General features: G+C 51.4%; 1 long non-coding RNA gene across 1 annotated transcript; it reads right to left on the bottom strand.

Moving 5' to 3' along the window:
- Positions 1 to 57,013: 57,013 nt before the first annotated feature.
- Positions 57,014 to 132,932, bottom strand: LOC141974335 (uncharacterized). Its single transcript, XR_012635734.1, has 3 exons — positions 132,871 to 132,932; positions 98,800 to 98,875; positions 57,014 to 57,656 (listed from the first exon to the last, which is right to left on the bottom strand). It is a non-coding gene; the product is annotated as an uncharacterized LOC141974335 (long non-coding RNA).
- Positions 132,933 to 133,525: the final 593 nt, after the last annotated feature.

Genomic DNA, 133,525 nt, shown 5'->3' with positions numbered 1-133,525 from the left:
CTCCAGACATGTGCAAGGCTGGCCGCCAGGCTCCAGCCCACATGTATGTGTCAGCAAGGACAGAGGAGCAATGGGACCTTCCATGAATGCCCTTCTCCAATGGGCAACTGCTTTGCAGAGGGTGCTGCTAGGGCAGCTGCTTTGGGCCCCACTCATGGCAGAGAGTTCAGCTCCAGAGAGGTGCTGGATTCCAGCTCCCGCTCCACACACAGAGCCCTAGAGACAGACAGTGCTTGGCTGGCAGCTCCAGCGTATGGGGCTTGTAGACACCTCACCCAATGGTTAACCAGCCCTACCACAGACTGTGGTGCCTATGTCCCATGCGATCTATGGGAGTGTGCACTCAGTGGCATTTGGTACCCAGAGACCTTTGGGGGTACGAGACTGTGTCCCTGCCCTGCCGTGTCAAGGGGCTAGCCATGCACTGCAGCTGGCGGGGGGAAAGTCCCTCAGAGCTGGCCCAGTGACGAGCCCTACACTGCCCACTTGCAAGCCGTGGTGTAAGGGGCATGCTGGGGTGGAGCCCAGGGGCAGGAGGCCATGGGCCCACAGCGCATGGGTCTGTGAGACTCTGGGCTTCAATGCAGGCTGCTGGCACCTGCGCCAGGCTGCCATAGGTTAGAGCAGCAGTGGGCTGCTCTAACTTACACCAGGGGCCTTTTCAGCCCCCAGAGCAGGCCAGGATCCGGAGGGTGCAAAGGTGGCGTAAAGCCCTGGTCCTGAATCTCAGTGCCACATCCCCTGCACAAGTAGTTCCCGCGGCTGTCCGGCACAGCATGGCCCTCCTGACCCCCCCTGGACCTGCGCCTGAGCCCCTGGGCTCAGACCCTGGGACAGAGCAGTACGCAGGTGTCACCCACGGGCCCCTTGTTACAGCACGGCCGGTTTGTCAACGCACCAAAGACCTCTCTGGGCACTGTGCCCACTGATGGCCTACAGGCCACTTCTTGCTGCTCCGGGGCTCCGGGGCGGGGATCTTGCTGCCTGGCTCTGGGCGTTCCTGGGGCAGACTTGTCACAGTGTGGTCGCTGTGCCCATTCGGCACGATGGGGGCCCGAATGCTAAACGCGTGGCCTTCCTCCCCCTTCTCTCTCTCTCTCTCTCTCTCTCTCTCTCGTTTCTCCTTCAAATGCTCTTCGTCCTCTTTCATCTCTCGCTCCTCAGCTCTTCGAGGAGCTGGCTGTAGTCCCGCCCCGCCCTCTGTTTTTCTGCCTTTGATTCCCTGTCCCTTCATCTCCATCTCTATTTACTGGTGTTCACTCTGCTGCGTGTGCCTTTCATGAGTCTGTTTGTTGCAGCTTCTTGTCTTTGTTTGTGTGGATTCCTGCCTCAGGCCCCTCTGCCTCCCAGGCTGGATGGGGCCACGGTGCTGCTGCCCGTTCACGCTGGCCAGCAGAGCGAATGCCCCTGTGCTCCCCTGGGCCGGTCCAGCTTGGCACAGAGCCCTAGGGCCGGGGGCCGTTCCTCTCCTCTGTGCTAGTGCATCTAGGGCTGAGGGCCTGAGATCTCTGCTCTGCAGCAGGGGCAGGGACAGGCCAAGTGGCTTCAGCAGAGACTCTCCAGATGAAGCACTGGCAGCTGCAGGTGGAAGATTTTCTCCTTCTCACTTCCCTGGCTCCGCAGCCAGGGGCCTGGGACCACAGGCCCTGGGCCTGGCACCGCAGCCCCTGGGCCTGGCACCGCAGCCCCTTACCCTGGCACCGCAGCCCCTGACCCTGGCACCGCAGCCCAGGGGCCGGGACCACAGCCCCTGGGCCTGGCACCGCAGCCCCTTACCCTGGCACCACAGCCCAGGGGCCTGGCACCACAGCCCCTGACCCTGGCACCGCAGCCCAGGGGCCTGGCACCACAGCCCCTGACCCTGGCACCGCAGCCCAGGGGCTGTCAGCTTTGCTCTGGGTTGAGTGGTCTCCATGTTTATTTCAAACACAGATCTCTGTTGCTAGTTCCCCTTGTGTCTTTTCTTTCTTGATGTCTCCTTTGCTGCCATGTTGCACTGCAAGCCCCTTGTTCTCTCACCACAGCTGTCGGTCATGGAGCAGGTGGTTTGGGAGGCCTTCCCCTGGGCACCTGAGCTGTGTTTGTGGGTGCTGACTCAGGGGACGTCTGCACAGCCCCTGCCAGTCCCTGCAGCCCAGGGCAACAGCGGGGCTCACATGAGTCACTTGTGCTAGTGGCATAGGCAATGCTCTGAAGTTACAGATCAGGCTGGCGCTCGGGCTCTGACACCTTCACTGACCCTATTTCTGACCCAGCTGGTCACAGGGATGGAATGCAGCCATATGAGCAAAGGGAGGAACTGGGTCTGTTTAGTAAAGGGGGACACGATAGCAGTCTCCAGATACTTGAACGGCTGCCATAAAGAAGATGGAGAAAAGTTGTTCTCTCTTGCCACAGAGGGCAGGACAAGAGGTGATGGGTTCAAACTCCAGCAGAGCAGATGTAGATTAAATCTCAGGAAAAACTTCCTAACTGTAAGACCAGCAGGACAAGATTAGCTTTGTTCCCTGCCTGCCAGATTGTGCAGGATCTTTTAGAAGCAAAGTGCAGCAGTTCAGCAAATTTGTTAATGTGCACAATCCCAACATGTGAGCACGATGCCAGCTGTACACCATCATCCGGACACGTGTGCACAGTTGTGATCTGCTTGCACAGTCCCAGACAGACACGCACAGTCCGCATGCAGGAGCCTGGCAGCCAGGGCCCAGAGCCTTCGCCCTGCGGCGAGTGAGGAGATTTGGCCTGGAGGAGTTCATTATGACCAATGTGCCAGGCTGGTTTGCTCAGACCTCATTTTCAAACGCAGTCGAGTCTCTGCCTTTTCTGAGTTTCCATCTCGTGGCTTGATTTGCTGCTCTGCTGCCTTGTCCTCCCACTGGCTGCCTCGCCCCCCGGCCTCCTCACTCTCCCCGAGCTTTTGCCTCGAGTTTTTCAGTGCACTGTGGGTTACCTGTGCAATGGAGAACAGCACCCACCTACACGTCCAGGGGTGCTGACGATCAGCTGAGAGCAGCAAGGGATGGAACCATTCTGGCTGTGGGTCTTTCCCCTCTTTGCCTTTCTGTACCACCCAAAAATTTGACTCCAAACTCAGCCCTGATTCTTCGCCTGGACCTCGTGTCGTTTGCACGAGTGCAACGTGTGCCTCAAACCCTCCCCTTCTGAGCTAGCACTTCACCCTTTGCCCCCGGAATGGGTTTCAAGGGCTGCAGATGGAAAGGCAGGGCCAGGGTGGATCAGGCTCTGCTTGACAAACAGGAACCTGCTACAAACTGCAGGGCCAGCTGCCGGCACTTTCCCTGTATGTAGAAATCAATACACTGATACCAAGCAGCAAAGAGAGACAGTGCGGAGGCGTTTGGCTCAGCTCAGTTCATTTCCCACAGAGATCTGCAATTTGGAAGGGAAAAGCCCTGTAGATTTTTGTTGCTGGGTGTGAGCAACCTTGACTAGCTGCTCAGACACACTGCGTGCTGTCCAGAGCGAGCTCTGCTCTGCTAGTGACTGGAAAATGGCTCCTCCACCCCTGCTCCGCTCAGCTCTCCATGCTCAGTCAGCATCGGGCTGCAGCTCCATTTGCCCTGCTGCAGCATCAGCAGAACCACCGGCTCAGCTCCCGTCAGTTCCCCCTGCTCAGGGGTCAGTGAGGGCAGGATGGGGCCTGCAAACCTTTCGTTACTGGTGCCAGCGCACTAGGAAAGAGCCAGGCTTGGCTCTCCGGGCCCAGGCTGGCTCTGCTGGGCTGGCAGCAGGGCTCTTTGCCCACCATCCCACGCAGGTGGATGCAGTTGTGTCACTCTCCTATGTTTGGGGTTTGTGTCACCCTCCCACCAGCGTCTGTGGGTTTGTGTCACCCTCCCACTGGTGTCTGTGGATTCACATCATCCTCCCACTAATGTCTGTGGGTCTGCATCACCTTCGCACTAGTGTCTGTGGATTCGTGTCACCCTCCCACTGGTGTCTGTGGATTCACATCACCCTTTTGTGGGTTTGAATCACTCTCCCACCTGAGCTCTTAGCACTAGACACTCACGATCTCCAGCCCCTACTTTCTTCCTCTCCAGTGTGCTGGGATCAGATGCACGCAGACCCTCAGTATAACCACCAGATCTCAGTGCATGCCCAGCCTCAGAACGGGGGCAGCAACTCAGAGCTCTGCAGTGCTGCTTGGGCAAGAGGAAGCAGCTGGAGTATCTGTTTCCTTCACCTTCTGTGTGATTTACCAGTGCCAAGGGGCAGACAGAGATTGGTCCCTGCACTGGCAAAGGGTAGCGGAAGCTAAAGATCCTGGCATGTCCTCTGTGAGGCCCTACCTTGTGCCCCTGCTTCCCTTGTCCCATGGGGATTTACAAGAGAGTGGAATTGCTGGGAACATCCCCCTGTGCCAAAGGCTACTGCCGAGGCAGTGCAGAGCTGGTGGCGCTGTGTGCCAGGCTCAGCCCTGCGCTGGAGGAATACCTTGATAGCGCTCGCCCCTGCCAAGCTGGCATAAAGGGGACTCAGGGCTCTGATTCGGAGAGTGTACACTCACTGGGCACTGATGTGCCAGTGGAGAATCAGAGCCTGCAGTCAGCGCAGCGTGAGGCTGGGGCTGGGAAGGGCCCTGTGGGGACACGGGGGCTGTTTGCATTTTCAGGGTCACATCATTTCCCTCATTAGAAAGCTCACGGCCCAATGCCTCAGCCTGTGTGTTTTGAGCACGGAGCGGGTGTGGCCAGCCCCAGGCCTTCCAGTCACCAGCCAGGCCCCATAACCAGGATACTGTAAACAACCTGCCTTGGGGGCTGTCTCTGCTGTCTGCGCTGGGTCCTGGTGAGCCATCTTTCCAAGCTCTTCTCTGAAACCAGGAGAGACAGAAACTATGCAAGCTGAGATTCTCCCACAATCCCAGGGCTCCGGGAGCTGGGGCTTGATGGGAAACAGCAAACACTGTGAGACTGGTGCTAGCCTCATCAGAGCTGGCAATAGCCTCTTGTGACATTTGCTGTCCGTCTGTGTCTGCCTGCTCGACTGCTTAGAATGAGCCCTTGTTACGGCAGGTACTGTCCTGGTCTGGATGTCCGGGGACCGGATCTCTGGGTGGGGATGTGGGCACATGATAAACAATAGAAGAAGAACAGGGCTTTGTTTGGGAAGGAATCAGACGTTGTGAAATCTGGGCCCTACCGAAGCCCCGGTGAGCTTTCCAGCACTGCCTCAGAGAGGAGAGCGCCCCCTAGTGATTCCCCTGCATCTCTCCCTGAAAAACCCTGGGTGATCTTTGGAGGTCTCCCAGGCAAGGACTGACCCAGACCAACCCTGCACGATTTGTGGGGTTTGATGGGACTGCAGCCCCCAGTACCATTCCTGATGGGGTGTTCCCCACACATCCCTAACTAGAGGGGAACAGACAAAGGAAGGGGGCGAAGGAAGGGGGTGAGAGGAAAGAGAAGCTCACCCCTCCCCTTGCCCCACTCCCCCTGTTCCCCCTACACGGCGCCTGTCAGTGTGGGGCAGCGTGGCAGGCTGGCTCCCTTCTTTCCGTTCCATGCCCACGTTGGGTGGCTGGTGGCCAATAGATGGCACTGTCTCCCCAGCAAAGTCGCCAGCTCCTCCAACCGCCCCAGTCCGCACAAAGCTCCAGCCTCTGCTCTGGCCCCTCGGGATCCAGTCACAGGGCTCCCAAAGTCCGTGGGCTTGGACGGGGCAGCCGCTCTGCAGTGCAGGGGCCTCCTGCTTCGTGGGCCGCAGGGAGCGCCTTTAAAGAGCCTTCGACCAGCCCGCTCAGTGTACCCAGTGACACAGAAGCACAGGCGATGCTTGACTAGTATCATGGCAAAATGCTTCCCTGGTGCTTTCCGTGCTGAGCAGCAGGCTGGCACTCGGAGCGGCAGAGAGGGAGCAGAAGGCAGAGCGAGCATGGCCAGCACCTGTAAGCCGCGTCACCAAGGGAGCAGTGCCGCATGGAGAGCAGAAAGTGTCCATGGAGTGCCGCATGGAGATGCTTGCGAGGCTGGTGCTGCTGAGCTGGGGATGGGACTTGGAGCAGGTGGCTGGAGTGGGGAGAGGGGCAGGTGTGGGGCAGAGCAGTGTGGGGAGCGGGCAAGTGCCGGAGGGGGCAGCTGGTGTCTGACGGGAGGGGACGTTAATCGTCCCTAGGGCAGCAGCGTTCTGAGCTGGGCCCCAAGGATTGAACACCAGGTTCCTAAGGGGCTGGGCTGGCATGACAAGGCCTTGCCCCCTGTTAGGCCTTGGGAGGGGGGAGCTTGGGAAGCTGCAGTTCCTCAGGCAGCCCGGCTCCCTTGGTCAGTGTGGGAGGGCCCCTCGTTTCTACAGCCCTGAGCACCCCAAAGGGACCAGAGCACTTACCAGTCAATGGGCCAAAGCCTCAGCGAGGCTGAATGGTCCAGCCACTCTCACTGCACTGAGTTACACCTGCTAGGCCCCAGGCTCAGTACAAGGCTAGCAGAGGGGTCTCCAGGGGCCCTGGATCTTCAGGGGCCCAAGCCTCGGCAGGAACCAGAGCAGCGTAATGATGGCTCCGGGGTGTGGCAGCCCCCGGCCCCAGGGTCCACTGCGGCAGCTGAGACTGCCTTTGGCCTGGACTCCTCACATTTTCTCCAGCCCCCACTCTGCCAGGTTTGGGGCTGAGGATGTGGCCATTGCATACAGGAGTCACCTCCCCCATTGCTGAAGGGCAGCCACCTCTGAAATAGAGCCCAGAAGCTGGTTTACTTGGCACAACAACACTGCATAACATTGGGGCAGGAGGTGAGTTAGAAGCCTGGAATGGCAGCGGAGCGGAGGCCTGTGGCATGGAATTGCCCCAGCTGGAATTGGGGCCGGGTTCTGTGCCAAGTATCCTAGTTGGCCAAGAGTGCCACGGGGCCAGACTGTTGACCAGCAGGTTCCTGTCTTCTCTGGCAGCTTTCTCAGGAGTTGGCTCGTTACTGAGCCATAGGGGAGGTGCCATCTCCAGCACTTCCCACAAGACCTGTCTTCTAGCCATGGCTGGCTAGGCCTAGCTCTAGCTCTCCTTGGTTCCCAAGCAGAAACAGGGATATTTTTGTGGTAACCAGTTTTAGAGTCACATAAGACTATACAGGAGCTCAAAGTTGCACATTTCAAACCACGAGTGACTGCCAGCGCCTGGCATTAGAGCACATGGCCACCCATCCCTCCAACCAATCCAGCCACTAGGCCATGCAGCCCTAACAAACAGGGCAGCCCTATTGACTCTGGCCGCTAGGCCACCCATCCCTGAGGGAGAGGCTGCTATATGGACTCTGGCCATTGGGCCGCACAGCCCGGCATAGGAGGGCCACTGCCCTGAGACTAGGGGAGGTCATTCAAACTCAGCTGCGGGGCCATAACACCCCTTCATCCCTCGTCCAAAGCATGATGGGGTGTATCAGCCCCACCACACACCCCATAGGAAACAGCCACCCCTATGGTCACTTTCTGCTTGGTGTGTGAAACGTATTGAGTTTGTAGCCCGAGGTGCTGTGCCGAGATGCACGGGGAGCAGGGAGGTTAGAAAACAAGCCACAGGGTTTCATGCTTCAGCTCCTTGTTTAGTCTCTTTTGGGCTGGGGCTGGTCCTGTCTTGGTGCCTGAAATGTGCCAGAAGACAGATGAGCCTCCTAGAGCAGCTATTAGGTGACCTTGGGAATGTGTTCCCAGCCCTCCTCCCCCTTGTTTTTTGTTATGGATTGTCAGGGCCTGCAATTATTTCACATCTCTTGGCTAATTTGTTTGATTGTTTCCCACTGCTTAATGTATTTGTTATTTATTTGTTCACTTGTGTAATGAGCAGCTTGGGAGAGATCGCTTTGCCATGTAAATTAGCCTCCGCTAATGTTCGTCACTGAAATGTTAGATGGGGAGGATTTGAAATCAAACCCAGCTGGAATCTAAATGACAGCGTTTCAGGCAACAGTGACCGAGAGCTGGGAGAAAGTAGGTTTGATAAATCAGATGGGATCAGAGGAGGCGTCCCACAGCCCAGAGCCGTGTTGATGATGTGCCAGGAACCTGGGGCTGGATGGAGCCCATGCTGAGGTGTGGCCTATGGAGATGTCCGGGCCCAAGGCATGGAGCAGTCTCGGTGAGTGTTGCCCGCTGGGACCCGCAGACAACAGTGAAGAGCTGGACGGGGACTGACTTGGGAGGGGTGGATTTGCCCCATGGCCGGCAGTGTTTCCACTGCAGGGAGCCTGTGTGCCAAACCTGGAGCTGTGCCATTGGGCGTTCAGTTATTTTATGACTTAAAAAACATACGGGAAAGAATGGCACCTTGTCGGTACTGTGAGTTGGCCAACTCCAGCTCTGGCTGACAGCCTGGGTCTCAAATGGCCCTGGCTTTACTCATGCTGTATAAAGCAGCAGGACCCCACCAAGCCTGTAGCTTGATGCTCCTTAGGCACCATGAAACCTGTGGCCAATTGCCTAGGTTGCCCTGAGAGATCCAATGCACTGAGTGAGGATTGTCTCCCCTCTCCCTCTGTTCCTGCCCGCGGACACCTAGATCACCTGGAACACCAGGAGAGGAGTCTTGCTTTAGTGTCAGAATCTCTCCCAGCCCCATCCACTTGTCCATTCATCCACCCCCTCCATGCCTCCTTCCTTCCTTCTATCCATTCCCCGCCACCCCACCTTCCATCCATCCATCCCTCCCCACACAGCCAGTTTGTAGGGGCCTGCTGCAGCTTCTGCTCACATTGCGGCCAGCTCCAGCCTGCTAGCCCAAGTCAGGAGTAGCGTTGCACGAGTCAGTGACACGAGCGCACAGTACAGTCGTGCCTGATGGTCGGCATGAGACCTCAGCTCACCATGAGCATGGAGCAAGCCTGCTGGAGTGAGCAAGGGGCTGCCATTGAGTCAGGGGTCATCGGAACGGAGCCCTTGTCAATCCCATGAGGAAAACCTCTCTCAGTGCTTCCGCGCTATTTGTACTATTGATCAATTTCCAGTGATTTTCCGTGTTTCCAAGGCCCATTGTCAATTACTACTATTCTGAAAACGACCGAAGTCCCATAAGCCTTTCTGCCAGGCCCAGGCAGCCTTGCGTGGACTCAGAGACACACAACATGCTGCTTGCAGGGGGCCTCCCTCCTGGAGATGGGAGGATAAAATCCTTGGACCAGTATGAATGAGAGATGAGACGGGTCCAGCATCGCCCGAGCTGCAGTGTGTGTGTGGGGGTGGTGGGGTGGGGGTGGGGTAGCTGGCTGGGACTGGCAGGGACATGAGCAGAAGCTGCAGTAGGCCCCTGCAAACTGGCACCCAGCCTGGCACCCTCTGGTTTGGGCAGCCAGACATGCCGAACTCACGCTACTGTGCATTTCAGCTCTCTTGTGGCTTATAACTCAGTGGACAGCCAGCGACAGCTCCACCCTGCAGGAGGCTCCCCCTTCAAGCAGCCCCACAAAATGGGAGCAGGGGCCTGGCAAGCTGGATTCAGACTGTACATGAAGCTTTTGGAAAGGCTGCACTTTGGCAAGAGCCTGTGTGTTGCTGGGTGGGGGAGCTGAGCGTGACCCCGTCATGCCAGGGTGGGCAGGTGTCAGAGTGAGAGCACACAGCTGGCAAACCCCAAGCATTTAAAACTCATGAATCAGGCCCCCCAAACCAGGAGGTTTTTAATAAGTAGTAACTATTGGATCTGTTGCTTTGCCTTCTGGCTTCTGTACTTGTAGGCTGTGCTCAGGTAACATTTTCGAGTGTTTCTCTGCAACCAGGAGGGCTAGAAATGTAGTTTTTAAAAAAATGCAAGCTGAGGGTCTCATGTAATCACAGGACTCCTGGAGCTGGGGCTTTAAGGCAAACACCAACTTTTGTGAGACTTACAATAAAATGATGAGAGTTGGCAACCCGGGGGGAGAGCGAACAATGACTGTCTGTATCAATGGACTCCATGCCCTTCTGGAGTGTGCAACAGTACCCCTCCAGAGTGTGCAACAGTACCCCTCCAGAGTGTGCCCTGGAGTCAAAGCTGTGACAGGAGCATGTGCACAGGCATGTAACAGAACAACAGGCGTGTCGGCATAAAGATAGAATTCAAAGCCCTGTTGGTGGCTGAGGTCACCCAGAGAGCAGGTGTGAGGGAGAGGAGGAGGGGGCCATGGGCAGAGTCCTGTGGGTCCCCCACTGAAAGAGAAGAGGGAAGAAGGATAACCATGCCAACGAGACCCAGAAGGAGTGATCTGAGGTGCAGGGGGAGACCCAGGAGAGAACAGTCACAAAACCGCCCGGAGGACAGGACGGAGAGAAGTGTCAAAGGCAGCTGCTGATGAGGCTGGAGTACAGGCCAGGAAGAGGTCCTCAGAGAGCATGGTAAGAGCCATGTCAGTGGGGTGCAGGGCATGGGAGCGGGCTGGCGAGAGGCTAGGATGGACAGCAGGGGTAGCTGGCTTTCCATGAGGCTGCTGATCTCCCCGTGAGCCCTCAATTGGCTACACAGGTCACAAGTCCTGATCCAGATCCTGGTTTCTGCCTGGGGTGTTTCTAAAGCACCCCTCGAAGCCCTTTGGAATTAGCCTGGCATCCCAACTCTCTGTCCCTGCATACAGTCTGGGGCCTGCATAAGCCTGGCAAAGGCAGCATGTTACCAGCATTGCTGGGGTTGTCGTGGGTGGCTGCCTTGGCAGGGAGCACTGAGCCTTCGCGATCACCCAGCCCCCAGAGGCGAGTGTGCGGCCGCCAAGGGCTTTGCCGCCCCGTGCAGGTTTCTTTGGCATTGTGGCTTGGTAATTAAGTAGCAGTTTTCTGCAATTGAGTGTTAGCAGTAACTGGGTCAGCAGAGGCTGGAGCTCTGTGCTGGCTGGGGACTGTTACCACTTACTTCCCGGCAGCTTTGCTTGGAACTCGGCTTTCCTCTAACTGACCTTGGATCGATTTGAAGCTGAATTTCACTTCCCACATCTGCTCGATTTGGAAGGCGTCTTATGTCACTTCGGGGACTCAGATCGGATTGCCTCCTCCTGGCAGGCCGGACCCAGGCAGTGCTTCAAAGGCAGCATTAGCAGATATCCCCAGGGCTATCCTGGCCAGACTCCTGTGTACCGTCCAGCGCACTCCAGCCAGAGGGCTTTGAGTGAGGAGGGGCTCCGTCTTCAGTAAAAACCCACGGTAACTTTTCAGCAAAGCCAGATCCTGGGTCATGGGGAGTTTCCTGGTATTTCGGTTCCCCTGGCAGGCCAGTGGGGCTGGCCCCATTGTCATGAGTGAGGCGAGTGACCCCAGCCCCAGCAAGTGCTGAAGATTTGCAGTCTGAAAGGGGAAATAGACTCTGGCACTGATTTATCTTACGGGTAATTGTTCACTATGGGGAGCTGGTTAGCTACTCAGAGTCTCTCGTTCTTCCTTGAGAACTCCATGGCCTCATGGTGGGGCTGACCCCTAAAGGGCTCTGGGCAGCTGGGCACTGCCTGAGTGTTAACATCAGGCCTCAGCACCCAGCCACCCCGCCCCAGATGCTCAGTAAATGAGCCTCTTTAGCCCCCAGGCTTGAGTGTGAAAGTGGGTCTGTTGCAGCCTGATTTAACGGGCATGCTCACCCCCTGCGTGCGGACAGACTGCATGGCTCATGGGAAAGATATGAACCTGTCCGACTGTCCCAGGCGGTAGAACTCTGCAGCCGTGGAGTGTGGCTCATGGCTCTTGCTGGTAACCATTAACAGCGCCACCCACCTATGCCTCACCTTCAGTGGGGCAAGCCGGGGGGGTGTTCTTGGTCTACCTGTGGGACCCATAATGCGCTAGGCGGAACGCATCATGTTCTCTGCTGCATGGGGCATGGTGGCACCGGCTGCGTGGAAAGTGCTACAGTGCCACCCAGCCACCCAGCCAGAGTATGGAGGTGCAGAGACAGCAGCAGAAATGATGCAATGCGTGGGGGTGGGGGGTGGGTGATGGGGGTAAGGAGCTATAAGGAAATGGTTGAATCTCTCACCCATTTCCCTGAGTTTTGTGAAGGGCTGGGGTCCCGTTCATTGTGTCCAGGGCAGTTTGGCCACCTCACTCCGAATCAATAATGGTGCCTGCTGTGCAGCCCCAGAAATGCCCCCCACTAGCTCCTTCTTCCCAGCCACGCTTCTCCTCAACCCTCCAGCACCACTTCAGAAAAACGGGCCTCCTGCCCCTGAGGAAACCTGTTCAGATGGTCTTCGCCACACAGGATGGCGGAGTGGAAAGTGTGCTCTGATTCTGTTTTATATGTGACCATTTGTTTCTAACATTGTTGCTCCCTGTCAGCTGGACCTCTGCTGTGTGATAATAAATGTTTTCACTATAAATATATCTCAGGGCTGTGGTGTTAAGCAAAGTGCTGGTCCTGAGTTGACTTTTATCAGCTGGCATGTACTGTCCTTTTGGGAACAGCGGGCCTGGTAATTCTGTGAGTGGTCAGTGGATAAGGGGCTGGACACTGCAGGGAACATTCCAAGTATTGGGGAGTTGGTGCGTGCCTATCGCTGCTTGTACAGAGGCCAGGGGGGGCCTGAAAGACAGTGATGGTGCTGCCAGAAGCTGGGGGCTTCAGGGAGCTGATTCACAGCAGGCAGAGAAAAGAGTGCCTCACACTATGGGCAGGTAGCAGTGAGTGCCTCACAACCATGGGTATCGCTGGGGAATATCACACCATAATGCATCCGCAGTTGTGTGACGCCCAGGGTATCCATGCAGCGTGGCCTGTGGACTCTGGCCTACACTCTCCTGTGTCTGGCAGTGCGACTGAGCCCGCAGCCCCTCCATACTCATTACAACTGGCTGGGGAAACGGATTGCCAGTTTGGGGAATTTATTTTGTCCCAATTCAGGATGGAAAACCAAACACTTGAAATATTTTGCAGACCTGGAAATCCGCAATATTTCCCTTCAGAAAAACCAGAATGTTCCCAAAGCTGGAACATTTTGGTGTTTCCAAAATTAAATAAGCTCTCCAGGTTCCCAGGCTCCCACAGAGGCCTAGCTCTGCGGCAGCCCACCTGGTGAGTTGCTGGGGAGCTTGGGAGCCCAGGCAGCCACTGGGAGATGCCTGAAATTGACATCAGTCTTGTCAGTGTCACAGTTGCCCTCCACTGAACAGCAGGCATGAAACTAACCAGACTCTTGTTAGCTTCACTCAGCTGTTGGTTTTTGACAAAGCTATGAGCTACAGCAGAGGCAGGTATTGGAGCTTCCTTTGTTTTTGGTTTTTGAGGGGGATCCTTCTCCAGGAATAACCCAGTTCCTCTCTATGCCATTGCTCACAGCTTTGTCAAACACCAGCAGCTGAGTGCAGTGAAAGTTTATTAAATCAGCAATTTCTAAAAGAAAAGCTTCCATTGGAAAATTTCCAGCCAGCTCTGGTAGGCACCTTGGGCCTGACTGTACCCACCCAGTGACGGTGACAGGAGAGTGGCATGGGAATGGCAAGCTGTGCTACCGGGATTAACCATTGGAACCAACTCCCAAGGCACCATCAGAGGTTCACCATCTCGGGATAACTTCAAATCCAGACTAGCCACTTTCTGAAGGATGCCTGAGCCGAACACAAAATACTGGACTCAGCACAGGCGTAACTGGGTGACACTGAATGGGCCTGTTCATGAGATCTGACGAGATGATCTGTCGGTCCCTTTAGGCCTCAAAGTCTATGGCTGTATGAATCCATGGTTTTGTGGGCAGTGGTGGAGACGCGATGTATAAATGACCAGACTGTGACATTGAGAAGAGCAGATGTTTTGTAGGCAGTCGCTGGAAGTAAGTGTATAAACCAGGCAAGGAAATGCTCTGTGAAAGTCTTTAAAACCCAGCCCAAGCCCCAGTGAAGCCTGGCGAACGTGCAGGGTAAGTTGGGCATTCTGGGACCGGCAGAGTAGACAGGTTCCCAGGGAGTATTTCCGGTGCTCCAGCACTGTGGAAAGTTCTTCCACTAGGTGCACAATGCAGGTGCCCTAGGGCACAGGGAAGCACTGAATTCATCTGGACAGGCGCCTCCGAGGCTTCCTTCCCAGGTTCCCCACAAACAGCCCTGCTCCTGAGTCAGAAAACAGAGCCACCGAGAGACAGCTGCACCACCCTGCATACCCACGTGCAGGAAGTGTGGGTAGCTTGTGCCAGGGAGTGGGAACACTCAGCTTGTTTGTGAGAGGCACCTGTCCTGGACCTAGTGGCGTCGCTCACGGGAAAGGAGATATGGCTCAGCAGCATCACTAACCTTCATAATTTTATCATGAGTCTCACAAGAGCTGGTGTGTTTCTTAAAGAACCAGCTCCTGGAGCTTTGTGATTAGGTGAGACTCATTTTCCATTTTAAGTCAAGTAATTTCCTGGCCCTCTGGGTAGTGGGGATAAGCTGGAAACAGGCTCTGAGTGCATTATATAGGCGTATAGACCAGCAGGCTACGAGTAAGAATCCCAAATTGATTATTTTATCAACATCTCCTGACATTTAAACTGATCTTTATTTCTGAGGTCCTGGTGTATGATTTTTAAGTGTTGGGCTTGGCAGTGCTGCATTGCCCAGGTGAATCCCGTCAGTCCAATCATGGAGCATTTGTACAGTGGTCCCCCAGCTCTGGGCCTACAAGAGGCTAAGGAGTTATGCCCAGTGGAGTCAGCCATTACATCTGCCTTGGGGTACCAGACAACAGGATCCTCCCAACCCCACACTGGGCACCGCCCACCTGCCAGCCAGTCTTCCCCCATGCCACAACGGCAGCTCTGTGAGATATTCCCTTTCACCAGGGCTGGTGCTGGCGGAAGGCCCAGGAGTTGCTGCATTCGCTGTTCACCTTGATGAATCACATGTTTTTAAACAATTGCATCCTCCTGGGGAGAGCTGGGGCGGGGGTGGGGGGGACTGCAGGGTCTGTTCCTAACGCTGCTGCTGCACTGCAGACAGCTCCTGGCCAAGTCTCTGTAAGGGCCCTGGGCCCAGTTTCTCCAGCTGTCACTGGGGATAAGACGTACCTTAGCACAGGGGGTGGGACTTGATGACTTCTGGAAGTCCCCCTGGCCCTACCTCTCTATGAACTCCCTCCCCATGGCTCTCAGGAAGGCAGTTATGAGGGTTAATTCAGCTGTAGTGGACTCACCTCCTGGGCTGGGTCCTGGTTTCAGTGACACAGGGCTTAGTGCAGTAACCCCACTGAAGTGACTCTGGATTTAGCCAGTGTAACTGAGCTCAGACGCAGGTCCCCTTGTGCTCCCAGCAGGCCAGGTGCGCACCAGGGCTTCTGCTTGGCTTGTTGGACTTCACCTTCTTTCCTTTGATCTGTTGTTTCAATCAGTCCCTCTCCTCAGGCAGGAAGAGCCGCTTCCGCAGACTCCCCTCCATGGGAATGGACACGGAGATTTTAAGTCCAGAAGGGACCATTTGGATCACCCAGTCCAACTCCTGTATAGCCCAGAGCACAGAGCCTTCCCTAGTGACCTATGTACCTAGCCCTGCACTGCTGGCTCACCGGGCTAGCTCAGCTGAGCATGAAATTCTTGATTTCAGGGTTGTGGGTTCAAGCCCCACGTTAGGTGGCAGATGGTGCCGCTTTAGGTGTCATTGTTTTCAGGTGGCTTAGCTCAGTTGGTTGCTCGCTTGTCAGTCTCACAATCTGAAGGTCCTGAGTTCTACCCTCGGAGAAGACTCTATCTTTGGAGCAGAGCGCTAAGAAAAGGCGGCCACCCAACAGTCTGGGTTTGGTGCTAAGTCCAAGAGCTGCCCAACCCTGAGATCCAGCACCCAGAGAACATGCCACTGACCCAGATCTGTTCCTGAGGGAAGTGCCCTGTCCCCCCTGCCCTGCCTAAAGGGCTTGTGATCGCCTGCTAATGCCAGCTCCAACAGGCTGGCAGCATTTCCACTGCATGGCCAGGGGCTAGGCACCCTCCATCTCTGGTCACAGTGACAGCACGTCATCTGGTCCCTCTGGGTTTGAGGCCGGGGGGTCCCATAGACCAGGCACCACTTTGAAGGTGGAGAGACCTGGCTTCTACTTCCAGCTCTTGCAATGAGTCTGATATTAAAGACACATGTTTTGTCTCTTATTCTACACTATCTGCCCTCTGGGTTCCATTCCCAGCTCAGCCACTGACTTGGCAGACCATGGACAAGCCCCGTCCCCGCTCTGTGCCTCAGTTTCCCCCGCTGTAAAATGGGGAGAATCACACTTGCTTTGTGTTATTAATAAAGTAACCTTGATTTCTGCTGCTGCTGTCAGTCCATCCCTGAGCTGAGGGCCTGGGGTCCTGCTGTTCCCTCGTAGCTCATTATTAAATATAACACTTCCCTTTTGCTGCTCTTCTCATTTTAATCAAGACCGCTTGCTGTCAGAGTTGTCTCCCAGCCCCTGGGGCCGTATTGTGAGTATTAATGTTTTATTGGGGGAAGTGACACCTCCTGCCCAGACACCCTCCTGCCTCGATGCTGCCACAGTAGCACTGAGCTGTTGTCCTTTTGAAATTGCACCAGACCTTGATTTGATGTGAAGGGGCTGGCACGGGCCCTGGTGGGATAATTCATCCCTGAGCTGCCCTGCTCCAGGGGCCGGAAAGTCAGTATGACTCACATGCAGGACATGCACTTCCAGTGCTGCTAAATCCTTGGGTTTCTTTTCCCCAGATGCCCCTGTTTGTCACAGAATGATCACTGCACAGGAGAAAACAGCATCTGGAGCTACACACATGGTGCTGGAAGGGAGATCCTATCCCAGGCTTCAGGGCATACGCAGATCAGCACAGGGGGTCAGGAAGGAATTTTTGCTCAAGGTGCTCTATGTTTTCTTGTCTTCCTCTGAAGTTTCAGGCACAGGCCACTGCCCAGCAGAATATCAGAGCAGATGGGCCACTTGTAGGTGTAACCCTTCTGCCCGTCAGAGTTGGCAGCAACAAGGGCCTGGTTCAATAGCTAGGGGATCCATTCCAATAACACAATGCAAACCGGCTCGAGCCCCCACCCAGTGACCTGGGACAAATATATTCCATCCCCGCTGGGTGCCTCCAAGAGGCAATACTTCCCCTCTCGCAAGCACATAGTCTGAGTGTAGCAAAAAGCCTTTTAATAACAGAGAGAAACAATGTGGCATTATGTTGGGGAAACACCACCAACAGGATTCATAACACAACCCATGAGCAAAAAACCCACCCCAAGCAAATTGGGGCATGCCCCTTTCCCTTTGGTTCTTGAGTCCAGCAACCCCAAATCACCCAAAGTCCCAAAAGTCCAATGACCCAAAAGTCTCTGTCCCTGGTCAGGGCAGCCCCAGAGTTCAAAAGTTTATCTACAGAGCTTTACCTCCCAACCTGGGTGGAGATGGGGGCAGAGGTAAGAGGCACCTTACAGGATCTGAAGCTGACCGCCCCACAGCTTCGCTCCGCCCCACCCCACCCCACCATCCCACGAACTGCTCCATCAGCCGATACACAAAATGCTCCGCATCCCACCAGCAGCTCCTGCCATCCTATGAACTGCTCCACCAGCCTGTCCACAAGGCACTCCAGCCATCCCACAAACTGCTCCACAATATACCTTCAGGCTCCCCCACTACTTAACACAACACTCAGTGATTTCAGCTCTTAGTCAGTTCAGCTCTTAGGTGAATTCAGCTTGTAGTAGGGGATCCTCAGTGCTGGTGCACTATTAGCCCAAAGTGAGCTCAGCAGCCTGTAACTAGACTCCTAATGGAATCAAAATTAGCTCTGATATTCCACAGTGGAGAGAGGAGGAAGTGCAATTAGCATGTAAGGCCCTCAGCAAGGAACCGCATGCCACCAAGTATTAACACTTGTCCCCAGCCTCTCTCTCTCAATTCACAGAGTTTTGGAACCCATGACCCTTGCCTAGCGAGTGCTACTTAGTTGATGGTGAGTCCCTCCATCATAACAAAAGCCAAGTACAGTTCCAAGCACAGTTCCCATAATCAGGGTAATAACAATTTATTCTTCCTTCCCCCAATAACAGAGACACTGGGGATCCCACAGCAGCCAAAGTGACCATTTGGGCAGCTATGGCCTCATTCTAGGCGGGGTGGGTGTGCCTATGCAAATGAGATCGGCCCCTGAAGTTCTTTTCCACAACTTGCCACACCTCACCACCAGATGTCAGGGCGGAGCTCATCCTGACTCTGCTTACACAGGTATGCTAGGTCCAAAGCCAAGGTCAGGGCTGACATCTGGGGAGTTTCATGCATGGCAAGCCAGGGGGTTAATCTACAGCGCACTAACTGGCCATGTGGACCCAGCTACTGCACTTGACAAGTTCCAGAGCGCACAGTGACGTGCTCCCGTTTGAAACAGCAGCACGTGAAAGGGCAGCAGGGAACTTGTAGTGTACAGCAGCGGGTCCGCCTGGCCAGTTAGTGTGTAGCAGGCCAAGGCGCTAACCTAGAGTCCCCTCCTGGCTTGCCGTGCACTAAGTGGCCATGTAGATTCCTTGGCCCTTAGATTCCTTGACCAGCTCAGCATCCAAGTCAAAGTGCATGTGGCCCCTTCCTGTCCATGAGTTCCAAAGGACAAAACCAGGCGTGTCGTGTCACACACACACACACACACAAACCCGCTTCCTAATGTCCTAACCCCAACCTAAGAAGGGAGGTGATTATTTTGATCAGTTCGAGAGCAGATAAATAATCTGCATGCAAAGTGCTTTCCTCGCCCACAGCCAGCTCCTGTGACAGGGACAGGACTCCAGGAGATGGGGGAGGTTCATTATACCTGGGATTATGGAAGTGTTTGACAACTGCTCGCTGTAACCTGATCGGAGGGAAAAGAAACCAACGCTGCTCTGCATTCTGATGAGACCTCAACCCCAGTCAGGAGCAGCCAGCAAGGTGCATCCTATTAAAGGGATGCAGCTGCATTGTGTGTGGGTGTGGGGGTCCTACAGTGTTAGTGCGAAAACATAACAGACTCTGCTGGGTAGCCAGGGAGGGATCTAGGAAGCCAGTGGGGCTTGTGGAGGAGGGGAAAGTTGGCTTCAGCATGTCCCAGCAGTAAAAGCTCATGTGGGTGGGTGTTTGGACCTTGACTGAGGATGTACAGGGCCAGATTCTCCTGTCCTCGTAAACGCCACACTGGCTGGGCTAGATCCTGGTCCAGGCCCCTGAGATGGACAATCGGCTAGTGGGGAACTGAGGATGGCACAAAGTGGGTCAGCACTGCCCAGAGAGTGGGTGGCACAGGGTGGAGATGCACCCTGTGCTGCATTACTTCCGCATCAGGCTACAGCAGCTCCTTCCTGCAAAGGGAAGGTGCTGGCTGTGGGTAGCGAACCTGAGGGTGCTTGGCAGGGAGCTGCCTGCTCTGGGTGCCCCCCGCACCCCGAGTGGGCTGGGAGGAGGGGTGCTTAGGAATTTTTCACTAAAGTGTTTTTTTGTCAGCAAATGCCAATTCATCGAAACCAAAAGCTCCTGGAGGAAAGGATCAGTTTGACCAGAGTGTCCGTCTACAAGGGGCTCTGCTCCGGGATGGAATTACTGGTTCAAACCAGAGAGCCACCCCCAAATAGCTAATAGCTCAGCAGTTTGGGCCCTCCCCTGGGATGTGGCAGCCATGGGCTCAAAGCCCCTGCTCTGCCTGGTTCAGAATAAGAACTTGCTCCTGGGTTTCCTACGTGCCGGAGGAGGGCCCTACCCCAGTGCTACTGGATGGTCTGGAGTGGGCTGCTCACTCTGGCTTTTCATGAGATGTTACTTCAAAGGGTTTGGCTGACTGAGGACTAGGAAAATTTCACATTTCCCTCCAGACTCTAGCAGGCCTGAGAACCTGCCCCGCTGGCTAGCTCTGCACTTGCACTGCCCCGTTTGCAGGGTGTCACGGAGTCCCCGGGCGATGCTCTGGAACTGCTCCCCATGAAGCCAGTCAGGACTCTGGGGAAGTCTCCTTTCTGTGAGCAGCCTGTCTGCAGGACACACAGCTCACACAGCTTCCACCTTCCTGGGTCAGACCTCGGAGCATTCAGCATCCTCTGCCCCTCCGTGCGCTTCCCCCAGCGAGTCCGCTCAGGCGGGGCTCCTGGGGAAGCCAGAGGGTCCTGCACCCCAACTCCCCAGTCAGACGTGACTCTCAGCCAGCCAGTAAAACAGAGGTTTATTAGACGACAGGAACATGGTCTAAACCAGAGCTTGCAGGTGCAGAGAACAGGACCCCTCAGCTGGGTCCATTTTGGAGGGCAGTGAGCCAGACAACCACGTCTGCCCTTCACTCCATGTCCTAGCCAGCCCCAAACTGAAACTCCCTCCAGCCCCCCCTCCTCTGGGCTTTGTTCCTTTCCCAGGCCAGGAGGTCACCTGACTCCTTTGTTCTCCAACCCTTTAGCTCTCACCTTGCAGGGGGGAAGGGTCCAGGCCATCAGTTGCCAGGAAACAGGGTGTCGGCCATTCTCTGTGTCCAGACCCCTGCACACACCTGCCCTCTAGGGCTCTGCAGTGATCATACACCCTTACCCCACCACCTAGATACTTAAGAACTGCATAAGGGAAATTGAGGCACCCCCACAATATTCGGAGGAACCATTACGAACAGTCCCACTTCGTCACACAGGGAACGCAGGGTTTCAAACAGGGAGTTGGTGTTTCCTAGCCACAGCTGCAAACCCAAATTCCCAGGTTCCTTGGCATGCAGGACACCAAGGACGTGTGTGGAGGCCTGCTGCCTCAGAGGCTCCTGCTCCCAGCCCCACCCTCCTCACAAAGCAATGCCCCCCCCCCCCCCCCCCGTTTGTCTCTCTGGACAGGGCTGTGTGGAGTGACTTTCTCCTCTGATGGGGATTCACCCAGGGCAGGGCTCACGCGGGCTCTGGTGCAGGGGCTGGCTGGGGTATTTCTGACAGCACTTCATGCGCACTCATGCCATAGGTCCTGCTTGCTGCTCTCTAGCTCATGTAATTAAAGGGAGACGCTGCCATAGCTGGAGCTCCCATTCCAGGCGGATCAGAGCGTTTGCAGGTGACTGGAGACAGGATGGAAATAACCCTCTTTGAATCATTTTTAGTAATTCATTTGGAGCTGTATTTTGCCAGTAAATCCTCCTCACACTGTTTATCCCTTTGAGTAGAAGGCTGTTATTACTGCACAATGTAGCAGTGCGTTCGTGAATCCTCGGCAGCATGGAATTGGTCATGCAGTGTGAGCTATGCCGGGGAGCACAGACAATATCCTGCTAAGTGCCATTATTAATTCTGGGTAGCATTCATTGTAATAATGACTCGGATCAGGATGAATTCAATTGGCATTAACTACTCCGTGCCAATAGCTGGGATTGTCTAAGGCCAAGAAGCTTATGCAAAAATGCACACCAGCTTTGAGCCTTTTGTGGTGGGCCAGCGCCTGCACTGTGGGGGTCCCCTATATACCAGCATCGGGTGGCCTACGTGCAGCACACAGCCGGTGCCATCAACACAGAGGTGCTCCCTGTGAAGACTATAGGTTCCAGGAGGCAGCCTCTGTACTGATGGGGGGCAATGGCTCATTACATGCACGGAGCTGAGTCATGTGCAGGCTGCACCTCTGTACTAACGGGGGCGCATAGGACCATAGACATGTAGGGCTGAATGGGACCTCGAGAGGTCAGGTCCTGCCCCCTGCACTCAGGCAGGATCAAATAAACCGAGACCATCCCTGACAGGTGTTTGTCCAACCTGTTCTTAAAAACCTCCAGTGATGAGGATTTCACAGCCTCCCTTGGAAGCTTATTCCAGAGCTGAACTACCTCTACACTTAGAAAGTTTTCCCATATATCTAACCTAAATCTCCCTTGCTGCAGATTAAGCCCATGACTTAGTGTCCTGCCTTAACAGATTGGAAGACTGTTGCTGGGTCATCCCTCAGTCTTCTTTTCTCAAGACTAAACATTCTAAGTTTTTGTAACCTTTCCTCATGGGTCGGGTTTTCTAAATCTTGTCTCATTTTTCTTGCTCCCCTCTGGACTCTCTTCAGTTTGCCCACATCTTTTCTAAAGTGTCGTGCCAGAATTGGACACAGAACTCCAGCTGGGGCTTCACCTGAGGAGAATGAGCTACTATCTCCCGTGTCTTACGTGTGACACTTCTGTTAATATCCCCACACTCCCGAATGATGTTAGTCTTTTTCACAGCTGCATCACATTGTTATCTCATTCAATTTGGGATCCACTATACCCCCGAGATCCTTTTCTGTGCACGACTGCCTAACCGGTTGGTCCCATTTTATAGTTGTACATTTGATTTTTCCTTCCGAAGTGAAGTTCTGTGCACTTGTCTCCATTGAATTTCATCTTGTTGATTTCAGACCAATTCTCTAATTTACAAGGTCATCCTGAATTTTAACTCTGTCCTCCCAAGTGCTGGCAGCCCCACCGGCTTAGAGACAGCCACAGCTTTTCTAGGGTACCTTCCACTCCATTATCCAAATCATTAACGAGCATCTCCAGCCTGCTCCATTGTATACACCTGTGGAGAGGGTCTCCAGCTCCTTGTCACACTGGCCCTTGGGTGGGCAGTGTGGTTGCCCACAGTGTGGGGGCAGAGGGCCAAGGGGACGGGGCTGCTTTGCCTCAGGAACCAGCAGAGTTGGTGAGAGAAATGAGTGTCAAAGTTCATCTCTTCTGGCCTTTGAATCCCAGGTGCTCACTGAGGAGATGCACCCGGGATAGGGGTGTCTTTCGGGGAGGAAGCAGTTAAGTGGACGAGAGTCCAAACAGGGCATGCCCAGTTCTGGAGATGCCAGTCCCGAGTGTGGGTGTCTCTCTACTTTCAGGCCAGTTCCTGCACAGCCCTTCTGGTGGTGCTGTCTGGGTGCATGATGAGCTGTGGCACTGTGCCATGGAGAGCACACGGGTATGGAACAGCTTCTGTGTAAGGAGAGATTAATACAACTGGGACTTTTCAGCTTGGAAAAGAGATGACTAAGGGGGGATATGATAGAGGTCTATAAAATCATGACTGGAGTGGAGAAAGTGAATAAGAAAGCGTTGTTTACTCCTTCACATAACACTAGGGGTTACCCAATGAAATCAATAGGCAGCAGGTTAAAAACAAACAAAAGGAAGTATTTCTTCACACAACACACAGTCAACCTGTGGAACTCCTTGCCAGAGGATGTTGTGAAGGCCAAGACTATAACAAGGTTCAAAAAGAACTAGATAAATTCATGGAGGATAGGTCCATCAATGGCTATCAGCCAGGACGGGCAGGGGTGGTGTCCCTAGCCTCTGTTTGCCAGAAGCTGGGAATGGGCGGCAGGGGACGGATCACTTGATGATGCCCTGTTCTGTTCATTCCCTCTGGGGCACCTGGCATTGGCTACTGTCAGAAGACAGGACACTGGGCTGGATGGACCTTTGTTTTGACCCAGTATGGCTGTTCTTATGAGCCCTCCAAGTCCTGATGCTTTAGCACCTAGGACGTGGGATCCCCTCCCCAGACCACTCTGGTCTCCCCAGTGCAGAACTTCCTTGCACATCAATCGCTTTCCATCCTCCATTCCCAGCCTCATGCACATCGCTGGCCTCCCCACCCTGCACTAAATCCCCATGCCCCATCCCTGCCCACCCAGCCTGACCCCTCCTTCCCCTTTCCCCTCAGTGCGCTCCCTGCACAGCTCCTGGCGCACTCACACCACTGTAACACTGCCCTATAGTGACACTATGGGACACTATAGTGACACTATGGAGACTGATCATGCGGCTTGGCAATGGTTTCACTGAATCGGGGACCCCCGCCATTAGAGCGCATCCGCCACAAACACCCCCCCAGGAGACAGAGAAAAGCAGCAGATCCTCCCACTGCCTCTTTCTTTTTTCAAACCAAACCCTAATCTAGCTGAGAGTTGAGACAAGGTCACGCAGGCCCCGAGCTCGAGTTTCTAAAATAACAACCCCCAAAAGTAGCAACTGCAACACAGGGCCGTTTATGGCAACCGAGCTAGTTCGGGCTAGTTCTCCTGCTATACAGCGCACTCCTCACCCAGGACCAGGATAGATGCCACGATGCCTGGTCACCACTGTTCTATGGCTGACAAGCAAATGGCTCTGTCACGCACTAGACGGTGTTTGAGTCCTCTGCTGGCGGGGCTACACAGAGCAGCAGCAGCTAGTCGGGGCCTAAGTTAGGGATGCAAAGGTTCAACCCCTGCTGCTGATTAGGCCTGATTGTGAAAAGATCAGTTTGAAGCAGGTTCTGTACTTAAAGCTATGCTGGTCTCTACATTATGGTGTGACCTACCAAAATGCCCACTCCGCATCCGGCCATTTGTAACACACTTTGCTGAACAGTGACCGCAGCGGGGTTAAGTCAGAACCACCTCATGCAACAGTGACCTGGGCTTTGGTGGCACCAATCTGTGGCCAGAAAGGGGCGAGAGGTGCACAAGTTCACCGCACAAGGGGTGATGGGTCAGAGTGCGAGTTTGATGAAGCGGGGGTGGGTACTGCTATAGGGTGTCTGGCGGAGATGGGAGTGAAAACGGTATGAAGTGTAGCAGAGTTATCAGCAAAGTGAAGGTGGAAAGGAATTCACAAGTCTTTCCCCTTCACTTCTTACTCCCCTGCTTCATCGGTTTGGGATTGAGACGTATTCTCAGCCTTGGGTTTAGCTTCATGTATTTTTTAGTCTAGGAATTAAATGGAAGATTGGAACCCTCCAGGAAGTAAATCCCTGGAACATGCCGCGGCATTTGTAGACATCGCCCCATCTTGTAGACATCGCCCCATCCAACATAGCGATGATCCTGGGGAATTGTATCACCTGCTTTACTGGCCAAAACACGTTCCCAGTCCTGCGGCCCCAACGCAGCTACGGAATCCTATCCTGCCTCACGCAAGGGCAAAGCTACTCTTATGACGGGTGATTTCTGCTAATGTCCATCGCCCTGCCATGCTGGCTAGCTCTGAGCATCCCCAGAGCTGCACAGGAGTAGGCTACAGCCAGAGAGATTGTGATTCAGTCTCAGGGAACTGTCAGTGCTGTCCGATAAGGAACACGCTACAGAGCAGCGGTGTCCAATATGCTCGCCACTAGCCACATGTGGCTAATAGGTTATTGAATTGTGGCTAATGCATGTGGCTTTTTTATAATGTGGCTAATAAGAAAAATTCAAAACCACAAATGTGGCTAGCAGTGTGGCTAGCGTCGAATTTCTATTGGACTACAGAGTCTGCTACAGAGTCTTTATGAAATGCAATAGCACACCCAGCCGCTCTTCCTTGAACACAGCTCCCTTATGGGTGATGCCTCCTGCGATCCATTCCTTGGGCGTAAGCCTGTGATAAATAAACCCACCGGTCCCATGGAGGGCTGCATTCGGAGCTCCAGGCATTGATTATGCAGAATTATCACAGTAGCAGGAATACAATGTATTTGGTGACAAAGCCAGACTCCTGTTTCCCAGGTTCAGGCCTGAGAGACAGAGCTGTGGCTTGTGTGTAAGGATCACTCCTCATTAGTCTTGTGCCCATTTGTCACAGGGCGATCTCCTCACGGCTGGCTGGTGCCTCCTTCTGGCGATTCTTGGGATCAGCTCTGCCCAGTTCAGTGCCCCCTTTCTCCTACTCTCCCTTTGCAGCTCTCCTCCCGTGCAGAGTTGCAGTACGGCTGCTTTGTGACTCGACCCTCTGGCCAGGTTACTCTGAGATCTCCTCTTCCTATCATCCCTTCCTTCTCCGTGACCTCAGGGAGAGACACTGCAGGCTTCTTCCCTGCTGCACCCCTGTTGCCAGTCTCCTGGCTGTGTAGAAGCCCTGTCTGGTTCCTTCTCTCTAATTAGTGCTCTTCACACAGACTACATCTCCCCTGTTTGCAGCTTAACTGGCGATTGGGCCCGGCTGGCCTGATTCCACTCTTCCAGGGCCAGGATGGGGAGTATGGCCCATCACACTGCTCAGGAGGGAAAATGGCAAATTAGTGCTTCTTGCACATTCTGGGTGTGGTGCTGTGCTGGGGTGCACTGGCCCTGAGAGGGTTGACATAGGCCAGGTGGGGTAATTAACCCATTAAGCAGCAAGCAGGGGAGAGATTTAGGCTGCACTAATTGGAAGCAGGCTAAACTGGACAGACGAGGAGAGGCCAGTATAAAGCCCAGGAGCTGTGAACAGCTTGAGGCTGCAGGAAAAGTGGGCAGCAGTCACTCCCTGGGAGAAGAGGAGTGTGTTTGGGGCTATCGGTAGATAGCCCACAGGCAGAGGTGAAAGTAAGCCAGTATGCCCCGGTATGGTGTACCAGTAAGAGCCGGTGCACCGTACCAGGACCGGCTTTCCGAGAGGGCAATTTAAAGCCCTGGGGTAGCGGTGGGGCTGCGGCAGGTATTTAAAGGGTCCCGGAGCTCCAGCCACTGCTACCCCACCGGGGCCCTTTAAATCCCCGCCTGAGCCCTACTGCCCAAGCTCTGGGGTAGCGGCAGTGGGGCTCTGGCGGGGATTTAAAGGCCCCGGAGCTCCAGCCACCGCTACTGCCCCGGCACTTTAAATCCCCGCCTGAGCCCTGCTGCCGAAACCCTAGGGTAGCAGTGGTGGGGCTCCGGCTGGCATTTAAAGGGCCAGGGCGGTAGTGGCGGCTGGAGCCCCGGGGCCCTTTAAATCCCCAATGGAGCCCGGCCACAGCTACCCCAGGGCTCGGGCAGCAGGACTCAGGCGGGGATTTAAAGGGCTCGGGGCTCCGGCAGCTGCTACTACAGCGGAACCCCAGGCCCTTTAAAGCCCTGCCAGAGCCCCGGGGTAGCGGTGGCAGCCGGGAGCCCCCAGGGCTCCTCAGTGATTTAAAGGGCCCGGGGCTCCGCTGTGGTAGCAGCAGCTGGAGCCCTGGGCCCTTTAAATCACCCCCGAGCCCCGGGGCTCCCAACCGCCTCTGCAGCTGGTAGCTCGGGGGTGATTTAAAGGGCCCCAGGCTCCCAGCCGCCACTACCGCAGCTGGAGCCTTGGCCCTTTAAATCTTGATTTAAAGGGCCCGGGGATTTAAGTCCCTGCCTCTTCCGGTTGAGGCCATGCCTCTTCTGGTTGAGGCCACGCCCCCTGCTCAGGCCTCTGGCATACTGGTAAGTCCTCTAACTTACTTTCACCCCTGCCCACAGGTATCCGTGGACTGGCAAACCCAGACTCGGAGGGCAGCTGGGAATGTGGGAAAGCAGTAAGGTAGGACAGTGCAGGCCTTGCTTGCTGACCGGAGGGCCCCTGAGCTGGAACCCGGAGTAGAGGGCAGGCCTGGCTTCCCCTACCACCCACTGGGGACATGACATAGACCAGGCAAAGGACAGTGGATTGCAGAGTTGCAGAGGATGCAAGAGGATGGTAGAGACTCCACCAGAGGAGGACACAATGCTTGGCCATAGCTAATCCCCAGACCGATGAGGAGGAGGTGCCAGGAGTGGACCCCATGACAGGTGTCCTGCATGGTGTTTTAGGGGCTGGTGAAATACTGTGTCAATATGCTGTAGGCATTAGCCTCTACCTATGATTACAGCAAATGTCGGGGTCATTTGTAGCCCCAGGAGCCATTCGTTCTCAACTAACGGGACTGCAGGTCTCTTGTGAGGGAGTTGGGGACACTGGTAGTTTGCAGGGTGAGATGTATTTATTTTCTGATGCCCACCTATTGCAACCTTTAAAGAGGGAGCAGAGCAATTGGTCGGTTTGTTTTTTAAATCTGGGATAGGTTTTTAACACCAATTCTCTAATCTGGATCAGTCGCAGGACTAGTAATCTGGGATGGGCCTTTATCATTACAAATCTAGAAGCAATACCAATGTCTGACTTTCCAGTAGATTATCCTGACTGTGGAATCTTTATTCCCAGGGGCAGAATAGCTGGACCAGCTAATAGAACCAGCTGGAGTTTCAGATCCCAGGTGGAGTTTGTGGCATGTGAGGGAAAGTTAGAAAAATTGTCCTTCTGCCTGAACTTAACAGGCAGCAGGTTTAAAACAAACAAAAGGAAGTTCTTTTTCAGACAACACATAGCCCTGGTCTACACTAGGACTTTAGGTCGAATTTAGCAGCATTAAATCGATGTAAACCTGCACCCGTCCACACGATGAAGCCCTTTATTTCGACTTAAAGGGCTCTTAAAATCGATTTCCTTACTCCACCCCTGACAAGTGGATTAGCGCTTAAATCGGCCTTGCCGGGTCGAATTTGGGGTACTGTGGACACAATTCGACGGTATTGGCCTCCGGGAGCTATCCCAGAGTGCTCCATTTTGACCGCTCTGGACAGCACTCTCAACTCAGATGCACTGGCCAGGTAGACAGGAAAAGAACCGCAAACTTTTGAATCTCATTTCCTGTTTGGCCAGCGTGGCAAGCTGCAGGTGACCATGCAGAGCTCATCAGCAGAGGTGACCATGATGGAGTCCCAGAATCGCAAAAGAGGTCCAGCGTGGACCGAACGGGAGGTACGGGATCTGATTGCTGTATGGGGAAAGGAATCCGTGCTATCAGAACTCCATTCCAGTTTTCGAAATGCCAAAACCTTTGTCAAAATCTCCCAGGGCATGAAGGACAGAGGCCATAACAGGGACCCGAAGCAGTGCCGGGTGAAACTGAAGGAGCTGAGGCAAGCCTACCAGAAAACCAGAGAGGTGAACGGCCGCTCCGGGTCAGAGCCCCAAACATGCCGCTTCTATGATGAGCTGCATGCCATTTTAGGGGGTTCAGCCACCACTACCCCAGCCGTGTTGTTTGACTCCTTCAATGGAGATGGAGGCAATACGGAAGCAGGTTTTGGGGACGAAGAAGATGATGATGATGAGGAGGTTGTAGATAGCTCACAGCAAGCAAGCGGAGAAACTGGTTTTCCTGACAGCCAGGAACTGTTTCTCACCCTGGACCTGGAGCCAGTACCCCCCGAACCCACCCAAGGCTGCCTCCTGGACCCAGCAGGCAGAGAAGGGACCTCCGGTGAGTGTACCTTTTAAAATACTATACACGGTTTAAAAGCAAGCATGTGAAAGGATTACTTTGCCCTGGCATTCGCGGCTCTCCTGGATATACTCCCAAAGCCTTTGCAAAAGGTTTCTGGGGAGGGCAGACTTATTGCGTCCTTCATGGTAGGACACTTTACCACTCCAGGCCAGTAACACATACTCGGGAATCATTGTACAACAAAGCATTGCAGTGTATGTTTGCTGGCGTTCAAACAACATCCGTTCTTTATCTCTCTGTGTTATCCTCAGGAGAGTGAGATATAACCCATGGTCACCTGGTTGAAATAGGGTGCTTTTCTTCAGGGGACACTCAGAGGAGCCCATTCCTGCTGGGCTGTTTGCCTGTGGCTGAACAGAAATGTTCCCCGCTGTTAGTCACAGGGAGGGGGGAGGGTAGAGGGGGTAGCCACGCGGTGGGGGGAGGCAAAATGCGACCTTGTAACAAAAGCACATGTGCTATGTATGTAACGTTAACAGCAAGGTTTACCCTGAAAGAGTGTAGCCAGTGTTTTATAAAATGTGTCTTTTTAAATACCGCTGTCCTTTTTTTTTTCTCCACCAGCTGCAAGTGTTTCAATGATCACAGGATCTTCTCCTTCGCAGAGGCTAGTGAAAATTAGAAAGAAAAAAAAACGCACTCGAGATGAAATGTTCTCCGAGCTCATGCTGTCCTCCCACACTGACAGAGCACAGACGAATGCGTGGAGGCAAATAATGTCAGAGTGCAGGAAAGCACAAAATGACCGGGAGGAGAGGTGGCGGGCTGAAGAGAGTAAGTGGCAGGCTGAAGAGAGTAAGTGGCGGGCTGAAGAGAGGGCTGAAGCTGAAAGGTGGTGGCAGTGTGATGAGAGGAGGCAGGATTCAATGCTGAGGCTGCTGGAGGATCAAACCAGTATGCTCCAGTGTATGGCTGAGCTGCAGCAAAGGCAGCTGGAGCACAGACTGCCACTACAGCCCCTGTGTAACCAACCGCCCTCCTCCCCAAGTTCCATAGCCTCCACACCCAGACGCCCAAGAACGCGGTGGGGGGGCCACCGGCCAACCAGCCACTCCACCACAGAGGATTGCCCAAAAAAAAGAAGGCTGGCATTCAATAAATTTTAAACTTGTAAACTTTTAAAGTGCTGTGTGGCATTTTCCTTCCCTCCTCCACCACCCATCCTGGGCTACCTTGATAGTCATCCCCCTATTTGTGTGATGAATGAATAAAGAATGCATGAATGTGAAGCAACAATGACTTTATTGCCTCTGCAAGTGGTGATCGAAGGGAGGAGGGGAGGGTGGTTAGCTTACAGGGAAGTAGAGTGAACCAAGGGGCGGGGGGTTTCATCAAGGAGAAACAAACAGAACTTTCACACCGTAGCCTGGCCAGTCATGAAACTGGTTTTCAAAGGTTCTCTGATGCCTACCGTGCCCTCCTGTGCTCTTCTAACCGCCCTGGTGTCTGGCTGCGCGTAACCAGCAGCCAGGCGATTTGCCTCAACCTCCCACCCAGCCATAAACGTCTCCCCCTTACTCTCAAAGATATTGTGGAGCACACAGCAAGCAGTAATAACGGTGGGAATATTGGTTTCGCTGAGGTCTAAGCGAGTCAGTAAACTGCGCCAGCGCGCCTTTAAACGTCCAAATGCACATTCTACCACCATTCTGCACTTGCTCAGCCTGTAGTTGAACAGCTCCTGACTACTGTCCAGGCTGCCTGTGTATGGCTTCATGAGCCATGGCATTAAGGGGTAGGCTGGGTCCCCAAGGATACATATAGGCATTTCAACATCCCCAACAGTTATTTTCTGGTCTGGGAATAAAGTCCCTTCTTGCAGCTTTTGAAACAGACCAGAGTTCCTGAAGATGTGAGCGTCATGTACCTTTCCCGGCCATCCCACGTTGATGTTGGTGAAACGTCCCTTGTGATCCACCAGTGCTTGCAGCACTATTGAAAAGTACCCCTTGCGGTTTATGTACTCGCCGGCTTGGTGCTCCGGTGCCAAGATAGGGATATGGGTTCTGTCTATGGCCCCACCACAGTTAGGGAATCCCATTGCAGCAAAGCCATCCACTATGACCTGCACATTTCCCAGGGTCACTACCCTTGATATCAGCAGATCTTTGATTGCGTGGGCTACTTGCATCACAGCAGCCCCAACAGTAGATTTGCCCACTCCAAATTGATTCCCAACTGACCGGTAGCTGTCTGGCGTTGCAAGCTTCCACAGGGCGATCGCCAGTCGCTTCTCAACTGTGAGGGCTGCTCTCATCTTGGTATTCATGCGCTTCAGGGCAGGGGAAAGCAAGTCACAAAATTCCATGAAAGTGCCCTTACGCATGCGAAAGTTTTGCAGCCACTGGGAATCGTCCCAGACCTGCAACACTATGCGGTCCCACCAGTCTGTGCTTGTTTCCCGAGCCCAGAATCGGCGTTCCACAGCATGAACCTGCCCCATTAGCACCATGATGCATGCATTGGCAGGGCCCATGCTTTCAGAGAAATCTGTGTCCATGTCCTGATCAATCACGTGACCGCGCTGACGTCGCCTCCTCGCCCGGTATCGCTTTGCCAGGTTCTGGTGCTGCATATACTGCTGGATAATGCGTGTGGTGTTTAATGTGCTTCTAATTGCCAAAGTGAGCTGAGCGGCCTCCATGCTTGCCTTGGTATGGCGTCCGCACAGAAAAAAGGCGCGGAATGATTGTCTGCCGTTGCTCTGACGGAGGGAGGGGCGACTGACGACACAGCTTACAGGGTTGGCTTCAGGGAGCTAAAATCAACAAAGGGGGTGGCTTTATATCAAGGAGTATTTCAGGCAGGACTTCACGGAGGGTTCCAATAAGAAATGGTGCACCTAAGTTATTGTTCTTATTGGAACAAGGAGGTTAGCCTGGCCTCTGATTGATACATGACTAGATTTACCTCGCTGCACCTTCTCTGTGAGTGACTGCAGTGTGACCTAGAGGAATGAGTCCCCTAGATGGGGGAGGCAAATGAGTACAAAACAAATCTGGTCTGTTTCTTGTTTTGATCCACTCCATCTATCTTTTACATCTTTGGCTGGCAGCAGACGGTGCAGAAGGACTGCATGCCATCCACATCTCATGGCTGCTCGGCAGAAGATGGTACAGTACGACTGCTAGCCATCGTCATCTCTTGCCTGCCCGGCAGAAGATGGTACAATACGATTGCTAGCCATCGTCATCTCTTGCCTGCCCGGCAGAAGATGGTACAGTACGACTGCTAGCAATCCATATTGCCTGCCTGCTCACCATAAGACGGTTCAATAGGACTGACTGCAGGACTAAAGAGAATGACCTGGTAAAGTCACTCCAAATTTAGTCCCTGCGCCCATGTCTGCCCAGACGCTCCCAGCTGACGCGGCCAGGAGCACCTCGGACATGATGATGACGGCTACCAGTCCTACTGTACCGTCTGCTGCCACAAGGCAAGGGGTTGCTGCTGCTGTGTAGCAATGCGTACCACGTCTGCCAGCACCCAGGAGACATACGGTGACGGTTACCTGAGCGGGCTCCATGCTTGCGGTGGTATGGCGTCTGCACAGGTAACTCAGGAAAAAAGGCGCGAAACGATTGTCTGCTGCTGCTTTCACGGAGGGAGGGAGGGAAGGGGGGCCTGACGATATGTACCCAGAACCACCCGCGACAATGTTTTAGCCCCATCAGGCATTGGGATCTCAACCCCGAATTCCAATGGGCAGCGGAGACTGCGGGAACTGTGGGATAGCTACCCACAGTGCAACGCTCCGGAAGTCGACGGTTGCCTCGGTACTGTGGAAGCACTCCGCCGAGTTAATGCACTTAATGCACTTAGAGCATTTTCTGTGGGGACACACACACTCGACTATATAAAACCAATTTCTAAAAAACCGACTTCTATAAATTTGACCTTATTCCGTAGTGTAGACATACCCATAGTCAACCTCTGGAACTCATTGGCAGGAGATGTTGTGAAGGCAAAGACTATAACAAGGTTCAAAAAGAACTAGATAAGTTCATGGAGGATGGGTCCATCAATGGCTATTAGCCAGGATGGGCAGGGATGGTGTCCCTAGCATCTGTCTGACAGAAGCTGGGAATGGGTGACAGGGGCTGGATCATTTGATGATTACCTGTTAGGTTCACTCCCTCTGGGGCATCTGGCACTGGTCACTGTCGGAAGACAGGACACTGGGCTGGATGGACCTTTGGTCTGACTCAATATGGCTGTTCTTATGTTCTTATCTAAATGGAGCATGTTTGATCTGGAACAACAGAGAATACATATGGACCCCAAAAGGCCGTTTGGTCACTTAGAGTGAAACGGGGGGCTGGAGCACTCCTTTCTCTTTGCGTTTTCATACGTACCAAAACCCTGGCGCTCTCACTCAGGCCAAATTCACTATGGTGTGAGCAGCAGGTTTGCATGTGTGAGGACCAAGTGCACGCTGAGTAAGCCCTGACGGTGGCTTCACAAAGGCATTTGGGCACTTAGCTCCCATTGAAATCAATGGGACTTTGTGGTTCCCACCAATACCGAGTCAGGCAGTATTGCCAAGCCCAGACATTTAAAAACTATGAGCCTGACCAGCCAGAACGATCAGCTGGGGATTCTGTTACTTGCCCTCCGGTTTCGGAGCCGTTGGGCTGCACTCAGATCCCATTGGCAGGCATTTCTCCACAACCGGGAGGGCTAGAATCATAAAGGGAAAGACACAAGTCTCACCTGATCGTATGATTTCAGGAGCTGGGACTTTAAAACACATCCGAGATCTTCACACTCCCGATCTGGTTGGGAGAGCACAGCGTATGGAGCCTCAGGGCTGCGTCTGGAGAGAACAACTCCCATGTGCTTTGGAATCTGAAAAGCTCCCATTGCCCACGACCTCAGCACAAGCCCCACTTTGTCTCTGTGAAGAGCATGAGCCCATAGCTGGGAGCTTTGTCTCCCCTTTCAGATAAGACACAGCTTGCTTTGTCTGCTCAATCCCATATTGCTTCCAGCGGGGATAGTTATAGCACCAGCCGGAAAGACTCAGCTCTGCTACATGGGGGAGGATGCAGTGAGTTGCAGCCCCAGAGGAATTCACCTAGAAGAAGGGGAATAGGGACCCCTAACAGTGCAAGCCTCTTCCCTTCCGTTGCAGCATCCCCTGTCCCTAAGGTTGCCCTGGGGTCTTGATTTGAACAGGGCTAATGCTGTACTCTGTGCCCATGTGCTTTGTGTTGGAGGATTCACATGACATGCTGCTTGTGATTTATGAAGAGCTTGAATTTTTCAGGGGGGAAAACAGCCCTGAGCATAGTCCTGCTGAGAGAGAGGGGTACCTCTGTGACTGTAGTGACATCACTGTGCGTTGTAACTTCCCGGGCGTGGTACATGCTGAACCTGTCACCTGAAGTCTATTAGGATGTAGCCCAGGGCAGCTGGACAGCAGAGTCCCATGCCCAGGGATGGGCTCAGACATAAGGGCTGAGCCTGGGGAGTGTGCCAGAGAGACCCAGAGCTAGAAACAGTGACTAGACTCAGCCCAGACGTAGGGGTTTAGGCACTGGCAGGGCCCAGCAGTTGGGTCAACATGCAGCAGATCGATGCCTGCAGAGTGGGCTTTGCTTGCAGGGATAACGTCCTGTTGATGGCCTGGGTGAGAAGGTACTTTATAGCTGGATGCAATAACAATTGGTTCTCCAGTTTCCTTTGTACAAACTGGTGTGTTTAATGAACACAGTGAGAAAACCTCGCTCAGACAGGGCTACTAGTCTGAAACTTTATAATCATTAAATGAGGGGCAACATTGGATCCCGTGAACAACAAACATTTTCCCACAGCCAAATGCCATGTGCACCTAGGAATGAAGGATGTAGGTCTCACTTACCCTCTGGGCTCTTTGTGAATGCGGGGCCTCTGAAAGGGGCTGGGGGGCCATGACCAGGAGCTCCCAGCACAATGCTGTAGCTAAGAGGGGGAATGGTGACCCTTGGATGTACAAGCAGGGGGACGTCAGATAGGAGCAGGGCTGTGGGACTACCTCTGTATTGGCAGCAGTGAGACCACCACCGGATACCAGGCCCTGATCTGGTGTCCACACCACAAAAAGGATGTTGGAAAAATTGAAACAATTTAAGAAAAGAGCTACAGGAATGATTCAAGGTCTGGAAAACCTCCTGTAGCATGAGAGATTAAAGAAACTCCGTCTATTTCATTTCTCCAAGAGAATGTTAAAAAGTGACTCGGTCGCGAGCTGCAGGAAGCTGCAGGGATGAGAGCTTTCTGCTAGCAGGAAAAAGCAGAGTTAGATCCATGGCTGCAAGCTGAAGCTAGAACCCTCCAGACTAGAAATAAGGCACCAGTTTTTCACAGGGCTGGGTAATTACTCATTGGAACAGCTTGCCCAGGGGTGCGGGAGAGGTTCCCACCCTTGAAGTCTTTTAATCGCGATCAGATGTCTCTTTCGAAATGCTCTGCTCGAGCGAAACCAGAAGTTCTGGGCAGGACACAGGAATTACTGAGTGAAGATCCCTAGCCTGGGTGGTGTAGGGGTCAGACTAGGTGATCACAATCCTGTCTGGCCTTAAAACCTATGGATTGATGAAGATATTCACACATTTCGGCCCTTTGTCGCACACGACGTCCGCTGGTGTCACAAGCTGGGAGGTAAGTTACAGGGATAGAATGGGACATTTTGCTTTTCACTGGACTCAGGTTGACTTCAGGAGAGTCAGGTGTGACTCCAGTGAACACAGAGTGGCTCTCTGTTACCCTCTATTGGCTAATCCATGTCTCCAGGTCCACGAGGCTCCTGTAAACACCTTCATGCAGCTTTCTGCACTGCCCCTCACACCTGGGGAAACTCCCTGGCAGAATCTGTACAGCCACTCCTTGATCCTCCTTTGAACCCCTGCTGAGATTTGTCCCTGCCCTGGTACCTACAGGTCCTGCCCGCAGACCACGGCCAGGCTGGTGACAAGATGTGACTGTCCCTCTTCTCCATCCTTCCTTTCCCTACTCCCAACCCATCCGGACCCCTCTCTCCCTGCCCACCTCTTGACCAAATTCTGCTGGGCTGCCCACGAGGGCTGGCCCCAACCAGCTACCCCCATTTGGAAGGTGTTAAGCCATGCCTAGGGGAGGGCCGAAGCAGCGTTTCAGTGTGGGTAACTAACAGGATGTGCAAACACACCTTTCCCAGGTGAGACAAGACCTGAGGCGGTGAGCGCTTTGGGCCGGGGATGTGTCGGCGGGAGGGTGTACAGAACTCTGCACGGCTGTCACATATGTGGGAATAATGAGTTGCCTGAGGAACAGGGTCCTGTGGGTAGGGCGTGGCCGCCAGTTGAGAGGCGAGGAAGCTGCTGCCCAGGCTTGTGGGGTGTGGGAGCCCCCCACTGACCTCCGCTGTGCTCTCCCCTCCTCATTACATTGTCTCTGGGCAGAAAAATCCCTGGATTTTAATCTACCGCCCATCACCTGCTTGGGGATTTAGCGCTAGGATTATCAATGACAACAGGCGCAGGACCCTGGCATGCAGGGACAGGCCGTCCGAAGGGGGCTGGAGATTTCCTGCCTTCCTGGGTTAGATCAGTGAAATGCTGGCGGATGGGTTCTCCTGGGAGAGCTGCCAGAGGCCCAGCTCCCAGTGCAGAGTGGGCCAGGAGGGACAGGGCTCCCCAAGCCCTTCCCCATCCCAGGGGACACAGTTATCTCACCTTGGGCAATAAAGCACAACGGGACATGCAGTCGGTGTCGCCGCCACTGCTCTGGAGCCAGTAGCACCCCAGGGTGTGCAGGGCCGGCCCCACCCCTGCAGGCGCAGGGTCAGTTGCACAGCGGGGCATGCTGAGGGTCACGGACCAGTGCCTTGGGACAGCGATAGTGATGGGGTCGTGACCGGACAGTGGGATTCCAGGGAATTGGGAGCACAGGTGCCAATGACTCTCGAGAGACAGTGCTCCTGTTTCCCTGGGGTGCTCTCTGCTTAGCCCTGAGTGTTGTCCAGGCCCCAGAGAGTGAAGCAGAGAAAAGCCGCAGGGAAAGGCTCTTCCAGAGGCAAGGAGCTGCATGCTGGCAGGCTTCTGCATGGAAGCCAGCCCTAGAAGAGCAATGGGAACAAGCAGAGAACAAAGAGCTGGCGAGAGGGAGTCTGTGAAGGGTGTTGGAAGACGGGAGTCATGAGCTGTGTCATGTGCAGTGAATGGGGTGTCACCTGGGTGCCTGGCGATGGAAGCTGTGCTCCCATAGCTTTGTGCATGAGAGGAAGTGGGCAGCAGCACCCTGTACAGGTTGTAGTCTGCACTGTAATCTAGCTGGGTTGAGGGGTCCAGAGAAGGGGGTTGCAATAGTCAAGGTGAGAAGAGCTGAAGACCTGGAAGGGGATTCAGAGGATTGGAGCTTGTGCCAGCAGCACTGGGGTGAGGGTGATGAGCAGATCTAGAGAGGATGGGGCGGTGGGAAGAGGAGGAGCACTCTGTGTCAAGGGTGAAGCCAAGTTTATGGAGAGGACACAGGCTGGAGGCTTGAGCTGAGGCGATGGACTCATGACATGTACACACACATGTCACGAGAACGCACACACCCGGTGAGTGGGTCAGTCACAGACACCTAGGCAGGGGCAGAAATAAATACCGGGGCCGTGGGGACAACCCTACAGTAGCCGTGTCTGGGACATGGAGAGGGGTGTCCAGCTATGCCCTTCTTCTGCGTGCCAAGTCTGATACCCATAAACACTGGGCTTTTCCTGCCCCAGGGTCCCTGTTACAGGCTTTGCTGATTGGGCTCCATGGCTGGCTCCAGGCAGCCATTGGATGGGGAGGGGATCTTGCTCTGTCTCCAGCAAGGTGGAAGCATCTCATCTGTATCAGCAATAACTGTGGCCTTCAGGGCAAGCTAATTCTGGAGTCACTCATATAATGATGATTAATGACAGGTGCGCCACCCTTCTTTTTCATCCCATTATTGATTTGAAAGCAACCCAGAGTAGAGCCAGCAATTAATTAATTCTCTCAAGTGGAGGGGAAAGTCATCAGGCTGAAATCAGATAAAATTTGGGGCTGGTGGGGAAGCTGGAGCTGATGTGTGGCATGTTATGCAAATGAGGCGCTTCTCCTCACTTGGCGGGGTCGGAAAGGGCCTGAGTTCCCAGCAACTTCCCCGGGAAGGACTCTTGGGCAGAGAAAAGTGCAGTGGCAGCAGCAGGGAACATGGCAAGGAATCCAGCGGGAACCTGCACCCTCGCTCCGGGAGCTCAGCAAGTGATTTCCCAGCAAGGTCAGCAGCTACAGACCTTACAGGGTGCCTGGGAAGGGGCTTATCTGCACAGCCCAGAGGGCGTTGGCTGCCAGGGGCACTGGGGGCAGGACACGTCCTCACCCATGTAGCAGATCTGCTGCTGCTGGCTTGGCTTTGCCTCAAGCAGGGAATGCGGTTGGGTTTAGATAGGGTTAACTAGCTCAGGCTAGCAAAAGCCAGCCTAACCCTGACTCTTTTCCCAGTTCAGATGCAGGGTAGCGCCTCTGGTTGGTGGGAGCCCGGTGTTTGGACCTCTGCATAGCAGCCGAGGCCACAACTCAACCAGCTACAAGGCTATCCTGCATCGGTGCTCGGGAAAAGCTGAGCTGAGTTTGGGTTCAGCTGCCATGTGTTACCTGAGCCTGACCGAAACTCAGCCACTGTCCCGAGTCAAGCCTTTGGGTGTAGATCTGTTCTTCCCAGTGTGACTGTGGCCACTCTGCACATTGTCAAACGGGCAGGTCAGAGCTGACTCAAGCCTGACCTGCAAGTACAGACCTGGCAAGAAGGTGTCTGGTAGCAGAGGGCTCTTTAATCTAGCAAAGGCAGACCAAGACCCAAGGCTGGAAGCTAAAGCTAGACACATTCCAAGTAGAAACCAGGTGCACAATTTTAACAGGGAAGTTGATTAACCATTGGAACCACTCACCTGGGGGCATGGGGGATTCTCCGTCACTTGGTGTCTTTCAATCAGGATTGGTTGTGTCTTTCTCAGAGCTCTACTCTAGCTCCCGCAGCGGCTCTGGTCTGGGTGCAGGGATCACTGGGGCAGGGTCTCTGGCCTGGGCTATGCGGGAGGTCAGACTGTGTGTTCACAGCCATCTCTTCTGGCATTAAAACCAATGAATCTATGAATACGGAAGAAGAGGGCACCCACTCCCCCAATCACAGCAGGGCAGGCCCTTTACTGCCCAGCTATGGCACAATCCCTAGCGTTCACAGGGTTTGACTCCCCTCTCTCCTTGGCTGCAGATTCCCAGAACATGGGTTCTACAAAGGCCATGTCCCCAAGACCACGTTCTCCACTGGCCCTGGGGTCTGCTGACTTGTCAGCCTGTTGAGTCTACCCCCTCCTCTCTTTCAGACACTGCTCCACTCCCGAGCAGGTGGCTGGCAGCCATCCAGGCCCTCTGCTATCCGCACCTCTGAGCTGACAGGGCCCCGCTGCTCGAAACAGTGTCTCTCCTCTCTCCCTTTGGGTCTGTCCTTGGCCCCCTGCTCCCAGGACAGTGCCTCTCCCTGAGCTCCCAGCACACACAGACCCAGGAGCAAGGTGAGCTTCCTGGGGGGTTACAAACCTGCTCCTTTCTAGTCAAAATGGTCTGATGCTGGAAAGTCCCTGCCCTGCTGGGGGTGGCAGCGGGTGTGCTCTCCTGGGGAATCATAGAATCTCAGGGTTGGAAGGGACCTCAGGAGGTCATCTAGTCCAACCCCCTGCTCAAAGCAGGACCAATCCCCAATTTTTGCCCCAGATCGCTACATAGCCCCCTCAGGGATTGAGCTCACAACGCTGGGTTTAGCAGGCCGATGCTCAAAGCACTGAGCTATCCCTCCCCAGATGGCCTTGTGCTTTGAGCCTGCAATGAAAGGCCCCTAGCCAGAGAAATGCATTTTTCCCTTTTCCCTCTTTTCCAGCTCTGAGCAATCCACAGGGTGCCTGGGAGTGCTGAGCACAAGAGCATTGTGCTCCCATGCAGCCACCTGCCCTGGGGGCATACACCTGAAGGGTTTGGTCATGGAGGATTAGTTGGGGCTTAACAGACTTCAGCTACTGTCTCCCATAGCCGCTGGCCAGACAGCTGAATAAATCTGCCCCCTATGCACCCCAGCATGTGCTCTTCCCACTGGCTGAGCTATTGCATTCTCAGACGCAGTACCAGAAACAATCACCATTTTACAACAGGGATACAACGTGGCCTCCTGTCCCAGCAACCTCAGGATACCTAGCCAAACAAGGTGTTTGAAATTGGGCCACTGCCCCTTTACATAGGACAAAGACCCTTGCAAGTGTGTCCAGCAGTCATCGAATCATAGACAAATGTCACCCTACGCCATCCCCACTAACATGGGGTCCTCGCCATGCCCCCGTCCCTTCTTCTGAACTACTGCTGTGCATCACCCTAGCCACCTCCCCCAGGGATCTGTGCTGGGACCAGCACTGCTCAACACAGTCTGGAAATGGGGCGAACACTGAGGTGGCAACGTTTGCAGATGATACTAAATTACTCAAGACAGTGAAGTTCAAAGCAGGCTGGGAAGAGTTACAAAGGGATCTCACAAAACTGGGTGACTGGGCAACAAAATGGCCGATGAAATTCAATGCTGATTGGATGCACATTGGAAATCTCATCCCAACCATACATACAAAATGATGGGGTCTAAATTAGCCGTTATCACTCCAGAAAGAGATCTTGGAGTCATTGTGGATAGTTCTCTGAAACTATCTGCTCAATGTCTATTCTGCTGCCCAGTTGCTTTTCATGTAAAGAACATTTATCTAATGTGTTCCCTGAATCCTACCTTCCTCCATTTCAGCCCATTGCTTCTCAGTGAGGTGTGTAGTCCCCTTCTTTCACTGATACTATTGCTTTGGAGGGGATTCATAGAACGTGATCATGACTCCACTGAGGCTTTGTTTTCTGGGCTATATGTATTCATCTGCCTACTACAGTAGGTTTTACAGAGAGAGATCCAGGCCAAGGTAGCCAATGGCCTGGTGGCTAGGGTGTGGGAGAGCAGGGACGTGAGCCATGGTGTCCCACACCTGAGGTGGCTGCCCTGACCCCTGGGCTATTCAAGCACAGGTGGCACTGTCTCGCTCTCTTTTGTTGGAAGAGACATTTGCATGATAAATGTCAAATTTCTCAACCTTTTATCATTGTTGTTGGTCTTCTCTGGGCTCTCTCCAATTTGTCCACGTCCATCTTAAAATGCAGTTCCCAAAACTGGACACAGTACTTCAGCTCAGGCCTCACCAGTGCTGAGGAGAGTGGAGCAATTGCCCCCCCATGTCTAACACATGGCACTCCTGATACTACACCCCAGAATGATATCAGCCCTTTGTGCAACTGCACCATATTGTTGGCTCATATTCAATTTATGATCTTCTCTAACCCCCAGATCTATTTTAGCCATACTGCCACCTAACCAGTTGTTCCCCATTTTATAGCTGTGCATCTGATTTCTCCTTGCTAAGTGTAGTGCTTTGCCTCGTCTTTACTGAATTTCATCTTGTTGATTTCAGACCAATTCTCCAATTTGTCAAGGTCATTTTGAATTCTAATCCAGTCCCACAGAGTGCTTACAATCCCTCCCAGCTTGGGGTCATCCACAGATTTTATAAGCGAACTCTCCACTCCATTATGCAAGCAATTAATGAAAAAATTGACTAGCACTGGACCCAGGACACACCCCTATGGCACCCCACTAGATACACCCGCCCAGTTTGACAGTGAACCATTCATAACTATTCTTTGAGTACAGTTTTTCAACCCGTTGTGCACCCACCTTATAGTAATTTCATTTAGGCCACATTTCCCGACTTTGCTTATGAGAATGCCATGTGGAACAGTATCAAAAGCTTTACTAAAATCCAGATAAATCATGTCTATTTCTTCCCCCATAAGCTTGTCAAAGAAGGAAATTAGGTTGGTTTGGCAGGATTTGTTCTTGATAGAACAATGCTGGCTAGTCTTATCACCCTGTTATCTTCCAGGCACTGATTGTTTAACAATTTGTTCTGGTATCTTTCCAGGGTATCGAAGTTAGGTTGACTGGTCTATAATTCCCTGGGGTCCCCATTATTCCCCTTTTTAAAGATAGGCACTATGTTTGCCCTTCTCTAGTCACCTGGGACCTCACCCGACCTCCATGAATTCTCGTAGATAATCGCTAATGGTTCTGAGATTATTTCAGCTAGTTCTTTAAATATACTAGGGTGAATTTTGTCATGCCCCGCTAACTTAAATTTATGTAACTTATCTAAATATTCTTTAGCCTGTTCTATCCCTATTCTGGCTTGTGCTCCTTCCCCCTTTGTGTTAGGATTAATTGTGTTAAACATCAGATCATAATTAACAATTAACCTGGAAGAAAACATAAAATCATCACTGATAAAGTTTGCAGATGACACAAAAATTGGGGGAGTGGTAAATAATGAAGAGAACAGGTCACTGAATCAGAGTGATCTGGATCACTTGGTAAACTGGGCACAAGCCAACAATATGCATTTTAACATTACTAAATGTAAATGTATACATTTAGGAACACATAATGTAGTCAATACTTTATGGACTTTATGGGGGGAATCTATCCTGGGAAGCAGTGGCTCTATAATGGGCTCTCCAGTCTAGCAGGAAAAGGTCTAACATGATTCAACAGTTGGAAGTTGAAATTAGACCAACTCAGACTGGAAATAGGTATTTAACAGTGAGAATAATTAACCACTGGAGCAATTTACCCAGGGTCATGGTGGATTCACCATTACTGACAATTTTAAAATCAAGAGTGGATGTTTGTCTAAAAATACAATCTAGGAATTATTTTGGGGGGAGTTCTGTGACCTGTGTTATTCAGGAGATTGGACTAGGTCATCACAATTGTCCCTTCTGGCATTGGAATCTGTGAATCTATGAACTTTTTTTTAGAGAAAATTGATGAAAAATAGACATTGAACATCTCAGCCTTCCTAGTTTCCTCTGTTATTAGCTCTCCTTGCCTGTGAAGTAGCGGACCTACACTTTCCTTCATCTTTCTCTTGCTCCTAATGTATTTATAGAACCTCTTATGGCTTTTTATGTCCCATTCATTATGCGCCTAAGCCTTTCTGATTCCACCCCTACAAGCATACACATGCTACATGCTTGTGCTACGAGGGATGGAAAGTAGGGCAGAAGGGTGTAGGAGGGGGACACAACCAGAAAGCAGGCCAGGTAAAGCCTGCTTAGAGGAAAGGGTAAAGAATGTGCAGGAAGCAAATAGGAGCCAAGTTCTTCTTCGTTATTAGAGAGAGAGATCATCACTCAGGCTGTGCCCCTGGTGTTCTAAAGACACTTCGCCAGCAGTTTCCACCCCTCTGGGGCCTAGTCTCCCTACATGATACAAGTGATGCCCACTGGAGTCAGAGAATCACTGGTATCCTGAAGTGGGAGAACAGGGCCCTGGGAGAGCAGCGAATCTCCTCGCAGGCACCATGCTGTGTGCTCACAGAAGGGAGAGGCTGGTCCTGTGTGCTGGGCTCTTGGGGGTCTATTTCTAGCAGGTCTATTTGCAATCAGGGCTGTCGATGAGCTGAGCCAAACCCCACTGCAATCCATGGAACCGTCTATGCTGAGCCAGTCTCTCCTTGCACTAGTTCACTGCTACTTTGTGTCCCAAGCCAAAACCCTTCACCTATTGGTGTCATGAGACTTCAGGGCAGGGGGTGTCTCTTGTCTGTGCGTGTGCAGTGCCCCACACAACAGGGTCCCATCCTGAGCGGGGCCTGTGGACCCCATCCATACATAAACATTCTCAATAATAATGACAAGGAGTGGAGGGAGCATCTGTCCTTTTAAGCTGGGAGGGGCAGGGATTCCTAGAATTGCCACAGTGGCTAGGCGGCTGGAGGGCCAGGGCTCTGCCGGCTCTTCTCTCCAGGCACTCTGTTCTCCCAGAGCTCTGGGGGTCAGGTTTTTTTTTCTTTTTTTTTTTTTCACCTTGGCACTAGGATGAATTTATCCTTTCTGATAGATTGCTGAGCACCGGAGGTGCCGAGAGCCGCGCTGGAGAGGCAGGTGCCGAGAGCCGCGCTGGAGAGGCAGGAGAAGCTGCTTTCTCCTTAGTGCTTCTGTAGCAGTGTGACTTCATGATAAAAGCTGAATAAATTGAAAGGCACAGTTTTCATTCCGTTGGTAATTAACTCCTGCCGCTGTGTTCCCTCCTAATTGTCTCTATTACTCCAGATAAAACTGAGATCAATAGGAACCAGAGTCTCTCGGCTGGGAAAGTCACAGTTAATTAATTATCGCTCTCTTGTTTGCACTCCCATCTGCTGCTGATCAAACAAGACGGGGGCTCCTCACTCCCGGGCCAGGCCCCTCTCACCTTTCACAGTGCAGCAGGCTGCGGCCCAGCATAAGGCATTAGAAGGAGCAGACCTGGGACGTCCCCTCTCTCATTGCATTCTTAGGTGGCGCTCCATTGCCATGCCTCGGAGCATCAGCTTCCCCCAGTCCCATTGAGAGGGGCGGGATGCAGAGAGATTTACAGACACTGGCTTTTCCTCCTAAAATACTCCATTTATTGGCCAAGTTTTTCTGTGTCAAGCAAAGTATCTGTGCCCCTCTCTAAAGCTCTGAGCTGTGCCCCTCTGTATAAGGTGCTGGGCTATTCCCTCTCACCGTAAGGCTCTGTGCTAGGCCACCCTCTGTGTCCTGGGTGCAGACAGACCCAGCACTTACAGACCTGGATTTTGTGCTGCACCAGCTGAGCCGTAAAGCTCCAGCTGTGTTCACGCTCCGTAAGGCTCTGGGTCATGTGCCCTAGCACCACAGGACTCTGCTTTGCTCTTTCTGAACTTCCGTATTATCCACCTCTCCCCTTTGTGCCAGGCTCCAGCTCTTATCAGGCTCCCTGTGATGCTTCTCTTGCTAGAGGGGGGCATGTGTCTGCTGCAGGCTGAGGCCTCCCAGGTCCACTGCTATAAAAGACTTACTGCAGAAGGGCTTAGTGGAACTGCAGTGTTCTCCTGTGAAGAATCCCTCTTTATGGCTCCAGCCAGGGCTGGGGGAGAAAGGGAACCCCACTTAAATGGGTTTTCCTTCCAAGATCCCCTCCAGGTCTTTGGCATGCTCCCGGCTATGCAGAGTCCTGGGTGTCCCTTCTCTCGGTGCTGTCTGTCTCCACTGCCAACTATTCTCTGTATCCTTTTAATAATTCAGATCCCTCCTCCTAGCATTTACCCGCCCTGGAACCTGCTGTGTGCAGACTTCCCCGCTGTGTGCAAGGAACAGATACCCACATGAAACAAACACTGTGCAAGACGAAAGGGCTGCTGCAGCCACACGCCCAGGGTGTCTTAACACAACAGTGCCCAGAGCTGAGCCGGGCTAGTGGGGACTAAAAGCCAGCGCCAACAGCAGGCAGAACGGTGTCCCTGGGGGAATAATGTTGGCCTCAGTCCACTCCCTAGCTGAAGAGTTCACGTCACAGCAAACCTGCCACAGCAGCATGTACCCACCCTCGTCAGCAGGTGGGCAGCCAGTCTGGGATTCGAATGGACCACGGCATTTGACGAACCCCTTGCCCTAGCCTGAGCTGTGTAGAAAAGCTCTATGGCTGGGTGGGGGGAGACGGCCTGGCACTTTCACCAGCACTCAACTCAGCCTGGGTCTGCTCCAGCTGCTGCAAACATCCCCTGCTAACTGGGCATGCTGGGAGGCGTCACAGGGCTGTCAGCACAGCACTCCCGTGTCTGCAGCACGGTGCCCGTCTGTGTGGAATAGCCCAGGGGACACTAGGCTAGGCAGTGTTAAGGTTCGGGGAAGATGGGGGAGTGTAAAGGGCAGTACTGCAGAGGTTGTGGGACTCTGCAGCCCACCTGCCTAGGGCCTGAGAATGCCAAGCCTCCTCACTGCCAGTGTCAACCCAGGACAGACAGAGTGAGGGCTAAGAGTGAACAAAATCTGAAAGGTCTAGAGAGAAACAGCTGGGGCCCCAAAGCTACTCCCCCCCTCGCTGTGACACGCTCCAGCCCTATTTAATGCCTGTTGGGGGCTGTGGACCCAGATTAGACTCAACTGATTTTAAAGGAATTTTTTCATATTTCCCTCCTCCTGGAGACGATTGTGTGTGACCATGGCTGGTTTTCTCAGGCCATGGCCACTCACAGGACTCACTCCGGGCAGGCTGTGTCAGGGCTGCTGGCACTTGGTAACTTTATGTATGTGTTTATTTCAGTGCATACACATCTGTAGGCAGAAGCGTTCACCCCATATGCCAGGCAAGTTGTGGCACTTTGCAAACACATAGATAGGAACAGAATGCTCCAGTGCCCCCCGCGTGCCCAGACATGAACATATATCATAACCCAGCAGCCAAAAGGAGACTTTTGCTCTTCATCATCTCTCACCAGTGTCTGCCCCATTCCTTGCTGCTGGGTGATGCTTCTAGTCCAGCTGGTGGCTGTAATGACCCTGCTGGCTGTGTTACAGATCTGCTCACACCACCATCTGTTCTTTGAAGAATGGCATCTTCTCTTTCTCTCCTGTGTTAATAGAGACCTGGCATGTCTCAGGTGTCTCCAGTAAATCTCAGTAATTTCTGCAATGCTTCCAACTGGCTGCTTGCAGAACATATGCTCCTGACTCTGCTGTAGGATAATTCTCAAGGTAGTTCCTTATCCCATTTATATTCCCTTTGCAGGCCAGATCTCGGCAGTTTTGACATCCTTTCTGGATTCTGGGCAGTGCTGAAGGAGGGTTTTAAAAAAACATTCCAGGTGCCTTGTGCTCCATTCCTGCATGCTCCTTTTCTCTCCCTTCTATATTGCTGCTCTCACAGCCCTGGCTAAGTCCCCTGGTAAATGGTCACTAGTCTGTTGTAACTGGACCCAAACCTTGGATCCCACATGCTTTCAAGCCAGCTGGTTCTGAAAGGTGCTCGTCCAGTCACTGTTTCTAGCTCTGGGCCTCTAGGCAAACTCCTGGGTGCAGATCCTCATTCTAGCACCATCCCTTGGGATGTGGGATTCCTCAGTCCAACTGCCTTAGGCCCAGAAACCAGTGCTGAGTCCTCCCAAGCTTCCCCAGTCACTGATGCATGTTCCCCCAGAGTCCACCTCCATGAGAGTGCCGGTTATAGTTACCTCTGCGCGGGTCACCTGGCAGGTAAACTAATGCATGCAGGGTTTGCGCAGGAGTTTCTAAAACCAGGGTAACTTTATTTTCCTAGCACATGAGTTACTGATCTTTAGACAGCCCAACCAAAGCCTGTAGGCTCTCACTTCCCTAGTCTGTGCTCACTGCTTCTGGTGAATCCCTTGGCTCAGTCCATGTGCCAAGCGGGCAGGTCCCTCTTACCCTTGGACTCCTACATTCCTGGTGTCAGGCAATGGTTGGTTGTGGACAGAGCAGGAGATTGCACAAACACTGCCTGTAGGCTCCTGACCCCTCTGTCATGTGACTCCTGACCTGCTTCAGAACCCCAGTCAGTGGGTAGAGTCCCAGCCCCAACCTCGAGGTCCAAACTTGGAGAACCGGTTCCCTTCAGCCTGGTCATTTCCCGTACCAAACCCACTGTCCTAGGGTGGACCCCTCTGGTAGGAGAACAATCACAGTCAAAGACTCCTGGTGCAGCATTACAAGAAGCTGCCCGGGCCTGGTCCTTGACATCTTCAGGCAGTTACAATTATAGCCTCACAATGTAAGTCACATTCTTCAAGCTGGTGGTTACTGTGTCGAGTGAAGGTCCCGATTTTACAACAGCCTTGTGTGGACACGTACCAATGTGTCCTGGATGGGACTTAAGGAGCTCAGTTTATGCAGCCTATTGAGGAGGAAGCTGAGAGGTGGCATGATCATGGGGTCTAGTTACTTATTCCAGGACAACAGATCTCAGAGTGATGGGCTTTCAGCCTTGCTGACAAAGGCATAACAAGATCCAGTGGCTGGAAGTTTGTTAGACAAATTCAACCTTGAAATAAGACTCAATTTCCTAACAGTGAGGGTGATTAAACACTGGATGGAACACCTTCCCAGGGCAGATGGTGGACTCACCATTGTTAGGAGTCTTTGGATTAGATATCTTACCCCAGCTTCTGAGAGCAATTCTTTGGTCTGTGTGCGGGGCGGAAGAAGGTATCCCAGACTGCTGCGCTGGGCATCGCAACATGGGGAGTAGATGGCCAGCCCTCTGTGGAGAAAGAGGTGGTTAGGGACTATTTAGAAAAGCTGGACGTGCACAAGTCCATGGGGCCGGACGAGTTGCATCCGAGAGTGCTAAAGGAATTGGCGGATGTGATTGCAGAGCCATTGGCCATTATCTTTGAAAACTCGTGGCGAACGGGGGAAGTCCCAGATGACTGGAAAAAGGCTAATGTAGTGCCAATCTTTAAAAAAGGGAAGAAGGAGGATCCTGGGAACTACAGGCCAGTCAGCCTCACCTCAGTCCCCGGAAAAATCATGGAGCAGGTCCTCAAGGAATCTATCCTGAAGCACTTACACGAGAGGAAAGTGATCAGGAACAGTCAGCATGGATTCACCAAGGGAAGGTCATGCCTGACTAATCTAATCGCCTTCTATGATGAGATTACTGGTTCTGTGGATGAAGGGAAAGCAGTGGATTTATTGTTTCTTGACTTTAGCAAAGCTTTTGACACGGTCTCCCACAGTATTCTTGTCAGCAAGTTAAAGAAGTATGGGCTGGATGAATGTACTATAAGGTGGGTAGAAAGTTGGCTAGATTGTCGGGCTCAACGGGTAGTGATCAATGGCTCCATGTCTAGTTGGCAGCCGGTGTCAAGTGGAGTGCCCCAGGGGTCGGTCCTGGGGCCGGTTTTGTTCAATATCTTCATAAATGATCTGGAGGATGGTGTGGATTGCACTCTCAGCAAATTTGCAGATGATACTAAACTGGGAGGAGTGGTAGATATGCTGGAGGGAGAGATAGGATACAGAGGGACCTAGACAAATTGGAGGATTGGGCCAAAGAAACCTGATGAGGTTCAATAAGGATAAGTGCAGGGTCCTCCACTTAGGACGGAAGAACCCAATGCACAGCTACAGACTAGGGACCGAATGGCTAGGCAGCAGTTCTGCGGAAAAGGACCTAGGGGTTACAGTGGACGAGAAGCTGGATATGAGTCAGCAGTGTGCCCTTGTTGCCAAGAAGGCTGTCAAGGTCCCTCCCCCACTCTGAACTCTAGGGTACAGATGTGGGAACCTGCATGAAAAACCTCCTAAGCTTATCTTTACCAGCTTAGGTCAAAATTTTCCCAAGGTACAAAATATTCCACCCTTTTGTCCTTGGATTGGCCGCTACCACCACCAAACAAATACTGGTTACTGGGGAAGAGCTGTTTGGACACGTCTTTCCCCCCAAAATACTTCCCAAAAACCTTGCACCCCACTTCCTGGACAAGGTTTGGTAAAAAGCCTCACCAATTTGCATAGGTGACTACAGACCCAGACCCTTGGATCTTAAGAACAATGAACAATCCTCCCAACACTTGCACCCCCCCCTTTCCAGGGAAATGTTGGATAAAAAGCCTCACCAATTTGCATAGGTGACCACAGACCCAAACCCTTGGATCTGAGAACAATGAAAAAGCATTCAGTTTTCTTACAAAAAGACTTTTAATAGAAATAGAAGTAAATAGAAATAAAAAAAAATCCCCCCTGTAAAGTCAGGATGGTAGATACCTTACAGGATAATTAGATTCAAAACATAGAGAACCCCTCTAGGCAAAAACCTTAAGTTACAAAAAAGATACACAGACAGAAATAGGTATTCTATTCAGCACAATTCTTTTCTCAGCCATTTAAAGAAATCATAATCTAACACATACCTAGCTAGATTACTTACTAAAAGTTCTAAGGCTTCATTCCTCGTCTATCTCCGGCAAAGACAAAATATAGACAGACACACAAACCCTTTGTTTCTCTCCCTCCTACCAGCTTTTGAAAGTATCTTGTCTCCTCATTGGTCATTTTGGTCAGGTGCCAGCGAGGTTACCTTTAGCTTCTTAACCCTTTACAGGTGAGAGGAGATTTCCTCTGGCCAGGAGGGATTTTAAAGGGGTTTACCCTTCCCTTTATATTTATGACAAAGGCCAATGGCATTTTGGGATGTATAAGTAGGGGCATAGCGAGCAGATCGAGGGACGTGATCGTTCCCCTCTATTTGACATTGGTGAGGCCTCATCTGGAGTACTGTGTCCAGTTTTGTGCCCCACACTACAAGAAGGATGTGGATAAATTGGAGAGAGTCCAGCGAAGGGCAACAAAAATGATTAGGGGTCTGGAACACATGACTTATGAGGAGAGGCTGAGGGAACTGGGATTGTTTAGTCTGCGGAAGAGAAGAATGAGGGGGGATTTGATAGCTGCTTTCAACTACCTGAGAGGTGATTCCAGAGAGGATGGTTCTAGACTATTCTCAGTGGTAGAAGAGGACAGGACAAGGAGTAATGGTCTCAAGTTGCAGTGGGGGAGGTTTAGGTTGGATATTAGGAAAAACTTTTTCACCAGGAGGGTGGTGAAACACTGGAATGCGTTACCTAGGGAGGTGGTAGAATCTCCTTCCTTGGAAGTTTTTAAGGTCAGGCTTGACAAAGCCTTGGCTGGGATGATTTGATTGGGGATTGGTCCTGCTTTGAGCAGGGGGTTGGACTAGATGACCTCCTGAGGTCCCTTCCAACCCTGATATTCTATGATTCTATGATTCTATGATCAGGCTGTATGGTGCTGGTGGTCCCCTCTGGTCTTGATATCTATGAATCGATGAGACCCCTCTTCATCCACTTCCTTCATGGGCAATGGGGAGAACTGCATTGCCCTCAGCTCATCACACTTGCAGCTCTGCATTAAAATAATGCCTGGAATCAAATCTCACGTTTCACGGCTGCAGGGGTCAGGAAGGAATTTTTGCACAATTGGCCAGATGTGTTGGCCAGATGTGTGGTTTTTTTCACCTTCCCCTGAAGCATCAGAGATTGGTCACAGCTGGAGACAGGACACTGGATGGAGTGGACTTGTGCTTTGAGGTGGTACAGAGGATCCTCTTTCTTAAATGCCAGCTGTGGGGCTTGCCCATATGCTCAGGGTCTAATTGATCACCAGAATTGATGTCACAAAGGAACTTTTCCCCAGGTCAGATTGGCAGGGTTCTTAGGGGTTTTTCACCTTCCTCTGCAGCATGGATGTGAATTGCCTGCTGGGATCATCTCGGCATGTCTCACCTCATCAGGCACCTCGGTTTCTTCTGTTCTCTGCCTGTGGCCCACAACCGTTTAGTCTTCTGAGGACTGAAATGCTTTATTTCAGAGTAGCAGCCCTGTTAGTCTATATCCGCAAAAAGAAAAGGAGGACTTTTGGCACCTTAGAGACTAACAAATTTATTTGAGCATAAGCTTTTGTGAGCTACAGCTCACTGTAGCTCACGAAAGCTTATGCTCTAATAAATTTGTTAGTCTCTAAGGTGCAACAAGCACTCCTGTTCTTTTTATGAAATGCTTTAGTGTAACTAAAGTCTTTGTGCTGAATGTAAGGGTATCCAGATGAAAGTTAATGGCCTGTGTTGTACAGGAGGTCAGACTAGAGGGTCTAACACTCCTTCTGGCCTTCAGCTCTATGTAACTATGAAACTTAAGACAACCAAACCTCTGTCAGCATCTCCCCATTGATCTGTGTTTGCTTTTGGCTTTGGTTTGGTATCTTGGAGCAAATGCAACTGGCTGTCCTTCCTGTATAAGGACCTCTAGACCTTCAAAACATGCATCTGCTGAGAGTAGAACTGGGTAGAAAATAGTTTTCCCGTACCATGAGAATTTGTGAGATTTCAAATTTCCCATCCTGAATCAAGACAAAAAGTTGAAATTACGACAATTTTCACAAACAGAAAACGACACAAACATTTTGGTCTGGGTCAATCAAAAGGTTTCATTTTGATAATTTTACAATGTGTTTTGAATTCAGACTTGTAAACATTTTTTTAAAATAAATTAACTTCAATTTAACAACAAAAAATAATTTTAACTGAAAAACTGAACTTTTTAGTTTTGAAAAAGTTGGACAATTTTGAAACTTTCTTTCCCAATTTTTTTCTAACTGGAGAAGTCACAGAAACTGGCCTTCTCCTGTGAACGGTGTAAGTTAGTTTCAACTAACTGACATTTTCCAATGAAAAAAACATTTTGTTGAAAAATTCCTGACCTGCTCTGCGAGGCAGAGGCCTGTTGATCAGCGATTTTAGCTGCTCAGATGCCGATTTCTTTCTGCCTTCCCTATGCCAGGCTATGTCATTTTCCTGTAGGCCCCAGAAGGGTTGATGGACCGCAGGTAGACTTGGAATACACCGTCCCAGATAGATAAATTACATCTCAGCAGAGCTGCATTACATTGTGCAGCTATTGCTTTTATTGTAGCTAGAACAATTTGTCCAACATGTTAGACTCAGCCTGGGGCTGGTTATGTTCGGATCTAAGGTATCTTGCTCTCTGTGAATCCTGTCCACATTTTCATCTTGTTCTTTAAGCTACCTCATCACCTCAGGACTTTGGGATTCCCTGTAGACTTGGGCAGTTACTCTTTGAAATACCCTGTGAACAGAGTTGATTTTCATAGGTTGAGTGGGACCATTATGATCATCTAGTCTGACTGCCTATATCACACAAGCCAGGGAACTGCCCCACAATCATTCCTAGAGCAGATCTTTTAGGAAAAACACCCAAACTTGATTTAAAATGGTCATTGACTGGGGGATTTCCCTCCTCTGGGTCAGAGAACCAGCACCGCCCCCTCCTCCCATGGTCTGTCATGGGGTGAAGTGGATCCCTGGTGTCTAGATGTGGCTTTCTTCTCATGGCTGGTGAAGTAGGAAGAGAGCCTGAGGCATAAGCCCTTGTATCAGAGGCCTGGTATGAGGCCTGAGGCCTGAACTAAAGTAGTGGTCAAAACTTTGCCGATATGAAACAAAGTCAGGTTGTGAGCAAGAGTCTAGAAGGGGGGAAAATGAAGTTATTCTCTCCTGCTCCTCTTTTGTATCAAAGAGATGCTGGGACTCAAATGCGTCATCGATACGAATGGACGTTTTTCTCTTCTTAACTGGAGGAATAGATATATCATTCTCTACACACATTTTCACACTGTCATTGAAAATAGATTGAAAATATTCTGGGCCACTTCTCATCACAGCCAAAGAGTTACACAAGCTTTTCACCCCTGTCATTGCAGTAAATAAGTTGAGATCTGGAGCTTGAAGAGCCTTACTCACTTTTACCATCACCTGGAGAATAGGGTCCATCATGTGAAGGGCAAAGAGGAACTTGAATGAATTTAGTTCATGGATAAGACCCCTGGCTTTTATTTTAGCGTCAACAAGGCCAGTTGTTTCGATAATCTCTTGTAAAGCTTGTAAAATGATGGAGTAGTTTTGTTTTACAGCAGCCACTGCTTCTGCTTTGCATGCCCATCTTGTGTTTGACAGGGACTTCAAAGTCTTCAACTGGGATCCTACTTCTTGTGAAATCTTCTCCATTACTGCATGTTGCACAGGACTCCCCTGCATGAAGGCATAAAGAGCCTGAATAACACGAAAAAAATCAAAGACAGTTCTGTTTACTTGCAGTGCATGCATCTTCTAGGACGAGGTTCAAACAATGCACATAGCAGTGTACATAGAGTATTTCACTGTTTCTTTCTTTACATTTCATTTGAACTCCCGCAGTACATCCAGACTTAGCTGATGAGCCATCAAAACAGACAGACATCACTGATGACCCGTCAATTTTAAGAATGCCAAGGACGTCATTTAACTGGTCAAAAATAGACTGAGCATCAACAGTTAATAGTCTCTGAACAGACACAAAATGTTCAACTGGACTATGTTTTTCATTGTCAAAATATCGCACCACAATGGACATCTGCTCATGGTGTCCACAGTCAGGAGTGTCGTCGGCAATTATTGAGACCATTTTTCCATTTAGTGAAGGCACAACCTTTTGTTGCACAACATTGTGCAAGGCTACAATTAAATCATTTTGGATGCGATTACTCAGATAGGTAGCGTTTTGAGGAGACAGGTGCACATGCTTTGCCATTACGGGATCATATTTTTGGAGCATATTGACAAGATTTAGAAATAAACCTCTCTCAAAAGTGTCAGCTTTTTCACTGTGACCCCTGAATGGTCTCCCACCTTTTGCCAATCACAGAGCAATGTCAATCAGTCGCTCCATTACATTTCGGTTATGGCACCGTTCTTCTTGTTTAGACAGATAAGCCTGTTTGCCCTCATCCAACAATACATCAGTAGGTTTCCCTTCATTAAAACTTGACCATGAAGAGCAGCTCAACACATGAGATTTTGACAGTTGGTGGTTTTTAAAACGTTCGTTAGCCCTATGCCAGTTTCTGAATCCCTTATCAATAAATGCTGGATAAGTGTGACCTTTGTTTGCTGCATCATTAGAGGAGACGAAACGGCAGTAAAAGCAAAATGCTGCGTCCTTTGATGGGCTATATTCTAACTACCTATACTTTTCATACCAATCGGACTGAAAACTTCTTTGTTTATTCCCTATTTTACTTCTAGGAAACATACTTAATCTAGGTTGATAAGGACCTCTAGATAATCGAGACTGGCGTTCTAATCTATTTTTTGGATATCACAGACCAGGTCATCAGATGGAATGTTTGATGACTTTGAATAGGAACTACACTGACCTGAACTAGGGGTATGTCTACACTACAAAATTAGGTCAAATTTATAGAACTCAGTTTTTAGAAAGCGTTTTTATACAGTCGATTGTGTGTGTCCCCACACAAATGCTCTAAGTGCATTAGTCAGTTGAGTGTGTCCACAGTACTGAGGCAACCATTGACTTCCGGAGCGTTGCCCTATGGATAGCTATCCCACAGTTCCCGCAATCTCTGCTGCCCATTTGAATTCTGTGTAGAAATCTCAGTGCCTGATGGGGCTAAAATATTGTTGCGGGTGGTTCTGGGTACATGTCATCAGGCCCCCCTTCCCTCCCTCCCTCTGTGAAAGCAACGGCAGACAATCGTTTTGCGCCTTTTTTCTTGAGTTACCCATGCAGACGCCATACCACGGCAAGCATGGAGCCCGCTCAGCTCACCGTCACCGTATGTCTCCTGGGTGCTGGCAGACACGGTACTGCATTGCTACACAGCAACAGTTTATTGCCTTTTGGCAGCAGACAGTGCAGTATGACTGGTAGCCGTCGTCAACGTAGTCCAGGATGCTCTTTTAACTGACCTCGATGAGGTCGGGGCGCCTGGGCAAACATGGGAGTGACTCAGCCAGGTCATTTCCCTTTTAAGTGTCATTTCATGATGATTCAGTCCTACCGGCAGTGCACTGTCTTTTAATCAGCAGCCAGCAGAAGAGGATGGCCAGCCGTCATACTGCACCGTCTTCTGCCGAGCACCCAGGAGATGACAATGGCTAGCGGTCATACTGCACAGTCTGCTGCCAGCAAGATGTATAAAGACAGATGAAGTGGATCAAAACAAGAAATAGACCAGATTTGTTTTGTATTCATTTTCTCCTCCCTCCCTCCGTGAAATCTATGGCCTTCTAAACCCAGTTTTGAGTTCTATCCTTGAGGGGGCCATTCTGTTTCTCGCAAAGCCACCCCCTTTGTTGATTTTAATTCCCTGTAAGCCAACCCTGTAAGCCATGTCGTCAGTCACCCCTCCCTCCGTCAGGGCAACGGCAGACAATCATTCCGTACCTTTTTTCTGTGCAGACGCCATACTACGGCAAGCATGGAGCCCGCTCAGCTCACTTTGGCAATTAGGAGCACATTAAACACCACGCGCATTATCCAGCAGTATATGCAGCACCAGAACCTGGCAAAGCGAAACCGGGTGAGTAGGTGACGTCAGTGCGGTGACGAGAGTGATGAGGACATGGACACAGACTTCTCTCAAAGCATGGGCCCTGGCAATGTGGGCATCATGGTGCTAATGGGGCAGGTTCATGCTGTGGAACGCTGATTCTGGGCTCAGGAAACAAGCACAGACTGGTGGGACTGCATAGTGTTGCAGGTCTGGGACGATTCCCAGTGGCTGCAAAACTTTCGCATGCGTAAGGACACTTTCATGGAACTTTGTGACTTGCTTTCCCCTGTCCTGAGGTGCAAGAATACCAAGATGAGAGCAGCCCTCACAGCTGAGAAGCGAGTGGAAATAGCCCTGTGGAAGCTTGCAACGCCAGACAGCTACCGGTCAGTCGGGAATCAATTTGGAGTGGGCAAATCTACTGTTGGGCTGCTGTGATGCAAGTAGCCAACGCAATCAAAGATCTGCTGATATCAAGGGTAGTGACTCTGGGAAATGTGCAGGTCATAGTGGATGGCTTTGCTGCAATGGGATTCCCTAACTGTGGTGGGGCCATAGACGGAACCCATATCCCTATCTTGGCACCGGAGCACCAAGCCGGTGAGTACATAAACCACAAGGGGTACTTTTCAATAGTGCTGCAAGCACTGGTGGATCACAAGGGACGTTTCCCCAACATCAACATGGGATGGCTGGGAAAGGTACATGACGCTCGCATCTTCAGGAACTCTGGTCTGTTTCAAAAGCTGTAGGAAGAGACTTTATTCCCAGACCAGAAAATAACTGTTGGGGATGTTGAAATGCCTATAGTTATCCTTGGGGACCCAGCCTACCCCTTAATGCCATGGCTCAAGAAGCCGTACACAGGCACCCTGGACAGTAGTCAGGAGCTGTTCAACTACAGGCTGAGCAAGTGCAGAATGGCGGTAGAATGTGCATTTGGACGTTTAAAAGCACGGTGGTGAAGTTTACTGACTCGGTTAGACCTCAGCGAAACCAATATTCCCACTGTTATTACTGGTTGCTGTGCGCTCCACAATATCTTTGAGAGTAAGGGGGAGACGTTTATGGTGGGGTGGGAGGTTGAAGCAAATCGCCTGGCTGCTGGTTACGCACAGCCAGACACCAGGGCGGTTAGAAGAGCACAGGAGGGCGCGGTGCGCATGAGAGAAGCTTTGAAAACCAGTTTCATGACTGGCCAGGCTATGGTGTGAAAGTTCTGTTTGTTTTTCCTTGATGAAACCCCCCACCCCTTGCTTCACTCTACTTCCCTGTAAGCTAACCACCCTTCCCTCCTCCCTTCGATCACCACTTGCAGAGGCAATAAAGTCACTGTTGCTTCAAATTCATGCATTCTTTATTCATTCATCACACAAATAGGGGGATAATTACCAAGGTAGCCCAGGAGGGGTGGTGGAGGAGGGAAGGACAAGGCCACACAGCACTTTAAAAGTTTAAAAGTTTAAAACTTATTGAATGCCAGCCTTCTGTTGCTTGGGCAGTGCTCTGGGGTGGAGTGGCTGGGTGGCCGGAGGCCCCCGCACCGCGTTGTTGGGCGTCTGGGTGAGGAGGCTATGGAACTTGGAGAGGAGGGCAGTTGGTTACACAGGGGCTGTAGCGGTGGTCTGTGCTCCTACTGCCTTTTCTGCAGCTCAACCATACGCTGGAGCATATTAGTTTGATCCCCCAGCAGCCTCAGCATTGAATCCTGCCTCCTCTCATCACGCTGCCGCCACCTTTCAGCTTCAGCCCTCTCTTCAGCCCGCCACTTACTCTCTTCAGCCTGCCACCTCTCCTCCCGGTCATTTTGTGCTTTCCTGCACTCTGACATTGTCTGCCTCCACGCATTCATCTGTGCTCTGTCAGTGTGGGAGGACAGCATGAGCTCAGAGAACATTTCATCGCGAGTATGTTTTTTTCGCCTTCTAATCTTTGCTAGCCTCTGGGAAGGAGAAGATCCTGTGATCCTTGAAACACATGCAGCTGGTGGAGAAAAAAAAAGGGACAGTGGTATTTAAAAAGACACTTTCTGTAGAATAATGGGTACACTCTTTCACGGTAAAACTTGCTGTTAACATTACATACATCGCACATGTGCTTTTGTTCCGAGGCCTCCCCCCACCGTGTGGCTAGCCCCCCATCCCACCCCCCCGTGGCTAACAGCGGGGAACATTTCTGTTCAGCTACAGGCTAACAGCCCAGCAGGAATGGGCACCTCTGAATGTCCCCTTAAGAAAAGCACCCTATTTCAACCAGGTGACCATGGGTTATATCTCACTCTCCTGAGGATAACACAGAGAGATAAAGAACGGATGTTGTTTGAACGCCAGCAAACATACACTGCAATGCTTTGTTGTACAATGATTCCCGAGTACGTGTTACTGGCCTGGAGTGGTAAAGTGTCCTACCATGAAGGACGCAATAAGTCTGCCCTCCCCAGAAACCTTTTGCAAAGGCTTTGGGAGTATATCCAGGAGAGCCGCGAATGCCAGGGCAAAGTAATCCTTTCACATGCTTGCTTTTAAACCGTGTATAGTATTTTAAAAGGTACACTCACCGGAGGTCCCTTCTCCACCTGCTGGGTCCAGGAGGCAGCCTTGGGTGGGTTCGGGGGGTACTGGCTCCAGGTCCAGGGTGAGAAACAGTTCCTGGCTGTCAGGAAAACCGGTTTCTCCACTTGCTTGCTGTGAGCTATCTACAACCTCCTCATCATCATCATCTTCTTCGTCCCCAAAACCTGCTTCCGTATTGCCTCCATCTCCATTGAAGGAGTCAAACAACACGGCTGGGGTAGTGGTGGCTGAACCCCCTAAAATGGCATGCAGCTCATCATAGAAGCGGCATGTTTGGGGCTCTGACCCGGAGCGGCTGTTTGCCGCTCTGGTTTTCTGGTAGGCTTGCCTCAGCTCCTTAAGTTTCACGCGGCACTGCTTCGGGTCCCTGTTATGGCCTCTGTCCTTCATGCCCTGGGAGATTTTACAAATGTTTTGGCATTTCGAAAACTGGAACGGAGTTCTGATAGCACAGATTCCTCTCCCCACACAGTGATCAGATCCCGTACCTCCCGTTCAGTCCATGCTGGAGCTCTTTTGCGATTCTGAGACTCCATCATGGTCACCTCTGCTGATGAGCTCTGCATGGTCATCTGCAGCTTGCCACGCTGGCCAAACAGGAAATTGAAATTCAAAAGTTCGCGGGCCTTTTCCTGTCTACCTGGCCAGTGCATCTGAGTTGAGAGTGCTGTCCAGAGCGGTCACAATGGAGCACTCTGGGATAGCTCCCGGAGGCCAGTACTGTCTAATTGTGTCCACAGTACTCCAAATTCGACCCAGCAAAGCTGATTTCAGCGCTAATCCCCTTGTCGGGGGTGGAGTAAGGAAATCGATTTTAAGAACCCTTTAAGTCTAAAAATTCGACCTCAACTCCTAGTGTAGACCAAGGCTAAGAGTCAAAGTCTGTTTCTGTTGGTGATTACTCAGCTTATTGCATGCACTGGAACTGGTACGGCATTATAGATTTAGACTTTAAGGTCAGAAGGGACCATTATGATCATCTAGTCTGACCTCCTGCACAACGCAGGCCACGGAATCTCACCCACCAACTCCTGTAACAAACACCTAACTTATGTCTGAGATATCGAAGTCCTCAAATCATGGTTTAAAGACTTCAAGGTGCAGAGAATCCTCCAGCAAGTGACCCATGCCCCACGCTGCAGAGGAAGGCAAAAACTTCTCCATGTCAGTTCTTAACTGAGGAGTCCGAGGTATTTGGACTACTGTCAGCACATTCATTATAATTCAGTTTGTCTGCTCCTTTTCTTATCTTAACAACGAACGATCCATATTTTAAAATTAAAAGGGGATATCATACGATTGAATTAAGACAAAGCCACGGGCTTGTTATGCTATTTCAATAGAGTACACGCAACAAAGATTACAAACACTGTAGATGCTGCGCTGGGCCCGCCTGACGCGGCCGCTTATATAGGTCAAAGAATTTTCTAGAATAGTAGTCGGAGGGGGAGGGGAGGACCAATGGTAATGTGACACCGCAGTAGTGGGGACGCATGCTGCGAGTGAACGCGGGCTTTCTAGACATTTCTACAGCTATGTTACGCAATTCGGCGCTTATTGCATAATACATCATAATACAACTGGAAAACTAAGCATTTCTGATGGTATCTTCTCGACTGAGCACTGAGTCCCAGTGGGTAGATAGAAAGATTAACCTAAATAAGCTATACAGAAGCCTGTGGAACCCCATAAGATTGGGTCCCTAATCCATGAACTATTAGAACTCATTTACAAAACTTTTCTTAAACATTACATGAATATATCGTCTCATACTATAGAATTAGAATTTTATAATCTCTATTCCATGATGAGATATAATGTATCTTAATTAAAACTATCTTTAGATATGTTTTTTCCTCAAAAATCTAATTTAAATACAAAAATCTGATATTTTTGATTTTTGTTTTAGTCATTGATTTTTATCCACTCGAATAGCTGGGCATGGTGGGGACAGGGGGAAGGATTGGTCCCCAGCTGGAGCAAGGCAGGGGCCAGGGGCAACAGCACAGCGGGGCATAGGGGGGATTGGTCACCAGCTGGAGTGAGGCAGGGGCCAGGGGCAAGAGGAGCACAGTGGGGCATGGGGGGAGGATTAGTCCCTGCTGACTGGAGCAAGGCAGGGGCCGGGAGCAAGGCAGGGGCTGGGGGCAAAAGCACAGCGGGGCGGGAGCTAGGGTTGGTCCCTGGAGCAAGGGAGGGGCTGGGGGTAAACTGCAAGTGCAGCAGGGCTGGGGGGGGGTAAACAGTATCCCCCCCCCACTCCCACCCACATAGAGCGGGTACCTACCTTCTCCCTGGTTCTAGCTCATTTTTTTTGTCTCTCTCCGCACTGAGCTGAGGGTGGGGGTGCACTGAGTACAGGGCTGGGGATGCAGGGTCTGGGAGGGAGTTAGGGTGAAGGAGCAGGCTAGGGTGCAGGGTCTGGCCAGGAGCTAGAATGAGGGAGAGGGCTCAGGGTTGGGGCAGGAGGTTGGAGTGTTTAGCGCTTACCTAGGGCAGCTCCCATTTGGTGCGAGGGGTGCAGGTGGATATGTGGGCAGAAGGGCGCAGGAGTCCCTGTTTGGTGCTCAGGGTGGGGGTAGGGATGTGGGGGGGGTGCAGGAGTCAGGACATGGATGTGCGGGGCTGGGTATGTGTGGAGGTGCAGGAGTCAGGGATGGGGTCGTGGGTGTGGGGGGGTGCAGGAGTCAGGGCAGAGGGCTGGGGTGTGTGTGTGGGTTGCAGAGGTCAGGGCTGGAAAGGTGGGCTGGGGTCGTGCGGGGGCTGCAGGAGTCAGGGCAGGTTGTGGGAGGGGGGTGCAGGAGTCAGGGCTGGGGGCTGGGTGTGTGGGAGGGGGGTGCAGGAGTCAGGGCACGGTGTGTGAGGGGGTGCAGGAGTCAGGGCTGGAGTTGGGGGGTGCAGGAGTCAGGGCAGAGGGCTGGGGTGTGTGTGTGTGGGTTGCAAAGGTCAGGGCTGGGGAGCTGGGCTGGGGTCGTGGGGGGATGCAGGAGTCAGGGTTGGGGGGTGCAGGAGTCAGGGCAGAGGGCTGGGGTGTGTGACGGGGGTGCAGAGGTCAGGGCTGGGGAGGTGGGCTGGGGTCGTGGGGGGGTGCAGGAGTCAGGGTTGGGGGGTGCAGGAGTCAGGGCAGAGGTCTGGGGTGTGTGACGGGGGTGCAGAGGTCAGGGCTGGGGAGGTGGGCTGGGGTCGTGGGGGGGAGCAGGAGTCAGGGCAGAGGGCTGGGGTGTGTGACGGGAGTGCAGAGGTCAGCGCTGGGGAGGTGGGCTGGGGTCGTGGGGGGGTGCAGGAGTCAGGGTTGGGGGGTGCAGGAGTCAGGGCAGAGGGCTGGGGTGTGTGACGGGGTGCAGAGGTCAGGGCTGGGGAGGTGGGCTGGGGTTGTGGGGGGGTGCAGGAGTCAGGGCAGAGGGCTGGGGTGTGTGTGTGGGTTGCAGAGGTCAGGGCTGGGGAGGTGGGCTGGGGTCGTGGGGGGGTGCAGGAGTCAGGGTTGGGGGGTGCAGGAGTCAGGGCAGAGGGCTGGGGTGTGTGACGGGGGTGCAGAGGTCAGCGCTGGGGAGGTGGGCTGAGGTCGTGGGGGTGCTCCCAGCCCCCTGCCCGGAGTGGTTCACATCAGGGGGCTGGAGGGGGGAATATACCCCGATTCCACCCCCTTCCCCAAGGCCCTGCCCCCCACGCCCCCTCTCCCTGCCCGGCAGACCGCGGACCGGGGCCAGGGAGCGGAGGAGGGCCGAGTCCGTGGCGTGCTGGGGGACGAGGCGGGAGCTTGGCTGCCGGCGGCTGCGGAGCAGCAGGACAGAGCCCAGGGCGCAGCCCCGCCAAGCTTCTAGCCCCGCAGGGGAGAGCGAGTCGGAGAAGAGAGGCCAGGCCAGGGCAGGCCAGGCCGGGCTGGGCTCCTGCCCTACCCCGGACTCCCCCGCCCACCATCTCTGGCAGTCCAACCCCCCTTTTCTTTTTTTCTTTTCTTTTCTTTTCTTTTCTGAGCGTGGGGCGGCCCTGATTAGGGTGGGCTTGTGCCTGGGCACACCCGTATGCACGCCTCTGCTGGACATGTGGTTACGGTTAAAGGAGCAGCTAGGGTCTCCACTTGCCATCACTGGGATTCATACATGGGGCAGAGCCTTAGAAGGATCCTAGTAATTCCCTGCAAACCGTCTCCTCTGGAAATGGCTGCAAAATGCTGGGATGGGGGTGGGGATTTCTACCTCCTCCGCCAGCCTTAGCCTGGCATTCCCACCCCTCCCTGTCTAAGGCGCAGGTATCTCCTGGGAAGCAAAAGAGCAGGATCAGAAAGACGCCGGTGGGAGTGGGTCTTTTCCTCTTGGCTAATTGCCTTCCCCACACACACAGCTGGGCAAGACCTGGGCTGCAGGCACTGCACATGTGGGGCTATTTCCCCATGCAGAGAGCCAGGACAAAGGTTAGGTCCCTCGTAACTCCCACTTCAGCAGTAGCTGGAGAGCACACATGGGATTAAGCAGCACACATGTCCCGTGCTGGCCTGTGTGTATGTAAGGGGGTGGGGGTGGATGTCCCCACAAAGGCATTCTCCAAATCAGGACCAGTCTGAAATTCCCCCTTCCATTCTTGTTCATCTCACCGCCCTGCCAGGCTGCAGGCTGTGGCTGACACAGAGATGCTGGGGTAGGTGGGTGGGCCTTTCGTGCCAGCACAGGTTGGGGAATGTCGGCTGGGTGTGGCTCCGCGTGCCAGCTGGGTGTGGCTCCACGTGCCAGCTGGGTGAAGTGCTGGCACTTTTATCCAGAGTGAGACATGTTCAGCCTCCCACTTTCATGCAGTGAGGGAGCTGGCCCAGCCTGTTGGGGACTCCAGGGGAGGGGACTCGACACTGGATGGCACTGGAACAGGGGGGCTCAGAAGGCCATCCCCCCACTTTTTATGGGCCATAAGTGTAACCCTTCTGCCTGTCAGAGTTGGCAGCAACAAGGGCCGGGTTCAATATCTAGGGGATCCATTCCAATAACACAATGCAAACCGGCTCGAGCCCCCACCCAGTGACCTGGGACAAATATATACCACCCCCGCTGGGCGCCTCCAAGAGGCAATACTTCCCCTCTCGCAAGCACATAGTCTGAGTGTAGCAAAAAGCCTTTTAATAACAGAGAGAAACAATGTGGCATTATGTTGGGGAAACACCACCAACAGGATTCATAACACAACCCATGAGCAAAAAAAACCCACCCCAAGCAAATTGGGGCATGCCCTTTCCCTTTGGTTCTTGAGTCCAGCAACCCCAAATCACCCAAAGTCCCAAAAGTCCAATGACCCAAAAGTCTCTGTCCCTGGTCAGGGCAGCCCCAGAGTTCTAAAGTTTATCTGCGGAGCTTTACCTCCCAACCTGGGTGGAGATGGGACGGGGGTAAGGGGCACCTTACATGATCTGAAGCTGACCGCCCCACAGCTCCATAGGCCTTCGCTCCGCTCTGCCAGCCGCCCCACAAACTCCTTCGCTCCACTCCACGGCCCACCAGCAGCTCCCACCGTCCCACAAACTGCTCCACATCCCACCAGCAGCTCCTGCCATCCTATGAACTGCTCCACCAGCCTGTCCACAAGGCACTCCAGCCGTCCCACAAACTGCTCCACTCTATATCTTCAGGCTCCCCCCACTACTTAACACAACGCCCAGTGATTTCAGCTCTTAGTCAGTTCAGCTCTTTGGTGAATTCAGCTTGTAGTAGGGGAGCCTCAGTGCTGATACACCATTAGCCCAAAGCGAGCTCAGCAGCCTGTAACTAGACTTCTAATGAAATCAAAATTAGCTCTGATATGCCACAGTGGAGAGAGGGGGAAGTGCAATTAGCATGTAAGGCCCTCACCAAGAGGCCCACACCACCAAGTATTAATACTTGTCCCCAACCTCTCTCAATTCACAGTTTTGGAACCCGTGACCCTTGCCTAGCGAGTGCCACTTAGTTGATGGTGAGTCCCTCCATCATAACAAAAGGCCAAGTACAGTTCCAAGCACAGTTCCCGTAATCAGGGTAATAACAATTTATTCTTCCTGCCCCAATAACAGAGACACTGGGGATCCCACAGCAGCCAAAGTGACCATTTGGGCAGCTATCGCCTCATTCTAGGTGGGGTGGGTGCACCTATGCAAATGAGATCAGCCCCTGAAGTTCTTTTCCACAACTTGCCACACCTCACCACAGATGTCAGGGTGGAGCTCATCCTGACACTGCTTACATAAGGGTGAGCGAAGGAGGGAAGGGGGTGAAGAGGAGACGAGCGAGTGGGGGGCAGGGTGTTGGGGGGAAGAGGCAGCATGGGGGCAGGGCCTCGGGGGAAGAGGAGACACGGGGATGGGGCTTCAGGAAGAAGGGACAGTGCGAGGGTGGGGCCTCGGGGAGAAAGGGCAATGTGAGAGCGGGGGAGAAGGGGCAGTGCAGGAGGGCAGGGCTGTGGTTCGGGCACTGGTGGCCCCCATTTTTAGGGGGATTTTGCCATTCCTGGATGGTGCTTTTCTCATGGGAACAAATGCAATTGGCAGCCATGGAATTGCTCTTGCCAATTAATAAAACTATCATTGCGCGGTCTCGCTCACACACACACGGTTTCACTGGATCTCCTTTCCCACCACAGATTTCAATGGCAAAGTGGGATCCATCACTGAGGCAACAGGCAGCCCCTCCAGAGACCTAGCGCATGATCATCTGTGGCCTGCCACATTGCATTAGCATTTACATCAACGCACAGTGTGTGCCTGAGGCCGCCAAGTCTGAGTGGCGTCATTTTACATCCATTTTTAACAGGTGTAAATGAAACACCAAGTGCTGGCTGCAGCAACCAGAACAGACTTTGGAGGGAGGAGCACAGGTTGCAGGAAGGGTTTGGAGGAGGGCCTAGGAAGTCGGTCTGTGTGCACACAGCAGGAATGTCAGCCCCAGCTGTGGCACCTCTGTACATAGTTCTCTTGATAAAGAGCCAGTTTAGTTTTACCACCATGGAGTCCTTTCATGTTATTACCCAGAATGTGGTACGTGAAATGCGGCCAGAAGGGGGATCAGGCTTTGTGCAGTGTTTGTAGGCACTGAGGCATTTCCAGAGCATTGGGTCTGTCTAGGCTACAGAGCCGTGTTTCTGAAATACCGTGGGGGAGAAACGCCGTTTGCTGAGTCCTGCTCTGGGGCTTGGCCCATACTGCTGAGCATCTGCGCCAATGAGAAATGCTCCCTGGGGGCAGATCTAGCTCTGGTCAATGCAGACAGGTCTCCATGGCGCCTACTGCTCAAGTGTTCAGCATCGTCTGCTGCAATGTGACAGGGCTGCACCCCTCTCAGGTTGCTTCCCACAGAGCAGCAATCCCATTGCTTTGCGCTGCATTCCCTGTTTCCTAGAGGTCTGCTTTCCTCCATGCCAGAGAGGAACTTTGGCCCCCATGGCACCCGGCCTCTGCCTGGCATTGCACTGGATTCCTCGGAGCTGACAGCCACAGCCTGTCTGCTTCGTGTCCTGTCATGCCACTGCTGCTCTTGCTGCCTTGGGCTGCCCATGGCACTGTAAGGCCGTGAGGGCACTGTAAGGATGAGCCAGAGGGCAGGTTCCTGCCTGTGCCCCTCACCCAGGCTCTAGGCTGGCTCTGACTGAGTCAATGGGAGTTATTCAGACCCTGCGGGGGACCTGGAGCCCCAGCTGTGATTCCTACTAGCAGTGGGTTTTACTGGTAAGGTTTCTCTGTGGCTTATTATAAACCCGGAGGCCCATGTGCTCCAGCACTCTCTGCTGGGGTAAGCTGCATTCCCAGCTCTGGCCTTGGGAAAGGCCTGTAAAATGGAGTAGGGATGAAATCAACCGGGCTCTATAGAAACGTGAAGGGCTTCTATTAAACTCACTCTCCAGCCCTAGGGAAAGTCCTCAACAGTGAGAGCCTTTCCATCGGGCTGTTTTTGAAGTCGTCTTCAGGGATCGTCTGGCAAGGATAGAATCCCGTTAATTCTGTCGGAAGGTTCCCATCCAATGTGGAGCCTACGGCACTTTCCCCCTTGCTCTCTCCCGTGCACATGGGCCCGGCCGTTAGGGCAGAGTCCCTGAGCAGATACAGCGGGTGTGTTTGTGGAAGGGAGCTAAGGGAGCTCGGCCCATGAGCTGGCCTCCTGAAGGGGCTACGCTCCCATGGACAGATTCTGTTCCTGTTGTGGAGTCCCATGATGCACTGCAGCAGCTCAGCCACAGGGAGAGTCTGCTGTGTGTCATCAGCTCTCAGGGAGCCCAGACCGTAGGGAAGAACGGGGGAGGGTGTGAACTACAACTCCCAGGGGGCACCATGGCTCCTCAGGCAGATGCTGAGATCAACCTTGACAAGACATGAAACATTTCAACCCAAGTCGTGAAAAAAATCGTGTCTCCGTGAAAAATTTCAATGAAACTTCATTTCCTGATGGGAAAAAGTTTAATTTGAAATTTGTAGTCAACCAGCCCGATACCATCTCAGCCACTGCAAATCCATTTGTAACCGTCCGTCAAGTGCCCAACGCAACACAATGGGTATCACAAAGACATTTTCCTTTCTGGTAGGAGCTGGGGCTCTTCCCGGGGGTGAACACACACACGGCAATGTTGATCTTACAAGGGCCCTGCCTCTGCTGATGCGAATGGAGACCCTTATCTGCACACACAGTGACTTGCTGAGCCTGCATTGTATTTCCAAGGAGGATGAAGAGAATTTCCCCAGCAAAACAAGTACTTGTTTGTTCACCAATATCCCGACAACTTTGTATGTTGCAAAAGGAGACAGGGCGAGAGGGGAGAGAACTTGAAAAGCAAATGAACTTATGTTTTATGCTTTTTAAGGCTGTCTAATGGAGTACAAAAGTTCATCTGTAATGGGAGGGCAACCCAGAATGCTGAGAGCTGTGCTCTGACACACATAGCGAGCGCACATGCCTTTGAAGTATCTTCTGATTTTTCATTCTGCCTGAAGTAATGTTCGATTTATGCAGCAGATGGGGAATAGTCCCTCGTTCCGTGGCTCTCTTCTCCAGCACTGACTCCGAGAGAAGGCAGCCCGCCTCGTCTGCACGCTTTAGAAGAACTCTTAGACAGACTTGTGGTCTTCAGGGGCCTGAGTCTGTCGTTTGCATATCTTTTTTCTGTTTCACTCAAAAATTACTCTTGAGAAGTCCAACATGTTGTGAGCATCTTCAAAGGAGAAGGTGGGGGGCGGGGGAGTTTGTCTGTGGAGCAAAAGGTGAATCATTTGAATTCGTTTGAAAACAACTTGGCTTGTGTTTGCGGGAAGAACTGGAGGAGGAATGAGACAGAAAGGCCTCCCCGTGACCTCCCTCAAACAAACCAGCTTTGAAGAAGTCACTGAAATGCTTTGTGTGCAAACTTTGTAACTGCAAACCCCACCTTGAGCAGAGCTCCCCCACCTCTTGGGGGACCGGGATGCTCCCCAAAGGGCCTGCGGAGAGAGGAAAGCATTACCGGAGTGAGCTGAAATTAACCAGAGGGACAGCAAGCAGCAGAGATCCAGGGGATCTAAGAGTCTGGCAGATTCGGGTAGCAGCACTGGTGGCTGTGTGGCAGACTACCTGCAAGGAGGGGACCCCAGCTCACAACCGGGGACTCCTGGCTGAGAAAGGAAAGACATCAGCTGAGGCTGAACCGCACCTTTCGTTTTCTGACAAGGGCAAGCGGCAGAGAAGACGACCCAGAGACTGATCCTTTGTTCCAAGCTTCCTTCCATCCAACTTGGGAACTCAATTGGCCTCGTCACCCCCAGCACAGGAAAGTAAATGGCACTGACCTCCTTGCTGCACTGGGGCAGGGAGAGGAAGTGGCCTGCCCAGGACCTTGCGTTGAGTGTTTAGCAGAGCCGGGGAGAGAATGCAGCTCTCCCAGCTCTCAGGTCTGGCACAGCCCACTAACCCCATCCATTCTCTCCCAAGGACTCTGACACTCTCCAGATGGCCCCCTGCGATTTCAGCAATCTCCCATCGGCTGCCTCCTGCCTACAGGCCAAAGCGTCACTCTCCCTCTTGAGGCCATGGGTCTTTGGCGGCTGCATGCACTTGGTCACACCTGAACATTGGCCCTGCCACACAGACATGCCAGGTACTGCACCTGGGCCACCCAGGAGAGCTGCTTCCTTCCCACACACCTGGAATGGCTGCATGGAAGCAGCGAATAGACCCCAGCAAGGACTGTGATTCCAACAGCAGGAGGTCCCCAGGGAAGTACAAACTGAGCTAATTGTATTTTTTCTGAGAGGGGGCTTGCACGTTTCTGGGGGAAGGTCAGATCCCTGGCTGGGAATCTTGATTCCTCTTGGGGCATTTGCTTGTCCTGGGGCTCCATTCAGATTGAAGCTGACAGGTTCAGCATGAGGAGGAAGAGAGCCCAGCGGTGTGCGCTGTCACCAGGAAGGCTGGTGTGTAACATTGCAAATTAACTGCAGTAATTGAAGTTGTGCAAACATAATTTATCCTGGTAGGATTCGCGGCTGCTGCAGACTGCCCTGGATTTGAGCTTTGATGTTTTCCCTGTTGGCCAGATGTGGAACATTTTTTCTTTATGCTCCCACTTAAAGCCATTCTTTTCCAGACAACTTTGCGTTATTCTTTCAGACTGCATGAAAGTTTCCCTGCAATTTGCTGTGTCTGTGGTCACTGATCTCCTTGGACCTTGACTCGTGAGCTCTGAAGCGATTGGCTCTGCCTGTCACCATACTGCCCAGATCCAAGGAAACAAACTCAGCACAAGCCAAGTGTAAACCTGACTCACTTCTGGCTGTCCCCCTGCCTGCTGGACTTGGGCTAGAGCATACAGAATGTGGGTTACACAGTGTACAAGGCTATAACCTTGGGATTCACAGCTACTCACCCCAGAGAGGAAGAATGGTCCAGTGGTTAGGGCAGCAGCCTGCGAATTGGGAGAGTTGGATTCAATGCCCTGTGTGACCTTGGGAAGTTACTTTGGCCCAGATCCACAAAGGGACAGAGGTGTCTATGTATGGACTCTGCTGAACAGCACAAGGTGGAAGAGAGATCCTGGGGAAAGGCTGCCGATCACGTGACGCACAATTGTTCATCGCCACCAATGAACTCCTGTACTCAAGGTATCATCTCAGCCAGAAGAGGGCAGCATCCCAGTGAGACTAAGCGGGACTGTTCTTAATGTTTCCTCTGAATAGTGTGGGGGTGCCTCAGTTTCCCCTGTGCAGTTTGTAAGTATCTAAGTGGTAGGATAAGGGTGTATGATCATTGCAGAACCCTAGAGGGCAGGTGTGTGCAGGGGTCTGGACACAGAAAATGGCCAACACCCTGTTTCCTGGCACCTGATGGCCTGGCCCTTCCCCCCCTGCAAGGTGAGAGCTAAAGGGTTGGAGAACAAAGGAATCAGGTGACCTCCTGGCCCGGGAAAGAGACAAAGCCCAGAGGAGGAGGGGCTGGAGAGAGTTTCAGTTTGGGGCTGGCTGGGGACATGGAGTGAAGTGCCAGACATGGTTGTCTGGCTCACTGCCCCCCAAAATGGACCCAGCTGAGGGGTCCTGTTCTCTGTACCTACAAGCTCTGTTTTAGACCACGTTCCTGTCGTCTAATAAACCTTCTGTGTTACTGGCTGGCTGAGAGTCACGTGTGACTGCGAAGTTGGGGTGCAGGACCCTCTGGCTTCCCCAGGCCCCGCCTGGGCGGACTCGCTGTGGGAAGCGCATGGAGGGGCACAGGATTCTGAATGCTCCGAGGTCAGACCCAGGAAGGTGAAAGTTGTGTGAGCTGTGTGTCCTGAAGACAGTCTGCTCACAGAAAGGAGACTTCCCCAGAGTCCTGACTGGTTTCGTAGGGAGCAGTTCCAGAGCATCGCCCAGGGACTCTGTGACACCCAGTACCTGTATTTCCCCTCCAAGGTGCAGCCAGGGCGTCCACCCTAGGCTCCCAGCTCTTCAGCCATCACTTCTCTTGGGTGGAGACACATGGCAATCCCCATCCTGACTAGGGTGTTTCCAGGCTACACAGTGCCATGACTGTACGGTGACCTCCCCAGCAAAAGACAGTCTGCCTCAGCAGGCCTGCTTCACTTCTCTTCTCAGAGACAGTGCATAGTGTAATTGCTCACCATTAAGTTAGCACGCAGCTCATGTAAGCAAGCACATGTATTCTTAAGGTGAAAGCATTACAGAGAAAACACATAAAATCAGTAAAAGACATGACATGCAGGCTTTTCAGAGATCACCCCAATCCCAGCAAGGGCTCTGGCCAATGAACAGTCCTTCAAGCCCCAGGGTTTCTTCTGTGGTCACAAGTTCATAACAGCTTTGGCTCAGAAGGAGCCCTTTCAATCTTATGGGGCCTCAGCAGCCCAGTCCTGCCAACCCTTCCCTAAGGATTGATGCTTCCCTTGGACCAGAGGGCCTGTCTGTTTGCTGGAGCAGAAAGCAGGCCCTGAGTTAGTGTAAACTCAACCTATGTATCCAAAAGTCCTTTCTTTGTCTGCTGGGCTCTGGAGAATCCAGTTCGAACCAGTAGAGGTGAGTGTCTGAAGCTGTTGGTACTTCTCTGGAGGTATTACAATCTGAGTGAATTTGCCCAAGTAACCCTGCACTGTTCTCAGTCCTGGAGGAACTGTAGCTACCCAGGGAGATACATACAGTCCCTGGCCCACAAGGGTATGTCAACCTGTCATTGAATCATAGAATCATAGAATCATAGAATATCAGGGTTGGAAGGGACCTCAGGAGGTCATCTAGTCCAACCCCCTGCTCAAAGCAGGACCAATCCCCAATCAAATCATCCCAGCCAAGGCTTTGTCAAGCCTGACCTTAAAAACTTCCAAGGAAGGAGATTCTACCACCTCCCTAGGTAACGCATTCCAGTGTTTCACCACCCTCCTAGTGAAAAAGTTTTTCCTAATATCCAACCTAAACCTCCCCCACTGCAACTTGAGACCATTACTCCTTGTCCTGTCCTCTTCTACCACTGAGAATAGTCTAGAACCATCCTCTCTGGAACCACCTCTCAGGTAGTTGAAAGCAGCTATCAAATCCCCCCTCATTCTTCTCTTCTGCAGACTAAACAATCCCAGTTCCCTCAGCCTCTCCTCATAAGTCATGTGTTCCAGACCCCTAATCATTTTTGTTGCCCTTCGCTGGACTCTCTCCAATTTATCCACATCCTTCTTGTAGTGTGGGGCCCAAAACTGGACACAGTACTCCAGATGAGGCCTCACCAATGTCGAATAGAGGGGAACGATCGCGTCCCTCGATCTGCTCGCTATGCCCCTACTTATACATCCCAAAATGCCATTGGCCTTCTTGGCAACAAGGGCACACTGCTGACTCATATCCAGCTTCTCGTCCACTGTAACCCCTAGGTCCTTTTCCGCAGAACTGCTGCCTAGCCATTCGGTCCCTAGTCTGTAGCTGTGCATTGGGTTCTTCCGTCCTAAGTGCAGGACCCTGCACTTATCCTTATTGAACCTCATCAGGTTTCTTTTGGCCCAATCCTCCAATTTGTCTAGGTCCCTCTGTATCCTATCTCTGCCCTCCAGCGTATCTACCACTCCTCCCAGTTTAGTATCATCCGCAAATTTGCTGAGAGTGCAATCCACACCATCCTCCAGATCATTTATGAAGATATTGAACAAAACCGGCCCCAGGACCGACCCCTGGGGCACTCCACTTGACACCGGCTGCCAACTAGACATGGAGCCATTGATCACTACCCCTTTAGCCCGACAATCTAGCCAGCTTTCTACCCACCTTATAGTACATTCATCCAGCCCATACTTCTTTAACTTGCTGACAAGAATACTGTGGGAGACCGTGTCAAAAGCTTTGCTAAAGTCAAGAAACAATACATCTAAAGTCAAGAAACAATACTGCTTTCCCTTCATCCACAGAATCAGTAATCTCATCATAGAAGGCGATTAGATTAGTCAGGCATGACCTTCCCTTGGTGAATCCATGCTGACTGTTCCTGATCACTTTCCTCTCGTGTAAGTGCTTCAGGATTGATTCCTTGAGGACCTGCTCCATGATTTTTCCGGGGACTGAGGTGAGGCTGACTGGCCTGTAGTTCCCAGGATCCTCCTTCTTCCCTTTTTTAAAGATTGGCACTACGTTAGCCTTTTTCCAGTCATCTGGGACTTCCCCCGTTCGCCACGAGTTTTCAAAGATAATGGCCAAGGGCTCTGCAATCACATTGAAAACAATGGACTCCAAAGATAGGAAATAAAAAGAAAAGGAGTACTTGTGGCACCTTAGAAACTAACCAATTTAAATTATAATAGGGCAAGGAAGGACTTAGAGTTAGCCCCAAAGGGGCTGAGAACTGAGCCCAGAGGCAGGGCTGAAGACACTAAGAAGGGCACAGCCATTGTCCTTGTTGGACCTTTGTTACCCCAGAAAGGGTTTGTCCATTTTAGACTGTGTGACTTGGCAGGAGGCTGAGCCGCTAAAGACCCACCTAGTGAGGCCAACAACCTACAGGGGTGCCAGGAGCAGAAAAGATTGCCCGCACCACACCCAGCCACTGCCGAGAGGTGAGTGCCCCATCACACAGAGCGAGATGGATCGCTCGGTAAACTGGGTGCATACAAACAATATGTGTTTTAAACTGGCTAAACGTGTTTTAATCTTTGTCTCAGAACAAAGAACACAGGCTGCACTTACAGGCTGGGTGACTCTATCCTAGGCAGCAGCAACTCGGAAAAAGATTCGGGAGCCATGGGGGATAACGAACACGAGGTCCTAGTGTGATGTTGTTGCCACAAGAGCTGATGCGATTCTGGGATGCATAAAAGGGGGACTCTTGAGTGGAACAGAGAGTTTATTTTACCTCTGGATTTGGCACTGGTGCAACCACTGGTGGAATCCTGTGTCCAGTTCTGGTCCCCATGATTCAAGAAGGATATTAATAAATTGGAGAGGGTTCAGAGAAGAGCTAAGAGAATGATTAAAGGATAGTGATAGATTCAAGGAGCTCAATCTATTTAGCTTAACAAAGAGAAGGTGAAGGGGTGATGATCACAGTCTAGGTGTACATTTTTAACAGTGAGAGAAATTAACCATTGGAACAATGTACCAAGGATCACAGTGGATTCTCCTTCACTGACCACTTTTAAATCAAGATGGGCTGTTTTTCCAGGGCAGGTCTCTGGCCTGTGTCCAGACAGGAGATCCAACAGGATGATCACAATGGTCCTTTCTGGCCTTGGAATCTATGACTCCATGAATCTTGGCCTTGGTCACCGCTGTCCTGCATAGTCACCCAGAAAGGTCCCAGGAGCTCCCAGCTGCTCCTGCTCCAAGCTGTGACCAGGGTCCTGCACTTAGGATGGAAGAATCCCATGCACTGCTACAGACTAGGGACCGAGTGGCTAGGCAGCAGTTCTGCAGAAAAGGACTTAGGGGTTACAGTGGACAAGAAGCTGGATATAAGTCAACAGTGTGCCCTTGTTGCCAAGAAGGCTAATGGCATTTCAGCCTGTATAAGTAGGAGCATTGCCAGCAGATCAAGGGACATGATCGTTCCCCTCTATTCAGCATTGGTGAGGCCTCATCTGGAGTACCCTGTCCAGTTTTGGGCCCCACACTACAAGAAGGGATGTGGACAAATTGGAGAGAGTCCAGCGGAGGGCAACGAAAATGATTAGGGGGCTGGGGCACATGACTTACGAGGAGGTATGTGGAATCTCCTTCCTTAGAGCTTTTAAGGTCAGACTTGACAAAGCCCTGGCTGGGATGATTAGTTGGGAATTGGTCCTGCTTTGAGCAGGGGGTTGGACTAGATGACCTCCTGAGGTTCCTTCCAACCCTGATATTCTGTGATTCTATGATAAACCATGGCTGCCTCCGCGTAACAACTGGGGTTGTGCAAGGAGCCATGGAGCAGCAGCTGCGAGTGGATGTGGTAGGACTAGGGGAACCTGAGGGGCTGGACTGTGGAAATGAGTCTCTGACAATTGGCCTGAGCTCTCTGCACTATGGCCTAAGTGTCCCCCCAGGGCTCTGAATTCAGCAAGCAAAGGGCATTGGCAGGGAACAGGCCTCTAGGAGCCAGGCAGCTCACCAGCGTCGGAGCCTCCTGACTCTGTGTGTGACTCTGCTCGGGGGCCTTACGGGGACCGGCAGGTCGGGGGGAGGAGTGGGCTTTGGCACCTTGAGACCCGAATGTAGCTCTCACCTTGCCTCTGGAGGTGGGACGCTCGCTGCTGACCGAGCTCTGCTAGTCTCACAGACTGCACCTCCCCATGGTAACCAGGGCCCATCACCCTGAACAGAGCATCTGGCGCCACAGGCTCCTGTCTCTGCGGACAGCGGCCTTTCCACGACCGTGTTTGGCATTACGTGGGGGTGGGCACGTAGGAGTGTGTGCATGCGGCAGGGGAGTGCGGGCGTGTTAGTGTCTGCTTGTGTGGGAGTGTGGGGTGGGCTGAAGGGTGTGTGCACCAGCCTGTGTGTGCGCAGGGGTGCTGCTGTGGCTGTGGGCGTGTTGGTGTCTGAGTAGCTCTGGCTCTGTGTGTGTGTGTGTGGGTGTGCGCACGCCTGCGCTGCTGTCACTCCATGCTCCGTCTCCTCTAGTCGTGCTGGATCCATGAAGCGTTTAGCCCTTGAAAGCTCCGTGTTATGGCCCTGCACCGAGCGGTGTCTCTAGAAACGCCCTGCTCTCTGCAGGAAGCTCGTGGCTAGTCCGTGAGTTGAGCTGCCGGAGCGACCCTAAGAGGCCGAGAGCTGCTATTGTGACACAGTGATTGGTGCTGTTAGCGGGTGGAAGAGGACAGCGAGATTAACTAGGGACTGGCCCGGCTTGCTCGGAAGTGACACGTTGTGGATGGGCTGTCAGGCTCCGCAATGGGCTCGTTCTATTATTCCTCCCCTTGCCAGGCCTTCTCCAGTGGCTGCTCTGCCAGGCCGGCTAATGGCAGAGCTGCCAATCCAGAGCAGATTAAATAAGAGCCGTTGCGAGTGGTCATTTCACTGGGGATTCAGAACATGCAATTTGTAGCCGGCTGATTGGCACAGCGGAGAAGGGGGAGGAAGCAGCGGGGAAGGGCAGTTGCCCCTGAACGGGGAGAGGGTGTTAGGAGACAGACCAGGGGGATTTCTCATCGAGGGCTCAATGAAGAGCCCCCCGAGGGGAGCATGGACACCGAGCACGAGGGCTACGCGTGGGAGGCAGCCGGGCGTCGCTGTCTGGGTGGAGGTCATGAGGTGGTGCACGCGCCTGGACAGCAGAACAGGGGGCTGGGGTTTGAGCTAACGCTGGGTGACAATGGGATGTGAGGGGCAAAGGTTTGATCCGGGGCAGCACGGGGGTGGTGGGAGGCACAGGAGTGCGGCCTTCAAGTGCTGAGTAGGATGGGGTCTGCGGGGAGGTGGGGGACGGGATCCTGTGCTGTGGATCGTGTGGGGCCTGATCCTGCATAGCCAAGAATTACTATAATGATTCTGTATTATTATCGTGGTCGCACATAGGAGCCTGCCGTGGACCTGGCCCCCGTTGTGCCAGGCGCTGTATAAACCCAGAACGAGGAGAGAGCTGAGAACCCTCAGCAAATTTGCGGATGATACTAAACTAGGAGGAGTGGTAGATACGCTGGAGGGCAGGGATAGGATACAGAGGGACCTAGACAAATTGGAGGATTGGGCAAAAAGAAATCTGAGGTTCAATAAGGATAAGTGTAGGGTCCTGCACTTAGGACGGAAGAACCCAATGCACCGCTACAGACTAGGGACTGAATGGCTAGGCAGCAGTTCTGCGGAAAAGGACCTAGGGGTTACAGTGGACGAGAAGCTGGATATGAGTCAGCAGTGTGCCCCTGTTGCCAAGAAGGCCAATGGCATTTTGGGATGTATAAGTAGGGGCATAGCGAGCAGATCAAGGGACGTGATCGTTCCCCTCTATTCGACATTGGTGAGGCCTCATCTGGAGTACTGTGTCCAGTTTTGGGCCCCACACTACAAGAAGGATGTGGATAAATTGGAGAGAGTCCAGTGGAGGGCAACAAAAATGATTAGGGGACTGGAACACATGACTTATGAGGAGAGGCTGAGGGAACTGGGATTGTTTAGTCTGCAGAAGAGAAGAATGAGGGGGAATTTGATAGCTGCTTTCAACTACCTGAGAGGTGATTCCAGAGAGGATGGTTCTAGACTATTCTCAGTGGTAGAAGAGAACAGGACAAGGAGTAATGGTCTCAAGTTGCAGTGGGGGAGGTTTAGGTTGGATATTAGGAAAAACTTTTTCACCAAGAGGGTGGTGAAACACTGGAATGTGTTACCTAGGGAGGTGGTAGAATCTCCTTCCTTAGAAGTTTTTAAGGTCAGGCTTGAGAAAGCCCTGGCTGGGATGATTTAATTGGGGATTGGCCCTGCTTTGAGCAGGGGGTTGGACTAGATGACCTCCTGAGGTCCCTTCCAACCCTGATATTCTATGATTCTATGAACCAAAGTATGGAGGAGAGACAGCAGATGGCCCCCTCTATTCGGCACTGGTGAGGCCACACCCAGAGTATTGCGTCCAGTTTTGGTCCCCGCACTACAGAAGGGATGTGGAGAAATTGGAGAGAGAGTCCAGCAGAGGGCAATGAAAATGATTAGGGGACTGGAACACATGACTTATGAGGAGAGGCTGAGGGAACTGGGATTGTTTAGTCTGCAGAAGAAAAGAATGAGGGGGGCTTTGATAGCTGCTTTCAACTACCTGAAAGGGGGTTCCAAAGAGGATGCATCTAGACTGTTCTCAGTGGTGGCAGATGCCAGAACAAGGAGCAATGGTCTCAAGTTGCAGTGGGGGAGGTCTCGGTTCGATATCAGGAAAAACTATTTCACTAGGAGGGTGGTGAAGCACTGGAGTGGGTTCCCTAGGGAGGTGGTGGAATCTCCATCCTTAGAGGTTTTTAAGGCCCGGCTTGACAAAGCCTTGGCTGGGATGATTTAGTTGGGGTTGGTCCTGCTTTGAGCAGGGGGTTGGACTAGATGACCTCCTGAGGTCTCTTCCAACCCTAATATTCTATTATTCTATGTTACAGACACAGGTGAAGGAGCATATGGAAACCATTAGCTAGGTCTTAGCAGAGCGTGGGGTGGAGGCCTGATCCAGCATTGCAGAGCATGGGGTAGGGTGTGATCCTGCCCTGTGAAGAGCGCAGCAGGGCCCAGGGATTGCTGAGGGCAGGGGAGCCTGATTCTGCATGGCGTGGGGGGCCCAAACCTGCATTATCAAGAGCACTTGTTGGGGCGGGGGGAAGCAGGGAGACATCTACACTGCAGCATTACTGGGGGGGGGGAGGGGGAGGTGGGGAAGGGCTGATCCTGCCTTACTGGGCACAGGGGAGCACATTGGAAGTACTTACTCAGGGCATGGGGGATTCTCCATCCCAGGGCTGAGACTGGATATGTCTCTTTCTAAATGATCTACTCTGACTCCGCCAGCAGCTCTCATGGGGAGTGTGATACGGGAGATCAGACAGAATGGTGGTGATGGTCCATTCTGGCCTTAAAATCTATGAATAAAACCTGCATGGAGGGGCCTGATCTTGATTCACCAAGACAACAAGGAAGGGCCTGATTCTGAATTGCAGAGGGAGCCTGATCCTGCATCGCTGAGACCATGGGGAGGTGCCCGAACCTGCATGGCCTAGAATGTGGGGATGGGCCCAATCCTACACCACAGAGACTGCAGCTAGGGACCTGATCTTATATCACCAAGAGAGCTGCTCTGTGGCTGCCAAGTTCTTCCTTGCTGAGCAGCATGGTGAGATCTCAGAGGTGGGGAGGGGGGCACAGAACTAACTGCCTCCTCCAACTTAAGCCCAAGTTCCCTCTGACAGGGCTCAGTGCTTTTACCCTGCCCACCCGCACGTCAGGGAGCCGGAGTATGAAGGGGCTGGGGAATGCAGAGGGTAAGACCCAACACTTGGCCTTACAAGGGCGTGCATCCGATGAAGTGAGCTGTAGCTCACGAAAGCTTATGCTCAAATAAATTGGTTAGTCTCTAAGGTGACACAAGTACTCCTGTTCTTTTTGCAAATACAGACTAACACGGCTGCTACTCTGAAACCACACCCTTACTGTACCCCCTGCACCATCCTCCCCATGCACACACACTTCATGCTACAGGGGCCCTGCAGGATCTAGGCTGACAGGGACCATCACATTGGTCCTTGGGTGCAGCTTCCAGGAGTGGGGTTTTGGCTGGACATGCTGCTGGAAGGAGGAGGGAATGGCCATGATTCCACTTGGTGATGTCTCAAAGCACTTTCCATCCTGCAGATGAAGGAAACAGGACAGGTGCAAGGGAGTTATTTTTGTTCCTGCTCTATGCCCAAAAAGCCCCAATCCCACCATTGAGGAAGAAGGCCCTGGGGGTTAAAAAAAATCCAACACCCTGGTTTAGCGGGGAAGTGAAGACAGCTATAAAAATATACAATAAATGGAGGAAATAGGAAATTGATAGTAATGAATATAAGTCAGAAGATAGGAATTGTAGAACATTAATAAGGGAAGCAAAGGGACACAAGGAGAAATCTATGGCCAAGCAGAGTTAAGGACAATAAGGAGTTTTTAAAAATATAGTATGAACAAAAATCCTGCCAATGGAACTGGTCCATTACTAGATGGAAACGGTAGAATTTTCAATACTTATCAATAATAATGCAGGAAAGGCAGAAGTGTTCAGTAAGTGTTTCTGTTTTGTATTTGGGGAAAAAACAGATGACATAGTCTCATTATATGGTGATGATAGCACTCCTTACATTCCACTAGTGTCTCTGGAGGATGTTAAACAGCAGCTACTAAAGTTAGACATTGTAAAATCAGCAGATCCAGATAACTTGCATCCAAGAGTTTTAAAAGAGCCGTCTGATGAGCTCACTGGACTGGTAATGTTCAATACATCCTGGCACACTGGGAAAGTTCCAGAAGTCGGCAAGAAAGCTAATGTTGTGCCAATTTTTAAAAAGGGTAATGGGATGACCTGGGTAATTACACGCCTGTCAGCCTGACACTGATCCTGGGGAAGAGAATGGAATGGCTGGTATGGGAATCAATTTAATAAAGAACTAAAGGAGAGTAATATAATTAATGCAAATCACCATGGGTTTATGGAAAATAGATCCTATCAAGCTAGTTCGATAGCTTTTTTTGATGAGATTACAAATTTGGTTGATAAAGGTAATCGCGTTGACGTACTATACTTAGACTTCTGTAAGATGTTTGACTTGATACCACACAATATTTTGATTAAAAAATAGAATGATATAAAATTAACATGGCACACATGAAATGGATTAAAAACTGGCTAAATGATAGCTCTCAAAATGTAACTGGGTATCATCATCGAGCAGGTCTGTTTCCAGATCGATTTTTGGCCCTTTGCTATTTAACATTTTTATCAATGACCTCGAAGAAAACATAAAATCATCACTGATAAAGTTTGCAGATGACTGTCAAGCTGTCTGGGTGACTCATGCACGTGGGTGCCAACCTCAGGGCAGACTTTGGGGCAGGACTGTGGCCGGTGTTATACAGGAGACCTGACTAGATGATCACAGTGGTCCCTTCTGGCCTTGGAACCTATGAAATGCTGAGAGGTGCTGAGCACCTGCAATGGACCAGTGAGTCATGGCTTTGCTAGTTATTTACTATGAATGGAGGGGAAGGTGCTGTGCAGAGATCCGTTCCCGGAGAATAGCCGGGGATCCCCCTGGGATCTTTGATCTGAGAGTCGAGGGAACTGGGGGGGCTGACAGAGCCAGGAGGGGCCCTAATGGGTCCAGGAGAGCCCAAGACCAAGTGAGACTTGGCCAAGGGATGCTGAGCCAGCCAGAGAGGGAGTAGTGACTCATTTGGCGTCTACAGAGGCTCCAGGCCTTACGTGGGCCATTGCCAGCCCCAGGGGGTCTTTGGCCAAATGAGGAAAATGACAGACTAGAAGGAAATTAACAGAGTAGAAAATGCCAAATGATGTAGAAATAATTCCCTAGTTTAAGGGAAGCTTGTTGACTGTTTAATTTCAGAGCACAACTGTTTTCCTGTTGCTAAATTACAATATCAAAGTGAGGGGCCCAGCGGGACCCCGTGGGCCAATGGGAAATTGACATGCAAAATACGGGGCTTTCCCACACATAATGAAGTCATTGACAAGGTGAGCACAAGCCAGCATCCCCAGGCCCCACTGGGATGCCCCATGTGGGAGGGGCAGAGGGGAACAGGGCAGGGCCAGGATTCTGGCTGTGCCTGGTTGGATAATTAGACAAATAAAACTATGAAAAGTTGCCAAATCGTCAGCCTGCCCCGAATGGGGGACTGGAGCAGTGTCATGCCTGAGGCTGGGTGGGACCAGCTGGGGCAGGCTGCACACTCTGAGAGTGCTCTGGGGTGCAGGAGGGACTCTGGGTATGGCTGAGAGCACAGTGCTCGCAGGAACCACTGGGGAGAGATGCCAGGTGTGGGGTTTATGGAAGTTGGGGTGGGAGACTTGGTGGCAGCTTGCTGCAGGAGGGACAGAACAAGCAGAGAACATGGTCACACAAGAGCCTGCACAATGAGATGCCAGCAGGAGCCACCGAGGCAGCCGTGTGGTGTGGGGAGAGGAACTGGGCTGGTGTAGGCTGGTTTAGGAGGCGGGATCAAAGGGCCAATGTCCCATGGCTCTGCCGGAGCGGCATTGCACCTCCGTTGTGCCAAGGGACCTGGACATGGCCATCCGGGGAACAACACCCCCAAGGAGTCCCATTAAAAAGCACATTTCTAGCCCTCTGGGCTGCAGAGAAAAGCTTGAAGTGTGGAGCAATCAGACACTGGATGGAATGGAAACCGCGCCCTCCCCACAGCTCCCATCCCAAAATCTGACCCGTTGGAGCCCGCCTCCTGATTTGTGGGTGCAGGGCTTGGCTGTCGGGGGTGACGCCGTGCGGACAAGAGCACAGCCGTGGCAGGCAAACCCCCAGTGTCGGTAGCAGACGAGGTCTGCAGGCAGCTGGCTGGTTATCTGGGGTAAGGCGCTAAGGTAGCAGGATGAGGGTAACTTCCTCCGGGCACTCCAGAAAGAAAGGGAGCCCGTGGAGAAAGTGGCACGGGGGGCCCTGGGACGGGGGCTGAGGAGATGCTGAGGAGCTGGCGGGCTTGAAGTGCTGGCAGAGGCTTTCTCTGGGTGTTTTACGAGGCATTAGCAGTGCCGGGTTTACAATGGCACCAGTGGCACCATGGAGCCGGGCCGATGATCCGCTTGCCCTGCGCCCCGAGACCCTGCTGGCTCCCTGCCCACCACTTGCTCCTCTTGGCCTGCCGGCCAGCTGGTCAAGGGCTCCTCTCCGCCCCCGGCCCCACCCCCTGCTCCTCTCTGCCCCCTGGCAGGACCCCAGTGCAGCTCCGGCTCCGGGCAGTCTCTGCTTCCCACCACCTGAGGGGCCCCACCTGTCTCCCCGGAGCTGAGCCACCTGGGACTGGTGCAGAAGCCTGGCCAGTCTCAGCCAGTTCTGTGTGTGTGTGTGTCGGGGGGGAGACAGTGTGGGGGGCTTGGCTGGGCCCCTCCAGGCAAGTAGGACTTGAGGGAGCCCGGCGGGAGCAGGCCCTGGTCTGGCTGATCGCACCACAATCACCTCCCAGCAGGGCTGGTGAGTGCAGCCGGGAGGCAGGGCTTGGGGAGAGGGTCTCTGGGAGGTCTGGGGGGGTGCTGAGCTGTGAGGGGGCGGGGAGGATGTGTGTGTTGGGGCACTCGGGAGTGGGGGTTCTGTGTGGGATGGTGGGCAGTTGTGATGGGGTTGTGGGTAGGGGGAACAGGGCAGGGGTGGTGTGCAGGGCGCTGTGCATTTGTGGATGTGACTGGGGGGGCGCTGGGCATAGTGGGTCCAGGGGGCTCTGGCCATACGGAGTCAGGGGGGTGTTGGGTGGGGGGGCTGTGTGGCGTGGCATGGGCCCACCCCTGAGGGGAAGGGGCATGCTGGCAGCACAGGGCTGGGCAGGCCACTGTGCGTCTGGCAACTGACAGTTTGTAAATAGTTCCCTCGCACTGGGCTGGGAGGAGTGGGGCTGCCCCTGCCATGCCATGCCCCGTTGCCCCTGGCTGGCCCCTCACTCTGGGGACTGACCTCCCCATGCCATGGTCCATTGCCTCCATGGGAGCCCACAAATATGTTTGGCGCCAGGCCCACAAAAGGTTAAACCAGCCCTGGGCATTAGTGAGAGCTCTGGGGCACCCCAGTCACTGCCCCTAGCTGGGAGGGGAGGGGCTGAGTCAGGGAATCAAGGAGTGAGGCCCTTCAGCTGGCTCTGCCCAGCAACCTCCGTGTCAGCTGTCACCTTCCACTGGCCAAGAGAGGACGGACAGACGGGCTCAGACAAAGTTGGTGACTGGTGCCCATTTGATCCCTGGCACCACTGGGTGCTACAGTCTCCCCAAGCAGGGCTCTCACTGCAGGGCTTAATGGACAGGGCAGGGAGGTGCTGAGAAATGGGGACCCTGCTCTGCCCAGGGGGGACCAAAGCCTGTGACAGATCTGAGTGGGCACAAGACTCTATCCAGCTGATTACACTGAGCTGATCTCTGGGGTATTTGAGCCCCGTGACTAGAGTAATGGGGTGCTCCCAGCAAAGACGGAGGTGAGTCGCAGCGGGATCCTCCAGTCCAGAGACGTGAGTCTGCAGAGCTCGCCCAGCAGCTGTGCGGGGCGAAGGAGCTGCTTGTGGGAGCAGAGGCCACTGCAGGGTTTCTTTAAAAAATCCTCCCCAACCGTTTGCGCCTGGACCCCTGCGTTTCAGCCGCCCCATCCAGAGCAATCTCCCCAAATACAGGGATCGAGCAGGTGAGGTCGCGACACTGGAGCAGCATCCAAGCTATCCTGTAGCCTGTCCCAGGGCCTCTGAAACCTGCCCTGCCCACAGGGCCCTGCTCTGAGCCAGGGGGCTGGCCTAGGGCTGTGCTCCATACTGGGGCCAGGCTGACATGGAGACATGGGGCAGGACACTCCCTTCGATGTCAGAAATCCAACAGAAAATCCCTGAGGAGCCCCTGAAGAGAAAAGTCAGCTTTTCCCAGACAGAAGAGAAGAACTTTTCAAGGTGTCCTTTAGGCTTCACTGCACACAACGAGATTGAGCTGCGCCCGGCCCCCCAGAGAAAATCACCAGTCTGTATTTTTTCTTTCCTTACACATAAATGGGCAGGAGCTACCCACTCACTCTTCTCCAGGGGAGCCAGAGGAGCCTACACAAGCCTGCTCCTCGGAAAATCCTGCAGCACAGGGGGAGAGGTGCATTGGAGCTAATGCAGAGCAGTGTCAAAGACAACACAATGCCACACATCCCGCACAGCAATGAGCAACACAGGGCACTGCAGTGCAACACAGCGCCATGCCACCCGGCACATGCAGTGCCATGCAGTGCAACGCAGCGCCATGCCACCCGGCACACGCAGTGCCATGCAGTGCAACACAGCGCCATGCCACCCGGCACAAGCAGTGCCATGCAGTGCAACACAGCGCCATGCCACCCGGCATATGCAGTGCCATGCAGTGCAACACAGCGCCATGCAGTGCTACACAGCGCCATGCCACCCGGCACATGCAGTGCCATGCACTGCAACACAGCGCCATGCCACCCGGCACACGCAGTGCCATGCAGTGCAACACAGCGCCATGCCACCCGGCATATGCAGTGCCATGCAGTGCAACACAGCGCCATGCAGTGCAACACAGCGCCATGCCACCCAGGACATGCAGTGCCATGCAGTGCAACACAGCGCCATGCCACCTGGCACACGCAGTGCCATGCAGTGCAACACAGTGACATGCCACCCGGCATATGCAGTGCCATGCAGTGCAACACAGCGCCATGCAGTGAAACACAGTGCCATGCCACCCAGCACACACAGTGCAACACAGCAAGCTCAGCACTACATAGTGAAATGCAGTGCCATGCCACCCAGCAGGTGCAGTGCCATGCACAGCACCATGCCACCCACAGAGTATGCATAGGGTACTTGGAGCTAGGGTTAGGGTTGGTATGGGGAGGGCGCCCCACTCATTAGGTATTTTTGGGTGGTTGACAGCAAGAAGTGATTTAATTCTTGCAACAGAGCAGCCGAGGCATTTGAATAGTGCAGGTTCAAACAAGGCCAGTCCAGTCAATTGCACGACAAATCGTTTTGAATTCTGGGCCATGGCTGAGCTCCCCACTCGTAGCAGAGTGCAGACCAGCAGCACGGCATCATGGCTGACCCCCCCATCACAGCTGGGTCACAGGCAACCAGACTTAGTAGTCAGAGGCAGCAGGGCCAGCCCACAACATTTTGGCACCTGAAGTGGGGAGCTCAAATGATGCCCCCATGCCCGCTCGGACCAAAACTTTGAAAAGTCTCAATTCTGCCTTAGAATTATAGAATCTCAGGATTGGGAAGGGACCTCAGGAGGTCATCTAGTCCAACCCCCTGCTCAAAGCAGGACCAATCCCCAATTTTTGCCCCAGATCCCTAAATGGCCCCCTCAAGGATTGAGCTCAGAACCCTGGGTTTAGCAGGCCAATGCTCAAACCACTGAACTATCCCACCCCCCTTCCTGTTTTATTCCTCTCCTGGTACTCCTCTGCTACCTACCCCAATAAAGGAGAACTAACAATTTAAAATGCCTTGTTCAAAAATTTTAAGTAACACTTCACTTTCAATCACCTGAACAGCAAATGTAACTTTTCCTGTCTGCATAGTAAACACTGGCATTGTTATCTGTTTGAATAATCAAAGTGGTGCTTTGATTATAATCACCCTGATATCTGCTGGGAGAGCACTACAGCGGTGCATAGACAATCCAGGAAGTTTTTGGAAAATGTAGGGGACAATTTCCTGGTGCAAGTGCTGGAGGAAAACTAGGGGGAGGGCTTTTCTTGACCTGCTGCTAAACAAACCAGGAAGAATTAGTAGGGGAATCAAAAGTGGATGGGAACCTGGGAGGCAGTGACCATGAAATGGTCGAGTTCAGGATCCTAACACAAGGAAGAAAGAAGAGCAGCAGAATACAGACCCTGGATTTCAGAAAAGCAGACTTTGACTCCCTCAGGGAACTGATGGGCAAGATCCCCTGGGAGAATAACATGAGGGGGAAAGGAGTCCAGGAGAGCTGGCTGTATTTTAAAGAATCCTTATTGAGGTTACAGGGACAAACCATCCCAATGTGTAGAAAGAATAGTAAATATGGCAGGCGACCAGCTTGGCTTAACAGTGAAATCCTTGCTGCTCTTAAATACAAAAAAGAAGCTTACAAGAAGTGGAAGATTGGACAAATGACCAGGGAGGAGTATAAAAATATTGCTCGGGCTTGCAGGAGTGAAAGCAGGAAGGCCAAATCACAGTTGGAGTTGCAGCTAGCAAGAGATGTTAAGAGTAACAAGAAGGGTTTCTTCAGGTATGTTAGCAACAAGAAGAAAGTCAAGGAAAGTATGGGCCCCTTACTGAATGAGGGAGGCAACCTAGTGACAGAGGATGTGGAAAAAGCTAATGTACTCAATGCTTTTTTTGCCTCTGTCTTCACGAACAAGGTCAGCTCCCAGACTGCTGCGCTGGGCAACACAGCATGGGGAGGAGGTGGCCAGCCCTCTGTGGAAAAAGAAGTGGTTAGGGAATATTTAGAAAAGCTGGATGTGCACAAGTCCATGGGGCCGGATGCGTTGCATCTGAGAGCGCTAAAGGAGTTGGCGGCTGTGATTGCAGAGCCATTGGCCATTATCTTTGAAAACTCATGGCGATCGGGGGAAGTCCCGGACGACTGGAAAAAGGCTAATGTAGTGCCCATCTTTAAAAAAGGGAAGAAGGAGGATCCTGGGAACTACAGGCCAGTCAGCCTCACCTCAGTCCCCGGAAAAATCATGGAGCAGGTCCTCAAGGAATCAATCCTGAAGCACTTACATGAGAGGAAAGTGATCAGGAACAGTCAGCATGGATTCACCAAGGGAAGGTCATGCCTGACTAATCTAATCGCCTTCTATGATGAGATTAATGATTCTGTGGATGAAGGGAAAGCAATGGATGTATTGTTTCTTGACTTTAGCAAAGCTTTTGACACGGTTTCCCACAGTATTCTTGTCAGCAAGTTAAAGAAGTATGGGCTGGATGAATGTACTATAAGGTGGGTAGAAAGTTGGCTAGATTGTCGGGCCCAACGGGTAGTGACCAATGGCTCCATGTCTAAATGGCAGCCGGTATCAAGTGGAGTCAAGGGTCGGTCCTGGGGCCGGTTTTGTTCAATATCTTCATAAATGATCTGGAGGATGGTGTGGATTGCACTCTCAGCAAATTTGCGGATGATACTAAACTGGGAGGAGTGGTAGATACGTTGGAGGGCAGAGATAGGATACAGAGGGACCTAGACAAATTGGAGGATTGGGCCAAAAGAAACCTGATGAGGTTCAATAAGGATAAGTGCAGGGTCCTGCACTTAGGACGGAAGAACCCAATGCACAGCTACAGACTAGGGACCGAATGGCTAGGCAGCAGTTCTGCGGAAAAGGACCTAGGGGTTACAGTGGACGAGAAGCTGGATATGAGTCAGCAGTGTGCCCCTGTTGCCAAGAAGGCCAATGGCATTTTGGGATGTATAAGTAGGGGCATTGCCAGCAGACTGAGGGACGTGATCATTCCCCTCTATTCGACATTGGTGAGGCCTCATCTGGAGTACTGTGTCCAGTTTTGGGCCCCACACTACAAGAAGGATGTGGAAAAATTGGAGAAAGTCCAGTGAAGGGCAACAAAATGATTAGGGGTCTGGAACACATGACTTATGAGGAGAGGCTGAGGGAACTGGGATTGTTTAGTCTGCGGAAGAGAAGAATGAGGGGGGATTTGATAGTTGCTTTCAACTACCTGAGAGGTGGTTCCAAAGAGGATGGTTCTAGTCTATTCTCAGTGGTAGAAGATGACAGGACAAGGAGTAATGGTCTCAAGTTGCAGTGGGGGAGGTTTAGGTTGGATATTAGGAAAAACTTTTTCACGAGGAGGGTGGTGAAACACTGGAATGCGTTACCTAGGGAGGTGGTAGAATCTCCTTCCTTAGAAGTTTTTAAGGTCAGGCTTGACAAATTTCTGGCTGGGATGATCTAGTGGGTGTTGGTCCTGCTTTGAGCAGGGGGTTGGACTAGATGACCTCCTGAGGTCCCTTCCAACCGTGATATTCTATGATTCTATGATTCTTTCCGTGCCTTCTTGGTTGCAAAGATTTGAACTGCTTCCTGAAGGTCCACAGTCTGGACCAGCTCATGCTCTATTGAGATGATTGCAAGGCCGACCAGCCTCTTCTGTGTCATTGTGGAGCGTAGATGTGTTTTTATTAACTTCAGTTTGGAGAAGCTGCGTTCTCCACTGGCAACTGTTACAGGAAGTGTTAGAAGTATGCGCAGAGCAACAAACGCATTTGGAAAGAGGGTGATCATCTTATTTGTGCACATATATTCCAGAACAGCCTTTGGAGTTGATCCTGCTGAAATGTATCTTGAAAGGGCTTTCAGTTCATCACCTAAATCACTCGCATCAATATCGCGCATGTCATCATGTGTCAACACTGTCTCTAGTGCCCTGCATTGCTGGTGTAGGTCTTCTTTGGGTATAGTGAGGTGTTTTGGAATATCGTACAACATCCCAAATATACTGCTGTGTTCCCTGAGCTGCATGAAACGTTCTTCAACTGACTGTATTGCACAATCTAGCAGCTGGTTAAAGAGTTCAACTTTGAATTGTTGTTTGGGGTCTCTTATGGGATTATCCCGGGCCTTGACATCAAAATGTCTTCTTCTTCGGTGACTCTTGTATTCTTGAATGGCTGGGAAAATAGTTTCAGTGTGAAGTTCCTCTGCCAACTTCTGTGCTCTTCAGAACATTTTGAAATCCCTCATCTGACAGGTAAGACTGTAGGTCTGACTTTGCTTTGCCAGTTATTCCATTGCTCCAGATATATCAAGGTCAACACCTTGGAGTCTCTTGCTTTCAACATTTATTTCAAACAATATGTCATGCCACAACACTAAGCCACACAGAAATGTGAAGTTATGTATGTTTCTGGTGATTCCATTTCCCTCTGCCGTTGTTCTCCCATGACCAGTTCCTGTCATAGCCTTATCCTCCATAATGGCAACTATGGCACCATCTATCTTCCCAGTTTGGTGTTTGATAGGCTTTATCGCCTCCACTCGACTTTCCCATCGTGTGGCACTCAGTGGTTTCAGTGTCAGAGAGGATGTTCCCAGCTGTTGCTTCAAAATTTGCCATCGATGAGTTGATGCAGAGAAAGATACATCGATGCTTTGAATTACATTAAAAAATTCAGCAGCCTCACTAGAAGCTGATGCTGCATCACTGACCACCAAGTTCAATGAATGAGAACTGCATGGGACAAAAAAAGCTTGAGGGTTTAACTCTCGGATCTGTGTCTGCACTGCGCTGTTCTTTCCTCTCATGTTGGCACCATTATCGCAGCCCTGACCACCCCCCCCCCCCGTCAGCTATCGCAATTCCCGTCTCTTCCAGCTTTTTAAGAAGCACATTTGTCATACCAGCTCCTGTAGTATCATCAATGTCAATACATCCTAGAAAATGCTCTGACAGTCACCACTGCAGGGACATTGTCACTAGGTTCTGTTGTTACAAAACGCACCATTAAAGTCATTTGTTCCGTATGGCTGATGTCAGGTGTGCCATCCAGAATAACAGAGTAATCTCTTGCTGGCTTCAGATCTGCCACCATCTTCTGTGTGACTTTTGTTGCCAGGAACTGGATGGTCTCATTTGCAATGGTTTTTCCAAGCAGTGGTGTGTGCACATCTCTTGGGTGGTGACTCTTCTTAGATGCTCCTGGAGAACAGCATCAAACTCCGCCATCAGCTCCACAGTTTTAAGGAAGTTTCCATTGTTTAGCACGTACAGCTGATCTGAAGTGCCACGCAGGGCTAGGGTTTGGGGAGCAAGCATTCTCACAATGTCAATGAGCGTTTTCAGAACATTTTGCCAGTAAAGAGACTCTGATGCAATCTTCTCTTGATGCCGATCATCTACGGTGGCCTTTAACCTTAGTCTCATCTCAAGCTCTTTCCACCTATGGAATGCTCTCTGGTGATTTGCTGCCTTCTCATGGCATGCCAGATTTCTAGCCTGATTTTTCCAGTCCTTTGTTCCTGCAGAACCCAATGTGGCTGGAACATTAGACTGGACGAGTTTGCAACAAAAACAGTATGCAGCATTCTGGGTTTTTGAGTACATAAGCCATGGCCTCTCCACTTAGTCACCATGGGGTATTTCACACCAATAATGTGTTGGATGGAAATTTCTATTTTCATTGTCTTTGGGGAACATGAAGTTTTTCACTTGCTGTTGCCCATGCAGTACAAGGAAGTCCCTCAGGCTACTGCTCAAGTGGGTCCACAGTCCTGGATCATCTAGACTTAAGGAACTAAACTCAGCAGCAGCTGTTTCTTGCGCCTCCACCACACTCTTCTCTGATCTACACTTTTCTTCAGGAATGTGCATGGCTACATCTATTTGAGATGGAGATATGGATGCTGCAGTAGCTGCCAGGTCACCTGCATTCTGACCGGAAGATCAGGCATCTCCTCACCACTCACATCCTCACTGGGGCCGGAAGGCTCACCATGAACATTTGTTTCTATGTATCTCAGGAGAGCTCCTTCCTGCTTAGATAGAAAAGCTTCCTTTGCTTTCTTCCTTTTTCTGAATGCTGCCCCAGAGGGGCATTTTCTTCTTGCACTCATGGCTGCTGTTCTGGGCCAGCTATAGTGGCTCTCAACACTCAGTTGAAGGGGACAAATAAGCAGGCTGGTAGGAGGGCCTGAGTGAGGGAAGATATCAGCGTCTTAAGGGCCTAACTGGCTCCTACTACTTCAGCTGACTGCCTGTTCTCCTCATGTGGGTTCAGGGAAGCAGCAGAAAACAGGAAGCTCTCTGAGAAGTTGGGGTTAATCAGTCCAGGCTCCTGGGGGTGCTAGAGAGGTACCTAAGAGGCTCCTCCTCCTCTCTCTCCCTGCAGCTCCTGCTTCTTTCTGTGATTCCCTCTCCCCTTTTCTCCTGCCTGCCTGTTATGTCTCTTGTGCCCTCCTTCCTCCAGCACAGCACTCCATCATCTCTGTGCATCTTGAGCAGAGAGAATCCAGATGCACCAGCAGCAGACACAATTTTCTACACTCTGGGTCCCATCCCCCCGCACCAACAGTCGGCCTCAGTTCCCCTCGTGGTAAGGCCAGCCCTGAGAGCCAGAGGTCGGTCACAAGACAGGAGTCAGCTGGGTGAGGATACAGGGGGTCAGAGGTAGGAGATGAACTGGAGGTCAGAGGCCAGGAGTCACACTCGGCTGGAATGCCAGGAGACCAAGCTGGGGAAGCAGGAGCGGGTAGTAGGCAGCAGGAGGTACAAGGCACACAGCCCAGAGCAGGGTGCAGTCCAGTTGTTTGGACAGTTTCCTGCTCCTGCTGAAGTAGGGCCAGTCAGTCGCTCTGGGACTCTGCCAATCGGACCTCAGGACAGAGGTTCACATTGGCTGGGCTTCATGGGTACGCTAGTGCCAGCAGAGTGCCAAGTGGTGGGTTGCAGTGGGGCTGCCTCCGTGACCAGGCCTCGGTTTGAGACCCGGGCACTGTGACACCCCTCCCTGCTCTGCAGCTCTGCATCCTGGGCACACTGAGTAACCTGGCTGAACTTGCATCCGCCAGGCATCCTGCAATAGTGTTGAGAATAGGTTCGCTCCATCCGCACGAGCAGCTGAACTGTTCTGAGGGACCAGGGCCCCGGGCGACAGCCATGATCAGCCAGGGCTTTTCCTGGCAGCACTGGAGCACAGCAGAGCTGAGAGCTTCTCATGTTTAGGAATTACCAGTTTATTGCTCAGAGCGGGGGACAGGGTCTGAACTGGTCTAAATCCCTCCCAGGCCCCTTTGCTAATGAGGTTTGTTAATAGCTCCCTTCCAGAGGGCAGACTGCTATCCTAAGGGCTACTGCTGCCTGGCTGTAGGGAAGGCGGCTGTGAGGATGGGGAGGAGCCAGTTCCAGGGATCCCAGATTTCTCAGAACCTTACAGATCAGTCTTGGGACTGGGCCCAACACGGCACTGATCCCAATTATGCACCAGTTCCTAATAGCCATGGACTAAGGGGAGAGGTCCATGCTGACCTGATCAGATGAATCAGCAGAATCTAATACCAGGAAGCACCAGGTATTGTGCGTTCCTCTGTGGGTTCCTGCCAGGCTGGGTGGAAGGAGCACTAGTTCTAGGACACAGTCCAAGACACACTGATCTTCTTGTTTGCGTTTGAACCATTCTATGGAATTAACGATCTTTAACTTGGTTGGTATGTATCTGGCCACAGCTCTGGTAGCCAATGGAGTAGACCAATAGATGCACTCTTGTGTGGCTCCCACTTCAGACAGTATCTGCTTCCTCAGAGTTATGGCTACTTGGGGCTTGAGTTATGTCACTTGGGTTCAGGGCTCAGATTTTCATGGTCAATGTCCAGATCCAGGTTTCCTTCTCCATGTTTCTCCACTTTCAGGTTTCAGGCTACTTGGCTGACCTCTCTCATGGGACATCCCAGGGTCTTTCATTGCTCGTTGTGGCTAATGCAGAAGTGGGGTCTGTTCTGTTTTGTGCAGCAATCTCCCTGCTCATTGTGACACAGCTGCCTCTCCTGTTTTGTTTAAATCTAGCTGGATGGGGCCTGATTGATCTTCACTACCTCCGCTGACACCAGTGGAGTCACACCGGCTTAAAACTGAAGTAAGAGTGGTGGATCTGGTATACAACATTTCTCTGTTCTAACCCACCCCCAAAGCAGACCAGCTAGCCTGGCTATAAAGCCCCACAAACTGAAGTGTGTTGTGATAATTGGGCCTACAAATTTACCCTGATTATGAGTTTATCTGTAAGAAGTGAGTGAAAGTTCATAAGATGTCACAACAACAAATGGATGGGGGGAATAGGGGCAAGAAAACCAGAGAAAGAAACTGGATTAGTCTAAACCAGAAAGCCCACACTGATATAATCCCAGGATTGTTGAAATGAAAATTATGCTTGTTAAAAACAGATGATGTAGAGTTCCAAGTTAATGAACCAAAACTGGTGTGTCGTGTATTATGTCTAACGGGTGGACAAAATAACAATGGGCTGTTCCACCTGCCACTCCCTTTGTGGGTCTTTAAAGAAAGAGACGGGGGGGGGGGAAGGGGGAGGAGAAGAGACAGAAAGCACAGACTGGAGCAAGCTTCACCATCCTGGCTGCCAGACAACATCGCCACCTCTACCCGCTTCAGGTGAAGCCCAAACACCACGTGGGGTGAAACAGAATCGAACTTTAACAACAGCAGCTCCAGCCCATCTCAACTATCTTTCTCTTTTCCCCAAAGGACCATATAACAGGATGCATGCTGTGCCCCTCTGGCTCGGCCTTTCTCCCCCTCTTCTCAGAGACTCAGGGACATTTCAGGCTGGTGCAACACCCGTGCTCTTTATTTATGATCCAGTCCCCACCACCAGTTTCCAACTATAGACAGGCTTTTTACAACAGCTTGGCCTGTCACAGACCTGGCCAGCAACAGTCATAGAATCATAGAATCATAGAATATCAGGGTTGGAAGGGACCTCAGGAGGTCATCTAGTCCAACCCCCTGCTCAAAGCAGGACCAATCCCCAATTAAATCATCCCAGCCAGGGCTTTCTCAAGCCTGACCTTAAAAACTTCTAAGGAAGGAGATTCTACCACCTCCCTAGGTAACGCATTCCAGTGTTTCACCACCCTCCTAGTGAAAAAGTTTTTCCTAATATCCAACCTAAACCTCCCCCACTGCAACTTGAGACCATTACTCCTTGTCCTGTCATCTTCTACCACTGAGAATAGTCTAGAACCGTCCTCTTTGGAACCACCTCTCAGGTAGTTGAAAGCAGCTATCAAATCCCCCCTCATTCTTCTCTTCTGCAGACTAAACAATCCCAGTTCCCTCAGCCTCTCCTCATAAGTCATGTGTTCCAGACCCCTAATCATTTTTGTTGCCCTTCGCTGGACTCTCTCCAATTTATCCACATCCTTCTTGTAGTGTGGGGCCCAAAACTGGACACAGTACTCCAGATGAGGCCTGACCAATGTCGAATAGAGGGGAACGATCACGTCCCTCGATCTGCTCGCTATGCCCCTACTTATACATCCCAAAATGCCATTGGCCTTCTTGGCAACAAGGGCACACTGTTGACTCATATCCAGCTTCTCGTCCACTGTAACCCCTAGGTCCTTTTCCGCAGAACTGCTGCCTAGCCATTCGGTCCCTAGTCTGTAGCTGTGCATTGGGTTCTTCCGTCCTAAGTGCAGGACCCTGCACTTATCCTTATTGAACCTCATCAGGTTTCTTTTGGCCCAATCCTCCAATTTGTCTAGGTCCCTCTGTATCCTATCTCTGCCCTCCAACGTATCTACCACTCCTCCCAGTTTAGTATCATCTGCAAATTTGCTGAGAGTGCAATCCACACCATCCTCCAGATCATTTATGAAGATATTGAACAAAACCGGCCCCAGGACCGACCCCTGGGGCACTCCACTTGACACCGGCTGCCAACTAGACATGGAGCCATTGATCACTACCCGTTGAGCCCGACAATCTAGCCAACTTTATACCCACCTTACAGTGCATTCATCCAGCCCATACTTCTTTAACTTGCTGACAAGAATACTGTGGGAGACCGTGTCAAAAGCTTTGCTAAAGTCAAGAAACAATACATCCACTGCTTTCCCTTCATCCATAGAATCAGTAATTTCATCATAGAAGGCGATTAGATTAGTCAGGCATGACCTTCCCTTGGTGAATCCATGCTGACTGTTCCTGATCACTTTCCTCTCATGTAAGTGCTTCAGGATTGATTCCTTGAGGACCTGCTCCATGATTTTTCCGGGGACTGAGGTGAGGCTGACTGGCCTGTAGTTCCCAGGATCCTCCTTCTTCCCTTTTTTAAAGATTGGCACTACATTAGCCTTTTTCCAGTCATCTGGGACTTCCCTCGTTCGCCACGAGTTTTCAAAGATAATGGCCAATGGCTCTGCAATCACAGCCGCCAATTCCTTTAGCACTCTCGGATGCAACTCGTCCGGCCCCATGGACTTGTGCACGTCCAGCTTTTCTAAATAGTCCCTGACCACCTCTTTTTCCACAGAGGGCTGGCCACCTCCTCCCCATGCTGTGTTGCCCAGCGCAGCAGTCTGGGAGCTGTCCTTGTTAGTGAAGACAGAGGCAAAAAAAGCATTGAGCACATTAGCTTTTTCCACATCCTCTGTCACTAGGTTGCCTCCCTCATTCAGTAAGGGGCCCACACTTTCCTTGGCTTTCTTCTTGTTGCCAACATACCTGAAGAAACCCTTCTTGTTACTCTTGACATCTCTAGGAGACTCCCACGTTCCTCTGGGCTGGGCTGGGCCAGACCAGGCCTGGTCTCCGCCCCCCTTGCTCTCACTTCCTCCCAGCCTTATAGCTTCTGCTAAGGAGGCTGGCGGCTGTGGTCAGTTACCATTGCATGGTTCTCTCCATCCTCGGGTAGCCACGCCCTGGCGGTGCCTTTGGATCCTCGACGAGCCCCCACGTGTAATGGGGTGCACGCTGTGACCCTTCAGTTAGGCCCTTCTCCCCCTCTTCTCAGACACTCAGGGACACTTCAGGGTGGTGCAACACCCGTGCTCTTTATTTGTGATCCAGTCCCCACCACCAGTTTCCAGCTATATACAGGCTTTTTACAACAGCTTGGCCTGTCACAGGCCTGGCCAGCAACAGACCAGGAGACTCCCACCTCTGTCTGAGTCTGAGTCTCAGTCTGACCTTCCCCTCCTGGTCTCCACCCCCCTTGCTCTCACTTCCTCCCAGCCTTATAGCTCCTGCTAACAAGGCTGGACGGTGTGGTCAGTTACCAGGCAAGCAACAGGCTATCTATGCAGCCCCAATCCAATCCCCCTGATTGGGGCTGGAGTGGCAGGAGCTGATTAAGGCCTTTCTAGCAGCCCCCTGCCACAGACAGTTATCCCCAGCTTTGATCCCATCCAAGAGAAGAAACTGTGAAACAAGGGGGTTTTCCTTCTAAAAACTAAAAACCCCAGCTAAAGGGAACAAGGGCTGTTGTTACAATGAAAGCCTGATTTACTATTTTCCCTTTCCAATGCTTTAACTGTTTCTCCTTCTTTTCTGTATCTTTATTAAAAGATGAAAAGGCTGTTTAATAGGGTGTTTGCCATGGTACTAAGCAGGCTGAGGTCTCTGTATGCCACCCAGACTTTCTTTAACAGTGGTTAATGTTGGACGGTGATTGGGTTATGTTAACACCTTTGGCCCATTTATTCCATCTAAATTAATACAAGAGGTGAGAGGGTTTGTGTGTGGATGGGAGGGGGCTTCAGGACGACACATGGATGAGAGCCCAGGCTGGCTCTGCAGTGAAGACAGACCAAGGGAACAACTTTCTTTGCCACGGTTTTTTTTTTTTTGCTTCTGCTTCTAGCCATCAAGCTCAGAACTTGTGTCTCCTTAGGAAGTGAGAACTGTTTCAAGCAGTCTCGGGGAGCAGACTCTCCCCAAGGATCTGCAGATCTTCCAAAGGCTCCTGGGTGCCAGGGACACTGTCTCTCAGGTGATGGAGCAATGACCTTCTCACCTAATGGATGGGGCATAGCAGCACAGAGTCATGCTAAGGATGCATCTGTGTGCGGGAGTGCCACACCTGATCCTAGGGAATCTAAGGCAAAGAGATGCCCTCTGGCCCACAGAGAGACCAGGGACCCAAGGCCTGGGGGCAGGGGGCTACACACTGAATGGGAAAGGGAGAGAAAGATGGGTAGAAAACCAGGGGAAAGGCAAGAGGAGGGCAAGAAAAGAAGCAAAAGCAGAGAGAAAAGAAGCAAAAGCTGCAGAGGATCCTGCTTCACTGAGATTTTCAGTGTGTTTCTCTCTCTTGTAACAGCCTCCCCGTCACACCAGAAATGTGACTGTATCTTTAAGGTGTGAGTGCGGGGAAAAGGAAGGCGCTCTCAGGCTCTGCAGTGGGGGCAGTGCCTGTGTCGGAGAAACCTCTGGGCTTTTTGCTCTGTTGTGCCAGCAGTAGCGTGTCAAGTGCTGCCCGTGTGAGAGGAATAGCGTGTCAAGTGTTCCCCTGGGCCCTGGGATCACTGCTTCTCGCTCCCCCTCCCCTTCCTTTCCTCCTCTCAGACTGGAGTTCAAGGTACAGCGGCGGAAAGGAGCTTAGAAATGGTAGCCAGGCACGCAGCTAGCAGGGAGGCAGGAGAGGGGGTGCTGCTGCGGCTGCTAAAAGGGACTGCGAGGGACTCTGCCACAGTGGAGAAGAGCCGGGTGTCTGGGAGCATCCCATCGTTGGGGCAGATTGGCCCGTGCACGTTCGGTGCAATTGCAACATGCTGGCTGCTAAGCTAATAACACTGGGGCTGGGCCACCTGGCAGCTTTTCTTAATAATCAGTCACAAGAGAAGCTTGGCCATGAGGGAGGGGGAAGCACTCCAAGAACATGGCCTGGGGGATCTGTCATGGAGTCCCCGGGCAATGCTCTGGAACTGCTCCCTACGAAGCCAGGCAGGACTCTGGGGAAGTCTCCTCTCTGGGAGCAGCCTGTCTGCAGGGCAAGAAGCTCACACGGCTTCCACCTTCCTGGGTCTGATCTCGGAGCATTCAGCATCCTCTGCCCCTCCGTGCACTTCCCACAGCGAGTCCATCCAGGTGGGGTCCTGGGGAAGCCAGAGGGTCCTGCCCCCCAACTTCGCAGTCAGACGTGACTCTTAGCCAGCCGGTAAAACAGAGGTTTATTAGACGACAGGAACATGGTCTAAAACAGAGCCTGTAGGTACAGAGAACAGGACCCCTCAGCTGTGTCCTTTTTTGACCCCGGGGGGGGGGGCGGAGTGAGCCAGACAACCATGTCTGCACTTCACTCCACATCCCCAGCCAGCCCCAAACTGAAACTCTCTCCAGCCCCTCCTCCTCTGGGCTTTGTTCCTTTCCCGGGCCAGGAGGGCACTGGATTCCTTTGTTCTCCAACCCTTTAGCTCTCACCTTGCAGGGGGGAAGGGCCAGGTCATCAGTTGCCAGGAAACAGGGTGTTGGCCATTCTCTGTGTCCAGACCCCTGCACACACCTGCCCTCTAGGGCTCTGCAACGATCATACACCCTTATCTCACCACCTAGATACTTAAGAACTGCATAGGGGAAACTGAGGCACCCCCACAATATTCAGAGGAAACATTAAGAACAGTCCCACTTCGTCACAAGATCCACCTCTATTTACGAGAGAAAATAGAGTGGGCTCACCAATCAGAGTGAGCCAGTTCCAGAGCCGGTGTAAATCAGGGTAACTCCTGTGAAGTCAGTGGAGCTATGCTAATTTACACCAGGATCTAGCCCACTATTGCTACCCTTAGTCACCCATGTGACTCTTGTAATATTGGGCACCTCTCTGCCACGCAGATTCCTCTAGCACCGTCTGTGCATAGGGAATTTGTTCCTCCACAACCGACTGTAGAGTTAAGTATAATGAGGCAGATTAATACTAGACGTTTGCTGGCGTGTATAAGCCACCTAAATCTGCAGCTATGTTAGCTTCATAGTTAATAGCTTTGTGCCTTGAATTGCACCTAAAAAGACTGTGCACCACATGGGTGTGCTGGTAAATTAGCTTGGTAGTTAACTGCATTATCTCCTGAATTACACGTCAGGAAGGCTGGGCCACCTGCTGAAAATAAATTGTCCCATACACAGCTGCTGACAAAATGATTGAAATATATACCCTAGAGTGACAAGAACGCTTCACAAGGAAAGCCTAAGCTGTAAGGATAGACTGGGCCATTGTGACAAAGAAAAGAGTGTGAGCAGACCTCACAGAATAAAAATATATTTACAGGGGCATATCTGAGACTGTCAAAAACTCTATGATATTATGCAAAAAGAAAAGGAGTACTTGTGGCACCTTAGAGACTAACCAATTTATCTGAGCATAAGCTTTCGTGAGCTACAGCTCACTTCATCGGATGCATACTGTGGAAACTGGAAGATGATGTCTGTCTGTATCTGTACAAGTTTTTTCATGCAGTTGATAGATTTCCACTCCATACGGCTAAATGCAGTGCCTTGCATAATGACAGGTTTCAGAGTAACAGCCGTGTTAGTCTGTATTCGCAAGAAGAAAAGGAGTACTTGTGGCACCTTAGAGACTAACTAATTTATTTGAGCATAAGCTTTCGTGAGCTACAGCTCACTTCATCGGATGCATACTGTGGAAACACAGTATGATATTATGTTGTGCTGTCTGGGAAATAATAGGTACTCGTAATGAATGACAGAACAGTAAATCATGTATGCAAAAGGGCAGAGTTAAGGTTACACAGGCAAGGTTAACTTTTGGCTTTTCCTGATTTTTAAGTGCTTGACTATACAACCTTAGTGTAATTTTCTGAGGGACTCTCTTGTGCCTTGGGCCTAGGAAATTCATACAACTGTGAAACCTTTGAATTTTGAACTGGCAAAAGCATATAGGTACAGCCACATGTGCACACACACGTACATACATGTATGCACATACACATGTACTCACAGGGGAAGATCTTATCCATTGGTGTTCCCTTGTGGAAAGCCAGGCAGTTCCTCCCATCTTGCTGCTACTCCTGACCCTGCAAAATATCACCAGTCCCTGCTGGTTGGTCTATAGTGAAATGTCCATAAACCTCATATCAGCCAAACATAGAGACAGCCTAAGGACAATTAATATTCTGCACTAAGGAGCATATTTCCTAGATCTTCTAGTCTCACCTGGCATTGGTGAACATGAACTGAAATAAAACTGGACTGAACCTGAGTGGCAGAGGAGAGCAGAAAAGTGCATAACAAGAAAGGCAACGAAACCTCTACCTCTCCTATGGTTTGAGTGCTTCATGGCTCTGTCCGTTGCGCTCTTCGGTCTCCACTGTTCTTTCCCTTCAGCTGCCTAAGCGTTGCTTCAGACAGGGGCATCCCTTCCTTGTGGCTGATGTCTGGCTCTGCAGCTCAGTTCATCCATTTTACAATCTCTCCGTCTTCCTGGACTCAATTCCTGGTTGCATCCTGCCCTCCTTCTGGGTAAAATACTCCTCTGGTGCCCATCTCTGAATCACCTGTCATGCCCTTTACATGGTCCGTAAAGCACTGTGATGCCCCAAAAAGGTACAATGGACAAATGGCACCTTTGGACTCACCAGATTTGCTCCGTGGCTATATTCACAGTCAGATCCACTTACCTTGCTGAGAACTTCCTCCTCCTGCCAGCCCTGCAGAGAAGGCAGCTCTATGAGAGGGAACCGGAGTCTATTTGAGCTCTTGCTCTATCAAACAGAATTGTTAACAAGGTTCTGATTGTAGAATCATTCTTGCTAGCCCAGCCTGAACTAACCCAGCTTAACTCTCAGTCCCCAGGTTGCATTTGTAGGCTTGGCACTTTAGGAAAACCACCTATGAACTGACTAAGACAAAAACCACTCCCTGATTCCATAAGAACTAGGCATAGCCAGTCCAAGTCTTCATTTCCTCTGATTTGTTACTAATGAATCCTCTTTCCCTGTACCACCGAGCGGCTTGTTCACAAGCCGACCCTGACTTCAGAGAAGGCATTTATTAGTTACATACATTTGTCAATTCAGTTTCTGCCTCGAGGCTGCTTCCAAGCTGTTCACTTTGAGTGTTCACATTGTGATTTGTCACGTGATCTTGTTACTGCTCCCCCATCCGATGACTGGACATTATTAAATGGGAGAATGAAGAAGAAGAAACTTTCGTCCTGACTGTGCGACTGAATCCTGAGTTGGGTTAAAGGGGTATTACCACCAACACCTGCTGGGACCTGGATATTTGCAAACAACTCCTCCTATGATTCCACAGATAGCAGCAGAGCACACTCAGGGCTTTGCTGGCAGTGGTGTTAGTGAGGATGGTTTTCTGCCATCCTGTGCCCTCTAACATGACGTGTTAGTGTCCTCTGCAAAGCTAGGGGACTGGGCCCCATGCTTGATGAGGAGTGTCCTTTCCCATCCCCTGTGCATTTGCCCTCCCCACCTCCAGGACAGGGCCAGCCTCTCTCCTTCCCCTTCCACTGCCCCTACCGAAATGCTTCTTCATGCCTGAACCGGTCCTGTGAGTGCTGCCCTTTGATCTCCCAAGCAGGGATCCAGACTCCCGACCAACAGATCACTTTTCCCATGTTACATTTACCAACAAAGGTTTCCAGCTGGAAAAGCATCAAAAGAAGCACTATCTTCCAGCTGAGACTATTTGAGGGAAATGCCAGGATTGGGGCTGGTGAAAGGCTGGTGCCGGGGATAGCTTTGGGATACAGGCAGCCATGGGAGACTATGCCTTCTTCCAGCAATGGAGCAGCCTTCTGCTCTACAAGCATCAGTGTGGAATGTGCCATGTGCCTATGAGTGACAGATCAGTGGCAGGCACATGGAGCTGCCCCCAGGCAGGGGATCAGGGAATGCTGGAAGGGGTCAAGGAGTCTGTCAAGGCAGCAGGCAGGGCGTGGACAGTTGCAGGGAGCAGCAGGCTGGGAGCAGCAGCAGGCAATGGGTGGTTAATCAGCTGTCTTCTTCCATGACTGAACTCGGTATTTGCAGCAAAGAGCTCCAGAGAAAAGCAATCCCCTCTCTCATGAAAGAAACATCAGTGCTAATTGAATCAGGATCCATCCCGGCAGCATGTGACATGGCACCACGCCTCATTCATATTTCATCCTGCACTCCACTTCAACAAAACCAGCCCAGGGAGTCAGAGTGATGGGGGATCCTCTGCCTCGGGGTCTGGGGCAGGGCCAGATAAGGGAGCTGCATGTGAATGCGAGCCAGACCCTCAGACAGAGGGGAGAGATGGGGGAGCACAGCCCAGGGCAGTGGAATCTGATTGCCTGGATTGTGTTTTGTGCAAACATAAGAGGTTTCTTAACGGCTTGTGCCTCTCTGCCCTCACCGTCCCCGACCCTTTCCACTGACGGCCCCTGAAAGATTTCTCAGCAGGTTGCTGTGAGTCAGCAGCACATCACTGCCTCCCATAGCAAACAACACAGCCCCTCTTCCTGCCACCCCCCTCACCCTCAGCGTCTCCCAGCTAGCAATGGCTCCAACAGCCCAGACTAGAGCTGGGAGAGGGGAAATGCCACGAGCATGATAGGTTCTATAGCATAGGGCTTCATGAGTTCCTTGCATTGGTCTTCACCGCAGAGGATGTGGGGGAGACACAGCTGAAGTACTGTCCTGCCCTGGTGTGTCAGTAGAAGAGGTTTGGGAACAAGCCTCTGTATCAGACGACTGGAAGGCAGCTAAAGTAACACCCTTTTAAAAAAAAGGCTCGAGGGGCGAGCCTGGCAATTACAGGCTGTTAATCCTAATTTCAGGCAAATTGGTAAAAAACTATAGTAAAGAATAGAATTATCAGACAGATAGATGAACACTATTTAGTGGGGAAGAGTCAACATGGCTTTTGTAAAGGGAAATCATGCCTCTCCAATCTACTAGAATTCTTTGAGTGGGTCGACAAGCATGTGGATAAGGGTGATCCAGCTGATATAGGGTACTCGGATTTTCAGAAAGCCTTTCACAAGGTCCTTCACCAGAGGCTCTTAAGGAAACTAAGCAGTGATGGGATAAGAGGGAAGGTCCTCACATGGATCAGTAACTGGTTAAATGATAGAAACAAAGGGTAGGAATAAATGGTCAGTTTTCACAATGGAGAGAGGTAAGCAGGAGGGTCCCATGAGGATCTGTACTGGGATGTGTGCTGTTCAACATATTCATTAATGATCTGGAGAAGGGAATGAACAGTGAGGCGGCAAAGTTTGCAGAGGACACAAAATTATTCAAGATTGCAGTCAACTTTGGCCTTAGCTCAGAGTTACAAAGGAATCTCACAAAACTGGGTGACTGGGCAACAAAATGGCAGATGAAATTAAATATTGATAAGTGCGAAGTAATGCACATTGGAAAAAATAATCTCAACTACACATATATAAAGATGGGTTTTAAATGAGCTGTCACAACTCAAGAAAGAGATCTTGGAGTCATCGTGGATAGTTCTTTGAAAACTTAAGCTCAATGCTCAGCAGCTGTCAAAAAAACTAACAGAATGTTAGGAAACACTAGGAAAGGGATAGAAAATAAAACAGAAAATATCATAATGTCACTATATAAATGCCTGGTACACCTACACTATGTTGCATACCGTGTCCAGTTCTGGTCACCCCATCTCAAAAAGCATGTAGTGGAACTGGAAAAGGTTCAAAGAAGGGCAGCAAAGATGATCAAAGGTATAGAATGGCTGCCACACAAGGAGAGACTAAAAAGACCAAGACTGTTCAGCTTAGAAGAGAGATGGGTAAGAGGGGATATGAAAAAGATCTATAAAAGCAGACTGGTGTGGAGAAAGTGAAGTTAAAGCTTTGTGAGAAATGGCCCTGTGACATGTCAGCAACGCTCTTCCACAGGCCAGGCTTCCTGCTGGAGGGCTGACAGGTTAATTATCCCAAGGTCCTCGCTGAGATATGGGCAATTAAGAGTCGATCGCGCTCCATGGCCTGTCTTACTGGGCTACATGGCTGTGACTCTGGAGCAGTACAGAGTTAGTGTGATGAAGAGGACAACTGAGGTTTCTTAAAGGCCCAGCTGCAGGCTAAGGTGACAGTGAAAGATCAGTGGAGAGGCAGAAGCTGGTCCCAGCTCAACTACCATACCTGGATTCCTGTCACACCAGGCTAAAACCAGAGTGGAGATACTTCCAATTTATGAGTGGTGTAAATGTGATCAGGATCTGGCCCACAGAGTGGGAACATTCCTTCCTGTGGGGGGCTTCTAGCTGGTGTGGGAAGCACCTTTACTGGGCCCTGACTGGAGACTCCGTTACAAGTGGCTCTCTCCCCTTCTGACATGCCATAGAGGTACTAAACACTGAGGTGACTGTGCAGACCTGGTGAAAAGGACCCTTTGATCGGGGGGTTCCCAGCTGCTCCAGCCCCAGTGTCTCCATGCTGGAGGTGCTGTCCACAATGGTGTAGGAGCCCCAGCTGTGCGGGGAGCTCCCAGCGACTCCAGCCTCAGCTTCTTGTAGGAGGGGGCTGTCACAAATATAAAGGGAAGAGTAAACCCCTTTAAAATCCCTCCTGGCCAGAGGAAAAATCCTCTCACCTGTAAAGGGTTAAGAAGCTAAAGGTAACCTCGCTGGCACCTGACCAATGAGGAGACAAGATACTTTCAAAAGCTGGGAGGAGGGAGAGAAACAAAGGGCCTGTGTCTGTCTGTATGCTGCTTTTGCCGGGGACAGAACAGGAATGGAGTCTTAGAACTTTTAGTAAGTAATCTAGCTAGGTATGTGTTAGATTATGATTTCTTTAAATGGCTGAGAAAAGAGCTGTGCTGAATAGAATGACTATCCCTGTCTGTGTGTCTTTTTTGTAACTTAAGGTTTTGCCTAGAGGGATTCTCTATGTTTTGAATCTAATTACCCTGTAAGGTATTTACCATTCTAATTTTACAGAGGTGATTCCTTTACTTCTATTAAAAGTCTTCTTGTAAGAAAAGTGAATGTTTTTTCACTGTTCTAAGATCCAAGGGTTTGGGTCTGTGGTCACCTATGCAAATTGGTGAGGATTTTTACCAAACCTTCCCCAGGAAGTGGGGTGCAAGGGTTGGCAAGATTTTGGGGGGAAAGACGTGTCCAAACTATGTTTCCCAGTAAACCCAGTTAAAGTTTGGTGGTGGCAGTGGATCCAGGGGCAAAGGAATAAATTAATTTGTACCTTGGGGAAGTTTTAACCTAAGCTGGTGAAAGTAAGCTTAGGAGGTTTTCATGCAGGTCCCCACTTCTGTACCCTAGAGTTCAGAGTGGGGAAGGAACCTTGACATGGTGGCAAAGTGGTGGGATTAACCTGAAATCATTTTGAGATCAATTTGAGATTTTTTGAACCAGAAATACAGATTTTAAAAAGGAAATTTTTTTTTCCTTTGGGGCTGCTGGAAAGGAGGTCCAACTGAAAGCAGCTAGTTTTTTCTCTGCTTTGGGGGCAGAGCAAAGACAAAAGGGGATTATCTTTGTGAATTGCATGTTTTCTTTGCCTGGAGGCAGGGTACTTAACCTCCTGCAGGGAAATTCACAGTCTTCGCAAACCAGAATTTTTTTCCCCCTAAAAGTAAATAGGGGGGTGTTCTACCCATTTGCCTGGAGACAAAAGTGGCAGGGTTTTTTTTTTAGGATTTTGATTTTTTTTTTTTTTACAAGGAGCACAGGTTTGAAAAGGAATTTTTTTTCCTTTGGGCTGCTGGTAAGCAGGTTTCCAAGTAGTTGGAGGTTTTTGCTTTGATTTGGGGCCAGAGCAGAGACAAAGGGAATTGTCTTTTTCTGTAGGCTGACAATCACTACCAGAGAATAGGTATCCTATTCCAGCACAGCAAAATTTTACAAGCCAAGTTTTGTTTGTTTTATTTCTAACCCTCGGGTGTAAAGTTAGTTAAAAACAGAGAGGTAAAGATGTCAGACACCAAGGCACTACACAAATTGGAGTTAGCCAAACTGGAGACAATGAAAGAAGCCGAAAAAGCTCGAGAAGCTGCTCACAGGAGAGAAATGGAGGCAAAGGACAAAGAAAGGGAGGCAGCGAAAGAGGTAGAACAACACCAAGCGGCTGCTCACAGGAGAGCTATGGAGGAGAGGAAGCATGTGGAGGAGGAGAAGGAAAAAGAGAGGAAGCATGAACTGGAGATGGAGAAGGTAAAGGCTCAGCAGAATATACCAACAAACCCTAGCAATCCTTCTCCAGGTACCACTTCCCATCCCAGAAAGTTCCCCACCTACAAAGCAGGTGATGATACGGAGGACTTCTTAGAAAACTTTGAAAGAGCCTGCCTTGGGTACAGCATCTCTACAGACCAATACATGGTAGAGCTGAGGCCGCAGCTCAGTGGACCCTTAGCTGAGGTGGCGGCTGAAATGCCTAAAGAACACATGAACAAGTATGAACTGTTTAAATCCAAGGCGAGAGTCAGAATGGGGATAACACCCGAGCATTCTCGTCGGAGGTTCAGAGCCCTAAGGTGGAAACCAGACGTGTCATTTACCCGACATGCCTACCACATTGTGAAACATTGGGATGCCTGGATATCAGGAGCAAGTGTTGAATCTCCAGTAAATTTGCCCTTCCTAATGCAAATGGAACAATTCTTAGAGGGTGTTCCTGAGGAAATAGAAAGATACATCCTAGATGGGAAGCCCAAAACTGTAATCGAGGCAGGAGAGATTGGAGCCAGATGGGTGGAGGTGGCAGAGAAGAAGAAAACTGGTTGCAGTTGGAGCAGAGACCAGAAGGGACAACCCCAGACCACACCCTATTACCGGGGGCCTCCCAAGGCCCCACCAAACTCCCAAAGAACCCTCCAGACACCTTATCGTCCCACCACCCCTTTCTCCAGCAAACCACCTTGCCCCAGTGACCCGTCAGCTGGACGATGTTTTAAATGTAACGAGCTGGGGCATGTAAAGGCCAACTGCCCCAAGAACCCCAACAGATAACAGTTCATTGCACCGGAATGACACCAGAGGTCCTCAGGCCCAGATACCCTTGGAGCGGAGGGAAACTGTGAGTGTGGGCGGGAAGAAGGTCACTGCGTGGAGGAACACTGGAGCACAAGTGTCAGCTATCCATGCTTCCTTAGTGAACCCCAATTTAATCAACCCAGAGATCCAAGTGATTCAACCCTTCAAGACAAACTCTTTCAATTTGCCTACAGCCAAGTTGCCTGTCCAGTACAAGGGCTGGTCAGGAACGTGGACTTTTGCAGTCTATGATGATTATCCCATCCCCATGCTGTTGGGGGAAGACTTGGCCAATCATGTGAAGCTAGCCAAGAGGGCAGGAATGGTCACCCACAGCCAGGCTAAACAAGCCATCACGCCTAGCTCTGTTCCGGAAACTTCTACCAGGACCCGGTCAGAGGTGATGGACCCGGACAGCAGGCCAATGTCTGCAACAGCAGTAGTGGATCCAGTCCCAGAGACCCAGACAGAACCAGTCCCAGAACCGGAACCAGCGGAACAACCAGCACCAGACCCATTGCCAGCACTGAATCCAGTACTTGCAACCTCAACACCAGAGGGCCCCACCGAACCTGAACCAGCAGCAGCCAATAACCCTACACCAGAGGCTCAGCCGGAGCCTGAACCCCAACATAGTGCCCCAGCGGAGAGCAGTTCACAGTCAACGGAAACAGCCCCATCCCCTACATCGCTTCCAGAGGGACCAAGCCTAGGTCCACAATCCAATCAGGAACTGATGTCTCCAGCATCAAGGGAACAGTTCCAGACCAAACAGGAAGCAGATGAAACCCTCCAGAGAGCTTGGACGGCAGCACGGAGCAACCCACCGCCTCTCAGCTCTTCTAATCGATCCAGGTTTTTTGTAGAAAGAGGACTTTTATACAAGGAAACTCTTTCTGGTGGACACCAGGAAGACAGGCATCCTCAGAGACAGTTGGTAGTTCCAACTAAATACCGGGCCAAGCTCTTGAGCTTAGCCCACGATCACCCTAGTGGTCATGCTGGGGTGAACAGGACCAAAGACTGTTTGGGGGGGTCAATCCACTGGGAGGGAATGGGCAAGGATGTTTCCACCTATGTCTGGTCTTGTGAAGTATGCCAAAGAGTGGGAAAACCCCAAGACCAGGTCAAAGCCCCTCTCCAGCCACTCCCCATCATTGAGGTTCCATTTCAGCGAGTAGCTGTGGGTATTCTGGGTCCTTTTCCGAAAAAGACACCCAGAGGAAAGCAGTACATACTGACTTTCATGGATTTTGCCACCCAATGGCTGGAAGCAGTAGCTCTAAGCAACACCAGGGCTAAAAGTGTGTGCCAGGCACTAGCAGACATTTTTGCCAGGGTAGGTTGGCCCTCCGACATCCTCACAGATGCGGGGACTAATTTCCTGGCAGGAACTATGGAAAACCTTTGGGAAGCTCATGGGGTAAATCACTTGGTTGCCACTCCTTACCACCATCAAACAAATGGCATGGTGGAGAAGTTTAATGGAACTTTGGGGGCCATGATACGTAAATTCGTAAATGAGCACTCCAATGATTGGGACCTAGTGTTGCAGCAGTTGCTCTTTGCCTACAGAGCTGTACCACATCCCAGTTTAGGGTTTTCCCCATTTGAACTTATATGGCCGTGAGATTAAGGGGCCATTACAGTTGGTGAAGCAGCAATGGGAGGGATTTACACCTTCTCCAGGAACTAACATTCTGGACTTTGTAACCAACCTACAAAACACCCTCCGAACCTCTTTAGCCCTTGCTAAAGAAAACTTACGGGATGCTCAAAAAGAGCAAAAAGCCTGGTATGATAAACATGCCAGAGAGCGTTCCTTCAAAGTAGGAGACCAGGTCATGGTCTTAAAGGCGCTCCAGGCCCATAAAATGGAAACATCATGGGAAGGGCCATTCATGGTCCAGGAGCGCCTGGGAGCTGTTAATTATCTCATAGCATTCCCCACCTCCAACCGAAAGCCTAAGGTGTACCATATTAATTCTCTAAAGCCCTTTTACTCCAGAGAATTAAAGGTTTGTCAGTTTACAGCCCAGGGAGGAGACGACGCTGAGTGGCCTGAAGGTGTCTACTACGAAGGGAAAAGTGCTGGGGGCGTGGAAGAGGTGAACCTCTCCATGACCCTTGGGCGTATGCAGCGACAGCAGATCGAGGAGCTGTGCACTAGCTACACGCCAACGTTCTCAGCCACCCCAGGACTGACTGAACGGGCATACCACTCCATTGACACAGGTAATGCTCACCCAATTAAAGTCCAACCTTACCGGGTGTCTCCTCAAGCTAAAACTGCTATAGAACGGGAGATCCAGGATATGTTACAGATGGGTCTAATCTGCCCCTCTGGAAGTGCATGGGCATCTCCAGTGGTTCTAGTTCCCAAACCAGATGGGGAGATACGTTTTTGCATGGACTACCGTAAGCTAAATGCTGTAACTCGCCCAGACAACTATCCAATGCCACGCACAGATGAACTATTAGAGAAACTGGGACAGGCCCAGTTCATCTCTACCTTGGACTTAACCAAGGGGCACTGGCAGGTACCGCTAAATGAATCCGCCAAGGAAAGGTCAGCCTTCACCACCCATCTCGGGCTGTATGAATTTAATGTACTCCCTTTCGGGCTGCGGAATGCACCCGCCACCTTCCAAAGACTTGTAGATGGTCTCCTAGCGGGATTAGGAGAATATGCAGTCGCCTACCTTGACGATGTGGCCATATTTTTGGATTCCTGGGCAGAACACCTGGAACATCTACAAAAAGTCCTTGAGCGCATAAGGGAGGCAGGACTAACTGTTAAGGCTAAGAAGTGTCAAATAGGCCTAAACAGAGTGACTTACCTTGGACACCAGGTGGGTCAAGGAACTATCAGCCCCCTACAGGCCAAAGTGGATGCTATCCAAAAGTGGCCTGTCCCAAAGTCAAAGAAACAGGTTCAATCCTTCTTAGGCTTGGCCGGTTATTACAGGCGATTTGTACCTCAATACAGCCAAATCGCCGCCCCACTGACAGACCTAACCAAAAAGAAACAGCCAAATGCCATTCAGTGGGCCAAAGAGTGTGAGAAGGCCTTTAACCAGCTTAAAGCGACACTCGTGTCTGACCCTGTGCTAAGGGCCCCGGACTTTGACAAACCGTTCCTAGTAACCACAGATGCGTCCAAGCATGGTGTGGGAGCAGTTTTAATGCAGAAAGGACCTGATCAAGAATTCCACCCTGTAGTGTTTCTCAGCAAGAAGCTGTCTGAGGGGGAAAGCAACTGGTCAGTCAGTGAAAAAGAATGTTACGCCATTGTCTACGCCCATATGTTTGGGGACAGCGTTTCCACCTGCAAACCGACCATGCTGCGCTACAGTGGCTTCATACCACCATGGGAAATAACAAAAAACTTATTCGGTGGAGTTTAGCTCTCCAAGATTTTGATTTCAACATCCAACACATCTCAGGAGCTTCTAACAAAGTGGCTGATGCACTCTCTCGTGAAAGTTTCCCAGAATCAACTGATTAAAATCGTCCTTGAGATGTGGAAAATATTGTTAGTCTTTATGTACTTGGTAGTATATTTAGAGGTGCATGTGTCTTATTAACTCTGTTTTTCCTAGAGCTCCAGGAAGAAATACCAGCCAGCGTTTCACCCTAGCTGAGATTTGGGGGGGCGTGTCATAAATATAAAGGGAAGAGTAAACCCCTTTAAAATCCCTCCTGGCCAGAGGAAAAATCCTCTCACCTGTAAAGGGTTAAGAAGCTAAAGGTAACCTCGCTGGCACCTGACCAAAATGACCAATGAGGAGACAAGATACTTTCAAAAGCTGGGAGGAGGGAGAGAAACAAAGGGTCTGTGTCTGTCTGTATGCTGCTTTTGCCGGGGATAGAACAGGAATGGAGTCTTAGAACTTGTAGTAAGTAATCTAGCTAGGTATGTGTTAGATTATGATTTCTTTAAATGGCTGAGAAAAGAACTGTGCTGAATAGAATGACTATTCCTGTCTGTGTGTCTTTTTTTGTAACTTAAGGTTTTGCCTAGAGGGATTCTCTATGTTTTGAATCTAATTACCCTGTAAGGTATCTACCATCCTGATTTTACAGAGATGATTCCTTTACTTCTATTAAAAGTCTTCTTGTAAGAAAAGTGAATGTTTTTTCACTGTTCTAAGATCCAAGGGTTTGGGTCTGTGGTCACCTATGCAAATTGGTGAGGATTTTTACCAAACCTTCCCCAGGAAGTGGGGTGCAAGAGTTGGCAGGATTTTGGGGGGAAAGACGTGTCCAAACTACGTTTCCCAGTAAACCCAGTTAAAGTTTGGTGGTGGCAGTGGATCCAGGGACAAAGGAATAAATTAATTTGTACCTTGGGGAAGTTTTAACCTAAACTGCTGAAAGTAAGCTTAGGAGGTTTTCATGCAGGTCCCCACATCTGTACCCTAGAGTTCAGAGTGGGGAAGGAACCTTGACAGGGGCGTTGCAGGGAATGGGGGGTGGGTGGGATAGGGTGCTGGCACTCACAGTCACTCCTGGGGGAGTGCTGCAGGGACCGGTGGGGGAGCCCTTGCACTAGGGGATCAGACAGCTACTCCATTCCTTGCTCTCTGAGCTGTCATAGCAGCCCAATACCAGGCAGCCCTCTCTGCCCCCCTCCACACACCTGCCCAAAGCACTGCTGGGCTCTCCTTCATCCCCCTGAGCTGCTCACAGTGAGGATTCCTCTGGAGTGACTCCTGGCTGCGGGGCTCCCTCTCCAGCTGACCCACTTACACCCTGGAGGGACAGCCAGGGAGTGGAGCAGGGAGGATGTGCAGGGAAAAGGTGGCAAGCAAGCCACCTGCCCTTGCTTCTGGCACTCAGCTGCCACAACCCTTGTCCTATGCCCCCCTCCCCCCCACATCTATCCCAGGCAATCCGCACCCAAGCAGAACTCACCCCTGCTGCTCTAGCCACCTCCCCAGCCACCTCACACATTGCCCCTCTCATGCTCAGCTGCCCAGAGATTCACTCATCTGTCCCATCACCAACCCCCTGTACCCAGGGATCCCGTCACCTGTCCAGCAGGGTGGTCCCGCCTCCTGCTAGTGGGCAGTACAGGAGCCAATAGGCTCCCCCTCATCTTCCCAGGCACATGTGGTCCCATGGATGCGGGTGGGTAAGCTTGTTCCTTCCTGTCTGCTCTGCTCCTGAGAATCAGTGACTGGCTCTCGTGTGACCAGCGTCACGCATGGAGCCACACAGCTTGGCAGCTCTGCAGGGAGTGGGGTGGGCGTGCGGCCGTGGGGAACTCACAGCTGTGCCAGTCCTGGCCTCTTCCAGCAAGGGGCGCTGCAGGGAGCAGGACAGGAGGGCTGGCTGTGGGGAGAGTCCCAGCCTTTCCCAGTAAGACCGTACAGAGGGGAAGAACTATGCCAGGCTCAGCATCTCCAGCAGGGGGCACTGTAGGAAATTTCCCAGGAGCAAACCCTGGGTTGCTGTTAGGCGGAGCAGTGCACTGGGGTAGCAGGGGCTGGCTGGGAGGTGTGGTGGAACCAGACCCCATGGACTTTCACTCTCTGTCCAGCAATGATGCGCCGGGCAAGTCACAGGCAGGAAGGTGCCAGGATCCAGTCCCACCTTGTTGCTGCTAGGAACCAGTGAAGGGAGCTTGGAGGAGCTCACCTCATCCCCTTCTCTCATCTCCAGTGGGGGCTGGTTTCTGAGCCACGCTTACAGAGTGAGGTGCATGGAAAGGACTTGGCAGAGGATGAATAGTGAAGCTCCGTGAAGGGAGGAGAGGAGTCCAGGCACAATGATGAGTGAATTGGGAGACCCCGTGATCAGCTGCAATGCTCCCGGCCTGCCCCAGGCCTGGGCAGAGGAGCCATGTGGAGGGTTGGTGCCTGTCCCAGAGAAGGGGTCACGGAGCAAGAGGTATTGATCTGTTTGCATGTTTCCGTGACAATGTTTTCCTGCCTGGATAGCGTGAGGATTCTGTTCTCCTCTTGTCACCTCTGTGAAAGTGTCCATGACCATGATGGCATGCAGGGATCCCTGTGACTCAGATGGAGCCAGGCACGAAGACACATGGGGCCGGAGCTGCCGGTGGAAGCATGCTGAGCTGGACATCCCTGGCCCTGCTCCCATAACCATCAAAGATATTTCAGGGGGCTGGGCTAATGGTGAAGCAAGTTAAAAACTGATTGAAACTGACAAGCTTCTGGCCTCCCACAGGGCCGGGATTTAAAGAGCCAGCCCCCTCCCCCACTCGCAGTCTGCATGGCTGTGCATGCAGACAGCAGCTCACGCAATGGGGCTTGGCACAGCAGCACTGGGGACTTTCACACATCCCCGGAGCTCAGTGGCTATATGCCAGGGTTACAGTCAATACACAGGGGTCTGAACCATGTTAAACAAATGGGTGTAAAATCACAAACAGTTCAAACAGTGCCACGCTGCATGGCTGGGCGGGAGGGAGGGGTCTCTGTCACGATGGGCACGAGACAAGTCCCCACTGCAGGAGCTCTCGCTGGAGGCCCCACCTGAGATCAAGGCTCCTTCGTGCCTGGCACTAAAGTCAGAACAGACCCTACCCCAAAAAGCCGACATTCTGGTGCAAGCACAGGCTTGTCTGTGGAGCTGAGAGCCAAACACATCCCAGATGGAGGCCATCAAACTTCCAGTACACAGGAACAACCTCCGACCCCTGCAGAGCTGGGCAGGCGGGAGGCTCTGCAGCCGATGAGCAGCGCCAGCAGGCGTCCAGTCCCTGTAAGTGCTAATGTTACCCCCTGGGGAATGAGGCTGCTCTCTGGGATGTTATTAAACCAAGTTCTGTCCTTTGGGGAGCTGTCACAGGGAGGGTTTGCCCCCCTCTGGGCACAGGCAATGTCTCCCACACACTGCTTTGTCCAAACACCCTTGACATCTGCCACACCCAGTTCTTACAAGGACAGCTCCCATTAACCAAATGCTGCTAATAAATGCAGCAGTAAAGCAAATATAGACACAACATTCAAGGCTAACCACATTGGTGAACAATAGATGCCCGGATCCTCACACTCACTGTAATACAGAGCTGCACATATTTGTTCAGCCCCAAGGGTCCTCAGCCAGGTTTGTACTGACAACCCTTGGATCAGTAGCACACGCTTCTTCTGCCCTGATTGAGGGCAGCGTGCTGTTACCCTGTGTGTGGACCAACCCTGTAGTAGAATTGTGTCACTGCTGGCATGCCCCCTCGTGGCTGGGTGTGATATAGCAGGCTTTACTCCTCTAGCGCTCTCTGGCAATGGTCACCCACAGTGGCCCAGCTCAGCCCTCCAGTCAGGTCATGGCTTAGTTCCACACTCCTTGTGGGGTACCCCAGTTCTAAGTCCACATAAACCAATACCCAAGGTTCAGTCTCTTCAGCTCCTCTTCCTGATGGTTCTAAGACACAAGGGGCCTCGCTTGGGATCTTTAACGCAGGCCACTCAAAGAAACCTCCCCAGTACTTCTAGTCCCACTCAGCGCCCAGTACTTCACCAACCCCCATCCCTCAGCCTTGCCATGGCAAGAACCCCTCATCTGCCACTGTCAAGGTTCCTTCCCCACTCTGAACTCTAGGGTACAGATGTGGGGACCTGCATGAAAACCCCCTAAGCTTATTTTTACCAACTTAGGTTAAAACTTCCACAAGGTACGAACTATTTTCCTTTTTCCCTTGGACTTTATTGCTGCCACCACCAAGCATCTAACAGATATATAACCGGGAAAGAGCCTGCTTGGAAATGTCTTTCCCCCAAAATCCTCCCCAAACACTACACCCCCTTTCCTGAGGAAGGCTTGATAAAAATCCTCACCAATTTGCAGAGGTGAACATAGACCCAAACCCTTGGATCTTAGGAACAATGAAAATGAAATCAGGTTCTTAAAAGAATAATTTTAATTAAAGAAAAAGTAAAAGAATCACCTCTGTAAAATCAGGATGGTAAATACCTTACAGGGTAATTAGATTCAAAACATACAGAATCCCTCTAGGCAAAACCTTAAGTTACAAAAAGACACAAAAACTGGAATCTACATTCCTTTCAGCACAGCTTATTTTCTCAGCCATTTAAACAAAACCGAATCTAATGCATATCTAGCTAGATTACTTACTAAGTTCTAAGACTCCATTCCTGTTCTGTTCCCGGCAAAAGCATCACACACACAAAGAGAACCTTTGTTTCTCCCCGCCCCCCACCCCCTCCAGCTTTGAATCATAGAATCATAGAATCATAGAATATCAGGGTTGGAAGGGACCCCAGAAGGTCATCTAGTCCAACCCCCTGCTCGAAGCAGGACCAATTCCCAGTTAAATCATCCCAGCCAGGGCTTTGTCAAGCCTGACCTTAAAAACCTCTAAGGAAGGAGATTCTACCACCTCCCTAGGTAACGCATTCCAGTGTTTCACCACCCTCTTAGTGAAAAAGTTTTTCCTAATATCCAATCTAAACCTCCCCCATTGCAACTTGAGACCATTACTCCTCGTTCTGTCATCTGCTACCATTGAGAACAGTCTAGAGCCATCCTCTTTGGAACCCCCTTTCAGGTAGTTGAAAGCAGCTATCAAATCCCCCCTCATTCTTCTCTTCTGCAGACTAAACAATCCCAGCTCCCTCAGCCTCTCCTCATAAGTCATGTGCTCTAGACCCCTAATCATTTTTGTTGCCCTTCGCTGGACTCTCTCCAATTTATCCACATCCTTCTTGTAGTGTGGGGCCCAAAACTGGACACAGTACTCCAGATGAGGCCTCACCAGTGTCGAATAGAGGGGAACGATCACATCCCTCGATCTGCTCGCTATGCCCCTACTTATACATCCCAAAATGCCATTGGCCTTCTTGGCAACAAGGGCACACTGTTGACTCATATCCAGCTTCTCGTCCACTGTCACCCCTAGGTCCTTTTCCGCAGAACTGCTGCCTAGCCATTCGGTCCCTAGTCTGTAGCGGTGCATTGGATTCTTCCATCCTAAGTGCAGGACCCTGCACTTATCCTTATTGAACCTCATCAGATTTCTTTTGGCCCCATCCTCCAATTTGTCTAGGTCCTTCTGTATCCTATCCCTCCCCTCCAGCGTATCTACCACTCCTCCCAGTTTAGTATCATCTGCAAATTTGCTGAGAGTGCAATCCACACCATCCTCCAGATCATTTATGAAGATATTGAACAAAACCGGCCCCAGGACCGACCCCTGGGGCACTCCACTTGACACCGGCTGCCAACTAGACATGGAGCCATTGATCACTACCCGTTGAGCCCGACAATCTAGCCAGCTTTCTACCCACCTTATAGTGCATTCATCTAGCCCATACTTCCTTAACTTGCTGACAAGAATACTGTGGGAGACCGTGTCAAAAGCTTTGCTAAAGTCAAGAAACAATACATCCACTGCTTTCCCTTCATCCACAGAACCAGTAATCTCATCATAAAAGGCGATTAGATTAGTCAGGCATGACCTTCCCTTGGTGAATCCATGCTGACTGTTCCTGATCACTTTCCTCTCATGTAAGTGCTTCAGGATTGATTCTTTGAGGACCTGCTCCATGATTTTTCCAGGGACTGAGGTGAGGCTGACTGGCCTGTAGTTCCCAGGATCCTCCTTCTTCCCTTTTTTAAAGATTGGCACTACATTAGCCTTTTTCCAGTCATCCGGGACTTCCCCCGTTCGCCACGAGTTTTCAAAGATAATGGCCAAGGGCTCTGCAATCACAGCCGCCAATTCCTTCAGCACTCTCGGATGTAACTCGTCCGGCCCCATGGACTTGTGCACGTCCAGCTTTTCTAAATAGTCCCTAACCACCTCTATCTCCACAGAGGGCCATTTGAAAGTATCTTGTCTCCTCATTGGTCATTTTTGTCAGGTGCCAGCGAGGTTATCCTAGCTTCTTAACCCTTTAGAGGTGAAAGGGTTTTTCCTCTGGCCAGGAGGGATTTTAAAGGTGTTTACCCTTCCGTTTATATTTATGACACGCCCCCCAAAATCACAGATAGGGTGAAACGCTGGCTGGTATTTCTTCCTGGAGCTCTAGGAGAAAACAGAGTTAATAAGACACATGCACCTCTAAATATACTACCAAGTACATAAAGACTAACAATATTTTCCACATCTCAAGGACGATTTTAATCAGTTGATTCTGGGAAACTTTCACAGGAGAGTGCATCAGCCACTTTGTTAGAAGCTCCTGAGATGTGTTGGATGTTGAAATCAAAATCTTGGAGAGCTAAACTCCACCGAATAAGTTTTTTGTTATTTCCTGTGGCGGTATGAAGCCACTGTAGCGCAGCATGGTCGGTTTGCAGGTGGAAACGCTGTCCCCAAACATATGGGCGTAGACAATGGCGTAACATTCTTTTTCACTGACTGACCAGTTGCTTTCCCTCTCAGACAGCTTCTTGCTGAGAAACACTACAGGGTGGAATTCTTGATCAGGTCCTTTCTGCATTAAAACTGCTCCCACACCATGCTTGAACGCATCTGTGGTTACTAGGAACGGTTTGTCAAAGTCCGGGGCCCTTAGTACAGGGTCAGACATGAGTGTCACTTTAAGCTGGTTAAAGGCCTTCTCACACTCTTCGGTCCACTGAATGGCATATGGCAGTTTCTTTTTGGTTAGGTCTGTCAGTGGGGCGACGATTTGGCTGTATTGAGGTACAAATCGCCTGTAATAACCGGCCAAGCCTAAGAAGGATTGAACCTGTTTCTTTGACTTTGGGACAGGCCACTTTTGGATAGCATCCACTTTGGCCTGTAGGGGGCTGATAGTTCCTTGACCCACCTGGTGTCCAAGGTAAGTCACTCTGTTTAGGCCTATTTGACACTTCTTAGCCTTAACAGTTAGTCCTGCCTCCCTTATGCGCTCAAGGACTTTTTGTAGATGTTCCAGGTGTTCTGCCCAGGAATCCAAAAATATGGCCACATCGTCAAGGTAGGCGACTGCATATTCTCCTAATCCCGCTAGGAGACCATCTACAAGTCTTTGAAAGGTGGCGGGTGCATTCCGCAGCCCGAAAGGGAGTACATTAAATTCATACAGCCCGAGATGGGTGGTGAAGGCTAACCTTTCCTTGGCGGATTCATCTAGCGATACCTGCCAGTACCCCTTGGTTAAGTCCAAGGTAGAGATGAACGGGCCCGTCCCAGTTTCTCTAATAGTTCATCTGTGCGTGGCACTGGATAGTTGTCTGGGCGAATTACAGCATTTAGCTTACGGTAGTCCATGCAAAAACGTATCTCCCCATCTGGTTTGGGAACTAGAACCACTGGAGATGCCCATGCACTGCCAGAGGGGCGGATTACACCCATCTGTAACATATCCTGGATCTCCCGTTCTATAGCAGTTTTAGCTTGAGGAGACACCCGGTAAGGTTGGACTTTAATTGGGTGAGTATTACCTGTGTCAATGGAGTGGTATGCCCGTTCAGTCAGTCCTGGGGTGGCTGAGAACGTCGGCATGTAGCTAGTGCACTGCTCCTTGATCTGCTGTCGCTGCATACGCCCAAGGGTCATGGAGAGGTTCACCTCTTCCACGTCCCCAGCACTTTTCCCTTCGTAGTATACACCTTCAGGCCATTCAGCGTCATCTCCTCCCTGGGCTGTAAACTGACAAACCTTTAATTCTCTGGAATAAAAGGGCTTTAGAGAATTAATATGGTATACCTTAGGCTTTTGGTTGGAGGTGGGGAATGCTGTGAGATAATTAACAGCTCCCAGGTGCTCCTGGACCGTGAATGGCCCTTCCCACGATGCTTCCATTTTATGGGCCTGGAGCGCTGTTAAGACCATGACCAGGTCCCCTACTTTGAAGGAACGCTCTCTGGCATGTTTATCATACCAGGCTTTTTGCTCTTTTTGAGCATCCCGTAAGTTTTCTTTAGCAAGAGCTAGAGAGGTTCGGAGGGCGTTTTGTAGGTTGGTTACAAAGTCCAGAATGTTAGTTCCTGGAGAAGGTGTAAACCCCTCCCATTGCTGTTTCACCAACTGTAATGGCCCCTTAACCTCGCGGCCATATACAAGTTCAAATGGTGAAAACCCTAAGCTGGGATGTGGTACAGCTCTGTAGGCAAAGAGCAACTGCTGCAACACTAGGTCCCTATCATAGGAGTGCTAATTTACGAATTTACATATCATGGCCCCCAAAGTTCCATTAAATTTCTCCACCAGGCCATTTGTTTGATGGTGGTAAGGAGTGGCGACCAAGTGATTTATCCCATGAGCTTCCCAAAGGTTTTCCATAGTTCCTGCCAGGAAATTAGTTCCTGCATCTGTGAGGATGTCGGAGGGCCAGCCTACCCTGGCAAAAATGTCTGCTAGTGCCTGGCACACACTTTTAGCCCTGGTGTTGCTTAGAGCTACTGCTTCCGGCCATCGGGTTGCAAAATCCTGAAAGTCAGTATGTACTGCTTCCCTCTGGGTGTCTTCTTTGGAAAAGGACCCAGAATACCCACAGCTACTCGCTGAAATGGAACCTCAATGATGGGGAGTGGCTGGAGAGGGGTTTGACCTGGTCTTGCGTTTTCCCACTCTTTGGCATACCTCACAAGACTGGACATAGATAGAGACATCCTTGCCCATTCCCTCCCAGTGGAATGACCTCCCCAAACTGTCTTTGGTCCTGTTCACCCCAGCATGGCCACTAGGATGATCGTGGGCTAAGCTCAAGAGCTTGGCCTGGTATTTAGTTGGAACTACCAACTCTCTCTGAGGATGCCAGTCTTCCTGGTGTCCACCAGAAAGAGTTTCCTTATATAAAAGTCCTCTTTCTACAAAAAACCTGGATCGATTAGAAGAGCTGAGAGGCGGTGGGTTGCTCCGTGCTGCCGTCCAAGCTCTCTGGAGGGTTTCATCTGCTTCCTGTTTGGTCTGGAACTGTTCCCTTGATGCTGGAGACATCAGTTCCTGATTGGATTGTGGACCTAGGCTTGGTCCCTCTGGAAGCGATGTAGGGGATGGGGCTGTTTCCGTTGACTGTGAACTGCTCTCCGCTGGGGCACTATGTTGGGGTTCAGGCTCCGGCTGAGCCTCTGGTGTAGGGTTATTGGCTGCTGCTGGTTCAGGTTCGGTGGGGCCCTCTGGTGTTGAGGTTGCAAGTACTGGATTCAGTGCTGGCAATGGGTCTGGTGCTGGTTGTTCCGCTGGTTCCGGTTCTGGGACTGGTTCTGTCTGGGTCTCTGGGACTGGATCCACTACTGCTGTTGCAGACATTGGCCTGCTGTCCGGGTCCATCACCTCTGACCGGGTCCTGGTAGAAGTTTCCGGAACAGAGCTAGGCGTGATGGCTTGTTTAGCCTGGCTGTGGGTGACCATTCCTGCCCTCTTGGCTAGCTTCACATGATTGGCCAAGTCTTCCCCCAACAGCATGGGGATGGGATAATCATCATAGACTGCAAAAGTCCACGTTCCTGACCAGCCCTTGTACTGGACAGGCAACTTGGCTGTACGCAAATCGAAAGAGTTGGACTTGAAGGGTTGAATTGTCACTTGGATCTTTGGGTTGATTAAATTGGGGTCCACTAAGCATGGATAGCCGACACTTGTGCTCCGGTGTCCCTCCACGCGGTCACCTTCTTCCCTCCCACACTCACAGTTTCCCTCTGCTCCGAAGGTATCTGGGAGGTAACTGGGCCTGAGGACCTCTGGTGTGATTCCGCTGCAATGAACTGTAGTCTGTTGGGGTTCTTGGGGCAGTTGGCCTTTACATGCCCCGGTTCGTTACATTTGAAACATCGTTCAGCTGATGGGTCATTGGGGCGAGGAGGGTTGCTGGAGAATGGTGTGGTGGGACGATAAGGTGTCTGGAGGGTCCCTTGGGGAGTAGTTTGGGCCTCGGACTGCCCCCGGTAGTAGGGTGTGGTCCGAGGTTGTCCCTTCTGGTATCCGCTCCAACTGTGACCAGTTTTTTTCTTTTCTGTCACCTCCACCCATTTGGCTCCAATCTCCCCCACCTCGATTACAGTTTTGGACTTCCCATCTAGGATGTATCTTTCTATTTCCTCAGGAACACCCTCTAAGAATTGTTTCATTTGCATTAGGAAGGGCAAATTTACTGGAGATTCAACACTTGCTCCTGATATTCAGGCATCCCAATGTTTCACAATGTGGTAGGCATGTCAGGTAAATGACACATCTGGTTTCCACCTTAGGGCTCTGAATCGCCGATGGGAACACTGGGTGTTAGCCCCATTCTGACTCTCACCTTGGTTTTAAACAGTTCATACTGGTTCATTTGTGCCTTAGGCATTTCAGCTGCCACCTCAGCTAAGGGTCCACTGAGCTGCGGCCTCAGCTCTACCATGTATTGGTCTGTAGAGATGTTGTACCCAAGGCAGACCCTTTCAAAGTTTTCTAAGAAGGCCTCGGTATCATCGCCTGCCTTGTAGGTGGGGAACTTTCTGGGATGGGAAGTGGTACCTGGAGAAGGATTGCTAGGGTTTTTTGGTACATTCTGCTGAGCCTTTGCCTTCTCCATCTCCAGTGCATGCTTCCTCTCTTTTTCCTTTTCCTCCTCCGCATGCTTCCTCTCTTTTTCCTTCTCCTCCAGTTCTTTGTCCCTTGCCTCCATAGCTCTCCTGTGGGTAGCCTCTTGGTTTTTTTCTGCCTCTTTCGCTGCCTCCATTTCTTTGTGCTTTGCCTCCATAGCTCTCCTGTGGGCAGCTTCTAGGGCTTTTTCTGCCTCTTTCGCTGCCTCCAGTCTGATTAACTCCAATTTGTGTTGTGTCTTGGTTTCTGTCATCTTTGCCTCTCTGTTTTTAACTAACTTTACACCCAAGAGTTAGAAATGAAACAAACAAACAAACAAAAACTTGGCTTGTAAAATTTTGCTGTGCTGTAATATGATACTTATATTCTCTGATAGTGATTGTCAGCCTACAGAAAAATCCTTTAAAGAAAAACAAAAACAAAAACAAAACAAAACAAAAAAAAACCTAACACCTTTGTCTCCAGGCAAATAGACAGAAAACCCCTCTAGTTGCTCTTAGGTAAAAAAAAACATCTTCAGGTCTGTGAAGACTTATGAATTTCCCGGCAGGAGGTTAACTACCCTGCCTTTAGGTAGATAAAACTCCAGCTCACAAAAGACAATTCCCTTTTGTCTCTGCTCTGGCCCCCAAGCAGATAAAAAAAAAACCTCTAACTGCTTTCAGCTTAAAACCTGCTTTCCAGCAGCACAAAGGAAAAAAATATTTCCTTTTAAAATCTGTGCTTCTGGTTCAAAAAATCTCAAATTGATCTCAAAATATTTCAAGTTAATCCCACCGCTATGCCACCATGTCAAGGTTCCTTCCCCACTCTGAACTCCAGGGTACAGATATGGGGACCTGCATGAAAACCCCCTAAGCTTATTTTTACCAGCTTAGGTTAAAATTTCCACAAGGTACAAACTATTTTCCTTTTTCCCTTGGACTTTATTGCTGCCACCCTCAAGCGTCTAACAGATATATAACCAGGAAACAGCCCGCTTGGAAACGTCTTTCTCCCAAAATCCTCCCCAAACCCTACACCCTCTTTCCTGGGGAAGGCTTGATTAAAAATCCTCACCAATTTGCATAGGTGAACACAGACCCAAACCCTTGGATCTTAAGAAAAATGAAAATGCAATCAGGTTCTTAAAAGAAGAATTTTAATAGAAGAAAAAGCGTCTGTTGTGGGGACAGTTTGAAAGTTTGACCATGTGCTTGATTGGTGGTTTGAAAAGTGTGAATTGGGAGTGCTTTGTTCCAGGTGAGCCTTGAGTGGGCCTGACTGTATAAAAAGCCAGTCAGCTGTGAACCAGCTGAGTGGCTAACAGCAGAGCAGCTAACAGAGGGAGTTCGCCTGGGGAGAGCCCGCTGAGGCTTACATTTTGCTGGCTTCTCTGAGTAGTTACTACAACTCCTGAGGAAGCTCGTAGAAGGAAGGCAATATGGATGGGGGGTGTTCAGCTGTTGTGACCTGCACTGGATGTGCCATGTTTGTCTTTCTTACAAAAGACAGAAGCAACTTTGTCTGTACAAAGTGCAAGCTGGTCTCCGTATTGGAAGAGAAGGTTCAAGGTCTGGAGCAACAGGTATCGACCCTGCGTTGCATAAGAGAAACTGAAGATTTCCTGGACAGACATCAGGATATGCTTCTATGGGCACAACATTCTGAAGATTCAGAGCAGGCTGCGCAGCGGGGACAGGAGGACGGTGAAGAAATTTGGCAGCATGTGACCTCCAGAAGAAGAAAGGGGAGCGTCCATGTACCAGCAACGCAGATACAGGTAAGTAACCGTTTTCATGTTCTCTCCACAGGTACTAATGCGGAGAGGGGACTAGATGATACATCTGAGGGAAGGGAACAGAAGGAGACTCCACCGATTGGAAGGCATGAGATGCACTGTCCTAGGGTTGGGGGTTCCACGACCACCACTCCCAAGAGAAGAAGGCGGGTGGTGGTCGTTGGGGACTCTCTCCTCAGGGGGACTGAGTCATCTATCTGCCGCCCCAACTGGGAAAACCGAGAAGTCTGCTGCTTGCCAGGAGCTAGGATTCATGATGTGATGGAGAGACTGCCGAGACTCATCAAACCCTTGGATCGCTACCCGTTCCTGCTTCTCCACGTGGGCACCAATGATACCGCCAAGAATGACCTTGAGCAGATCACTGCAGACTATGTGGCTCTGGGAAGAAGGATAAAGGAGTTTGAGGCACAAGTGGTCTTCTCATCCATCCTCCCCGTGGAAGGAAAAGGCCTGGATAAAGACCGTCGAATCGTGGAAGTCAACGAATGGCTACGCAGGTGGTGTTGGAGAGAAGGCTTTGGATTCTTTGACCATGGGATGGTGTTCCAAGAAGGAGGAGTGCTAGGCAGAGACGGGCTCCATCTAAGGAAGATAGGGAAGAGCATCTTCGCAAGCAGGCTGGCTAACCCAGTGAGGAGGGCTTTAAACTAGGTTCAGCGGGGGAAGGAGACCAAAGCCCTGAGGTGAGTGGGGAAGTGGGATACTGGGAGGAAGCACGAGCAGGAGCGCGCGACAGGGCAGGGCTCCTGCCTCATACTGAGAAAGAGGGATGATCAGCGAGTTATCTCAAGCGCCTATACACAAATGCAAGAAGCCTGGGAAACAAGCAGGAAGAACTGGAAGTCCTGGCACAGTCAAGGAATTATGATGTGATTGGAATAACAGAGACTTGGTGGGATAACTCACATGACTGGAGTACTGTGATGGACGGATATAAACTGTTCAGGAAGGACAGGCATTGCAGAAAAGGTGGGGGAGTTGCACTGTATGTTAGGGAGCAGTATGACTGCTCAGAGCTCAAGTATGAAACTGCAGAAAAACCTGAGTGTCTCTGGATTAAGTTTAGAAGTTTAGAAGTTAAGTTTAGAGCAACAAGGGTGATGTCGTAGTGGGAGTCTGCTATAGACCACCAGACCAGGGGGATGAGGTGGATGAGCCTTTCTTCCGGCAACTCACGGAAGTTACTAGATCGCAGGCCATGGTTCTCATGGGAGACTTCAATCACCCTAATATCTGCTGGAAGAGCAATACAGCGGTGCATAGACAATCCAGGAAGGTTTTGGAAAGTGTAGGGGACAATTTCCTGGTGCAAGTGCTGGAGGAACCAACTAGGGGCAGAGCTCTTCTTGACTTGCTGCTCACAAACTGGGAAGAATTAGTAGGGGAAGCTAAAGTGGATAGGAACCTGGGAAGCAGTGACCATGAGATGGTCAAGTTCAGGATCCGGACACAGGGAAGAAAGGAGAGCAGCAGAATATGGACCCTGGACTTCAGAAAAGCAGACTTTGACTTCCTCAGGAACTGATGGGCAGGATCCCCTGGGAGAATAACAGGAGGGGGAAAGGAGTCCAGGAGAGCTGGCTGTATTTTAAAGAAGCCTTATTGAGGTTACAGGGACAAACCATCCCGATGCGTAGAAAGAAAAGTAAATATGGCAGGCGACCAGCTTGGCTTAACAGTGAAATCCTTGCTGATCTTAAACACAAAAAAGAAGCTTACAAGAAGTGGAAGATTGGACAAATGACCAGGGAAGAGTATAAAAATATTGCTCGGGCATGCAGGAGTGAAATCAGGAAGGCCAAATCACACCTGGAGTTGCAGCCAGCAAGAGATGCTAAGAGTAACAAGAAGGGTTTCTTCAGGTATGTTAGCAACAAGAAGAAAGTCAAGGAAAGTGTGGTCCCCTTACTGAATGAGGGAGGCAACCTAGTGACAGAGGATGTGGAAAAAGCTAATGTACTCAATGCTTTTTTTGCCTTTGTCTTCACGAACAAGGTCAGCTCCCAGACTTCTGCACTGGGCAGCACAGCATGGGGAGGAGGTGACCATGTGGAGAAAGAAGTGGTTCGGGACTATTTAGAAAAGCTGGACGAGCACAAGTCCATGGGGCCAGATGCGCTGCATCCGAAAGTGCTAAAGGAGTTGGCGGCTGTGATTGCAGAGCCATTGGCCATTATCTTTGAAAACTCATGGCGATCGGGGGAAGTCCCGGACGACGGGAAAAAGGCTAATGTAGTGCCCATCTTTAAAAAAGGGAAGAAGGAGGATCCTGGGAACTACAGGCCAGTCAGCCTCACCTCAGTCCCTGGAAAAATCATGGAGCAGGTCCTCAAGGAATCAATTCTGAAGCACTTAGAGGAGACGAAAGTGATCAGGAACAGTCAGCATGGATTCACCAAGGGCAAGTCATGCCTGACTAATCTAATTGCCTTCTATGATGAGATAACTGGCTCTGTGGATGAGGGGAAAGCGGTGGACGTGTTATTCCTTGACTTTAGCAAAGCTTTTGACACGGTCTCCCACAGTATTCTTGCCAGCAAGTTAAAGAAGTATGGGCTGGATGAATGGACTATAAGGTGGATAAAAAGCTGGCTAGATCGTTGGGCTCAACAGGTAGTGATCAATGGCTCCATGTCTAGTTGGCAGCCGGTATCAAGTGGAGTGCCCCAAGGGTCGGTCCTCGGATCAGTTTTGTTCAATATCTTCATAAATGATCTGGAGGATGGTGTGGATTGCACCCTCAGCAAGTTTGCAGATGACACTAAACTGGGAGGAGAGGTAGATACGCTGGAGGGTAGGGATAGGATACAGAGGGCCCTAGACAAATTAGAGGATTGGGCCAAAAGAAATCTGATGAGGTTCAACAAGGACAAGTGCAGAGTCCTGCACTTAGGACGGAAGAATCCCATGCACTGCTACAGACTAGGGACCGAATGGCTCGGCAGCAGTTCTGCAGAAAAGGACCTAGGGGTTACAATGGATGACAAGTTGCATATGAGTCAACAGTGTGCCCTTGTTGACAAGAAGGCCAATGGCATTTTGGGATGTATATGTAGGGGCATTGCCAGCAGATCGAGGGACGTGATCGTTCCCCTCTATTCGACATTGGTGAGGCCTCATCTGGAGTACTGTGTCCAGTTTTGGGCCCCACACTACAGGAAGGATGTGGAAAAACTGGAAAGAGTCCAGCGGAGGGCAACAAAAATGATTAGGGGACTGGAACACATGACTTCTGAGGAGAGGCTGAGAGAACTGGGATTGTTTAGTCTGCGGAAGAGAAGAATGAGGGAGGATTTGATAGCTGCTTTCAACTACCTGAAAGGGGGTTCCAAAGAGGATGGTTTAGACTGTTCTCAGTGGTAGCTGATGACAGAACAAGGAGTAATGGTCTCAAGTTGCAGTGGGGGAGGTTTAGGTTGGATATTAGGAAAAACTTTTTCACTAGAATGGTGGTGAAACACTGGAATGCGTTACCTAGGGAGGTGGTGGAATCTCCTTCCTTAGATATTTTTAAGGTCAGGCTTGACAAAGCCCTGGCTGGGATGATTTAGTTGGGGATTGGTCCTGCTTTGAGCAGGGGGTTGGACTAGATGACCTCCTGAGGTCCCTTCCAACCCTGATATTCTATGATTCTATGAAAAAGTAAAAGAATCACCTCTGTAAAATCAGGATGGTAAATACCTTACAGGGTAATCAGATTCAAAACATACAGAATCCCTCTAGGCAAAACCTTAAGTTACAAAAAGACACAAAAACTGGAATCTACATTCCTTTCAGCACAGCTTATTTTCTCAGCCATTTAAACAATACCAAATCTAACGCATATCTAGCTAGATTACTTACTAAGTTCTAAGACTCCATTCCTGTTCTGTTCCCGGCAAAAGCATCACACAGACAGAGAGACCCTTTGTTTCTCCGCCCTCCCCCCCCAGCTTTTGAAAGTATCTTGTCTCCTCATTGGTCATTTTGGTCAGGTGCCAGCGAGGGTATGCTAGCTTCTTAACCCTTTACAGGTGAAAGGGTTTTTCCTCTGGCCAGGAGGGATTTTAAAGGTGTTTACCCTTCCCTTTATATTTATGACAGCCACCATCTTCATACTCCCTCAGCACAAATGAACGTAACAATGCCCTGTTTGGGTCATCTGAACCTGGGAGCTCTGGATGAAAAGCCCAAGCTGCTTCTGCAGTGGTTCTCAGCCAGGGGTGCATGTACCCCGGCAGTATGCAGATCTTCCAGGGGGTACATCAGCTCATCTAGAGCTTTACAACAGGCTACATTAAAAGCACTTGCAAAGTCAGGTACAAACAAAAATTCCATACATTCAGTGACTGGTTTGTACTGCTCTATGTACTATACACCGAAATGTAAGTACAATACTTATATCCAATCAATTTATTTTATAATTGTATGGTAAAAATGAGACAGTCAAGTCTTCAGTAATACTGCACTGTGACACTTTTGTATTGTTGTCTGATTTTGTAAGCAAATCGTTTAAGTGAGGTGAAACTTGGGGCTACGCCAGACAAATCAGACTCCTGAATGGGGTACAGCAGTCTGGAAAGGTTGAGAGCCACTGAGCTAGAGAACGTGATCTCCTAGCACAGAAACAGTATCAGAGTCATTAAATGTGATACAGCTGCTAGTGGGTGACCCAAAGCCCCACTGTAGTGTGAGTTACACAAACACCTAATTTGGCATGTTCCTTCTGACAGTCTGTCTGGTAAAGTGAGCCTTGGCTGCGCTATCTCAGAGCTCTCCCTCGAGTGAGCTGCGTAGCTCTCAGTTACCTTCGCTGGGAATGGCACTGACCCCCAGAGTATGAAACCTTGGCTCCCATCAAGGGCACAGAACAGCGGACAGGTCAGGCTTGACAAAGCCCTGGCTGGGATGATTTAGTTGGGGATTGGTCCTGCTTTGAGCAGGGGGTGGGACTAGATACCTCCTGAGGTCCCTTCCAGCCCTGAGATTCGATGATTCTATGACAGTAATCAGTGGAGAAAGCCTGGGCTTGCGGGTCAGTATACCTGTCTCTAGGCTAGCAGACACCCTCTGCGGGGCTCTGTCTCTTTGGTTTTGCTTCCCAAAATCGCCTGACGACGGGAAGCATCGGTGCTATGGCGGGACACCCTGAAGCAGGGTCAATGTCACATCACATGAGTGAGAGCTGGCCACCCTGGAGTCACAGGGTGTTGGAATGTGCCACCCACCCCTGTCCTCCGTCCCCGCCCCCAGCCCTCAGGTACCGGCTGACCGGCCTGCTCCAGGCCCCAATTAATGCTGCATCTGGACAGCAGCCTGATCTGACATCAGCCCCACCGCCAGCGCTGCGCTTGATGCAAGCAGGGTAGCTAGACACAGAGAACCCCTCCCCCCACCTTCTTTCTTCCCATCCCCTCTAGCTGCTCCTCCCCCTCTCCCCAGCATCTAGCTCCCACCCAGCACACTCCGGGTGCAGCTCCCGGCAGGCTGCACACTCTGCAGGTGGATCATCATCATCAGCCCTTTGGGTCTAATACAGCTCAGTAAACAAGCTGGGCTTCTTTCGCTGCTCCCTTACTCAGCTCTACGCCATGCAGCCCCACTGATTTCAGGGGAGCGACACCGCATTAAACTGGAGTATTGGGGTAGCACTCACCCAGACAACTCTCATTAGCCTGGATGTCATTTTGCTCACCGTTCTGTTTAACAATCCCCTTGAGGCCTGAAACCTGTCTTTTTACTATAATAATGTATCCCTCCTTTGTATGCACACTGATTGTTATTGTAGGGCTGCACACACCGCTTTGTTGTCGTAGGGCTGTCCATAGGCACTGGGCTGAACACCTTAGGGCAGAGAAGTCTGTGTGCTGCATTTCTGGCAGGTCTTCCCCTTAAGCAAAGGAAACCCTGTTCCTTAGGGAGGGGGCTTCCCAGGGCCCACCCGTAAGGGGCAGGCCCTAGACCTATGCTTCCTTCACCCTTCCCCACCCCCTGTTCAAGGAATGAGCCCCCCCCCCCGCACACCTGAGGAGGGCAGAGTGAGTGAGTGTACAGGTGTGGATGGACGTGCTGAGAGCAGATGGGCTCATCCATGCACCACACACCCTTATGTAGTCCCCACACTCAGCCATGCATCAAGCTGTCCAAGCTAGAGCACTGCATCCTGGGACAGTTGTTCTTGAAGGGCTGCCCCACATTACAGAGGAGGGAGGCTGTAAGACACAGGCTAGCTCTTGGTGGAGTTCAGGGTCTAGAACTTTGTGGGTGGCATTTGTCCCTGTAATGATATTCCAGCCTCTTCTCCCTGCAGCAAAAGCACCTCCTGGGAACTAGGACGGGGCCTGCGTGCCCCCAGCTGAAGCAAAGCTCTGAGCGTTACTCCCCCTCTTGCCATATTTCACTATAGCCAGTTTTTAAACTTCAGGCCATTTGTTTCCCTACAGGATGCTGCTTCCTCTGGACATGCTCCTGCTCCATCCTCCTCCAAGGACTCTCTGCTTTGTGTGGGTGACGGGTTTCACTCACCATTGGGCCTGGGAATCAGCTCTTGTCCAATCTAGTGCCCCCTTTAGTTACTTGGTCGCTCGCCCCATGCCCCCTCTCGCTCTCCAGGACTCAGGGTGCTCTCTATCTATGACTCAGCTCTCTGGCCAGGGCACTATATAGTTTTCCTCTTCCAGGGTATTGCTGGGTCATTGGACCACCTGTCCAGATGCCACCTTCACCAGTCCTGTGCCACTTCCTAGTGCTGATCGGGGAACCCAGGCCTGCCTGCTGCTCCGGGTTCCAGTCCAGTGGCCTTATAAGCAGCAGCCAAGGTCTACGCAGTCTCAGCCCTCACAGTTCTTTCCCTGGCTTCTTCCTACTCTGCCTTCCACAAGCTTTCTTCCCCGCAACTCCTCTGGGAAACCCCTTCTGTCAGGGACAGGATCCCAGGTGGGCTTCCTCCTACCACCTCTCTATGCCCAGAGAGTGACTGCAGACTCTCTCCCTGCAGCCCCTTTCTGCTGCAGCTTCCTGGCTTTGCATCTTACCCAGTGTCTCCCCCAGCTGGGCTTCATTGGCAATCGGTAATTTATCGACCACACCTGACTTCTCCAAACCCAGGTGCGGCCTTCAAGATTAATTGGCCCCTTCTAAGACAACTTAACCCCTTCAGAGCTGATGTGGGGTGAACACCCCATCATATACTTTCCCCTTCAAGACTGCAATCCTGCAATGATTCAGGGCAGGAAAGCATTTGGGGCAAATGTCCCAAAATCCGTGAAAAACTGAGACAGCAGAGAGCTGAGCTTGATTTCAATAATCCTGCGGACAATGCTGGATAGCAGGACATGGCCCAAAGACAGCTCAAAAGAGAGGTGCTGACCAGAGTAGCTCAGCGTCCCTATCTTTTGAGGCAACTCCAAACCAAACAATGTCTGATGCAGACAGGTGGGAGGAAGGCTACAAACCTGTACACAAAGGGGGAGCCTGCGGCAAATGCAGACAACATCAGTTAGATGAGTGTCCAGCAGGACAGATGTGCCCCAAATGCTGAGCTCTTTCAAAAAGGTGCCCTTTAGTGTCACTAGAGCAGCTGCTGAGCATGTTGTAAAATCTGGCCCTTGCTTGGATGCCTGAATAGGAACTGAGTTCTTTTAACCCCACTCTAGTTGTGGGCGCTGAGCACTTGGAAGTCTTGCCCTAGATGCCAGAAGGAGCAGGCCAGGGTTATCTGTCTTGTGGGGACCCTCCTCCCCGCTTTCTCACTGAAGAAAAAGGCGTAAGAAAGTTGAAAATTTAAAAATATCGTTGGGGTGGGGAGGGAGAGGGGCTATGTCTCTGGAACTCCTTGACCAAATGACCCCAGGTTTGTACCACAAGCTCTGCCTCAGGCCCTGGACGAGCATGCCACATTTCAAGCCAGTCTACACTCTGCATATGGCTTACAGAAGGGGTGGCCAGCCCCTGGCTCCGGAGCCCCACGCAGCTCTTCAGAAGTTAACATGCGGCTCCTTGTCTAGGCACCGACTCCAGGGCTGGAGCTACAGGCACCAACTTTCCAATGTGCCGGGGGGTGCTCACTGCTCAAGCCCTGGCTCTGCCACAGCCCCTGCCCCCACGCCACCGCTTCCCACCCCCTCCCCTGAGCCTGGGGTTCCCCCCCTCTCCCCTCCCCCCAGGGCCTCCTGCACACCATGAAACAGTTGATCGGGAAGTGCAGGGAGGGAGGGGGAGGCGCTGGGAGTGGGGTGGGGGAGCTGTTCAGGGGCTACTGACGTGTGACTGTGACTCTTTGGCCATGTACATTGGTAAATTCCGGCTCCTTCTCAGGCTCAGCGTGGCCACCCCTGGTTTACAGAGAGTTTTGAAAGCTGAGCTTTAAACAGAAACCTTGCTGCCACCTTAACTATGAAGGTGCTGTTGCTCTTTTAATAGCAAACTTGGTAAATTGTATCTTCTCTTGTATAAGGTGATGTACTATCCTTGGGAGACACAAGATGGTGCTGTTAATATTGTCTTACAAGGGCATGGAACTGAATGTATAGGCCGTTAGATCTTGGAGAAATGCTGTGTTAATTGTGGTGCCGGTCTTTTTTTTCTTTTTTTTCAAGCTGAGCATGTCACCAGTGAAAGGTAGTTCATTGCCAAAGTCACTCAAAATAGTTTCCTAGCTGCAGTGCTGCTATCTATAGGATCTACCCCCCTGGAAACTAACTTATTTCTTCATGTCAAAAAACTGACACCAGCAAACTGGGACCCTAGTACCGCTAGCAGGTTAGCAGTAGGCCAAAGGAAAGACTGCTCTTGGAGAAATGCTGGGTAATGGCTCCCTCCCTGCCTGCCAATCCCCATGCTACCCGTGCACAGAATGTCAGGGCACGCATTGCCCCGGGTTGCTGGGGAAGAGGCAGCGATATCGTTGCTGAGCTTAGGGAGGGCTCTGCTCACAAGGGATCCCAGCTTGACAAAGGCAGGGGCAGGAGAGGTGGGCTGGGAGAGTTCAGGGCAGCTCAGCTGCCAGGAAATTCATTCCAAAATGAGGACACAGAAGAAAAGCCCGAGGAGGAAAATCAGCAAGGGCAGCGGGAGAAGATCCAAGTGAAGGAACTGCTTTGTGAGGGCAGGGACTCAGCAGCCGCGGCTGTCAGCACTAACACCAGGGGACTTACCAGGGCACTTTCTGCAGCCTGGAGTGAAAAATCTCTCAGCTCAGCCACGTCCATCCGTCCAGCCTCTCCTCCCGGAGAGGCGGGTGTCTCTGACAGACACTTTGTAGAGGGGAAATAAAAATCCCCAAGCTTCCAAAAATCAATTTCCTTCCCGGCCTCCTGTGCAGTGTGTGAGGAGAATTTTAAAGAGGCCTCAGCGGCCTGGTCCCTGGGGTGTTAGGCATAGGGCCCTGCTATCTGCTGAAACTACACTACTTCCAAACGCAGCATCCTCCTCCTCTCCACGGGCCTGCTCGTCAGGGCTCTCTGGCTGCCGCCATGCTGGGAGGGAAGGGTTAGGGATGGCGAAACTGGGGGTCCCTGGCCTCAGCAGCAGCTCCACCTCAGGGAGAGACTAAGCGGGCTGGGGGGCCGTGAGCTCTGTGTCTGGGCCGTGTGTTGGAAAAGAAGATGAGCTCCAGTAGTGGCCAGGGCACATCCCTCTGGCCCTTGGGCAGAGCTGCCTCAGGGGCAGTCGTAGAGGGGACTCCACCACCGGAATCCGGAGACAGTCACTGGCTCCAGTCTCACCATCCAGCTCCAGCTCCAGCCCCAGCCCCAGCCCCAGTCCCAGTCCCGCAGGCAGTGAGCCAGGCTGCTCAGCAGCTGTATTTATTGGTGCCGGTGCCCCCGATGTGCAAGGAGGTTTCCAAGAGTTCCCTGATACTCCCGGCTCGGAGGAGCTCACAAGGCTGAGGCTGGGGGAGGGGAATACAACGGCAGTGCAGATACCAGGGATAGAGCCAATCTAGAGTCGCTTTCAGCAGCACAGCAGAAGAGGGTTTAATGAGGAGGGATGGAGCAGGGGCCTTGCGGATGAGCTCAGGTGGGTGGGGCCCTGCACAGGGGGCCGCAGAGATGCTGGCACCAAGGGGATTGTGTGAGAAGCTGGCAACTGGTGCCCAAGGCTGGGAGCATTAGTGGAGTCAGGGGGACTCAGAGCTCACCAAGGGATATGAACAAATAAAAAAAAACATTTTCATTTTGTCGAACAGGCATTTCCTGTGGCAAAAAGTTTCTGTCTGTCTAAGGTGCTTCCCTGGCCACATCACGGCAGTGCGCGAGCGCCTCACAGCCTTAATGGGTTTCTCTCACATGCCCTGGGAAGCAGGGCTGGGCTGCTGTCTGCACTGGACAGATGGGAACCATGGTCCAGAGGGACCAAGTGACTTGCCCAAGGTCACACAGGGAGCAAGGATCTGAGCCCAGGTTGCCCAAGTCCAAGGCTGCTCTCAACCCATGGCTCCATCCTTCCTTCCCTTCTGGCCTGCTCTGCCTGCCGCTGGAAGTTCTTCTCCAGGCCCCACTTAATGCCCCCTCTCCCCCCCCCCCATATCTCATTTCCTTTCAATGACCCACAAACCTCCAGCTATCCAGTCCTAACCATTGTGACCTACTTGCTCTCCTTGAGCCAGATGCCCCCCAGTGACCTAGGTGCTCCCCAGATAAGACCCAGATCCCCCTCAAGTGACTTGATCTCAGCAGCAGTAAATCCCCACCAACACTCCATCCCTTGCACGTATGCTCTGTGACAGTGTCAGATTCTTTTATTATAAGATCTCAAAGTCCTGCAGGAGGGGACTTCAGGCTCAGCAAATAGGCAACGCAGGAGCATGGACTTTAGAGAAGGAAAAGGCCTACCTGAGTCCATCCAGCCTGTGCCCTGGGGCCAGGGTAGGGCTGCTCCCTGCAGTATATGCTCCAGTGTTCAGGTTCATCTAATTTTAAATGACTCCTGCTTCTGCTGCTGTTCCATTTAATAGGTCTCTATGTTAGCATTTATCCAGAAAGGGGAGGTACACTCCAGGCAGCGAGCTCTCAGATTACAGACTGACCAAGGAGCACTCCCTCGCTCTGGGGAGCCTATGGCACAAACCATGAGAGTAGTTTTAATTTTGTTCACAAATTATCAAAAGGATATAAAGCTGAAAAAACAATTTTCCCCATACAAATAACCATATTGGGGCAGGATAACAGGCTAAGGAGCAACCAGTGTGAATCACTAGATCCAGTGTCAAGTTTGAGACATTCAAGCTACTGGGGGAAAGCTTAGCTACTGTTTCATTTCAAACAGTTACTGTTCACCAAATGTTTATGAAAATAACAAGACAGAGCATTGTGACAAACTGAGCGTGCAGTACAGGTGAAAGGGATGGAAATCCTTGAGGAGTTTCAATCACAGAAATTCACAGCTTTGTGCAGCACAGAGTAATATCAGATATTCAGAAATATTTTGTTTCTATTTCCCATCATTTTTGAATATCCACCACACTTTTATTCTACCTAAAGCAACTTC

The sequence above is a fragment of the Natator depressus genome, chromosome 18, assembly GCF_965152275.1.
Source record: "Natator depressus isolate rNatDep1 chromosome 18, rNatDep2.hap1, whole genome shotgun sequence".
NCBI classification, from domain to species: Eukaryota; Metazoa; Chordata; order Testudines; family Cheloniidae; genus Natator; species Natator depressus.
Note: the sequence above shows the minus strand (reverse complement) of the source record. Positions and strands in the feature narration are given on the sequence as shown.